General features: G+C 35.7%; 2 protein-coding genes across 4 annotated transcripts; one reads left to right on the top strand and one right to left on the bottom strand.

Annotated features, from left to right (window-relative positions):
- The first annotated feature begins 25,897 nt into the window (after nt 1-25,897).
- On the top strand, nt 25,898-33,206 carry LOC131070825 (oligouridylate-binding protein 1). Of its 2 annotated transcripts, none has more exons than XM_058006487.2 (11): nt 25,898-26,385; nt 28,620-28,681; nt 28,992-29,094; nt 31,001-31,077; nt 31,172-31,233; nt 31,385-31,472; nt 31,567-31,642; nt 31,866-31,896; nt 32,027-32,182; nt 32,270-32,532; nt 32,646-33,206. In XM_058006487.2, the coding sequence occupies exons 1-11, from the start codon at nt 26,212-26,214 to the stop codon at nt 32,994-32,996; spliced, it is 1,443 nt and encodes a 480-aa protein (XP_057862470.1). In that variant the 5' UTR covers nt 25,898-26,211; the 3' UTR covers nt 32,997-33,206. The 2 variants fall into 2 exon arrangements, with proteins under 2 accessions (XP_057862470.1, XP_057862469.1); XM_058006486.2 differs by having other exon boundaries at nt 25,979-26,385; nt 31,172-31,236.
- Nucleotides 33,207-55,831: 22,625 nt separating this feature from the next.
- Nucleotides 55,832-119,597, bottom strand: LOC131070824 (uncharacterized). 2 transcript variants are annotated; one of them, XM_058006484.2, is made up of 31 exons: nt 118,898-119,589; nt 115,507-115,945; nt 113,526-113,780; nt 113,179-113,391; nt 112,916-113,047; nt 112,613-112,742; nt 112,377-112,423; nt 112,170-112,271; nt 111,712-111,831; nt 98,938-99,080; nt 98,753-98,850; nt 98,468-98,549; nt 98,259-98,310; nt 98,018-98,098; nt 96,966-97,061; nt 96,749-96,852; nt 95,709-96,198; nt 60,395-60,433; nt 60,037-60,250; nt 59,800-59,933; nt 59,473-59,659; nt 59,052-59,284; nt 58,807-58,902; nt 58,141-58,233; nt 57,988-58,020; nt 57,413-57,547; nt 57,251-57,311; nt 57,118-57,173; nt 56,947-57,003; nt 56,710-56,830; nt 55,832-56,578 (listed from the first exon to the last, which is right to left on the bottom strand). In XM_058006484.2, the coding sequence occupies exons 1-31, from the start codon at nt 119,221-119,223 to the stop codon at nt 56,406-56,408; spliced, it is 4,542 nt and encodes a 1,513-aa protein (XP_057862467.2). In that variant the 5' UTR covers nt 119,224-119,589; the 3' UTR covers nt 55,832-56,405. The 2 variants fall into 2 exon arrangements, with proteins under 2 accessions (XP_057862467.2, XP_057862468.2); XM_058006485.2 differs by lacking the exons at nt 55,832-56,578; nt 56,710-56,830; nt 56,947-57,003; ... (3 more) ...; nt 57,988-58,020; nt 58,141-58,233 and adding an exon at nt 58,244-58,681 and having other exon boundaries at nt 118,898-119,597.
- Nucleotides 119,598-144,179: the final 24,582 nt, after the last annotated feature.

Here is a 144,179-nt window from a genome sequence, read left to right as displayed (position 1 = left end):
CTTGATTGGGGAATGAAGAACAATTATGCATACATACATATGATATACATGAATTATCATACAGCATACTGACCCCGAGGAAAGCAAAGTCACCTTGTGCTTTGTGTTCTGTGTCTATTATCCTTGGGCTTATCTCACACTTGGGGGCTAAATCCTTGTGATAACGTGCGCCTTTCCCTTTTTCATTTTCTTATATGTATCACTACCTTAAAGAAATCACCCCCGATGAGGCCTGTGCGATCGCTTTAACGTAGGGGGGCATACATCTCGTTCATATCTTTTCAAGATACTTGAAAATTTCTTGACAAATTTAGCTTTGCCTTGAAAATTAATGATATCTTTCTTGCATGACTCATAGTGAGGGAACCTTACTACTGACAGTCATGGTTCTCCCTCGTGATCTTCCCTTTTACTTTGTCAATCGAAGTCGTAAGATCCTTAGTCCACTAGGGGCTTGGTGTATCTTGCCTCCTTGACGTGGTGAAAGTTTTTCAATGTTGTTTCCTTGTACTTTACCGGAAGTATGAGCGTACGCTTATACTCCCGCTAAAGTGGGGGCTAAATTTAGCGTCCTAAAATTGCGACACTTGCAATTTCGACTGCATTTGGGTCTTCACGATGGCAGCGCAATGTTGAACCTGAATGGAGACCCCGAAACCTGTTTACGACACCAAAAACTGCATTTTTCTGCACCCTGGCCTGATCCCTCCTTGCACCCTGCTGTCCCGGGAGGTGGGACCATGGCGCCCAGCGCCCTGGTCCTTCAGGACTAGGGCGCCCAGCGCCCTGGTCCCCCAGGACCATGGCGCCCAGCGCCCTGGTCCCTGGCCCTATTTTGGGCCCGGTCTCTTTTGGGCATCGGGTCTTTAAGTTTGCAAATTGGAAAATATTGTTTCCTGGTCGGCCCAAGGTCAGGAAAATCAGTCTCTCAACCCTAATTGACAAGTATATAAACTACTTTTCCTCTCCTAGAAAGGGAGGAAGGAAATAAGAAAGAGCAAGAGGCGGAAGCGATATTCAAACATTAAAACATTCAAGCATTCAAGCATTCCTTCAAGCAATTGAGTATTCTAAGTCTCCATTCAAGGCTAAGTGTTGCATTCAAGACAAGGATTCAACCATTGAAGAGGAGATCACTTACAACATACAACATACTACATACATTACACCTTCGCATGTAAGAATACAAACATTCTTACAACAAGGTATCAGTACTTGTTTACATTACAAACATTTACATTTACAACATTCTCATTTCTTGGTTAATTCCAAAACCGGGGTTTGACCTAAAGGCAAACCCCTCATCCCTAACCCCCCAATCGTCCTCTCTTTTCTGTGTGTAGGTTGCAGGTACACGGCTGTAATTGAAGATTTGGAATCCTTGTGCAGAGACGAACAGATCCCCCTTCGTTTCGCGGATTTTTCGGAGGACCGTGTGCACGCCGGGCGCCATCGTCCCGTCAACTTTCGCTCAAATTTGCAGAACAGCACCGTCTCGACATTGTACTGCTAATTCCAGGTCCACAGCTTCATCCCATATCCCTATCTCTGTTTACAAGTGAATCTTTCTTACTTCTACATACATTCCTAGTTCAGTCTTTCTATCTACATTTCTTTACAAAAGAGGGTATCCTTGATGTCTTAACCCTTGAAACTCATTTAGAATCCAATCTTGCATTGCGTGGGATTGGATCTTGTGGGTTTCAACCCCTCTTTTGAATGTAAATTCTCTCCTAAGTGAAAACCATCAACCCTAGTGACTCTCTCTTCTCTCTCCTTGGAGTTGGGGAGGGGAGAACAACTAGGGTTCGATTTTTCCGCTTTACACCCAACAACTAGAAGGATTTGGGCTTCTAAAACAAAAAGGTGCTAGTAAGGGCATCCGCTCGTGTGGCCATACATGGGGCACTTTCAGCTCTGTAAATACAGAAGGCTCCCAGCCGGTAGGGGTTACGCCCTACAAATGATCAAATAAATTTGATCAAACGGGTTTATGGGGAGACATAGTGTCGGTATGAACTAATCAGCACACGTTATCCATAGTTTTCACCATGAATACAGTTGTTTATAGTGGTTCGGAAGAGGTGGGTTTTCCTCGCTACCACTTGGGTCATTCTCTTCTCATTAGTAGTCCTAATGACCACATGGGAAGACAGACCCTCTAAAGATTAAACAAAAAGAGCCTATTGCTCAAGACACAAAAGACAATGATTCAATTTTAGTGCACCAATGGAAGTGTTTACTAGTCTATGAAAACAAGGCACACAATAAAAATCCAAAAAACCCTTGCCAAGGACCTGCAACAAAGAGTTGTTAGTAGTTTGGATTGTTTCAAATGATCACCCCTTCCTGCAAGCACATAAGTTAGGTAAATTTTAGATCCAAAAGACTTTGTGAAATAGGGGCCTTAAACAATGCGTTTTGTTGACCAATTCAAAAATCTGATTCATCATAAAAAAAAGACCACTTGTAAAATTTCAAGAGATTTCCAGAAATGTAAGAAAATCCAAAAAATTTGCTAATTTGCTCCAAAAATTAATTTTTTATGAAAAATCATTAAAAATTCATATAAAATGCAAAATCGATCCAAAAAATCTGAAATTTTTTACTGGAGAGTCACGATGGTCTTCCAAACCTGCATAAAAAAATTTCTACAACAAATCCAAGCAGTTTGTGAGATATGAGTAAAATAATGCAAAACCCTAATTTTCAAAGATCTGATTTTTGAGGAATTATTTTGCATCAAGTTTAAAATCACAAAGAACAAATCCTATGTATAATTCTGAGAGATTTCCAAAAATGTAAGAAAATCCAAAAAAATTTGCTAATTTTCTCTCAAAATTAATTTTTTATGAAAATACATAAAAAATTCATATAGAATGCAAAATCGATCCAAAAAATTTGAAATTTTTACTGAATCCTTCTGATACTTTTCCTGACTTGCACAAAAAATTTGATGACAAAATTCAAAGCCGTTTGTGAGATATGATCAAAATAAGGAAAAACCCTAATTTTTAAAGATCTGATTTTTAGGGAAATATTTTGCATCAAAATTAAAATTACAAAGAACAGATCTTGTGTATAATTATGAGAGATTTCCAAAAATGTAAGAAAATCCAAAAAATTCTCTCATTTGCTCTCAAAATTAATTTTTTATGAAAAATCATAAAAAATTCATAGAAAATGAAAATGTGCTTCACAAATTCTGAATTTTGGATTGAGAGCTTCTGATACTTTCTTCAACCTACAAAAAAAATTTGGTGCAAAATTTCCTAGCCGTTTGTGAGATATGATCGAATCTCTCCAAGATCTTGATTTTGTGTCCAAAACCCTAGCTGCACAAGGTTATTCTCCAAATTGTTTTACAAAACAACAATATAGGGTTAGAAAAATCTGCAAAAAACACAGATCTAAGAAAAATCCATGTCCCACGGGGCGTGCCAAAATGTATATGGTGAAAATGGATAACAATAATAACAATATTGAAAGGCTAAATGAATTCAACCACAAAACCTTAGCCTAACAACAACAAAGATCCACCATAACATATGAAGATTACCTAAGACAATGCAAATCAAATGAAATCAAAAAGATTATACCATCACATGTTCAATAGGGTTTGGATCTCCATTCTTCCTATCTCCATTGATCTTGCTTGATATATTTGCTCTCAGATTTTATGTGCACAAGAGCTCAACAAAGAACGAAATGTGGTTGCAAGTAGGATCGTAGTATAGTCAAGTCACTAAGATGATTCATTAGCTAATTAGGATGATTGATTAGGGTTGATAATGAAGGAAGCATCTCCTTATATAGAAGACACTATAAGAAATGGAGGGATAAGATTGAGAGGTGTAAAAAGGAAGTCGGCTATGATTAGAGGGTAGGTAAAAGAAATAATAAAATAATGAAATGGGTAGGTAGTGTATGAATTAAGAGATGAATGACATGTGTCATGGGTAGAAAAGGTTAATGAATTAATTAAATAAATAAAGATTCATTTAATTAATAGAAGAAGTGGGATCAATTAAATAAATAAGATATTTATTTAATTTAGGAAAATGATAATTTAAATAAATAAATGTATTTATTTAAATGAGAAATAAGGCTAGAAGAGGATAAATGAATGAATTAAATAAATAAAGATTTATTTAATTAATAGAAGAATTAAGCTAAAGTAATTAAATAAATAAAATATTTATTTAATTAAACATGACAATTTTAGGTGTCTACAGGTATAGCCAATGGTTTTGGACAATCAACTCCACCTCTTGAGGTTGCCACTTTAGTCACACACACTCCACTCTAGGGCTCCAACCACTCCTGCAATGATCTTAACACACAACCACTTACTATGGGTCCCCAATGCATTTACCACGTGTCTTTGAATTATTTTAAGGCTTTAGGCTCACAAAACCCATCGCTTTATCTTCCTAACCTTTCTAGGTCCCTACCGGGCTCAAAATAGGCCTAATTGCATTAGCCCTCTCTTGGCATTTTTAGGGTCTTAGTTTGTAAAAGTACCAAACAAGGATAGAAATAAATCATGGATTCGAGTACCCTTTTGGAAGTTAGAGACAATATTGGAAAAGTGCATCTGGGTTATCCGCACAAGTGGGGTTTCCAATGATGCACTAGTTTGAAGGGTTTAGGCCTCACCGGGTGACTTGGCAAGATGGGTCTAAAACTCTTCACCAGTCAAATATATTGCTCCAAAAAATGTAGGAATCTTCAAGGGAATTCAGAGGGCTTTCCATTCATGTGACACTTGGTCCTGCACCAATCCCCATGTGCTCATAAATCTCACTTTTCTTGTTGTCCTAACTCACCTACTCCCGGCGGTGAGCCTAGGGATTCATTGTTTCTCCTCCAAAAGGACCTAAAATACCACAAGTCCTATCCTAAAGCTATTTATAGACCCTAACCTAGCATTTTGTAAAATAAACTTAAATTTCAATCTCTAAGCATATTTTATTCAAGATATAAGCAAACATCGAATATGGATATAAAAACACTCATAGATATATCATTATAATGCACATGAATAATACAATATCCAATACTAAGAAGTTCTTATTTCCTACTTAGGCTTCCAAATTGCCTTAAGAATATACAAGAAGATGCATCCGTCGATCTTTAGTCTGAGTCGCTTCCTTCTGTCTTTTGAACGCAGACGAGAACAAGAATCAGGTGCTTTTTCCGCCCAACCTTGAAGGTTATGCTTCCCTGGAATTCTTGGTCAATCAAGAATACCCGACCCTGCATGAATTGGTTTAACCAAAGAATTCGAAAGCAAGAGGGAATCTGGTGCATGCCTAGATAATATATGCATTTTCATTTTTCCTACTTCATTCTAAGAAACAAGCATTCGCTATCATACTAGGATGTGGTAGAGAGCATAAATAAGGAATTTCCATCATTTTCTATGGATAATTCAAACAATAACTCAGCCGAGTATATGCCATGCACAGCAAAATAATAGTTGGAAAAGCAACTATTCTCCCTAAAACATCCACATTCGGCACCCATCCCGAAAGGTAAATTTTCTAACTCAAGCTTAACCCTAGCTTGATTCCCTCAAACACAAATTCCATTGAGAATACAATCTTTCTTTTAAAACAAAAATAGAGGTATCATTTTTCCTTACTAATCATTACTTGTCTAATATATCTATCGAAGACAATCTTTCATATTTTGGAAAACGATAAACTTTTATAAGCAATAATCTTAAAATCAATCTTTCGACTAAATAAGGTACATACAAAAGAAGGTGTTATACATGTATGAAATTAATCTCATATATAACCAAAAGTACGCAAACACATTCTTAAAATAGAATTAGAACTAATTATTTTTGTGCAAAATACAATATTAACAACATCTTTTCTCTAAATTCTTTTCTTCTATTCCACAATGGTTTACAAAGCATTTCAAATAAGATAATAATAATTGCTACCCATTTGGACGTACATACCTATTATCTAAACTTCCATTTCTACACATTTTATACCAAACATAACAAATAAAATAAAACATAAACAAAGGATTCTAACCTCTTGGAAACTTAGAGTGGTTTGTAAGATTTTGACCTTGTCGTTCTTTCGTCAAATGATTCCACGCCTTGATCGCAAGTCTCTCCCTCTCCAACTATCCTTACCTCTATATCCAACTATCTCTCTATCCAACTATTCTTACCTCTATATCCAACTATTCTGACCTCTATATCCAACTATCTCTCTATCCAACTATCTTTATCGCTCAATCTCTACGATATTATCCAAATATCTTCTCCTCTCTCCAACTATTCTAACCTTCCCTTCAAGAAATTATTTCTCTTCTCTCCATGTGAGAAAGAATGAAAAATAATGTGTGCAGTTTATACGTCTATTTATTCTAATCTTGAGCTACGTTTGTTGCTATCCTTTGGGCCTTATTTACTGTTACCATTATTTCTGTTGTCACGTTTATTAGTTGGTTGTAACTGTAATCTCCACGCATGTCTTTAAATTAAATACAACCCTCATTTTGTGGCAAGCTTGAGACTTTTTATTGTTTAAACTTTGCAACGATTTCAGTTGGAGCTTTGATTTCTGCATGAGTCGATGCTTCACATGGATCATGGAGGCATTTACATTAACTGTCGACTTCTCAGCTTATCCACCGAGGATCGGGTTGCATGCCAAGTCACCACCAAGGGTCGTGGGAGTGTTAAGTCCCCCATCGTACTTTGGCCTGCGTTAATGGTTTGACAATGGCTACCGTGGGTGGAGGAAGTCGACTACCAAGCCGACCAAAACGGCTCTAACTTCGACTTCAAACAGTCGACTACCCTATCAACCTGCCACCTTTTTCTATTAGCATATTTAATAAAACAATAATATATAATAATATATTTGTAATATGGTTTTTTTTTTTTAAAGAAAAAGAAAACCTATTTAAAACATTAGGATATATATATATATATATATATATATATATATATATATATATATATATATATATATATATATTAATGTCCGATTTATTTATTTCTATTTGTAAAAATGTTTTAAAAATAAAGATGATATATATATATATATATATATATATATATATATATATATATATATAATCCTTAAATCATAAACAAGAATATTTGAAACATAATATTTCAATTTGAAAATAAAAATTATCTTAATCACTTTTAAAATAAGACAAATTATAAAACAATTATCGAAATTTCATGCATACAAATTCCATATAATTGTAAACACATCAATCATAAATGAAATTATATTTGCATTCTCTTTTTCTAGAACATTAAATCATCTTAATAAAGAACGTTAAGTCGATAAATTTCATAACTCTAAATAGCAACTAATTTTCACTTTTATAGACGAAATCAATGTAACGATTACCAATTACTCACATCATTTTGTTTCTAATACAAAATCATACATTGAAGAAGTCACAATTGCACAAACAAACTTTTCTATTGTGGTGTGTGAGAGATTCCCTTTTCCATCAAAGTCATTTAGTTAAAAGCAATTCTACCTGATTCGTGTTCTCGCCTTCGACCTCCTTCACCTCATCCTGCATTACTTGCACTCAAAAATTTATCAGTATTGACAAACCCAAAAGAATATTAAATGTCGAATTTCATATCAATTGCAGGAGTAAAAAGCATACTATATTTCCTCATACTAGATTATGAATGATCTAATCTATTTTAAATTTCAAAATCACATTACATCTTTAAATTGCACATTATTAAATAAAACGATTCATGACATCCTTCCCCTCTTGGAAGAGACATCGTCTCGATGTCTTGCCACTCATCAATAATCACAAAACCATAATATCTCACAAAATGTCAATCTTACCTCAAATTCAAATAATAATACCAAGAGCACACAGGCTATCCAAGTTTACATCATAAAATAATAATAATTGTTTCAAAATATCCAAAATTAAATAGCAGTTATTTCCTAAGAAAGCAAATGAGGAAAATGACGGTCAATCGTCTCAGCATCCTCCCATGTAGCACTATCCTCAGAATATTGGTCCCACTGAACCTTATACTAAGTGAAATCTCTGCTACGTAGCTTCACACTACGCTGATCTAGGATTCGGATGGGCTCCACTAGCACCACCCCTGGATCCTGAACCTGTAAGGATTGCCAATCAAGAATATGAGATGCATCAACATTGTAAGGTTTCAATAAAGACACATGAAACACATTATGGATTCGAGCTAGAGTAGGGAGTAAAGCTAATCTATAAGCAACTGGATTGATAACCTCCAGTACATCAAAGGGTCCCACATATCTTGGAGCCAATTTTCATGATTTTCCAAACGAGATAGAGCTCTTATGAGGTTTGACTCTCAAAAAGACTTTATCTCCTGCAGCGAATTGTCTAAAAGTTCTATTTCGGTCTGCATAACTCTTCTGTCGGTCAGTTGCTTCCTTCAATCTACTCTTAATCAACACCATCTGCTCATCCATTTCCTTGAGTAAATCTGGACCAATAATGATCCTATCCTCTAGTCTATCCCAGCTGATAGGTGTGCGACATTTTCGCCCATAGAGTGCTTCAAAAGGTGCCATACCTAATGATGCATGAAAGGAGTTGTTATAAGCAAATTCAACTAAGGGCAAGTACTCCTCCCATTTGTACTGTTGATCCATGCAATACATTCTCAAAAGATCCTCCACTACTTGATTAACCCTTTCTGTTTGGCCGTTAGTCTGAGGATGATATGCTGAGCTAAAATTTAGCCTTGTTCCCAATGTTGCATTCAATGTTGTCCAAAATCTGGAAGTCATCTTGGTATCCCTATGAGATATTATAGTTTCTGGAACTCCATGTAACCGAAAAAATTCTTGCACAAATTTCTTGGCAAGAACAAATGATCCATCTTTTAGATTACCAGGTATGAAATGTGAAACTTTAGTCAACTTGTCCACCACTACTAAGATAGTGTCATGCTTTTTCTTACTCATCGGTAATCCTTGGATGAAATCCATATTGATTACCTGCCACTTGTATTCTGGTATAACATGTTGAAATAGAAGTCCTGCTGGATGAACATGTTCAGCTTTTACTCTTTGACATTCTAGACATTGTGCTACATACTCAACCACTTCTTTCCTGAGTTTAGGCTAGAAATACAATGTTTTCAAATCAGCTACCATCTTTGTTATTCCAGGGTGTCCTGAATAAGGTGTATTGTGCATCTCATGTAAGATCAACTTCCTCAACTCTCCCCCTTCTGGTATGTACATCCTTCCTTGGTATCTCAAAATACCCTCTGGTTATATCTCATATCCATCATAGCGATGGTCTAAAGAGTCTCTTTCCAAGGCTCGTTTAACTCTTATATAATGTTCATCTTCGGAAAGATTCTGCAACACTTGTTGCTTCAAATTTGTCCTTGTTGTAACCATTGCAGATAGGTGTCTTCTTCTGCTGAGAGCATCAGCTACTCTATTTTCCTTCCCTTGGATATATTCAATACCAAAGTCATACTCACTTAGAAATTCAAGCCACCTTCTCTGTCTTGCATTTAGGTTAGGTTGTGTAAAAATATACTTCAATCCTAAATGATCCGTTTTAAGCTCAAAAGGCTTCCCTAAAAGGTAATGCCTCCACATTTGTAATGCATGCACAATAGCTAGTAGTTCTAAATCATGCGGAGCATAATTCATCTCATATTGTTTTAGCTTTCGTGATTCATATGCAACCACCTTTCCTTCTTGCATCAATACTGCTCCCACACCTTCACCCGAGGCATCTGTAATTACTACAAAATGTCCGTTGGGATTTGGTATTGTTAGTACTGGTGCTGTTGTCAATTTCTGCTTCGGGAGTTGAAATGATTCCTCACATTTCTCAGTCCATTCAAACCTTTTTTCCTTTTTTTGAAGTGAGGTAATTGGTGCAGCTATCTTGGAAAATCCTTCCACGTATTTTCTATAATATCCAGCAAGTCCCATAAAACTTCGAACTTTTGAAACATTCTGGGGCGTTGGCCAATCTACTATTGCTTCTATCTTTGCAGGATCAACTGAAATTCCTTGGGCGGATATGACATGACCTAAGTATTGCACCTTTTCCTGAAAGAAGGCACACTTAGAGAATTTCCCATAAAGTTTATGATCTCTCAATCGTTGAAAAACTATCCTCATGTGCTTCTTATGTTCTTCTTCATTCTTAGAATAGATCAATATGTCATCAATGAAGATTAAAACAAAGTCATCCAAGTATTCTCTGAAAATACTATTCATGAGGTTCATGAATGTTGTTGGGGCATTAGTTGAACCAAATGGTACAACTGTGAATTCATAGTGCCCATACCTTGTTCGGAATGCAGTTTTAGGAATATCTTCATCCTTAATCCTTAACTGATGATATCTGGATCGAAGATCGATCTTGGAGAATACAGATGCACCTTTCATTTGATCAAATAATTCATCTATCCTTGGTAGAGGATATCTTTTTTTGATGGTTACTTTATTCAGCATCCTATAATCAATGCATAACCTCAAAGTACCATCTTTCTTCTTTACAAAGATCACTAGTGCACCCCACGGGGATATGCTTGGTCTAATAAAACCTTGCCTAAGAAATTCTTGCAATTGAGCCTTAAGCTCATACAGTTCTATCATTGTCATTCTATATGGAGCCTTAGATTGCAGCTCCCTTCTAGGTAAGAGTTCTATAGAAAAATCGAACTCTCTCTTAGGTAGTAACTTGGTAAGATCTTCTGAAAAAATATCTAGAAACTCTGCAAGGACAGGGTAATCTGTAGGACTTTTCTCTACATTAGTCAAATCATTAACCATGACGACAATGATGAACATCCTTTTCTTTGGGCCTTCTTGAGTTGCATTGCCGAAATGTATCTCAATTCAAGAAGGCTTTGAGACTCGAAAATTTCAATGGAATTCCCAAAATCATCCATGCAACTAATGACCTTATCTTCACAGTTCACTATGGCTTTATGTTCAGTCAACCAATTAATACCTAAGATCACATCATATGATCCTAGTGGTGCAACATATAGGTTAACTTGGGTTTGGAAACTAGGAAGTTCTAATTCACTGCAAAATAGACAAGTATCTACCCTCTTTTCTGCTCGATTTCCATACTGAACCATCCATGAATTTGAAATATAACCAGTTTAACAGATATTCTAGAAACTACTTATGGATCAATAAAACATTCAGTAGCTCCCGTATCTATTAAAATAGAAACTGTTTGTCCAAAGAGCTTACCCGTAATTTGGATAGGTGCGGCTTGGAAATCAGCTTGACGATTGTCGACAGCAGCGTGAATCTGATGTTGAGGGGCTCCTTGTTGATATGATCCTCTCTGTGCTGGGGTACATTGTGGATAATTGGAGGCATAATGACTCCCTCCACAATTATAACACCCATCCCTAGGACCAGGATGGCCACCTGACCTTCCTCTGTCCATATTCTGTCGAGCATTGGTGTTGTTGTTTGCTTTCTTATTTCCATCCTGATTTGCTCTTCCTTTTTACTGGGTGTTGGGTCCCCTCTTAAGATTTCTTATCTATCGATTGTTGCTATTGTGATTCCTTTGGAAATTTTTATTCCCAAAATTCGGTCGATTGTTCTCATTCTTTCAGAGGTTCCCCAACTGTTGTAACTTCTGCTCTTGCTTAGTTGCCTTTTCAAATACCTCCACCATAGTTAATGGATTATGGATATCCACCTCCGCTCCTATATGGGTTCTTAAACCCAAAATGAACTTCCAAATGCGGAACCTTTCATCCATCTAGTATTGCGGAACATACTTAAGGAGATTAGTAAATTTCTCCCAGTACTGTGTTACCGACATACTACCTTGAGTAAGGTTTTGAAATTCTGTCATCTTCTTGTCGAAGAATAACCGTGGAAGCCACCTTTTCCTGAAGGATTGTAAAAACAAATCCCAAGTGATCTCTCTTGGTTGTAGTTTCCTTTCTGACTTTTCATTGTCCCACCAAGTAGCAGCTTCACCAGACAACTGATAAGCAAACCCAAACTGTCTTGGTTTCATTTGACATGTTGCGGAGACCAAAATATTTCTCCATTTCAATTACCCATGTCTTTGCACCATCGCCAATTGTTTTTCCATCAAACTTTGGCGGGGCTATCCTTTTCAAATCCTTTGCCAACTCTTCTTCTATTCTGGCTTGGTTGTCGGGTTGCTCCTCAACCCTTGGGGCTTCCTGTCGGACTTCTCTGACCCTTCGAACCTCTTGTTCGAGATCATTCATCCTTGCACTTTGCTGATTGAGCAGATCAAGAATTTGATCTAACCTTTCGTTCCCATTACTTGACCCCGCCCTTGTGGTTCTTGATGCCATTTATATTTATTAATTCTGCAACAGGGAGATATTGATAATTCTTAGCGATAAGAGACATATTTGCAATGTTACATCTTTCTTAACTTTTATAATATTCCCTAACTTATAGCCTTATAAAGCAACTAGAGAGTTTAATACTCCTATTGAATATTTAAGAAAAACAATATAAATTTAAAATATAACAATATCAAATAATTTCATTCTACTTCTTTCCCATTTACTATATAAGTTAGGTTCAAAGTATATATATAGATATCATTAAGGAATACACAATTTTTAACTCAAAATACAATAGAAGACATCTTTATTTGATAATAGAAGAGAATACATCTTTATTTTATAGTGGAAGGGATTACATCCTTATTCGGTAATAGAAGGAAAGACATTTTCATTGAAGTGTTGTAACACGTTACATCACTCATTGGAAGGAGTCAGGGGAGTGGATTCTTCCAACTCATTAGGACTTAATGGGGCATATCCTTCCGATTCAGTCTCACTTAGAGGGGTTTACTCCTCGGATTCTTCAGAACTGATTACTATTGGCCTTATAGGTGAATATTCCAACTCAGGCTCTTTTTCTTTTTCATGGATATTCTTCTCAGAAGGTATTACAACACTTTCTTCTGGGACTTGTTTCACTTCAAAAGGGGCGTCATCCAAAACCGGCTTGACAGGTGATTGAGGATCCTTTTTAACCCTCGGGTAATGGGCATACCCTACTACTGACTTTTGGGTTGTCTGCTTGGTACGAACCAATTCTATAATGTTAAACAAAAAGCTATTAATTGCCAGATTTATTTTAGCGAAGTGACTAATATAGGTCCTAGTGTTATAAACCTAGGCTCTGATACCAAAAATGTAAAGACGTCAGTCTAGGATCTAACCCTAAACTACTCTTTATCCATAAATAAACTTAAATTTCAATCTCTAAGCATATTTTATTCAAGATATAAGCAAACATCGAATATGGATATAAAAACACTCATAGATATATCATTATAATGCACATGAATAATACAATATCCAATACTAAGAAGTTCTTATTTCCTACTTAGGCTTCCAAATTGCCTTAAGAATATACAAGAAGATGCATCCATCGATCTTTAGTCTGAGTCGCTTCCTTCTGTCTTTTGAACGCAGACGAGAACAAGAATCAGGCGCTTTTTCCGCCCAACCTTGAAGCTTACGCTTCCCCAGAATTCTTGGTCAATCAAGAATACCCGACCCTGCACGAATTGGTTTAACCAAAGAATTCGAAAGCAAGAGGGAATCTGGTGCATGCCTAGATAATATATGCATTTTCATTTTTCCTACTTCATTCTAAGAAACAAGCATTCGCTATCATACTAGGATGTGGTAGAGAGCATAAATAAGGAATTTCCATCATTTTCTATGGATAATTCAAACAATAACTCAGCCGAGTATATGCCATGCACAGCAAAATAATAGTTGGAAAAAGCAACTATTCTCCCTAAAACATCCACATTCGGCACCCATCCCGAAAGGTAAATTTTCTAACTCAAGCTTAACCCTAGCTTGATTCCCTCAAACACAAATTCCATTGAGAATACAATCTTTCTTTTAAAACAAAAATAGAGGTATCATTTTTCCTTACTAATCATTAATTGTCTAATATATCTATCGAAGACAATCTTTCATATTTTGGAAAATGATAAACTTTTATAAGCAATAATCTTAAAATCAATCTTTCAACTAAATAAGGTACATACAAAAGAAGGTGTTATACATGTATGAAATTAATCTCATATATAACCAAAAGTACGCAAACACATTCTTAAAATAGAATTAGAACTAATTATTTTTGTGCAAAATACGATATTAACAACATCTTTTCTCTAAATTCTTTTCTTCTATTCCACAATGGTTTACAAAGCATTTCAAATAAGATAATAATAATTGCTACCCATTTGGACGTACATACCTATTATCTAAACTTCCATTTCTACACATTTTATACCAAACATAACAAATAAAATAAAACATAAACAAAGGATTCTAACCTCTTGGAAACTTAGAGTGGTTTGTAAGATTTTGACCTTGTCGTTCTTTCATCAAATGATTCCACACCTTGATCGCAAGTCTCTCCCTCTCCAACTATCCTTACCTCTATATCCATCTATCTCTCTATCTAACTATTCTTATCTCTATATCCAACTACCTCTCTATCCAACTATTCTTACCTCTATATCCAACTATCTCTCTATCCAACTATTCTTACCTCGATATCCAACTATCTCTCTATCCAACTATCTTTATCGCTCAATCTCTACGATATTATCCAAATATCTTCTCCTCTCTCCAACTATTCTAACCTTCCCTTCAAAAAATTATCGCTCTTCTCTCCATGTGAGAAAGAATGAAAAATAATGTGTGTGTTTATACATTTATTTATTCTAATCTTGAGCTACGTTTGCTGCTATCCTTTGGGCCTTATTTACTGTTACCATTATTTTTGTTGTCATGTTTATTAGTTGGTTGTAACTGTAATCTCCACGCATGTCTTTAAATTAAATACAACCCTCGTTTTGTGGCAAGCTTAAGACTTTTTATTGTTTAAACTTTGCAACGGTTTCAGTTGGAGCTTTGATTTCTGCATGAGTCAATGCTTCACATGGATCATGGAGGCGTTTACATTAACTGTTGACTTCTCAGCTTATCCACCGAGGATCGGGTTGCATGCCAAGTCACCCACCAAGGGTCGTGGGAGTGTTAAGTCCCCCATCGTGCTTTGGCCTGCGTTAATGGTTTGACAACGGCTACCATGGGTGGAGGAAGTCGACTACCATGCCGACCAAAACGGCTCTAACTTCGGCTTCAAACAGTCGACTACCCTATCAACCCGCCACCTTTTTCTATTAGCATATTTAATAAAACAATAATATATAATAATATATTTGTAATATGGTTTTAAAAAAAAAAAGAAAAAGAAAACCTATATAAAACATTAGGATATAAATTAATTGTATATATATATATATATATATATATATATATATATTTATATATATATATATATATATTTATATATATATATATATATTTATATATATATGTCTGATTTATTTATTTCTATTTGTAAAAATGTTTTAAAAATAAAGATGATATATATATATATATATATATTTTATTTATTTCTATTTGTAAAAATGTTTTAAAAATAAAGATGATATATATATATATATATATATATATATATATATATATATATATATATATATATATATATATATATATATATAATCCTTAAATCATAAACAAGAATATTTGAAACATAATATTTCAGTTTGAAAATAAAAATTATCTTAATCACTTTTAAAATAAGACAAATTATAAAACAATTATCGAAATTTCATGTATACAAATTCCATATAATTGTAAACACATCAATCATAAATGAAATTATATTTGCATTCTCTTTTTCTAGAACATTAAATCATCTTAATAAAGAACGTTAAGTCAATAAATTTCATAACTCTAAATAGCAACTAATTTTCACTTTTATAGATGAAATCAATGTAATGATTACCAATTACTCACATCATTTTGTTTCTAATACAAAATCATACATTGAAGAAGTCACAATTGCACAAACAAACTTTTCTACTGTGGTGTGTGAGAGATTCCCTTTTCCATCAAAGTCATTTAGTTAAAAGCAATTCTACCTGATTCGTGTTCTCGCCTTCGACCTCCTTCACCTCATCCTGCATTACTTGCACTCAAAAATTTATCAGTATTGACAAACCCAAAAGAATATTAAATGTCGAATTTCATGTCAATTGCAGGATTAAAAAGCATACTATATTTCCTCATACTAGATTATGAATGATCTAATCTATTTTAAATTTCAAAATCACATTACATCTTTAAATTGCACATTATTAAATAAAACGATTCGTGACACATTCTTAGTGATTTCATCAAAGAATTCCTAGGTTAGAGCCATTTTCTTGCTCTTAAACCCTACTTGCAAGGGTTTTGCACCTAGTTGCAAAGAATGGAAGAAATCTCTACAACCTAGGACAATCAAACCTACAAATAAACCTTAATGAAGACAAATACAATGAACACTCAATAATTGCAATGATTTTACACCATCTAGTCCATATTGGACTGTACAAGCAATGAAAACAAGTGAAAAACTGTCAAAAACCAGTGGAAACAAGTTTGCTTCACAATCCAAAAACTTGCTCTTGCATTTCCAATCCTCCAACCCATACATTGAAGTGAATTTTGTCTTTTGTGCTCCTGTTTCAGTCAGTTCAACCAAATTTTAACGCCTATAACCAAAAAAATGCAACTTTTGCAAGAAATTGCAAAATGTTGCTCAACAACTTTTACATCTTTTGGCTCCAAGATGTAATTTTGCATTCTAATGCATTTTAAGACTCCAGAAGGTCATCAAACACCCTAGAAGACCTAAACACAACACAATTGACCCCTAATACATGAATACATTCATCTGGAGTACTTTACCTATGAACTACCTAAGCATCTCACTTCTCAGGCTGTCAGCATCTTGAACACAATTGACTCAAACCAAAACTTGGACACCTCAACCATGGCTCTATTGAGTCCTAACTGGTTGGTCCATTATTACATCACAAAGATAACTCACAAACTTGAAAGAAAACAAAAATTTCATACTTGGAGTGTTAGGTGCCCTGCACCAGTATCCTCTCAGCAACTTATCCAATCGACAACGTATGTTTATCACAAACCTACCGATTCGACCTTGAAGACATACACATGCATTCATGACACAAACACGCTTGCCTACTTCATAGACGTTTCTGTATTTTGCAGACACGCCTGAAACACATAGACGTGCCTCTGTTCTGCACAGATATGCCTGCCCTGCATAAACGCGCCAGCATTTCGCAAATGCGCTCGCATTTGACATAGACGCCTTTGAAACCATAGACGTGTTTTGATTCAACGCAGACATGACTAACCTACCTAGATGCACCTGGAACCAACACAGACGCGCCTTCTTGTCTTTTGACCTGCTTGACTTTTTTTTAAGACCTACCTAATGTGCATTTATTGCCCTACCTAACATGCATTTATGACAACAATTAATGCAACAAGGTACAAGGAGGTTTTGTGGTACCCACTGGCTCTCCTGCATCTGCTGGCCTCTGATATTAGCGATCGCAATCGAATCTATGCACCTATGCCATCACTGCTGACTGTTGACTGCTCTCTTCTCTCTCTGCACTTTGATCTCTTAGGTGTGTGGATGACGATGAGGATGTTTTCCCCTCACAGTTTATCTTATAGACTACCCTAGCCCTAGTCTCCCAAGTCAGTCTTCTTTATCCTGTGACTCTGTCACTCTATCCTATCTCGTTAGTCCTTTCTAGCCTTTCTTTGTTATCGAGAGATTGTCTGCGATCTTTTCAGACATTTTCATCCAATCTCTTGAGGGGGCATATCATTCCCATCATGGGGCGACTTTGTATCAGTTTATCTTATCTTCTTTGAAACAACACGACAAACTACATTGTCTAAAAGAGGGGCAAAATGTAGACACCTAAAATTGTCTTGTCTAATTAAATAAATATTTTTATTTATTTAATTATTTTAGCCTAATTCTTCTATTAATTAAATAAATCTTTATTTATTTAACTAATTCATTAATCTTCTTCTAAGCCTTTCCTCATTTAAATAAATACTTTTATTTATTTAAATTATCCTTTTTCTAAATTAAATAAATACTTTTATTTATTTAATTGATCCCATTTCCTCTATTAATTAAATAAATCTTTATTTATTTAATTATTTCATTAGCCTTTTCTACCCATGGCACATGTCATTCATCTCTTAATTCCTACACTACCTACCCTCTTATTATTTTATTATTTTCTTCTACCTACCCTTTAATTCTAGCCGACCATCTATCTTTTACACATTTATCTTATCCCTCCATTTCTTATAGTGTCTTCTATATACGAGGATGCTTCTTTCATTATCAATCCCCCAAGCATTCTAGCATTCAAACTTTTATATGCGATCAAGCTATCAACCACATTTCCGTTCTTTGTTGAGCTCTTGTGCACACATAAAATCTGAGAGCAAATATCAAGCAAGATCAATGGAGATAGGAATAATGAAGATTCAAACCTTATTGGACATGTGATGGTATAATCTTTGTGATTTTTTCTGGATTTGCATTTGTCTTAGGTAATCTTCATATACTATGGGGGATCTTTGTTGTTGGTAGGCTAGGGTTTTGTGGTTGAATCCATTTAGTCTTTTAATATTGTTGTTTCCATTTTTACCTTAAACACCGGTCAATTTCAAGGATAGCTGCTTCTTCTTTAAAATGTAAAAGAGGTAGATTGAAGGGATCCTCAAAGAAGAGGAGGGTGCAAATGTTGTAGATTGGTGAAGTGTTGAATCACAGGGAGGATGCATGCGTGTTGGTCTCTCCAACTAGTTGGGAAATGCCTTCGGACGATAAAGGCAAGGCCATTGTGGTTTGTTAGTTTAACAACTTTTTGTTTTTTTTGTAAGGAAGTGATATGGTTTAGCCTTTTTTGCTCTTGGACTGAGAGGTGATACAGTACTATATTTTGTAATGGTGTATTAGATGTTTCATCTTCGAGTCTCAATAATACTAAAGACAATGTAATTGAATATTATTATTAATAAAATGACCTACTTACCGATCAAAAAAAATAAAAATTCATTTGATTCCAAAAAATTGTTTAATTTCCAATTTAGAGTGCAACGGTTTTTTATGGCATTTATATTGATTTGAGAATCTCCTTCTATATGAGTTTTCTTTATACCAAGATTTTTGTCTTCTTTTTATGCTATCCATGTTGTTGTGTCTTAGCTTCATTGTTTTTCATATTAACCAACTTTAATTCCCTTTCCAATCCATGGCTACACACCCATCTCTTGAAGATCTTAAATTACCCCTAAAGACTCCATCAAAATTTATCTTCCTAGGTTTAATTTAACTTCACTCCTCTAAATGTTTGATGGATTAACCCACAAAATCCTATCTACATGGGTTAAGGTGTTCATTCCAATTTATTCTATTTTAACTCTAATATATTTTAAGTAGACGTGGTTAAAATATCTATTGTAATTAACTTAGTTTTATTTTATTTTTCTATATGAATATGATTTTAATACGTATTTAAACAATGTTTATTGATTTTTTAACAAAATATATTTTTATAATATTTTTATAAGTAGTCTATATATGACAAAATATTGTAGCCATTATTGCCATGTTACATGAACACAATCATATAATTTAATATACTCTTTATTTAATTATAACTTTGAGGTTTTTAAATTGAGATTTTTTAAACCAAAAAAAACATAATTAAATCAAGTAAGAGGAAAACATTTCAAATGTCATAATTAATCTTATATTTATATATGAAGGTCTTTTCACTTTCGCTCACTTTTTATTTGTGCACAAGGATCATTGATATTTTTTTTCCTATGCATTATAGCTATCCATGCTCCATGCAATGACTCTCTTTGGTGATGGGATGACTCCCTTTTCGGTTGTTGTTCCTGGTGCGAAGTCAAGTATTTTGGCTCATGATTTAGGATCTTTGATTGTGGATGATGCTTGTGTACTAGGTCATAAACATGTTGCAAACCCTAAGAGTTGGCATAGCCCTATTCTAGGTTCCACTGTGAAAACCAAAAGTTATGCCTCTATTGCTCTATCTCAACTTGCTCTCTAGCATGCGGTTCGACCACTTTCTTGTGCCAGTTCCTCACTGGTCATTGTTATTAGGCCATTGATAACTCTATTGGTTTTTTTTTAAAGTCAGTGATTCCACTTCCCACTTGGGTCATTCCACCTTTGCTCGCATTCTTGTTGACATTGACATTTGTACACCTCTTCCTAAGGATGTGGTTTTGATGGTACGTGGCATGCCTTTAACACAACTTCTTGATTATGAGGGTCTCCCCTTCCATTGTTGTCATTGCTTCCCTACTAGCCACTTGGCCTTAGACTGCCTATTGAGATTCCCCTTGCAGTGGATGCTAACTTGGAGACTTCTTCCTCCTCCTCTTCCTCCTCTTCTTCCTCCTCCTCCTCTTCCTCCTCCTCCTCCTCTTCTATTGTGTTGCAGATTCTATTGAAGACAACACTCCATCTTCCATCTCAATTGGTGATATTTTCTTCCTCTTTGTTTTGTTGTCATTTTCTCAATTTGTTTAATGGAATAGTTTAGTTTATTATCCTCGTATCATTCTTGTTTTCACAAATTTTGTCATACTCCCAATTTTTTTATTTTATGCATGTACATGACATTGTTTTTATAGACCAATGTTTTTTATTTTTTTCGATTGAATGAGATGCTAGTGTGTCATGTTATCATCTACATAAAGTACTAGCACATGACATAATGAACAACAACTTTCTAGTGTAGGTTCCTTATTTGAAATATTTTATTATTATTTTGAATTAAATTTATGGTTTTTATTTATTAGTTTTTTGTTCCTTTTCTAAGGTGTTTTACCTTTGTTTATTAAAAAACTTCTATCAACGTATGTTCCTTTTTTAAAGTGTTTTATTATTGTTTGCTAAACAAACTTCTAGTTAGAGTTAAAACATTAAAAGAGTTCATTGACATGATCTCAATAGTAGATTTTTTATTTATTTTTAAACCTAAGCTACCCTAATGTAGAATTGAATTGAATTTCACCACAAACAACAATTGATGTGAGTATCCCTATTTATCGGTGAAATTGGAATTAAGTTTGAAGATGCATCTTCAAATGGAAGTCTAAAGTAATTGTCAAATTTGGCTATAACATGTTTTAATGGATTTGGTGGGGCACTTTCAGGTTTATATATGATATTTTAAATATATCATAGAGATTTATCTAAAATACATACTTCTATCCACGTATTAGAGATTTAAATGACCCTTGCATCCTTAGAACCAATAAATCAACATCCAATCTATCATTTAGATCTCTTGATGGGTCGATACTCCTCTGATTGCAATGTTACATGTTATTGTCTTCTCAATAAATCCAATTTTATTTTATTATGTACATTACAATTTGTTGCAAATAGATCAATATTATTATCAAACTCTTCCCTATCCGTTGGATGTAATGCAACATCAATACTTGCCATCAATAATTTTAAATCATTGATTGTTGGATGTGCAACTCTAATATTTGCGAGTAGTTGGTGAAATCTTTGTTGGTCATCACTTTCACCTTCTTGTCTAAAACCTTATCTGAAGTAGCAACTATTTTAAAGTATTCCTTAGTAATTTTGCATGTATGTTACTATCATATGATGGTTTATCACTAATAGAAGGTAGTTCTCCCGAATCTCCTACCAAAATGATTGATCTTCCTTCACAACTCAAGTTTTTATTTTTAGGTAATGCTTGAAATAATTGTGAATCTATATTTTATAACAAATTTTGTCCAATAAAACTCATCTCATCAATCAATATGCATTTTATATGTGATTTTTTTTTGAAAACAAGTTAGTCTTGTTTCATCCAATTCAACAAAAATTATTTGTGGAATTATTAGTGTTGAATGAATCATAAATGCATCAATATTAAAATATGCAACTCTAATTGTTGTAAGTAATATTATGGGACATCTTGAAGAGCTTGACAGATTGCACAAATTGATATGATTTACCTATTCTCGTCATTCCTTGAAATATCATGAATGATGCCATGACATTTTGATCTTGATAATAATTTGATATAATGATATCAAGTAAAGATATTAGTTTTCTACAATTGATGATTTTACTTGCTACTATTTCTAGATGAGATTGTGTGTGTTTTTTTGTATCAACATTTTGGATCACATTGTGATCCATCATTAGGATGTTAGAGAGATGAAGAAGTTGGTTATGCGTGTCTTAAATTTGGCTCTATATTTCACATAAATGACCCCCTATTCTAGAATAATATATTCTTGTTGTGATTTAGCACATAACATGTTTGAATTCAGTGGTTCATTAGCTACTAAATTAGGATTCAAAGGGATAGATAAATTAGGAGAATGACTAATATGGATAAATGGAGTCTCTAGTGTTGTAGGATTTATAGAGGTAGATGAATGGTTTAATGGATGAGGTAGATGAATGGTTTAATGGATGAGGTAGATGAATGGTTCAATGGATGATAGATGATATGGGTTGATGGATGGGTATATGGACTAGGAATATTATGGATAGATGAATTAGGATTAAGACTAGTGTGGACATAGGTATCAATTTGGATACTAGCTCAAGGTTAATATTGTCAACATTGAAATCATAATTACGAGGGTTATTATGATAATAGATATTATGTGTGAAAGTGTTGTAGTTTTGGCTTGACTTGGACGAGAAATGTGATTGATTACACTTTAGGAAGAGTTATTGATATATTCCCAATTGAGTGTTTGACAAATATATGGTTGCTTTTTTACTTCAATGTATCCTCTGTTGATTAAATCTTGGATCTCTGAGGGCTCGCATATTGGCATTTCGTAATTTCTTGTTTGGGTTGCTCCCTAAGTATATTATCACTCATATGATTTTGCATTACCTAGACATTCTCTACATTTGTGACTATCTTATCAACCATGTTCTTGTTTTTTTTTTTTAAATAGGGTTTGCATTCTAGTGTTTTGATCTTTGGAGAATATTTAACAAGTCCCTTTTTTATCTTGGCTTTTTCAATTTTCACCCTCTTTTCAATTACTTTATCAAATGAGGTGATACAATAAACTTGTAAATGAAAAGCCATTTCAGGATTGAGATTGGTGATGAAAACGTGGACTAGTTGTCTTTGGCATAGGCCATCAAAAACATTGCCTTCACATTTTTAACACTTCAAAAATAATTCAAAGATGTAACTTTTATCTATCTCGTATGATTTAAACACATCTCACCATCCATTTATCTTATTAAACAAGGTTGGAATATATAAAACAAAATATAATTACACTCTCAATTAATTTATTAGGTCATTCCAAGAATTTCTAGATGCTAAAATAACTCTAATCACAAAATGTTATTGAAACTACGACTAATAACTTAAATATATTGATGCTCAACCAAAGACATTCTTGTACTGGTTTGATGAAATTATATAGTAGTTTGCTCCATTGATTAAATCCTTGCATAAAACCATGGAGTTCAAGTATGTTGAGTTTCAATTGAATTATGTTGTTTGTACATGTTTGAGGGTAAAACTAATGTTAATATAATAGATGCTTGAATATATTAATTTGAATTGTATCTTTCTAGTGATGAATTCTTTGATGATGAAAATATCAATATTGCACTTTCTAATTGCCTCTTCACTTGTTATGAAGAAGTGGCAAATCCATACTCCATGGGAGAAATATGAAACACACAAAGAATCCAACTAACATGGGCTAAATTCCTAAAATCCTTCAAGGAAAAATTACAGTTGATTTCTATTATGTTATCCTTGTGAATTGACTTGTGTATAAATATCGAGGTGAATGTATAGCCCATCCATAAATACCATCATATACATGTAAACAAGAAATATGCAAATACTTCTATAGTGACTATGTAATCTAATCAAGTTGTGCCAACTTGTAAGCAAATTGTGTTGTATGATTATACATATTTTGCATTCTCTTGTAGATGGACCTCAAGTGGGAAAATCACGTGCACACATTTTTTTCTATTATTAGATAAAATTATTAAAAAAGCCAACTCACATGTGGATGAAGGCTCAACTAGAAGATACATTTCGACATTTGCTTACTAGACTTAATATAATTGTGATTCTTTCTTTTTAAGGTTGAACAAATGATCCTATTGGATTCTTCATGTACAACTTGAAAGTGATATTACTAAACCCATTCTCATAGATTGCACTAAAGGTGATTCATGTTTTTTGGTTTATGACACACCAAAGAATCTTTAATGGTTTGGTGTATCTTCATAAACAATATTCATCTATCTTAGATGTTGTACACACATTCTTGTGGTGCAATTAGGAAAATAAGATATGATGTCATCCAAGCACACACCAAACCTTAAGTTGTTTTAATAATTAGCTTTGTTAGGGTTCAAAACATTTGCAAAACAACCCTCCAAGGTTCAACCATACCATACAATACTAGCAAGTGGTGACATTGTTGTTGTCAAAAGCTATAGTTCGATGCCATTTATCACAACCAACACAAGGTGAAGATTCACACGTGGAAGAATAACTACATTGACTTTGGTGTATCTTCAATAACATAGATTTCATCTCTCTTAGATGTTGTACACACATTCTAGTGTTGCAATATAATTTAGGAAAATTAGATATGATGTCATATAAGCACACACCAAACCTATGTTGCTTTAACTAGTAGCTTTGTTAATGTTCAAAACATTTACAAAACAAACCTTTAAGACTCAACCACACCATATAATACTAGCAAGTGGCCACATTGTTGTTGTCAAAAGCTATAGTTTGATGCCATTTATCATAACCAACACAAGATGAAGATTCACATGCAGAAGAATAACTTCATTAACTTTCATTACAGTAATTTATCCCTTACAACCTAGTACAATTAAATTTACAAATCTAGAGTGATAGTTATCATAATATCACAACACGAAAAATAAACAACCACCCATCTCTCTTAAGAGTATACAACAAACACAATGCATAGACCAATTTAGTTATAATATAATTCATATGTATTGTTGTTTATATGTTATTTTTAAAACCTTGTTCACTATTTACTTTTGCACATAACACATCATCTTAAAATTTATAGTATCTACCAAATATCTCTTGAGATTTACATCACACATACACACTAAATGGATGTATTATTAATCCAAAAGAAGTCAAAACTAAAAAAATTGAGATTAAAGTGAGTCAAACTCTAATTTAATACACATAAATTACTCAACCTTTTTAATAACCCAAGACCATCTAAAACTTTTAAAAAATCAAACTCTAAGCTTACACATGAACACTATACCAAATTATTGTAGAACCTTGAGACCATTTGATAGCAAACCATTTTAAAATAAGAGAAACACAATACACATTAAATAGACAATTTGTTAAACCCAAAACTATTATAGGGCAAAGGAAGGATAAACTTGTACATCAGAGAATTTGGGTTGTTCTAATGAATGAATGATTTTAATGATGTTTTAAGAGATCGAACAATCTAAGGGGCCAAGAAATAACAATCCTAAATCATTTTCATACTCCTTTCAATGATCTTATTTTTATCAACCTTCAAAATGTTTTCATACTGAATACAGATATCCTCATAAGATACACATTCCAAGATAAAATACCATTCCATCTGCACGCTTATTACAGAATATACAAATTTTCTCTTCCCAAATTTTCTTGAATATCTTCCACCTAAATAGTTAGTATTACAAACCTCTCTTAAAACAAGGACCTATTTTAACACAATTAAACTCTCTCAATAAGGTAGTTCGTGCTAGAAACTGATCTTAAAACGAGGCTTTAATAATAAAAAAACCTTTTGTTTGTTTCCCATATAAACGAAGTCGGTCTGTGGGGTTTCATCCCACTCAGCGGACGCCAGCAACTTATATTTAAAAATTTAACTCTTTCAGGAGTCCACATACAATCAACCAAACATTTTTAAATTCTTTTTTATTCGCAGGAATTATTTGTTCTTTCATTCACCTGATATTTCTTAAAAAAAAGGACAAAATTCGTTCATTCGATCGATCGATAAGCTAGCTCGTTCGCTTTGCATCGCGTAAATTTTTATTTCCGCTGCACTGCACGGCATTGCTTATCATTTTTTCTAGGGTTTTTAGGGTTTCAGTTTTTTTCCTCTAGGTCAAAATGTACGCTGTATCGCAGCCCCAGCTTCAGCAGCAAGGAGTTGCAGGGGGGGCAGTTGGGACGGCAGATCAGCAACTGCAATTGAGATTGAAGCAACAACAGCTCATGCAGCAGGCCATGCTTCAGCAACAGCAGGGGCTTTATCATCCTGGTCTTTTGCAACCCATCTCTCAGGTATTGTTTGGATGCTCTTCTGCTTTTCACTGACACGTAGTTGGTTTTTGTAGATACCCATTTAGTTTTATGGAAACCCTCTTGCGATTCATGGATAGTTGCTTACTTTTTGTTATAGTTTTTCAAGCTTTGGTTAGGGTTTTTGGGCCTTTTTTTTGGTTTAAGTTGCATGGCTTCGGGTTTTAGATGGGTATTGGTGGATACCCATGCTTCTAATTTCCAGAGTTTCGTCAGAAATTTTTTAAGGACCTTTGGCTTGTATCTAGGGAGTATTGGTCTAGTATAGTCTTCGTGGATATCCGTTATTTTGTTGTTTGAAATATACGGCTACTATTTCAGTTCTGAACTTTTTGGCCGAGGTGTTTATAAGGGTTGCTGTTTTTCATTTTAGTATTTCGATTTTTCGTTGTATTAAACATAGCTTCTTTTTCAAGTTTTCAGTAATTTAGTTAGGTTTTAGTTAAATGTCATTTGAAAGGCTGTCAATATTTAATCAGGTGTTCTATGGCTGGGTAGGGTTTTCCACCGTTGTTTTTATCGGTTTGTGTATTTGCTCCGATTATATTTGTATTTGTATTTTTGTTTTGTGGTTTTCTCGAATAGATTCGATTGTGGCTAGTTAAATGTTTCTCTCTTCTTTTGAATTTGTTGATTGGTATTTAAGAACTCGTCACGAGCTCTATCTCAATTGAAAGATAATAAGCCGTTGTGGCATAAATGTATTTGGAGTATTATTTCTTAGAGTCTTACAAGGTTGAAGGTTCTAAGGTCCTAAGTTTAGTGGGAATCATGCAAGGAATAATGATGGTTAACACAACTTCTCAATGATTCATCAGCAATGTGAATGCTTGTGGCCACTTTGGTTGGGATCATCTTTGCTCTTGTTCATTGATATACCTACAATTCTAAATCACAGACTGAAGTTATACCTGGTCTCTATCAAAATTCAATACGGTTCTATTAACCATTTAATATTTATTAAAATTGTACATTTTCAACTACTTGTTGCTTTTTCTGATTCCCTGTATGGGTTATTTGATTGATTGTTATATCCTGATCTTACCACTTTTCTAATGTGCTTATAACAACATATTCGTAAAGGGAGATTTGATTTGGATCTCACTTTGACAAATGTCTCCTATTATCATTAAACTGCAATTTCTTGGATAGGGCACTGGCTAAGATTGGATTTCTATGTTAATACATGTTTGTAGGTGTAAATGACATGCTAACAAGTTGAAGGGCTGCATTTTGCTAAACATATTAGCATTTGAAATTTTTGAAGCTCCTTCATTTAAGCAGTATTTTGTTATCCTAACTATCCTTATTTGTTGTAAGGCTAATGATGTCTGTGTGCTAAAGTTTGTTTTACTTGTGTTGGCATAGGCTGCTTACTTATTGAGTTGTAGGTTTTTTCTAAGATATGATGCCATACTCACAAATGTTCAGTGAAGTATTTTTCGATATTAGATAAAAAGAATATTAGATTGTCAACCAGATTAATTGACTTAATGTATCCTATCCAGGTATAAAAACCATGCAATTCGGTCACCTTGTTTAACTGAGTTATTAGGCAGAAACTGACAAGTCCTAGCAATCTGTGGGGAAACTTTCTTATATCAAGGCATCTTGGTTTCGTCCAGGAGCTCTACAGTGGTCATAAATATCAACTTGAGTTTGGTGGCTATTGGATTGCTAGAATATCATCCATAAGATGAACAAGGTTATAATAGCAACCATGTACTTAATGTACCATATATTACTGTATTTGTTTCATCCTAATCGGATAGAGCTATAGTTGAGCCGTACTACTCTCAGAATGCATGTTGTCTTTCTGAGGACATTTGCCATCAACTGTTTTCATCTACAATGATTAATTAATCTGTGTATATTTCAATATTAGTGCTTATTATTTTAGTTTGGCAATCCATGATGTATCAGTTTACCTTTTTATTCTTGGCATTTGTCTTTTTAAACAATAGTATTTGTAGTTTTTGTTTCTATTCAGATGGATGCTGCTTAGTTGTTGCTAAAGAGCTAGATTTTTTAATAGTTTATTTTGTTTTTTTACAGCAGTTCAACAGTAAGCACTGGAGTCAGTGTTTCCTTGGGCTTTGTTATGGAATATTTTATCTTAGGAGATAAATTATATGTTAGCTTAATTTGCTTAACTTTTTGATAGGTTAGTTTCTTTTTTCCCCTTTTTTGCATTTTTTTACATTTACGTTTTGCAGATTGAGCCAATTCCAAGTGGAAATCTGCCACCCGGGTTTGATTCAAGTTCATGCCGCAGTGTGTGAGTCCACTGTCCGTGGTTTTTTTCTTCATTTACAACTTTTCTTTTTTCGTTCACTTTTATTATTCTACTTATGCTGCTCACATCAGGTATTATGACCACCTTTTTTCTTCTCATGCACAACAAAAATCATTATGATATCAGTGCAGATTGAAATAATTTCTCTTATATCTTCTTTATATTTACTTTTATTTTAATTTTTATACATCGTTTTAAAATTTGAAACTAGAAAACATTATGTAGCACATTTGTTTTTTCTTTCCTCTTTTCTTTGCCCAATAATTTTGCTGAAGCATAGATGTTTTTGCAGTTATGTGGGTAACATACATGTGAATGTCACAGAAAGTCTCCTGGCAGAGGTTTTTGGCAGTATTGGTCCACTTGAAGGATGCAAGCTCATCAGAAAGGATAAGGTAATCTATCCATATTTAGTGTTACATGCATGAATTATTTGTATATTGCAAAATGCTGATCTGACATAATGGATATTTTGCCGATTGGTAATGAGGATTACATCTTCTTTAACCGGATAAGTTGATTTTTTTTATATTATTGAAAACGTATCTACCATTGTAGAGATATGAAAATGAAGCCATGGTGCTGATCCTGTATTATGGGTTGAGGAAAAACAATGTTAAAGCCATGGTACCTATTCTGTGTGATACTCTTCAATCTTTTGAGTTCTCATTGACAATGAGGACTTACCCTCCTGCAAAACCACCACTTGGTTCGGATTTGGATTTTAAGACGAGGAAGGACTTAGGATAATGAAATATAGTGTTTTTGGGGAGTTGGGTATAAGGATATTTCTGTACAGTAATTTATAACAATGGTTTTAATGAATTTTGTTTTTTTTAAATTGTTTACTAAGATTTTTGTTCTCTATTTTCTGATTGCAAAATCTAAAGTACTGTATTTTAAATATTTATTTCATTGTTAAGTTTGGTCTTAAAGGTTCGTCAAAGGTTCTCCAATTTGTCAAAGATGGAACTGTATAAAAAATCAATGATGTAAGGTCATTTTCTGTGAACACTTTTGCCTCAATGCCAGAATACCTTGAAGATGGGAATTTGTTGAAATTTTTGAGTGATCTTTTTTGTTACAAAATTGATTTACTATTTAATTTGGAGAAGTACACAGAATGAAACAGGTAGAGACAGGCTTACTTCTAAGTTTTAATATCATAGGAATTATCTATGTTTATAATGTGTCGTTAGATAGATTAAGGGGTGAGCCATAGTGAATTGTTTCATATTTGTGAAGCTTTTGAATAGTGTAGTAAAATTGAGGACCTTTAGGAACCTTACCTTCCCATAGGAGGAGAAGGGGATGCCAATAATTTAGCAAACCATCAAGAGCCTTTAGGCACTCTTCTGATCTTAGGATGAAATGGGGTGAGCAATAATTGGCAAACAACAAAGAGCCTATAAGGAGAGGGCAAATCTGGTTTCTGTTTTGTTACAAAAATGATTTACTATTTAATTTTGAGAGGTGCTTAGTATGAAACAGGTAGACACGGGGTTACCTCCGATATGTCATTAGATAGATTAAGGGGTAAGTCATAGGGAATTGTTTCATGTTTGTTAAGCTTTAGCATAGTGTAGTAAAATTGAGGATCATTAGGAACTTACCTCACTGTAGGAGGACAAGGTTGACCAATAATTTAGCAAACCATCAAGAGCCTTTAGGTACTCTTCTGATCTCAGGATGAAACGGGGCAAGCAATAATTTGGCAAACAAAGAGACTAAAGGGAGAGGGCGTCTATTTGGTTGTCTTATATTTGTGGGGAAGTGGGCTTATATGCAACCCACTTGAATAATTGAAGATGAGCTAGGGCGAGGGGTGTATCTTAATTTAGTTTAGCAAGCAACTGAATTATTAAACAAATATTACCATTGAATTTCAAGGTATCAAATGTGGCTTTTGCATTATTTAATATGCAATTTTCTGAAATTGTTAACTGAAACATCGCATCCATTGTCTTTATCTAAGAAACACTGGAAATTAGTGTGGAAATGATCTCATTTTAATAGAAGGATCGGGATAATCTGCTGGCTCAACTTTATTACCTTTTTTTTTCATCTTTTTGCCAGCATAGAAAAAACCCAAGTTCTAACAAAATATGTTTTTCTGAATCAAAATTTTTACATAATTTTTAACAGTTGCTATAGGTTTCCAGTTTTCCTGTATTGTTCTTTTTAAGAATAAGAATAATCATTACACTTGAAACAATAGATTTTTTTTTGGTCTATATGCTTTTAAAATTGAAATGTATGATTTATTATATTCTTTAATTACTTTCTTGGCATAATTTGCAGTCATCTTACGGGTTTGTAGACTACTTTGATCATAGATCAGCTGCAAATTCCATTTTAAGCCTTAATGGAAGGCACATGTAAGCTTCATTCTTCAGATTTTTTCTGTAATTTAATATTTTTTGGCTTAGGAGCATCTAAGACTTGTGAATTTTCCTTTGGGGTAATCTACAGATTTGGTCAGCCAATTAAGGTCAACTGGGCCTATGCAAGTGGGCAAAGAGAAGACACGTCAGGTTGTAAGTTTTGTTTACTTTTTTATTTATTTGTTCACTGTTTTTATAATATATAAGATCATGTGAAGAGTCATTATATTGTTGAATTGTGAATGACAATTGTGCTCCGAGCACATTTACCTTACAGTGGCTTAAGTGCATATCTTTTCAGGTCATTACAGCATTTTTGTTGGGGATCTCAGTTCAGAGGTTACAGATGCTACACTTTTTGCTGCCTTCTCTATATACCCAAGTTGTTCGTAAGTTCTTTCTGAGCCATCTTAATAATTATTTAATTTTTTACATCCACGTCTTGGAGGGTAAATTTAGGATGTTTCATGTTTTTTCACACAGAGATGCTAGGGTCATGTGGGATCAAAAGTCTGGAAGATCAAGGGGATTTGGTTTTGTTTCCTTCAGAAATCAGCAGGTGAGGTTATTTATTTTGTAGGTTTTTTGATGTTTCAAAAACATTTATAGTTACGTAGTCATTAACCTAGTCATTTGTGAAAAGCAATTTTCTGCATCTTTTGGGTGCATTTAGTGTGGAAATGAAATGAAATGCATTCCTAACTTAACTGATGTACAATAAAAATAGTATAATCAAGTATTTACTTTAGTTGAAGATCAGCTGATTTTTGCTATTTATGCAGGATGCTGATAATGCAATTAATCAGATGACTGGTAAGTCTGCAGATTTTGTATTTCAATTTGTTTGTGTTCTTTCCTTGCCTTATATTTGCTGTTTGATATTTACTATTAAAGTTTATACTGGGTCCCACTATCATTTGTAAAAGTGTTGTTATCCTTTCAGGAAAATCCCTTGGCAGTCGGCAGATTCGTTGTAATTGGGCCACCAAATCAACCTCTGGAAACCCGGGGGATGACAAACAGAACACTGAAGCACCATTTGCTTCAAATTCTGCAATCACTGTTTCTGCTAATTCTGGTGATGCACAAGCCCCAGCAGGTAAAGTTGAGAAATTTCTCGTCCTCTCAGGGTCTTTATAAGTATTGTGCTTTTTTTCTTTGTGTAATACTGAACAGTTTTCTACAGCTGCTCAGCCAAAAAGTGTCACTCAAGCCTCTGGACCTGAAAACAATCCTCAATTTACCACAGTTTACATTGGCAACCTTTCCAGTGATGTCACCCAATCTGAACTACATAGGCAGTTCCTTGCATTGGGTGTGGGTATTATAGAGGATGTTCGCATTCAAAGAGAAAAAGGTTTTGGATTTGTGCGGTATCGTACTCATGAAGAAGCTGCTTTGGCTATTCAGCTGGGTAATGGAAAAATTATCTGCGGAAAATCAATCAAGGTTAGCTCTTTCTCTGTTCAATTGCTGTATTATGATGTTATGTTGAGGGAGAAAAATGCCTATTCCCAGATGAGCATGTAATATATCTGACATTATTGGCTTTTGGTCTGCAGTGTTCTTGGGGTAGCAAACCCACTCCTCCAGGAGCCACATCCAGTCTTCCTTCTGCATCAATACCTTTTCAAGGTGTGGTTGCTCCAGGGCTCAATCAAACCTATACAGCTGCTGATCTTCTTGCTTACAGGCAATTGAACATGAGTCAGGCAGGAGCAGGGCAGCCTTTATTGCCACTCTCGGCTCAGCAAGGAATGGGACTGGGTCTGGGACATGGGCCTATGGGAATGGTCGGTGCTGCAAGCAATCAAAGCATTTATGATAACTTCCAAGCTGGAGCTGGAGTACCAGCTGCAGCTGCGGCTGCTGCCGCAGCTGCCATGAGGCAACAACTTATGTATTATCAGTAATGTTGTCTAAGTGTGTATTTTTGAAATACCTGCCCCCTCAATAGGTTTTGCAGTCTCTACTAGTTTGATTTCCTAATGATGGTTTTTATAGCGAGAAGTAGCAAACTAGAGTATATGTTTTGTAACTGATGTACACATTTTAATTCTGAATTACTTTTAATATTGTTATTTGAATTTGAAACTCTTTATGCAATTGAAAATTTAGAGGAAGTGTAGTTTGTCAATAGGATTTGACATGCTGTGTGACATCCTTTGGCATTGGTTTTTTTAATTAGCATGTGTTTTATTGGCAGATGAGTGATTTCACTTGTTAAAGACGCCCTTAGTAAGGTATAATCTTAGTATTATTAAATCTTGAGTTAATACTAGCAAGTTTTGCAATATTCCTCATTATTGGAAATATTAATACTAGTCTACTAGAAACTGATGCTGGCTTTGCACCCATTTGATGTGATGTAGAAACATGGTCTATGTTATGCGAAAAGCACTTGTTAAATGTATCTTTTATGTAAATATTAATTGATGTCACACACTTTCATGATATGGAACTAAATAAATGGCATTTTGGGTTGCATAATGAAAATTGTTTAAATCAAAATTAAATTTATTTGACTGAAATGTTCTTCAAGATCATGGATGTTTTGAGCCAGTATGATTTTTAGTTTCTGTAAAGTAAATAACATTGTAAATTAGTGATTATAATTGTGTCAGATGTTATTTAAAACAAGATTTAACATTAGACTAAAACTAAATAGAAGGTGACTTTGAAGATATTAATGTTCCAGATAAACATCAATCTCACAATTTCTAAATGTATCACTCGCCTTTGTGATTTTCTCGCTGGATGTTAAACAATCTACAGGAAAACTCTGAACTTAATAGATTTGGTTTGTTTCATATTATATGATGGGATGTAGCAGCACAACTCTAATTTTTAAGAGGAAAATGATTCTAAGCCTACGGGGTGGTAAAGATTGTTAGTGGCAGAGGATGGCGGCAGCGTCTATGAAGTGATGTAAAATGCACATTCATACAAAGGACAGACTTGGGTTTTATTTTAAACACCTCCTTTATATGCAAAGTGCGGTTTAGCTTCATGGATAGCCGTTTTTGTGGATGGCAGAGGAGAATATACGAATACTGTCCATAGGTAAATTCTCCACTGAATAAATTGTGGAAGTACAGTTTTTGGGGGGAGGTGTCAAGAAGCATTTAAAGAAAAAAGTTAGGCCTAAATACTGGACTTGATTGAAGCACGATAAAGCAGAGGCGGTTGGCAAGATTATTTATAGTGGAAGGCAGTGGAGAACTTGAATAGTGCCCTATAGATAACACCTCTCATGCCTATACATTCAGTAAGGTAGAAAACTTGAACAGTGACTAGAGATAACAACCTCTCATACCTATACATTCAGTAAGGTAGAAAACTTGAATAGTGACTAGAGATAAACACCTCTCATACCTATACATTCAGTAAGGTAGAAAACTTGTAGTGACTAGAGATAAACACCTCTTATACCTACTATCATACATTTGGACATTCGGTAAGGTAGGTGTGGAGGGGCGTCGAAAGAGGTCTCATATGCCGGACACTTGATTCAAGAAAGAGCAAAGAAGGGAAGTCATATCTTTTGTCTCAGATGCCGGACACTTGATTCAAGAAAGAACAAATAAGGGAAGTTATCATTTTTAGGTTGTGATGAGTGTCATCTTTCACAATGCGGAATTTTGCTTAGGAGAAATGTCTGTCATATTAATCTCATTATGTATGTTTGGGACTAAATGAAATGTCCCTGCCAATAAGCCGTGAGACGACTAATGCTTTATGTGTATGATTTGGAGAACAATGTACATGACCAAATATGATCCTTTATTATTCTACAAAAGGCCAGGTTATTAAATTTTATATTATTAAAAATATCATCAAACAATGGTTGTCGCTGATTTCAGTAGGAAATCAGCAAATTTACGCATTCTGATCCTGTATCATCATACGATGCATTGTGTTATCATTTGTATTATTTTAAAAGAGAATAAAAACAATGCATGCTGCTTGTTGTAGTAGCAATAATTGACTCGAGAGTGGAATTCGTCATGATTAGTTGTGTGATCCAATTGTGAACTTATCTTCATCTAGCATTTCAGTAGCAGCCATGATACCACCGTCAATTTGCTATGATTACATCTTAATAATGCGATACGAATACTGCTGTGAGAAGATACATTTTGAATACTTGTTGGTATTGGGTTAATATAAATTAGAATGTCATTTATCTAGGCTTGAGTTGAAAGTCCATCGCGGTAATAATGCGATGCCTTTGCAAACCCCGTGTATATGAATTGTCAGCTTCATAATTGTTGTAGCCTTCTATTATCGCCAAGGCCTCAATTTTCTACACCACCTAATTCCGTGTACATTGATCTATATTATGAACAAATGTTGCAATGTCATTTGATGGAAAGATGAAGGCAACACTGTTAGCTGGTATCAAAACTCTTCGTCTTCCACACTCGTCTAAGTCTGTAGTTTTGGACTTGTCCGTTATAGTTGTCTTATGTTTGATCCAATCATCCAATTGAGTTTTGAAATGAGGGGAGGTTAGGATAGGTTATAGAGGGAGGGAACAAATGGATTAAAGTAAGTTTAATATTTTTTATTTGTGTGAAAGATTTCACAATCAAAATACCAATTGAAACAACAATCAAAATAAATTCAATTACATTCCAGTTCATCAAGTTTTATAGAGTAATACAAATTCACAAGCATCAAGTTTTATAGAGTAATACAAATTCACAAGCATAATGGGTCGATGGCTAAGCAAATTCATTATATGACAAATGTAACATCATGCTCAATGCTCTACTCATGTAACTCTATAAATGAGCAAACATACATACATAGCACAATAATGGAAAAAGTGCTAAAACTTGGTTGTTGGGCATGAGGAACACATCAACTATTTGGTGCCTTGTGGTGTAACAAGATTCATAGACCCTCAAAGATGTCAAAAGTTGAGGAGGAGAAAGAAAATCAACATGGAAATCAATGAAACAATTAAATGTTTCCATGTTGCAAATCAACCCTTCTTTGAAGAAAGAGATCACCTCGAAAGTGGGAAAACATAGGCATAAAAAAGCTATCTACACATACAAAAACCATCTAGATGTCCTTCATAGCAAGCAACAATGTGGACAACTTAAATCAACTTCCTTGCTGTTTAATACATGTACATCTATCATAAATTGAAATCACATTGTCAAGGCCAACCTTCTCAACAATATCACTAAGTAATAAAAATAAAAGTGTATCATTGTAAAGCTCCAAACAATCAATAGGACCTAAGGAAGGTCCTCTATACATGTGACCATAATATTAATGTGGATAGTGTCTAGTGTCCATCCACACATTCACATAATTGCATCCTTTAGAGTCTCACATGACCACCATGTCCTTTGTATGTTTATTTATTTTAGAAGAGTTTTATCTAAGATAATTGTTCTTGATTGTGTTTCCCTTAGTGGTACATATGAACATCTTATTTGTGCAACATGGAATGAATGATGTTAAAAATATTTGCCACTGACATTATTTGCTTCATCTTTCACTCATGGAATGAATAACTCTACGACTAGATCGAAAGTTTGAGTTAGCTTGTTAATAGAATAAATTTATCATTAGGTCAAGAAATTAACCTAAACTTGTGCTCTTATGTATCCCTTTATGTTCTACTAAACTTGTCAAAATAGGAACTTGTAATTGTTAAGTAGCCATATTCTTAGAAAGAGTTGTCAATTCTTGGAAAAGGAAAATAGGATGGAACCACTCTCATTTCTTGTCATTGGAGATTTAAACTAACTTATCTCACTTGTTATTGCCTTGTACATCCATGATGAGATCCTCGTACCTTTTGTTGGTTTCTCTTTCTTTGGGTGGTTTGATTTATCTTTTGAACAATATTACAAAGTTGGCCTTTTGTGGCATGTATTGAATTGCTCTTTGATGTGGGCTTGTGGTTTCCCTACTCTCAAGCTAGGGTTTGGGAATTTAGGTGTTCCTAGTTCATATTCCTTTTTCATAAATGATTGGTAATATCAAGGTTTCAAAAGGTTGTGCCCCTCCTTTGGTGCTTATTGATACATCTACCATTCCCATTGGTGTGGTTATGGCTTTATTTTTTGGTAGGAGGATTGTTGATGTTGCAGGTGTTGAAGGTTTCGCTTGCCCTTTGAGAAGAAAATTTGTCCCATCCTTTGTGCCAAATCTTCCTTCATGGTGATTTGTGACCAAGATGTGAAAAATGAGGACTGTTATTAGCATAAGGATTTGGTGTGTAGATTCTACAATGTTTAGTCTTCTTTTACCAACCTTCACAAATGGGTCTTGGATTCTAGGAGGCTTATTATGAAGGATAAGTTTGAGCTATTCCTTTGTGAAAAGGGCTTATTCATTGCTTCTTTTGCTTCTTCAAAGGTCAAAGATTTAGTGCTTTACAATAAGCTATGGTCTTCAGTAGATCTCTCTCTCTCTCAAATCCCCTTACATAGCCTCTAAATGTGCAATTTGTGTGGGTTAGACTTTCAAATCCCCCTCTCCATTTTTGGGAGGTTTCATGTCACAAGGCCATAGGCAATTCTATTGGTCGCTTCTTGAAGGTTGATGGTTCCACTTCCTACATGGGGCACTCTACTTTTGCTCACATTCTGGTGAGTATTGACATCTCCAAACCTCTGCACGAGGATGTGGTTTTGATGATGGGTGATAAGCCTTGAACTCAATCACTTGACTATGAGGGTCTCCCCTTTAGATACATACAATGCTTTGTCATTAATTTCCTAGATGCAAATTGTCTCCTCTCTTGATGTAAGGGCACATACACTTGGTGGAAGAATGTCAACAAGGATTACTATTCATGCCCTTAATTCCTCAATGAACAGCTCCCCTCAAGATGACTCTTCTCAAGAGAATGACTCTTTAGCTTCTGGTGTAGTTTTGACATGCCCTTCTCCTTCTACTCCTTCATACTTCATTAGAGAACCTCTTTCTCTAAATTCTTAGCCTAATTTATCTTTGGCATTAGATTACTCATGTTGTTCATGGTCACCATGTGTCTTTTTCTTATCATTCTATTGCTCCTTTTCATTTTGATGGGTTCACTGTGGGGGAATCCCCCTCACCTCCCCCTATTCTTGTTAGATTAATTGGGACAATCACTTAATTAATTATCTAATTAGGTCCCTTCTTACTTTATTCACCTAAGTTAAACTTAGGAAACTTAGGAGTTTTTTTTTTCTTTTATTAGATCGAGCATTATTTAGCACATCTCATTTATTATGATGTGGACACTTGTCAAACTCTCTTTTAATCCTCTCCTAGGGTTTTCATCTAGGGTCTCATCTTTTATAATCAATCCGATTCATTTATAAGTTAATCTCAATATCAAAATCCTCTTTGGATCAATTTTCTCTCAAGGTTACATAGCATCAATCATTGTTTTTTCTCTTCAGATGTGATAAGCAATTTGGTTGTAAGTGATTTTTGGGAGTTGTGGGGTTAGTTATTAACTCCTATAATCCTAAGGACTTGAAGTATAATATCTATTGGACTATGTTTCGAAGAAAGAATAAAGGTCTTCCTAAATCTTTATCCCAAACTTACACTAGAGTGAATGGTGAGAGGTCGATTAGAGCAAGGTTTGATATAGTCTAAGTGGGATTTAGGGGGGTCCAAACTTCATCTCTTATTTGTTGTTATTTTTTGTAGATTATTTGTAGGTGTTCCTCACTCCTTTTTGTCTTGTTGAGTGGTTTAGTTTGTCTCATTTTCATGATACATGATTCATTTTTTTTATGATTTTGTTGTTGTACAAAGGTACATAACCTTTCAATTCCACTTCTGAATATAAAAAAACAACTGTAGATAGATCATTATGATATAGTTTCATTTTCTTGACCCTCCATCAAAGTGAGTTGTAAACATATATGCAACTTTGATGCAGGGTGAATGAATAATTGTCATCACCAAAAACATGTTTGTTGTTTTGATTGGATTATGTTGTTTCAATTTGGGTTTTTAGTTTTGATTATGCAAAATGGATCAAAATTATTATCAATTTCAGTGACAAAATGCCTCTGCCTGTTCATGGTCTGGTGACTACTATTAATCCATGTGGTTCCATGTAATGCCAGGTTTATGTAGATACGCCAAGGCTAGTAGATGAAAGATTGTGAAGCTGGGCATGTAATGAGACAAATGATTTTTTTTCAAAAGTAAATTAAAATTGCATAGGCTATGCCAAACATGGGGAAGCGAAAAGGCTATGTTGAAATGAGCGCATAGTCATGAAAATTATCATTAGTCTCTGAAAACAAAAAGTGGAGTTCTGGGAAATATAAGTATAGAGAAATGAAATAGGGGTCTGCGTGAGAATTGGGAGAGAGTTTGGCGCTGTAAGATTTCATTGTTTTAAAGAGAAAACAGATAATATCAATTCGATGTCTTAATTTTTGCAAATGTCTGAGATTTTGGTAGCACAGTTTCTAGCAAACATAATAAATTGGAGTAAGCGTGAATTCAGGCATTTGAATATTTGTCAAAGCCGTATTTTGTTTGGTCTGATAAGACACAAGAAAATTGATCTGCGTCAGAATTTTTTCTCTTTACATTGTTTAATTATTCATTGGGTTTTACATATGGGTTCTATGTAAAACTGATATTATATGTGTTGTGACCGCATTTTATATGTGGTTTTAGGCGGGGTGTACTGTGACTGGAGGTTTTCTTCCCAGGTTCTTTCCTCTCGTATGCTCTTTGAATCCTGTGTAAAAAAAGTAAAATAATAATAAAAAAGTTTAGTGGAATAATCCACTTTTATTGAAAAAAAAAGAAAAAAATTGAACAGAGTAGAATATAGAGAAACACTTCCTACATTAATATTCTAAGAATAATGTTGAGCATATTTATATCTTTTAACAATTACATGAAATAAAAACACATTTGTTTAGAAAGTAAACAATATATATATCATAAAGCATGGGGATATGGAGAAAACCTTTTCAAGAGAAAAATCTCACTCCAAAGCAACTCAATGTATTATTCAGTAAACCATGATTACCATATACTAGCAAGAAAACCTTCGTAGAATTATCACCAAATAGAGATATGGAGGAATTCTAACAAATTTAACAATAGCTACAAAAATTTATATTGAACTTTCATCTCAAGAACCTAATAAATAAGAGACACAAAAATATAAAACCATCAAATGCATGAGCTAAAACCATCCAAAAGTAATAGCCTAAATTATCCTCCAATCAAAGATGCTTTATGATGTATCATAACTCACATTATAAGTTGGTCAACACTTTTAACTCCCTTTTACAACTCTTTACGTGTTAACTAGTTTTTACATGTCCTATATGAACTTAAACTTTTGACCTGGTGGATTGATTGGGTCATTTTATATTTTCCTTGAGAATATCAACAAGCAATTATTATTGTTGCTTAAATCTATGCCCTATAGTCTAGGGATCATCCACCTCTCAACAAGATGCAAAACAAATCATTTCATTATCACCAAATGTTCCTCTTGACCTGCAACCTACGATGATCCCCAAAACTAAGCACTCCAAAACCTATTTTGGCAGTCCTCTCCTCTGAAGATGTGTTCTCTTGTTTTGGTTTTGGCAATCCATTTATAAGCCTCTTGCAAAGCCAATCACAAGCGGAGAAAATACCTCACAACAAAGTATTCGGTAAAAAATGTGCAAGTTCTTCATAGTACATTGTCAAATACAAATTTATTGAATAAAACCCGTAGATTGATTGATCAAACAAAAGAAGATTAATCACCATTTAAAATGCCGCTACAAGAGTAGGAGCCAATAACATTGGTGAGTAGGTCTTCCATTATGCATTGATCATGGACATGCCCCACTACAATACTCCTCAATGCTATGGTTGCAATGATCACTCTCTACTATTGGTATGTGAAGAATAAATAAGCATTACAGTTGCTACAATAAATCCTCATTTGCATACCCATACTGCACTTCTTGATAAATCCCCGTTCACACATCCATACTCTTCTCTGGAAATGGCTATGCAACAAATAAAATAGCTTTGATGTGACCATTTTTCTGTTTTTCAAAAAATAAGTTCAAAAATACAATACATTTGTTATATCATTTTGTGTTTTTGTTTTTTTAAATAAGTTCAAAAACACAAAATTGTTACATCAAGGCCAATCTATCAACTGGATAGCCATTTCTGCTCTTTCCATATTCCAAGTTTTTACCTTCAGTTTCCTTAGAAAGAAACACATATTCCAAAGTAGACAAATCCAAACCTATAAATTGTATCTAATATGTCACTGTGTCTAATCCTTTTGGAATTGTTGAAATCACGTGTTATTGTGCTTCAAACTCCAAAACTCTAATCCATTATTTTTTTTTGCATTCAAGATCCTTGAAATATTTTTCCATACTTTTGATCAATTTTGACTAGTATTAACTCATTTATTTATACACCTATATTAGCCAAGAGGTCCACTAACTGGCTAACTTCTAGTATATGTGCCTTGGGAGAAATATTGTAATATATCTAAAATTAGGGTGGTAGCATCTATTCATTTCATCCACTTTTAATTCAAGGATCTTTTGCTACAAATCACATTGATACATATCATTCAGTCTCTTTATACATTGATCAATCTTATGTTAATTTTTTTCACAAACTTTTAATCTTTTGAAGAATGACTCAAATTTTAGCTCATTATTTGTTTCAAATGGTATTTTCTTCAATAGAGGTCAAATGAAGATTTTTTTCTCATCCTATATAATGTAACTTGCACCTAAGGCTCTAGGATTGCTTCACAAGGCCTCGTCAAAAGTCATTTTCAATATTCAATTTGAAGAGGCCATCCACCTTGCTAGCTTCCTTTTCTCCTTGGATCCCTCTTTGTCATCCATTGCAAAAAATACTAAGGGTAGCTTTAGTAAATTCTAGACCATCAGTATTCTATTATCACATTGCATGAATTACTTATACCTTGGCCTTGAAATTTTTTCCTTTTGTATTTAGAAATTCACAAAATCACAAAAAAAACCCATTTTATTCTATATTTCTTCTACCCTTGATCATTGTAATTGTAATTTGACTAATTCTTGTCTTTCCAAAGTTCGTCATATTACTAAGGATGGGCTTTCTCTCCATAGCTTATCCCACAAAGAATTCTAGTGCAAACATTAGTAACTAATAAAATTATCCCCAATGTCCTCTTGGATTGCACATTTTCAAACTAATTTCTTCATTAGCCAATAACAACATTGCTAGCAAAGGGGCAATGATGTAATAGAGGTTAATTGATTTTTTTTGTTCATGCATAAGTGACATCTTGAGGGGCCTACAATACCTATAGTTCTCACATGTTAATATTATTGCATGTATTAATGTCAAAGCAAAAGTATCATTTCTGAAAGAATAGTGCACCAAAAATAATATTAACATTTAGTACAATAGAGTGGGGGACGTTGGCGACCTGGTTGGTGTTGGTTTGATTGTGCCCTCGATGCTTACTGATTGTTCGGCTCCCCCTGTGTGAACTCGACTACTATGGGGGTCGTGGTTGGTTCGTGCCCTCCCCCACCTATGCACTCCCTTCCGGGGGGTGTTACTGGTGCTGTCTCTCTGGGTAATGCTTCTCAACCAGTTGCTACAAGTACAGTTGTGCTCGTGTTGTCATATATGTTGCCCATCCCTATAAGGGGGTTTGTCCTCTTCCCTATGCCAAATCCTCCCTTGTGGTGGTCTGTGGATAGGATGTGGTGGACAACATTGGGTTCTACCAACGTTGTGCTTTAGTGTGCAGATTCTCTAGGCTCTGGCCTTCACTACTTGATCTCCACTACAAGACGAGTGATTGTTGGAAGCCTTTGGTGGCTCACAATATTGAGCTTTTTCCTTGTGCTAAAGGCTTTTTCATTGCTTCTTTTACATCATTGATTGATCGCGATTTGGTTTTGGGTAAGTTGTAGGCTTGGGGAGTGCATTCCCTTTCTTGCAAGCCTTAGACAACTTCTTTTAACCCTCTCACTGAACCGCTCAATGTGCGTCTAGTTTAGGTTCGCCTCCCTAATCTCCCTCTTCATTTTTGGCAGGATTCTTGCTATGAGACTATCCACAACTCTATTGGTCGTTTCTTAAAGGCTGATGATGCTACGTCTTCAATGGACCACACTACCTTTGTCTACATCTTAGTTGATATTGACATCTCCTTGCCTCTTCTGAGAGATGTGGTTCTCATGGTTGAGGATCATCCTTAGACTTAACTGCTAGATTTTGAGGGCCTCCCCTTTCACTGTCGGAAATGTTTCTCTACAGGTCACCTTGCTTCAGACTACTCCATTTCAAAACACAAAAGTGTTGCTACCTGGTGGAAGGATGCTATTGTTGATGATTTGACCATCCATGTTGTTGATCCCGATTTGGATGACTCCTCTCGAGAGGTTGAGGTGCCTCTTACTACTAGTGATGTTGCAGTTGATTCCACTGTTTTGGCTCCTCCCGCCCCATAGACTCACCTACCATCACCGCTGACTTGCGACTCTTCTCTGCACCTATTGGTTTTGCTCCTGATGTCATTCCTCTGCAATATTTTGTTGTTGTTCCCCTATAGTCCCCTGCTTCTTTGCTGCAATAGGCTGTTGTCCCACAACAACATAATATTGGCTCTACTGACGGCTTCCAAGTGGGATCCTCACTACTTCATCATTCTTTTGATGGTCCCAATGATAGTATTGCCTTCATAATTGTTTGTCGCAAGTGGAAGGGGAATTCCTCCCCGCCCCCCAAACCACTTCTTGTCAACGCTCGAGTGTTCATTCCCCCCCTTGAGTTGGGTCTGGGTTGTTGAAGGTTAGGTAGCTTTCTTCGTTTGTTTGATTGGGGCTTTCTCCCATATGTTGTGTTTTACTACCCACGAGCTTTGTTTTTGATAGTCTATGACTATGTTAAAGGGTCAACGCTATAGTCAATGTTGTTTTTTAATAAAAAAACATTTGATACAATAGTCCATTACTAGACATTAATTAGATGAGAAGAAATTTGGATACTATATCCTAGTTTAATTGAGTAGAGGTCTAATTTTGAACATAACCACGCCAATTTATCTTCTTTTTGTGAAATAAGAGTTTTCCTTTTAAGCTCTACTTCTAGAATTTCCTTAGCTAGAGTTATCAATATAGTATACCATATTTTCGCTCCAAACATCCTCCATTATCTCCTTAGAACCACCCAATCATTGAAATCTTACACAATGCTAATAAATCATTCCATGAAACAAACTAAAAATTATATGTTCTTCCATCATTGATAACTACAATGAAGCATCTGAAATCAAGTTTATACAATAAAATAAATTTTTAGATTTGTGAATAATTTGGAGGATTGAAAATGTGAGAATTTTCTTAGGGTTCTTTAATTATAGGTATTTTTTGCGAGATTTAGGACCAATGTGAAGAGGGATTCTCAAACATCTTTCACACCATTCAATGCTAGTTTGGATACATATGTGAACGCATCCTCCTTGGTGATAAATTCATTTAGTCTGTTGGGCAATGCCATTCCCCTACAAATTATGGTTGGGTTTGGTGTCATTTGTGTCGCTATTCCTTCCACATTTGTGGGTTTTTCTAGACCTACTTTAAGTGCTTCTAGTGTGTAGTCAATGGAACTTCCAGTGATGGAATTTTGATAGTTGGTGACCTCGATGGGGCAAGTCAATTGTGTTCTTATAAACCATAGTTATCTTATGCCCCTCTTTGGTGCTTTCATTATCTACATGGAAATATCCACCCCATTCCATGTTATCAATGTTCCCAAATTATGATTTATGTGACAAGGGTGGTTGAAAATGATTTTTTTTGCACCCACCAAAGTTTGATTTTTATATTTAATGGTTGTGGCCTTGTCTACTAGATTTGCATAAATGGGTTTTGGAGTCATGGAAATTTCTTGCCAAGGACGCTATAGAGATTTTTCCTTATGTCAAGGGTTTCTTTACCATGAGTTTTCCTTCACTAGAGGACAAGGAGGTGGTGCTAAATGGTTATTTGTAGTTTTGGGGTGAGCACTCCCTCTCTCTCAACTCATGCTTTCACTCTATTAACCATGTGATTGAATCTCATAATGTTGTGATAATTTGAGTAAAGTTGCCTTACTTCCCTCTCTAATTTTGGGAAGACACTTCCTTTAAGCATATGGACAACACTATTGGCCATTTTTTGAGGTTGGATTCTACAATTTATAGCATTGGCCACTCCACTTGTGCTCGTATTTTGGTAGATAATCAATATATCCAAGCCTATTTATGGCATGGTGGTCTTGATGGCTAAGGATAGGAAGTCGATTCAAACCCTTTAGTGGATGAGGTTCATATCCTCCCTATTAGTGTATCATGTTTTCACTAAAAATGCTCCTCCTTTGGCAATGGGAAGAAATGACTTTAGCTATTTTGTCAACCCCTAAAAATGACCTCTTCATAATTAATGCAGGCTTCTCCTAAGTTTTTTGGTTTCTTTACCCAGTTAGTGGGCTATGGGGGGACTCTTTTTGTTGAACAATTAGTCGATTCCATCTTACATTTGACTCCTCAAATAGATCTTTTTCCTCTTTGCATGAGGCTCCCCAAGAAATGGCGGTGGTGGAGAATGTGCTCCCCTCTGCATGATCACTTGAGTAAAAAAATATGTATCTTGGATGATTATTTAGAGAAAGAAGAGAGGTCTTCCTAAATATGTTTCAGATTCTCATCCCTAAGTATAGGGTATGAGGATTGGTAGAAAGGTGTTAAGCATTACAAAGGTTTTGGTTGCCTATTGTTGTTGGGAATGTATAATATTGTGTTTGGTTTTTGTCTTGTGGCTTGGGTCAGTTTTTATTTTGTTGACATTTCATTTTTCTTGGGTTTGAGGTTCTATTTTAATGTGTTGGCACAAGTTGTTTGTAGTTTTATTGTTGTCTAGCTTTTGCGCTTGTTAAGTTTGTTATAAACAATTTTGGAGCCCCTTCCAAATCTATTTTATCCTTATAATGAAATAATATTTTTTATAAAAAATAGTTCTACTAGGAGTTAAACCACTTTACTCCATCAAAATTAAATTATGGATAAGTACTTTTATAGTCTATTCAACATTACCATCAAAATAAGTTTGTAAATGGTGTTGCAAAGAGAAATCAGATAAAAATTAATGAAGGACTCACAATCCAATTTTTGGGGAATAAATGCTATGGTGATATTGTTAAGATCTCATAGCACTTTCCTTGCCTTTCTTAAATCTTTGACAACTTACCAAACATCCTTACCAATGAATTTATAACACTTCTAAAAGAAACATATTGGAAAAAATAGTTTAAACATATGGATGCAAGTTGTGTGTATATATAATGTTGGTCATGTTTTAGATTTTATGTATACAATAATGATAATTTATTCACCATACATACTAGATCGATGATTGCTCCTTATAGGAGTTTTCCTTTAATTTTTCTAGTAATGTATAATGGTCCATCAGGTGCATCAATAAACTCACTTGAATCAATAGTGATGTGAGGGTTAGGTTGCTTAATAAGGTTCACAACACGGTTGTTGACTTCAATACACATATTATTAGGAGCTATAATGTTTGAATATTTAGGCTCAATGACATTGGTAGAATGAGAAGGAAAAGAATTGGTAAAGATTTGCATGATTTGATTAGGAGGTGTCACAAGTTTATTTCCTTTATCATTCACAACCTTCACAGTTATAGTGTTAGAAACAATAAGATCTTGAATCACATGATTCAATTTATAGCACTTCTCAGTATCATGGACGACTTGACAACGATATTGAAAAAAGGTTTTAGGATGAAAGGAAGTTGACAAAGGCTTAGAGGGATCTATGAGGTTGACATGAGGAAGCTTCATCACATTAGTATTATCAATTTAAAAATGATAATATGCAATGATTCAAAAAGAGGAGTAAAATTACGTGTAAAGATTGATGATAAAGGGGCCACACCTGGTGTTGCAACTACCACTTGAGAATCAATATGATTGGAGGAGTTATTATTGATTTTGATGAAATTCTTTTTTTTTTTTAAATTTTTGAAATGATTGACGAACTTCTTCATTCTTATGAACCATAGCCATTGATGAATAGTATTCAAATTGACCCACTTGAAGCTGATAGTTACGAATCGATCTACATAAGTGTGTGAAAGAAGCATAATAAAAAAACAAAACCTTATTTCTAGCATCCTTTTGCAAATTATTAAGGAAAATTCTTTGAACATCACCATCAGGACCAAGATAAGCAATTTGTGAATGCAAATGTTTGTATCTACCAACGAAATCAGACACTTTTTTTCTAACTCCTTGCTTACAATGCATCAAATCCGTTAAAGTAATTTGAGGACAAATGCATTAGACAATTTATGAAAATAATCAATTTAACAAGGGGGCAAGGAGCAAAACCATTGCAAAGCTTTATCTCTTAATGTATGGGTGGATAGTTTTTCCATGAGTCTATGGTTGTATGAGAAGTCACTAAACAGTTTGAAATGTTTTCACGTGAGTTTGGGGGTCACCTTTTCCATTGTATGTCTCTGAATGGGGAACATCCATGTATTGTGGGACTAGTAGAAGAAGATGAACCCTCATGACTATCATTTCTCTTCCTTGAAGAATTGCCTCTATTGGATGGCCGAGTGGTTGTGGCTTCAGAGGTTTTCTTCTTAACCCAATCCTTTGTTTTTCTGACAACATAAATTGTTCTTTCATCCATATTTGTCAATTCTTGAAGTGACCAATTAATGGGTGGCAATGGTAGCAACTAGATATTTTTGAAATAAAAGGGGTCAATCAAATCTGATCCATCATCTCCAATGCCGATTACATTCAATTCTAATTTGAAATCAATGATTTGCTTGACAGTAAGTCTCATCTACTCTCTTCTTCGGACTTCAAAATCATCTTCGCAATCCTCCTAGAAATCCTCGATGTTAGGAAAATGAAGAAAACATGGACCAAGATTTGAGTTATCTCTAACATACCCCTTGCTATCAAAGGGGAATCTCATGTTATAGGGAAATAAATTGATTTGACAATTGATCTCTCAATATCTTAAGCATCTAAATTGGATTTTCAACTATAATAACCAATGCCAATCTAAAAAGGAATGCCACTTTTCCATTTAGTTTTGCAAATTTGTTGACTTGGCTAACTTACCTCCATACCTCAATTAGAATTAGTTTATCATCTACAAATCTTGGTAGCATGAAGAGGTACACATCATACCTCCAATTTGAATATAAGTGAACCTCGAGAATTAAATGAAATAGCTTCCAAGAGCCATTGTCTCTGGAGACATTGCGACCCCAATGTTTTCCTTAAGTTCTCTTATTGTTAGCATAGTGAAAGCATCACTTACCCTTTGAAAATGCTTGTAGCTCTGCTCAAATTGCAACTATGGATGGTAGTTATAAATCAGAGTTGTGTCATCACAAATACCCCGAGTATTGAGCCCAGGCCAATTCTTCATTCCTGCGATAGTATAGAAGAGGTGTGATGTCATGTAGAAGTATTGATTTGCTCAAGTCGGGTTAGCTGGTCATGTATATTATTAGTGCTGATAAAAGGAACATCCAACCCTCAAGATTATCAGAATTCTTATTCCCCATTAACCTGTTTAGAAATATGACCATATTGGAAATGTCCTCTACCAACAAAGACCTATGAATTGACTTTGACAATTGTGATTTTCCCCATGTCGGTGTCAACGACCAATTCTTGGCTATGGTATTGAGGCATTGGGTTTTATTGTTCTTCCGCATACGCCTTACTGATATATGTGAGTTGATCTCTAACCAGCAATCTGAATACAATCCCAATACAAACTGGATCGAGCTTTGCCACCACGGTATCATGAACTATCTTCACCTCCCGATTTTCTGGATTGTATGCCCTCGTACATCCAAAAACCAACTTCGGGTATTGAACAGCTGCCGGATAACCTGCAATGTGTGCTAACCCACTATCCAATAGTCTTTGTGTCGTTGGAGTTCTCTTCTCGTCTTCCATTTATTCCCGAAAAATGTGAATGCAAAGATACCCCAATTTAGTGTCAGATATGTCAGGAAGCGTGCACTCGAGAATCGGAGTATAATCAATATCCCTGGTACTTATATTTCATTTTACCCCAAATCTTCACCACCAGCTGCAAATAAAGTATGTTGAACTGAAAAATCACTAAGTACAACCTCTTGCCTGTCACCGCTATGTTCAATCTTTCACTGATTTCTTATGCCTGTGAATGCGATGTATCTTCATGATTGCAGTATGTATGACATTCACACTTGTATGCATATCAAGAAAAACATTTCCAGCTTTAACGTCTGACAGAGATTCCTCTTCATTATACTTTGATGGATGCCTATATCTTGTTTCTAAATCTCTGTTAACAAATTCATTTTCTGCATATCGTGCAACATTCAAACCCATTCCTTGAGATGACATCTCTTTAGCACATTTAGTCAAACAGTTCACCGTCTTTGTGTATGTTTCCACATTTTGCATGCATGTCTATCAGAGTATTTCCAAAACTAAGTGGAATTGGAAATACTCAGTATGTATTCATATACGATTTGCAGGCTCCAAGAGAACCCGTACACATAACCACCACAGGTTTCGTTGGCATCGAGCTCTTTAACAAATCTATTTTATACAATCCTTGCAATCATTGCATTCCAACAAACAGTTCGCAGCCTTGTCTCTGCCATTCTATAAAACATAAACTGTGGCCATTGAAAACCGTGAAAAAACATCTCTTTGGCGCCTTTTGTCAAATAGTTCAAATGCCTTGTCTAGAAAATGCATATGCCTGAAAGTTTCTAACGCCTTGTCAACAGATGGATTTGTGAATACACTACAATCATCTCATTCTGCCTTCACATTTGCATGTGAAGTTATTATATCATTGCATGTTCACCCAAACATTGTTGTTTATGCTATCTGACGAAAACCTTTATACAGTATGCCTCGATGGATGTTTACATGCTTTTTAAAAGCTCTCATTTTGGAATCGGCTTGAAAGAAAATAGGCAAAGACTGTTGTTTTTGCTTTACGCTTGCCAATTGCATTTGTTTGAAAGTTCATTTTTTAAGACTCGTCAACAAATCAATATTGTGCATTTCATGCAATCATTGCATTCCATCAAAAGACATCGGTTTGAGACATTCTGTCAAACAATATACGCGCCTTGTTCGTGATTGCACAATTTCTACGATTCGAGTTAATTTGCCAAAAAATTTAGTTGCTTTGTTTACGCATTCACAGCTCGCAGCTGCCTGAAAGTTATAGAGATTGTATCACCAAATCCATCTCGGCCCAATTGAAATAGGATCTCTATGCTTAAACAATTTGCACATATTTCTATCTAACAGTCGACGCCTTGTCTTTCCTTAATCATTTTACTTGCATATCTAGCTGAGTATCTTCGACTATGATTTTGTGGAATCTAGTTTCATTTTACACATGCGAGAAGCATTTGCTGAAACTTCTAAAGACTGCTCAACAAATACATAATCATGTGTACCCTGCGATCATACATTCCATACGACCACATTTCTTTGAGCATTTTGTCAAACGGTTCAATTGAATTGTTGATGCCTTCAGCCTATACCCTGGGCATCCTTTGAAACAGTTCAAATGCCTTGTCGATGCTTCCTCATCTTGAACGCATGTCTACTAGCATTATAATATCTGACAACAATCTCAAACACTTTTCTGCTTCAATGGATGCTTATTTATTAATGCATGATGTCTTCCTTTCGCACCACATTCGCTTGAAAGTTTCTAAAGCTTTTTTAGCATTCCATTTTCTGCAACCGTGGCTTTTAAAGGAATACAGCTGTGTTGTCTATGGTTCCACCTTTGCATGTATTTTATAACAGTTGCAGTAAAACCCTCTATTACTCTTAGAGGTTAAAAAGCTATGCATTTTGAGTTGAGGAAAAAAAAAAGAAAAGGGTTAAGAGGTTAAGCTTTTTGAGCAAGTGAGCAAAACAAGGTTAAGAGGTTAACTTTTTTGAGAAGTGATAAAAAAATGTCAAATTGTTAACATTTTTGATCAAGTGCATAAAAGGAGGTTATGAGGTTAACCTTTTTGAGCAAGTGAGCACAATGAGCTCAAGAGGTTCACCTTTGTGAGCAAGAGCACCAGGAGGGGAGGAAAAATGGAATTTAAGGAATTTTTAATTTTTTTCTTTGAAATCTTTAAAATAGGAAATAAATAAAATAAATTTTAAAAATATTAAAATTATTTAAAAAAAATAATTAAATATTTCGCATTTAAAATCTAGAAGCCCAATTTAGGAAAATGAACATTTCTCATAAAGTGGTTTCTCTTGATGATTTATGATTTGTTTTAGCGTATTGGTCAATGCAGAAATCAATTCAAAGCACACTCATAAAGCAATTAATGATCTAGCTTCTATGATCGAACTTGGAATTGTGAAATGACCATTTGAACCCAAATTTTCACAATGAATTTGATAGAAGCGAAGATAGGATGCATGTTTATCACCTTATGATAGAACTCAAAAACAAAGGCTTTGGACTATATTCACATAGTTACACATCTAGAAAACTCTCAAAATACACATTAAAAATTTGCTTGACATTAGCTTCAATACAAAGTTTAAAATTCAGATATTGAAAATTAGGGCAACAAGAATTATTTAGCACGGATAATTGCAACATTGTTTGCTATTTCATATGCTCATAATAATGACTTTAGTAGAATGCAACAAGAAAATAATGATTCTCAAAAACTTGCAAATAATAAACAAGCAAGATTGCTTTTACATAGGTAAATGTTCCTCTATCAAATTGTAATGCAAATAAGAGATGCTTGGTGTTAGATTCTCACCACTTATTTGGTCAATCAAATTAGATTTGGAGTTTAGATATGACATGTATAATAATAGAATAAAAGATCTAAGTGTTATTTGTGTGTGAGTTCATTTGAGTGCTTGTTGTTGTAGATTTAGACTTGTTTTTATGACAATTTTGAGGTTGTTCAAACAAGAGCAATCACTAAAATTTTAGTGGTTCGTAGCGTCATTAAACTATATGAGTAAATCACAAATAAATTAAGGTATCAAGATCAAGGAAATAGGCTGTGAAATATGAAAAAGTCCATCCAAATCCAGGAAGACCTTTAATTTCATCACAAAGAGTATGTCATTATTTTGTTTACTATGGAGAAGTGTGTTGTTGGTTTGAAAACAGGGTTGAACAAACCTTGACAGTTTGGCAACTATTTCCTCTTTGAATTTACCCCATACCTATACAAAAGCTTTTGGATTTTAGCAAGAACAAAAGTTTCCAATATGATGTTTTACTTAATCCAATCTATGACCTTTACTGCCAAACAAGATGTTTGCCTTAATTCAACAGTCTTGTAGATGATTAACAAGGCTAAGAATCATATCAATTCTTGTACAATCCTTTAATAAAAGTAATGATGACAATTGATGTCTTCATAAGCACTATTGAAAAAACTATTGCTCAACTTTTGATAAGCAACATCTTAACTTGATAATCTTTATTTCGATGTACCATTTTAGGGGGCTTGCTTATAAATTGACATATTATTATATATTAATCACAAAAGTAATGTCATGTTTACTCAGTAGAAAATGATTATAAGCAGTAAGTTAGGGAAACCAAGAACTATGACAATGCCTTCAAACTCATAACATTACATAGAATATACATCATTACAAGAAGAAAAAGTAATCTATTAAAAAACCAAAGGAACAAAAGTAAATGTACAAATAGACCAAAGAAATAGTGAAACAACCACACTTAATAAAAAAATGTTAAGACAACAAAAATACCAAAAAAAAAAAAGACTAATGAATAATGAATAATATGAGTTTGTTAGCACATGCCACACTTTTATAATTCAATATTCAAAATATATCATAAGGAATGATATCTCCCTTTTATGGGTGTCATTGGGTTGATCCTATCTCTAATTTAAGAGTGGCCACACGATGGGTCCCACCAAATAGTGATTGGGTGAAGGTGAACTAATGGGGCCTCTTGGGGGATCCTGTGAACCTCGAGTGTGGGCTATATTATACAAGATCAAGAAGGGAAAATTTTGGTTGTAAAAGCGAGGAATCTATCAAATGACACTAACAATGAGGCTAGATTTCAAGTAGCCTGGATTGGGCTCCAATTAGGTAAGCAAATGGGTTTCAAGAAGGTGCATTTACAAGGTGATTCATCCATTCATCGCAAAGAAATTTTGAATTGGAAATTGCAAAAATTCAACCCTTGCATATATTGCATTACTTCTCCAAGCTGGAGTATTTTGAAATCTCGCATATGCTATGAGGGCAACCACATTGAAGGCAAATTGGCTAAATCAATTATCAAAATGATGACAAATCACTCTAGAGTCTAGTTGGCAAATTGCTAGGATCTCCTCGACAAGAAAATGACCTTTTAGGGATGGTGAAGGATAACGAGCTACACAAAGTTTTCAATACGGCAAAGCCCAAGGTGTAGAGGTTATTAAGCTCATTTTGTGGAGGTTTTCCTAAATTCAACCCACAAATTCAAGGTTAATAGGGACATTGCCTCCATGATTGTATGAGGTGTTAATCGGGAGGTTTTGACCACAAGCTTTCAATCCATTGGTTGTCAAGTCATTTTATAGCAATATAAATTATTGCATTAATGAAGCAAATGTTCTATATATAGTATAGTACCACAATGAAATATAAAAAGGAATAACCCACAAATTATGTTTCCTCGTATCCATGACATCCTCAAGATCAAACAATCAAAAACTCTAAGAGTTACTTCTTTAACATATTTCCAAATTCTTTTCGATATCAAATCTTCTATAATGAATCTTGACATACAACCATTTTGTGATATATTATATAAAACTCACTCCTACCTAAACTCTTAATTTCATGACATTTTTAGAGAAGATCAAAAGACAACAAGACACATCAAATGAGACAACCTATAAAAAACTTCATACTTAATCACTCGAAATCAGACTTCAACTTGAAACCTAACACTATTCAAAGCTTTTGTATGGGTGCAATCTGCTCAAAGGTGGAAAGATTATGTGTATGCCAACTATGAATTCCAATCATTGGGAAAGAATAAAAAGTCAATTCTCAATAAAGTAAATGGGGAAAAGCTTGCACACATATTCCATGCAATTTGGGATAGTAACATTACTGGAGGATAGTTTTGGTGGCAACATTAGTATTCATATTAAAGGGAAAGGAATATGATATTGTGGATGGGTCACCTCATCCAAATAATAACCATGGAAAATAAAATAAAAAAAGATGTTATTTGTTATTTTAATAAATGAAGAAAAATCCATAACAAATATTGAATTTTAACAAAAAGGGAATTAAATTGATAAAATAATAGATTGAAATTGTATTTAATATCAATATAGTTAATTAAATTGATATAAAAAATCTTCAAAAATAATGAATTGAAATTGTACTTACAACCACAATAGGAAGAATGCACAAAGATAATGCTCTCATCAGCTGGAAACCAATTGATGATTTTGTCCCTAAGAATGTTTGAGGAAAACCTAAAGATACTTATCTTCCTTTGTTTGACACAACCGTGGCTGTTTAGTTTTTGTTGGGATCGACCCTTGTTTTTGATATGATGTTTAAGGACTAGACATTTTTGTTGGACTTGTGAGTGTGCCTTTCTACTACCCTCATTTTTTTGAATGTTGTACTATTTTTTAAAATTAATGCAAAGTTAAATAGGATATATTTATAAAAACAAAAGTACTTATGGCAGGGACTAATAAAAAACCGATCTTAATTTTAATCAAGATAAATAAATAAAAAAAACAAAAAAAACTAACTTTACAAACGAAAGAAGACCAGAACATGAAAGTTCATTTCTAACTCAGGTTATCAACAATAAAGCTTGACTCAGTACAATCATATATGGTATGTGAGTGACATCTCAACATTGATTTCAATATAACACTCAATACCTAGAAGTTGGATCATTTCACATGAAGCAAATGGAAAAGCCAAGTTCAATAAGTCCAAGTTTGTAGATGCAGGTTTACATTTATTAAAAATAAAGGGTATGATAATGCAACCTTTGATAACCTTGTCGAAAAGCCAATCTCAATAAGTCCAACTTTGTAGATTCAGCTTTGCATTTATAAAAAATTAAGGGTAGAGTAAAGCAACCTTTGGTTACCTTGTCTAATATTTAATATCAATATTTTTCGATCACTTGGCAACTCAGGGATTTGCAAAGCTACATTTGCCCAAGATCATAGGCATGAGAAAACATGTACTCAGACACGGTACCTCCTTGTATCTTACATCTTCTAAGGAGCATGGTTAAAATATACATTGCATCTACTGAAGTTGCAGCTAATCTAAATGGTTCCATAACAGCTATGACTTTCATCTTTATCAACTTGCACTGTTGATTAACCATCTCAGACACATGAATTATTGATGGCAGGACTATCCATGCCTGTTAGTCTTATTCACACATTTATATTATTAGCTCAGACATTTTTATCCATCTCTATTAGTTAATACTATAGGTACATTTTCCATGATACATTTAATGGAGCGATGCCATATTGTCAAACCACTTATAATAGTAATCGTATAGAACAGATGGTCATCGATTAGAAAAAGAAAAATGAAAATTTATGTATTGCATATGAAGCCCAGACACTAGGAGTACGGCAAGACTATCTTATGGCTTATTTACCATCTTTTTAAAAGATTAGAATTTAACTTCTCAAGATACTGTTATTTACATTAGATACTCCTAAAACAAAGTAAAATCAACTGGTAAATAAATGGATGGTAAGATGCAGTGCAGGTTTGCCCCAGTTAGTCTATGCCTTCGACACAGTGGTCATCAGAAGATGACTTGATACATATGTAACTAGTTTCTCCACCATATTGGTATGGTTGTGATTTCTCCTCTAAACATTTTCTTCTCTTCTAAACTGTTAAGAAAGTACAAGCCTAGTCTCCCTGCAAAAGAAAGTCTCACTTAGATGGATAACCCCTTGTTGCTCATCAATGGACCTTCCCATGGTAGCACTGTATTTGAATTCTTCCAGACAAGTTTTATAAAATATCAGCACACCAACACAATACAGATACTAGGATCGTCTCCATTCATATGGGGCATTCAACTAAGAACAGACAAGATTGTAGATCTGATTTGCAGTCCCATTCATAATAGAACTCCATGATACCCTGACAAAATAGATGTCAGTAGGCTTGTTATTGCATGCATCATGTCTCTTGGCTTAAAATCATTCATCACTTAACTCTTCCATTTCCTGACTCTGACTGTTTTCTTCATCTCCATCAGTCTCAGCCTGTTCGGGCTGATTATTCAAGGGGTCATCTTCTTCCTCTTCCTCTTCACTTACATGCAACTGAGAGCTGATTTCCCGACCCTGTAAGTCCTTGTGTTTTAGGTTCCCTGCAGACCACAAAAGCATTTATATTCATAAAAGGACAACAGTTGACTGTTTTGCTCATAAAAGTGAAGTTACTTGGTTGTGAAAAATTATTCTTCGTGCTAAGTAAAACATATTTAGAGAAAGGGTATACCCATCCAGAAAGAATCCCCATGTGAGGTGCTGTGGAGAAGCGCTTTAACACAAAATACATAACGTTCCATAGACCGCTTCACCACAGGAACCTTGCTTGTAACTGCTGTCCTTTTAAAACCCTGCACAGAAGGACTAACAACCATCAGATTAACTATTAAAATTTCTGATACCAGGAAAGCAAATCAATTGAGTGAAGGATTGCAAGTTTGAAATGACAGTGCCATTGGTAGATGACCTTGGCCTCAGAGCATAGTGTTTGAATGGTCCTTGTGGCTTTTTGGAGTTCCTTCACCTGAAACCCCATGGAAAGATCAAGGGGAGAAGCAGTTAAAATAGCTACGCCCAGATATATATTTGATACATATGTAATTCTTTAGGCATTCTCTTTCTGGCATTGATAGCTTACCAAGGTAATTATACTGTTCTTATGAGCATCATACTGAGCCTGCAGAAATTCAAAACCTGGACAAATTTTGCAATTGCTTCAGTAAAAGTAAGAAATTGTAGTGTAGATTAGAGACATGCACTGTATCAAGTACCTTTTAAAAAGATGTCTACAAATCTTCCGCCATACTTGACTGCCATAGCATGTATGTGTGCCTATAATATGGATAAAAAAATAAGTCATGTGCATGGTTTGCCATAGGGAATCTCTGAAAATTTTCTAATCTGTGGACCATTCTCAAGCAAATGGTCAATACCTTATCATGAACTTTGGTCAAACTGATGAGAGATACAACTATATTTACACACTGCAGAGCATTGCTTAAAAGCTTTTCCACGTGCTCAGCATCGACAACAGCCTTTGACTTGTGCAATGTAGTGATTTCTTTGATCTGCAAAAGCATTATGTCACTAAAATCAGATTTAGTCAAATGATTTTATTCTTCACAGGGAGCATGCAAATGCAAATGCATGCATCTCTATATAAGTCTGTTATTTTCTTAAGTCAAAGCCAAGCTAGATGACAAATTGGCATAAGAGACCATCATAGTCAAATTCCAAGGAGTTTTTTCTATTTACCTTGTATATTTTACAAATTTGTATGTTCCTCATATTTGTAACCTCTGTCATTATTTTCTTACCGTATATACGAGACACGGTTTGGAAAAAAAAAACCTGAGAGAAAGGACTCTCTTTCTCTCTCTCTAGGGGTTTCGAATTGAAAATAATTTTTCACCTTAATTCTTAAGACATGAAAAAATTGCAATTAGCTTGGACAAGTAGCAAGAGGACGGTTGAAAAAAGATATTAACATAGTAAGTTGTGCTCTTACCACTTTGTTCAAAATGATAAGGATTTCTTCATGCTGCAGAAAAAATTACATCTTTATTAAAACCAAAACTCATTAAACTCAGATCAACTGTGCAAAACATGAAAAGAGACAGTTTGTAGGGATGGATACTTTAAAAAGAACAGAACATCTGACCTGCACACGGTACCATATAGTAAATGTAGCAGATGAAAGAGCAGGAAATCCCAGAACTGAATCCTGTCCACTTCGAGACTTTCCAGCTGGCATCTGAAAGCACAAATGATACTTCTAAACTTCTTGACTCTCAACCTCTATTATGTATCAAATATAGTCACCAAGGTGTGTAGGATAACTCCCTGGGGATGACTATGTTTGTTACATTATAAAGGCATAAAATCTTCCCCTTAAACTTGGAAATTAAATAACACTTAAGCTCAAAAAGGCCAGTGAATTATAGACGAACAAGCAACCCTTTTCATTTTGCAAACTTTCTATTATTTTCCCCGGTACTGGATGTAATGTATATTACAAATCATGCATAAGTTGCATTTATCTAACATAGAAGAGTTTGCAGGGTGCATAAGAGAATCTCTAAGCTTCGGCCATGTCTTTTGAACCCCTATCTGCTGCCCCCATTTCTCTAAGCATTTGCTAGGCCTTTTGAAACCTTACCCTTTATAAAACTCAAGAAAACAAAAGCTACCTGTGGCAAACCCTGCAGGCAATTTTTTCCAGACAATCAACTGGAAACTCACTGTATCCAATATAAATTCTCTAAGCATTTGTTAGACCTTGATAAACACCCACACCTTTTGTAAAACTTGATAAAACATAAGGTACCTGTGGCATAACTCTGCAGGCAAGTTCTTCAAGACAATCAACTGGAGACTCACTATATCCAATATAAATTTGGAGTACCTTCTGTAGTACATCTCCCTGTACACAAGCCATTTTCTTTTATACTTAAAATATAATTATAAAAGCTAGTCAAGAAAATTCCATGTAACTATGATACATGCACAATAAGCAGAAACGCATGAAACATCAACCACTGAAATTAAATGCAGCTTTACAAAGATAATTACTTTGCTTTTCCAAATATTCCCCTGGCTATCACTATCCCAGTTGTGTTCCAATAACTTGTGGGCTGATGCACTGACTTTTTTACACAGTTTTGGAACAAACTTCAAAATCCCACCAATACTTGACCGGCGTCGCTTGCCTTCTGCATAGTTTTCGGCACAGGCTTGGGCACAGTTTACCAATGCTTTTAGTGCCATTATAAGCTCTGAAGCCAGCATAAATGAAGTTGAGCTAGCTGTGTCATGTAAAAATGTCAAACATGGAAATAAGGCACTCCGCTCTTAAGAAAATTAAAGTTTAAGTTTGCATTACAGGTAACATAATGCATCTATTTCTTTTCATGCATCTTCAATGCTTGTAGAAATAAAAATTATGATTGATGATAGACAGTTTTAAATACCATAGACCAAGTTGACTAATTACCACAATTGAAAAGACCATCAAGAAATTCATAAGCACTATAGAAGCAGAAATCCAAACTGCCAACAGGGGGGCATGCGTGCAAATCAGAAGAGATATCACTCATTGCAGCAGATGATTGAAATGCCTGAAGTAACTCTCTCAGAATTGGTACATTACATGGAAGAGACAAGTCTTCAAAACCTAAAATCTGCAAGTGTTCAACATTGTACCATGTGAAAATCAAGTTCAGATGGAAAGAGAAGCAATAAAGCTATTGCCACTTAGATAAGATCAGGTATATTCAAGTAAAGTTATCATAAATTTATAGGAGATCTAAGCAGCACTCACCTTATGCACAACACAAAGGATCTCCTTGAAAACTAACTCTGAAGATAGAGATCTTGAAGCAATGATACTTTCAATTTGTGGGTTCCCAGATGAAACAGATTCATTTATCCAATGCGTTTGGCAAGTTTGACAATCTGTACAGTAAAAGTTTTGCAGTGGTTTTTTTATGACCATACATGCAAAGATATTGTCATCAATAAGTATGCCTAAGTTTACCAACTCATGGCAAGAGCTTACCTTCATTGAGCAAACTTACTGCAGAGTCAAGATGCTTTCTGAGGCTTGGAAACAGGACCTGCACCTTCTTTAGAAAATCAATAACTGATATGTTTGCAAGGCCAGAAGGAGCCTTGCAAACAGTGGATGCCAGTGGGGGAAATAGCTTTCGTGGACAATCAAAGCTGTCCAGTTTATGGCGAAAATCGCGAAGTAGGTACAAGTACAGTGGCAGCTGAGACAGAAAATACAATAGCTTGTTAACAGTATCAACTTTCAGGCAAAGAATGTACAGAATTCGAATGACATTCATTACCAAAAATCAAATGTTTTCATATCAGTTCTCCGTAAAGAAACAAAAATGAAACCGCACTGATACCTCAGCTGCAGGATCAGCACAACAGGACACCTTCAAATTCTGCAATTCAAAAGAAACATTTCTTTCAGATGGAAATTCTATAACAAGTTACAACATAGCATTCAACCAGAAGTTAATAGGCAAGAACAACAAGATAAACAAACACAATCAATCATTCAGCATAAACTCATTGCAGTTAACTGTCCTAGGTCATCCCCTTTAAGAAAGGTAGCTGTATGAGTTCCCTAGATTGCTTGGTGGTGAGAAGCACAAATAGAGCTCAGTGTAGTTATTTTAACTAGTATCTGTGTGTTCCACTGAAGAATATGGAAAGCAACTGAAAAAACCTTGTCCGACTTGACAATAACCCCACTTCTAAGGAGTCCTGTTTTGAAAAACTTAATTAAGCCTCCAGAAAGAATTCTGAGAAAGCCAGAAATGGCCCCCTTTGCAGTGAGAAACAGAATTCAAATCTTTAGAATAGGAAAGAAGCAGCAAGCTCACTAAATACCTAAATCTGGCAATAATAGTACAGCAGGCATCTCGCTAGTCTGCATTTAGTTCAAAGACTGATATGGATACAGAGCATATATGGATTTATTTTATTTCCTACATTTATATCTTCAAAAATATTTTCCTAAGCCCAAGCTAGGAGAAAAACTGCCAACTGGACTTGTTTTGACTAGCTTAAATTTTCTATTTTGGTCTGCATACTTTACCAAAAGGTGGAGCAAGGTTGATTGTAATGCCAAAGCAAAAATAATTAAGTGTTTGCCTTCAAATGTCAAGGGATGCCCCACACCATTCTCAATGATCATGATCCTGCTTTCATCAGCAAAACGATATTTAAAATTCACTATTTTGGTCTGCATACTGTACCAAAAGGTTGATCAAGGTTGAATGTAATACCAAAGCAACAATAATTAAGTGTTCGCTTCAAACATCAAGGGATGGCCCACTTCATTCTCAATGATTGTGATCCTGCTTAAATCCATAAAAATATCAATCCAAGCCTTATCAAGAATCAGAAATGGTTGCAAAATTCCTCGGGCCTTTGATGGCTTCCTCTTTATTTTTCTAATACACATCACATTCTACTACAGATGCTTTGACATCGTGCTTAAGGTCATCCCTAAAAAATCCCATTTGACTATTTCATAGGTCTTAAAAAATCCTAAGTGACTTGCAGTGGAGGAGAAATGAAATTACATGAGTAAGGCCTGAGTTAAAAGTTAGGAGTTAAAGAAATCTTGCCTTTCTATGTGAAGATGTGACTAGCCCATTGAAACCTAAAAGGAGTTGAGGATCCTATTCCAACTAATGAATCATGTATTGAATTCCAATATTAGCATCTCATCCTCACTAAATCACATCCATCCAAGTGGATACTAAGATTGAAAGATAAAACAATGTATTATTCTTTTGAAATGAACATGAGAGTGTGTCTATGACAACATTTTCCTTGCCCTTATTATAGACAATCTCTTAGTCACAATCCTACACTTTTGTTGTTTGGGGGAGGACACCCTTGCCTGCAAGATACTTCAAGCTACAACGATCTATCTTGATCTAGAACTTTTAGCCCAATATGTAAGGATGCCATCGTTGAACAACATGGAGGATAATCTCTTAGTTGCAATCCTACACTTTTGTTGTTTGGGGGAGGACACCCTTGCCTGCAAGATACTTCAAGCTACAACGATCTATCTTGATCTAGAACTTTTAGCCCAATATGTAAGGATGCCATTGTTGAACAACATGGAGGATAACCAACATTCTTTTACATAGGTAGATTTAGCTAGATCGCTCTATAGGTTGCTTTCTTGTGAAGGCAAGAGGCCTACCTTCTTGCATTAACATCGCACCCATCCCAATGTTGAGAGCATCACATTCAAGAATGAAGGGTTTGTGAAAAATTTGGCATGGCCCAAATTAGTGTAACACATGGCAGTCTTGAGAGCAAGAAATGCCAAATCAACTTCTATCCAAATGAAGGAATTCTTTTTTAGCAAGGTGGTCAAGAGGCCAATAATTTTACCATAGTTACAAAGAAACATTCATTAAGCATTTGATGGGCTCAGTTTTTAGTCACTCCCACATTGCTGCAATCTTCTTGGAGTCAACTTGTACTCCTTGTGAAGCAATGTGGCCTAGATACTCCACTTGATGGATGCCATAGGCACACCTAGAGTGGTTAGCAAAAACGGAATGCTCCTTTAAAAGCCTAAGGACTATCTTCACTGGTGTAGATGATCCACCCAAATGCAGCTATAGATAAGAATGATGTCAGAGACACATTTTGGGTAAACCAAAAGACACTAACAAGAATTCATAATGACCTTCATGAGTTTGAAATGTCATTTTGGAAATATTCTCTTCTTTTACACAAATTTGGTGATAGCCAAGTGAAGATGCAGTTCTGTTAAAAAATTGGCCCATGAAAGCTCATCCAACAAATCATTAATAACTAGTATAGGGAACTAATCCTTGATGGTTAATTTAGTAATTTATTGAGTTTGTAGAAATCAAGGCACATCCTCCAACCACCATCTTTATTGGAAACAACAAAAGAGGAATAAAGACTGGTTAAAGAGATATTTAGAAGGCCAAATATAAGGACGAAGGTTGCCAAGAATAGTGGAAATGGCTTTGGTCATGGGACACTGTTAGAAAAAATGTTGTCTCAATCTTGCAATTATAATAGGTTAATATGTCGCAGCACCCCTGAAAGCCAGATTTGATATGTATATTTGCATTGTAAATCTAGACTGTGCATCATTAAGTCACAATGTAGAGATTATGTTGGCTTGACTTGCCCTAGAAGGCAACCCTATTTTATGACGGTATTGTATTGCGGCTAGATATTGTGATGTATTTTGAGAGTTTGATGGCTGTTGAGTTGCCTCTGAACCTATGGTTGGTGACACTATTATCAAAAGCTTGCTCTGCAAGTATATTGTAATCTTATTCATTTTTGCATAATATATAGTGAAGCTTTTGGAGTGGGGTTTTTCTCCCACAAGGATTTTCTCCACGTAAATCAAATGTGTTGTGGTATGTATGATATTTACATTTATTTTTGTTTAAATTTTGTAACTATTGCAATGATCTAAAAAACTTTTTTCAATATCCCTCCTCTCAAGATTATTGTAGGAAGTTGTTCCACTACCTTAGTTTCCTTATACTATGGAGAGACAACCCTTTAGGCCCTCAAATACTTGGTGATATTGATCTAAGAGGCCTTGCAAACCTAGCGGAGAAAGAACAGAAGGAGGTTTGAGCTTGCATGGAATGGAATTAGGCAAGAATACTAGAATGCACTTCTTTAACAAATTTTCCACACAATGAAAATTGTCCATTTGAACACCACCCACTTTGAGACTCATAAGGTACACCCTCTTCCCTCTTGGTTGAATTTGATCCACAACTAGGAGTATTCAAAAGTGAGAGGTGCTGATGTTTGTAGCCATTTGACACCCAAAACCACATCAACATCTCCAAAGGAAAGAGCAAACATATAACTATTTTGTCAATAGTCTCCCAAAGTAAGTTTTACATTACAACACTTGCCCCCACATGACATAGTATTACCATTGGCCATCACAATCCTAGAGTTGTTGTAGGCACGAACATGTTGATGTGTTTTTTAGCACAATTGAACACAAAATAATATACCAAATGTATTCTATCCTCTCTTGATGAAAGCTTCTCAAATGCTATGCTTTGCGATCAAATGAGACAACTCCAAGGTTTCTACAGTCAAGTCTTGACTTGTGGATAAGCTCAATTGGTTGATGTGATTATTGGTAATCCAAGGAGACTTATGTTGAATACTTGATGCTTGAATGTTTGGATGTTGTTGGAACTTAGCTTCTAACTAATTGCTTAGAAAATAGAATGGCAAAAGACATGGGGTTCGAGGAGTCTATTCTAATCCTAAGAATATTGGAACGATGGACAATCTTTGGCGAAAATCAACTAAGCCTTGCTTTGACATGCAAAGCAACAACTCCACAAAGCTTAGTGCGATCTTCTAAGGAAGGCAAAATTGATGTTCAAATCACTATCAACAACAAGAATACCATCAAGGTGATGCATATCAAAGTGTGAATACAATCAACAAATTGTTAGTGGTATGGATATATGACTTTCACGATTGATCAAGCACAAAGTTCTTCCATTCATCTAAACAACATGAAAATGAATTGAGAAATAGAGACCATGCAACTTGTTGAAATAACACATCAAATTCACCATAGCTCCAATGAAACCATATGCTCTTTACAACAAAGTCTTGGCAACAATCTTTGCCTTCTCCTATTCTGACTTCTATTCTATTCTTCTTACTCTTGAAATATTAACCTTTACAAATGGGAAAATTGAGCCTTATATAGAGAGCTCATTACAATTCAAAAACTCAAATCGATTTGAAATCAATGGCCGAGATTTTACAATAAAACCCTAATTAGGGTTTGTATCAACAAACTTCCTTCTGGCCGATAAGATCATTGCAATGAATTGGACACATGCCCATCTTGGTTTCTAACAAGTGAGAGAAAAGGTAAGGTACATAAAATAGTATTTGATAAGACGCCATGTGTCACTTGCTCCACCATGAGATGAATCAAGTTCATCGAACTGAACTTGGACTTGCTGATGTGGAAGTAACTTGATTGTCTTGAATACAAATAGGATGCCACATCAAACTCTTATGAAACTATCTTCATTCCTTGCTCACGTTCACTCTTCTTTACTCTAACATGGAAATTTTCCTCCTTGTGATGCATTGACAATCTCCACCTTTGAATCATGAAGTATTTTCTTCCTTAAAGTTGTTTGTTCTTGAAATTCCTTGCCTTGGACTTGGAACATGTTGTTGTCTTGAAAAGTAGACTTTGATCCTTTGGAATCCATGTGACGTATATCTTTCTTCATGCATCTTTGAGGTATCTTCTATCATGTTGATGGCTTTGATTTTGAAATTTGAAGCATGTCCTTCCCTTGGAACGTTGAGCTGGACCTCAATGTGTGGATCTCCTTGTTGACTTGGCTCAAATGTGTTAATGTTGTGATACTCTCTATCTCTACACTTTCAAGCTTTCAGCCTTCCTCTATGATGCCAATTTGCCTTCTCCAAGTTGCCTTGATTCGTAGTGGTATCTTCCCCTAAAAAGAAATTGTACAAAGCTAGAAGTTAGAACATTTGAAGGACGATTTAAACTTCATTTCAAAAATATTCCTAAATTCTGATTTCTTCTTGTGAATACCAATGCTTTCAGATCTACAAAATCAAAACTTAGAAACATCTATGTTAAATTCTAGAAAATAGCATGATAGTTCATTCAATTTGCATTACAAAACCTGATTTTTGTGACCCTAGAGGTCTGATTATCACTCAGAAAATCAGAGATATATATTTCTTTCTTAACTTTTGGAACAATTGATTAAGCTCTACGATTCAATCTCTTAGATGGATGTATCTTTAATCAGCATTAAGAATGTGAGACGATTTAGGCTTTGGCCTTTGACCAGCCTTTTGATTCTTCTTTCCCACGAGTTGATGTTCAAAAAATCCTCTTTCCAACTGTACCTTCTCAAGGCAGATTCATGGCACTTAACTTTCTGATTTTTCAATTTCTTAGATGAGTTTGTGATGCTGATTCAAGGCGAGTTTGTTTACCCAAAGCCAGCGAACCTCCTTCGTCATGCAATGTCATCAACTTGGGACAAATTTCCTTATTTTGCTTGCTGTGCGAATTTGTTGCTGGGTGAATTTACAATGGCAGAGGTTATTCCAATTGCATATGTATCATCTAAGATGTCTTTCTCCCTTTACTTATATGACTAGGAGTTAGAAGTCGCACCTCCTCACCTTCATATGCTAGCCGACTTGCAACTTAAAACGTTTTTTGTTTTATTTAATTTTAATTCCCATAAGGAACTGCACCTCTTCACATTCAGCCAACTTGATATAGATGAAATGCCACCTTACTTTGGAGCTCTCATCAACCTCTACCATTCGAACTTCCACCTTCCAGCGATCTGCCTTGTAGCAATTTCTTGTGTTGGTTTAAATTCACACTTTCCTTAACTTGATAATTCCACCAGCTTACATCTTTAGAGGTTCGAATTTTAAATTTGATACTTAATGATTCTCTATCCTCATCTTTGCAAATTAAAGGTTTCATCCTTCATCTTCCTAAAGGACCAATTTACTTTTGCCTCCTGAAATTCGCTATTGTTTAAGTTAGATACAAATCAACTTCCTCTCTTCCAACGTCTAGTTCTCGTCCTTTTGAAACATGGTCGGATCTTACCCTTGATGATTGGAAGTTACATTCTATTTCCCTTTACTTACCCTTCTCATGAATCTAGGTTGATTTGCACTTTTTCAACTTCTTAGAAAAATCGTCTTCCTTCCAACTTAGGTTGACGTGCACCTCTTTCTTATCATCGAGGGTTGAACTTAGTTAATCAAACTTTATTTCCTACCAACCTAAGTTGGTGCACAGGTGACTTTGTAATACTTGCTTACTTCCCTTCAAATTAAGTTGGTGTGCAGGAGGTTCACTATTAGTCCAAGTTGAAGTGTTCTTCATTAATACTTCTTGCCAACCTAGGTTGATTTGCAGCCCTTTTCCTATCATTAAAGGTTGATACTTTAGTTTAAGCAATTTCACTTTCCCATCAACCTAAGTTGATCCATAGGCACACTTAGAACTTCCTACCAACCTAAGTTGATCTGCAGGCTACTGCTTGATGTTGGAGGTTGATTGTCCAAGTCCATTGCCTTAGAACTTTTTCTCTCTCCTAAAGATGAAAATTGAAATGCACAAGAGAGGGACTTCATTATACAAGGAAGATTTTATTTCCTTCAAATCATTATTTTCCCAAAATCAAAGCCTGGAAGGGAATTTCCTAGTTTGTTCACCTTGACTCCTTCCTAACAACGTTGGCAATTCTTGCAACTTATTGACATTATTGACAACTTACAACCTCAAGCAATTTTGCAACATGACCTCAACTTGACATCTCTTACTCATTAGCAAAGGTTAACGACTAAAGAAACTAAGAAAACTAAGACATCTAATCTAAGCAAAAAGTGGGGGTCCCCATTTGCAATGGGGCAATGTGTGAAAACATCACAACAAGAAATAGCAACAAATTTAATCAACACATTATCAGCTATTGAAGATGTTTGTTGTCACCTGTCAATTAGGACCGCTAGCTTTTGGCATTTGATGTGGCCACCAATATTAAATGTTTTTGGGGAAGAGAAGTCAGCCAAAGCATGAAAATAAATATAAGCATCAAGAGAGATTCGTGTAGCAATGAAACCAACTTTACTTTCTCAGCTAAAGGTTCCTCTAAATCACTCAACGCCTTGACAAATCAGCAAGATATAATCATTGTTCCAAACATTTGTGCCCTTTTTCCAACTGTTTATCACAATTGAAACATATGTTGCTGGCCTTCTTCTAAACCAATTCTCTTTAGATAACCTATGAATAATGAAGTAGTATGAAAAGGGAAGAAAGAAATAAGATGAGAGGTTCAATATAGAATTGGAAACTTATCTCTTTTCTTAACCATAACGATAAATATTTAAGGAGAGAGAATGCGAATACCCAAAGCTCTTCCAAAACTGAAAACTCCGAATCTCTGACAAAGGCTTCTTAAAATGTGTTTTGATTGTTTGTTTTTCTGATTTTTGGGTGTTTTGCAATATATGTGTATTGTCTATTTGTGTATTTTTGAAACAATATTACCATGCATCTAAGATACTGTAGGAAATACTTAGCTACAGGAAAAACAAATTACTGCATGCAAACAAATATCCTCTACTCAATTCATTCAACAATTTTTACAACCAAATGCATTCCCAATAGAGGAGGAAGTTTATTGTATCAAGAACCTGATTGCTGGCAGCCACTGCTGGGTCTGATTAAGAGTTCGACCTGCTGTATATATTGTCTTCTCCACCTTCAAATAAATTCGCATTACCTCTAGGAGAATAGGTTCCCTGAATGGAGGTAATTCAGGCACTTAAATCCAATCACCCAGGCTGGAAAATGACACGCCTTAGCTGGAAATGGTACGGCTAGGAATTAGAAGGCTGTACGGCCTGCAATCTATGTGCCCAGCAATAAATGACACTGTCCTAAGATTAATCTGCTCGACTCCAAAATAAATCTACTTGAAACCCTCGATTAATCCTCCTCCAATTTGCACAAACTTGACTCCTGAATGAAGCCAACAGTAGAGCAACTTTAGATGATAGTTCCACACCTCAGATTGCTGTTCCAGAGAAGAAGCTACGCTCTCCAATGCCAAAAAGCTCTGGACATTGCAGAAACCCTTATCTCTGTTCTCCAATGCTCAAAGAAGTCTTGAAAATAAAGTTGATTAAATGCCAATCGAATGCTCAATTTTCATTTCTCCAAGCAATTTATATAACTCTCATAAAGGAGGTCGATTTCCCTCTAAAAAAACACATTTTAATTCATGTTGAAATGCTATAATATTTGCACTTAGGAACCATTTAATATTTCCTTGAAGTTGGCACCCATAATTAATTAAATACATGGCCCCCTTTTAATGATAAATTGAACCCTCAACTTAAAGTGCAAATATAACATTATTTTATAACATAAAGTATTAATTATTATTAAAGTCCTCTTTAATAATAAGTAAATGTCATAACTTATGCAATGCTCCATATTTCACCAAGCCAACTGAACATTGGGATCAAGACTGCCAATCATAATACATTCATGTGCCCTGCTATAAATAGTAACTCTGGACTCTCATGACCCGTAGACTTACTATAAATAGTAAGTGTGTGAAACTGAACCCTGCACCACCAACGAAGGCCAAAACTAAATCCACTGAACCCTGGAGAAGAAATAAACCATTCAATGACTAGGTCTATGCTGCAAGGGACCCTCTATCCAATCCCATTAGCCTACGAGGGTCAACTGATACGCTAATCCTACTAACAACTAAAGTCTAGCTAGAAGGGGACATTACAGAGAATAAGACATTCGATCAATCAGAATAAGAGATAGATATCTGAGTATAAGCAACAGATCAGACTACTATAAGGCAAACAACAAACTTATATACTAATATAATGCACAATGGAATATTGTTAGGAATAATAGGCCAATACATGGCATATACCAACAAGCTATTCCAATTATTCTTACAGATCTATATCCTTATACATAGACTGAGATAATATCAATAGGATTATATGGAGCATATATTCTGATTATTCTAGTATCGATCATTGGAACATTAATTGGAGCGCAGTCTAGTATGTTGTATGTCTTTCTCATGTCTGTTAAATAAATACATTTACAGAATAAAATTATATATATGTATATGAAAGACATTATTCCTTTAAAGAATCTAATTATAAGGCGTGTATTGGTCTATAGATATAACATCATATGCATTCATAATATATATATATCAAGGGCCTGATCCTGGATTCTTCTATTAATACCTAGGTAAGGATTGGAATGATTGTGTAGGGAAATGCGGTCTAAATCCTCAAAAGTTGGGCAATCCCGAGATGGGGTAAGGACAAGTATACCGAAAACCTTGAGGGAGTAGTCCCAAGGTGGGGTAAGGGCCTGCATCTGAAAACCTTGAGGGAGCCTGCTTGTTGATTGTCCTCTAAGCACCCTAGCACAATAATTTTCGCTCCTTAGTTTGGGTTAGAGAAGTAGAAGGGATAAGACCTTGATATATAGGGTTTTGGAATCGTATTATTAAGTATGGTGCAGGAGCACCCACAAGCCTATCATGCCTTTAGGAGTCAAAGTTTAATTTTTTGTCTTGTTCAATGTTGTTTCATGTTAATAAGGTCATTTTAAACCATTAATGATCATTTGGAGTCATTTTGGAAAGTTTATATTATTTTTATGTCGCAAAGTTGTCACCTAGGAAAAAGTTCGAACTTTGCCTAGGGAGTTTGGGAAAGTTAACGCCATGTCTAGTGGAGGCTATGACATGAAATGAAATTGAATTTCAATTGATTTGGGCGCCATTTGTTAATTCCTTAAATTATCTAATGTAGATAAATTATATTCAAATATCAAATTGGCCTATTGGCCTTTGACATTTGAATATTATTAATACTTATTTTATTTGTTTATCTAATTCTACTTTAGATTTGTCAGTAATTAGATTTGTCAGTAATTAATATATATATATATATATATATATATATATATATATATATATATATATATATTCGTTACTTCTAATTACTAATTTCGAACTAAATTGAAAACTATCTATCTCTTATATTAATCGCAGGTTGCCTTAATCAAACGAATCATATCAATGACTATCGGGCCTAAGTCGGTTATAATTAACCAATTGTTTTTTTGTTATATCGATTCCTTAAATGAATCAGTGCTTCCTTCCTATGTAGACATGAAAACTTCGTGCTGACAAGTCACGACTTTTGGAGACTCCAAGATGGCGTATTTATAATACACTTGCCAAACAGATAATGGTGATTTTGATCATGATATAGAAACAGAAATAATAAAGTCAGAAAGGTTAAGTTCAAAGAGATTTAAATTATCTGCAGTTCAATTAAGGGATATATGAAGAGAAATACACATTGAAAGGAATATACCCACCGTAAACCATCTTCAGTAGTTTGTGTAAATCATCTACAGCGGTTCATATATAGAAGTTAGTTATGTAATACAAACAGATAGATACAAAAATCTGAAAATATATTATATCAATCTGAAATATATATAGATACATTATAAGCTCTGAGATATATGACATGTTCTGAAGAATATTTCAGATTATTACAATAATTTGTAAATATATATATGTTTGATTCTGAAAGTAATTGTGATCTATACTCAGTTTTTTAAAAACACTTATAAATTTGATATAAAATTTAACTATCTAAAATCTGATTAAAACTTTACATGGTATCAGAGCTGGCCTAAATTAAAGATCCTAAAATCAGATTTTAAATCAGTAAATTATCAGATTTAAAACATCAATATGGTGATCGGATTGAACGTAGAGGACAGGCTTGATGGAGCATCAAATTTTACCTCATGGAAATTTAGAGTATTGCTTGCATTAGAAGAAAATGAATTAGCAGACTTCATGAAGAATGATCCACCTGAAACCGATGATGCTGATATTTTATCTCAATGGAAGAAAGACAGCATTAAAGCAAAGAAACTCTTAGTAGATTCAGTAAAAGATCACATTGTTCCCATTATTTCCAGATTATCAACAGCAAAAGAAATGTACAAAACATTGGAGCAAATGTATGAAATCAATAATACCAACCGGGCACTAGCCTTGAAACAAAAACTTCATCACATCAAGATGACAAAGGAAGAATCCATTACATCATACTTCTTAAAGATCACTGAATTAAGAGATCAACTGTCAACTATTGGATATGTCATTGATGGTAAGGAATTAACTATGTTAGCCCTAAATGGACTTCCGTCCTCATGGGAATCATTTATTCAAGGAGTCAGTGCAAGATCCAAACTACCAAAATTTGATAGATTAAGAACAGATTGCTTACAAGAAGAATCTAGATTAACTGCTAGAGGAATTGAACCAAACTCTTACAATGAGGAAAATCAAGTACTAGCTTCCAAAACCTCAAGAAGAAAGGGAAGATTTGGTAGAAGAAGAAATTTCAAAAGAAAGAGAGACCAAAGGACAAACTCAAATTCTAGATCTTATGAGAAGACAGATCTATCTAAAATCAAATGTTTTAGATGTGCAAAACTAGGACATTATGCCAGGGACTGCAGATCCAAATTCAAGCAACAAGCTTCTACCGCTGATGTTCATGATGAAACACCTGAAGATAAAGAGTTTCTATTTATTTCTGCATACCTTGAACAACAACAACACCTCGTTAATTGATAGTGGAGCCTCTAGACATATCACAAGATTTAGAAGCAATCTCTCCAACTTGATTGAAAGACCAACCAATCTTGAAGTAACTATTGGAGATGATGCCAGTTATCCAATAAAAGGTTCAAGCATTGTCCACTTGCAATTAGAATCAGGCATGTCACTTCAATTGAGTGATGTATTATATGTACCTGGGATTAAAAGGAATCTTGTATCAGTTTTAGCATTAGAAGACAAAGGCTATGAAGTTGCATTTTCCAAAGGAAAAGTACTTGCTTGGCCCAAGAATTCTTATATCAAGAAGGAACGTGAAATCGGACATAAATATGAAAGTTTGTACAAACTTTCCACCATTATCACTCAAACTTTGATGATGGAATCTCCAAATCCAAATGAACTATGGCACAAAAGATTTGCCCATTTGCACTATAAGGCACTACCCTACATGGAAAAGATGGTCAAAGGAATTCCTCATCTCAACAATGAAAAAGAAGGTACTTGCAAAGGTTGTGCTTTAGGGAAGAATATCAAATGTTTTTTCCCTAGTAGTGAAAATAGATCTAAAGAAATTTTAAATATTGTACATTCTGATTTATGTGGACCTATGTCTATGCCATCCCTAAGTGGATTTTTGTACTATGTAACCTTTATTGATGATTACTCTGGGAAGACTTGGATCTACTTCCTAAAGTCTAAAGAGTCGGAAGAAGTCCTAAACAGGTTTAAAGAATTTAAATCCTTAGTAGAAAATATTACTAGAAAAAGAATTAAGATACTAAGATCTGACAATGGGGGAGAATATACCTCTAAGAACTTTCACAATTTTTGTATGGAAGAAGGAATCAAAAGGGAATTTAGTGTCCCTTACAACCCTCAACAAAACGAGGTGGCAAAAAGGAAAAATAGAACCATTGTAGAAGCAGCAAAAGCTATGTTACATGATCAAAACCTTCAAATCTCCTTATAGGGTAGAAGCCTCCAAAACTGTTGTTTATGTTCAAGATAGAAGCCCGCATCATATCCTACAAAACATGACTCCCGAAGAAGCCTTCACGAGCATAAAACCTGAAGTAAGTCACCTTAGGATATTTGGATGCCCTGTCTACATCAATATACCCAAAGAGAAAAAAAAAACTTGAACCCTGTTGACGTGTATTTTGTACACCATCATACACAGAATAAAATACCTGAAGGCATCTTATCCTCTCTTGAGAAAAAGCCTCTAACTGCTGAAGATTCGCATAAAGGATCAGTTAGGAAGACTCCAAGGTTCTGTTTAGTAGGGTCTCTACGTGTGGATAAGCTCTTCGTGGTGTGATGTGATTTGCTGGAATCACAAGGGGACTTACATCTGATGATTGAACTTCCGATCTACTTTGCTCGAACACAAGCTCTTACTGGCTTAGATTTGAAAAAAATGGAAAAAGGATGAGGGCGAAGAGAAGATCTAATCCTAATACTAAGAATGTAGGAGCAATGATTTGATTTTTGATGAAACTCTAACTAGGTCTTGTTTTGACATCAATGGACCATCTCCACAAGGCTAGTGCGATCTTCTAAGGGAAGCTTTATGATGTTCAAATCATCACCGCAGGCATAGACACCATCAAGTTGATGCATATCAATGAAGAAGCGACAAATTGAAATTGAGCTTTAGCTGAATGATTCCAGTTGACTACACAAGGCAAGTCTGCAATCAACAAACTGCTAGTAGTATGGATATACGAATTCCACCATTAATCAATCGCATTTCCTCCATTCATCTAATCATCTACCATCTAGGATTGAAGACTCAACAAGAAACCATGCAAATTGCAAGAAACGACACACTTCACCATTACTTCAATGAAAATGGAGTTTGTTTACAATCATTGGCAACAATTTCTTGCCTTGTCCTCCTATTCTATTGCTATTCTATTCTCTAACTATCCTAACTGCTTTCCACTATTTCTATCCTATCTCTCTAATTCCTTTACAAAATGAAATGTCAGGGCTTATATAGTGCCCACAATACAATTTGATGGCTTAGATCAATTCAAGATCAATGGCCAAGATTCAACAATGAAAACCCTAATTAGGGTTTGTTACAACCATTACATAACATTTAATGCTTGACCAATGATAAAATTGTATTGCTTGGACACATGTCCCTTCTAGAAAAATCGACCAATGGATAGCCAGGGTAGGTACATCGGAGTTTGTGCCACCTTCCATGAGTTAGGTACATTGAATCTGGACATGCTGAGGTGGACCACACTGACTGGAGGAGTGATGACTGGGATGCCACCTCATCTGACACTTGTAGCTTGCTAGATATTCAATTTGATGTTGTTGAGAGGCTATCTTTAATTAACTCTTGTTCTAACTCCTTTTGTCCTTGATTTGCAAGATGATGATATACCTCGCCTTGGAACGCTGGATTGAAAGAGGTTGCCCTTGTCCTGGCTTGATCATCCCGGCGAAGACCGTCCTTGATCCGGCTTGATTTTCCTTGATGAGATCTCCATTTGATGCCTACACAACATTTCAAAATTAGTAACATGATTTTGCAATACATAACATAAATTACAGAGCAAATTTTAGGAAACTTAATGATAAGTCCTTTATTAATCATTTCCTAAAAAAGATTGAGCTACTGGAATTCAAAATTTCAAAAATTCAAAATTTAAGGCTATGACGATCAACGTTTGAAATCAAAACAATAAATCCATATCGCCATACCTCTCTTGAGAGCTAACACTAGAATGCAAAATGAAGGAATTCGCCTAAGCAAAAATCAAAATTTGATGGCTTCAACATGATCTCTCTCCAAATAAACAATCCTCTTTAGCAATTCGCCATCTTGGAGGAGGGGTCTTTGACGTGATGATAGCAAGTTCGCCCTAACTCTAACTTCAAGCTCGCACTTCCTTTGATGATGTTTGCGCCTTCCTTGGATAGAAACTCGCACCTCTTTTGCCTTCTCCAAATCACATGAAAAGATGATAAACGATGATGTGAAAATGACATGAACTACTCCTCCTTTATAGGCGCTTAACCCCTTATTCACCTTTAGGCCGACTTTGCCAAAATGAGGCAATTAAAATGATTTTTAAATAAATAACAAGGGCCGACCTTCATAAAATAAACTCAAGCGCTCAACTTATTTTTATAATTAATTAACTTTATGCCTTTAAAAGGCAAAATTAATTAATAAATGTTATGCGTTATTTTTAAATGCCACTTAATTAAATTTTCAAGACCTATCGGATTTAGCATTTAAAATAAATTCAAAAACTTGTTTGAACGCCAAAATTGGAGAATTGGGAAGAGTACAAACCTCATCGCCCTGTTCCCTGACTGAGGGACAGGAGCGATCCATCAACTTAGTCTTGATCCTTGCGTTTTTGACGTTCAAAGTTTTCATCCTTACGTTGGTATTGCCATTTTCGCTAGGTCCTTCAAGCTTGATTGACTTGTTCTTGCAAATGAATGTCCTTTAGATATGATATCGCCCTGGTCCTTTGGGGAGGGACAGGAGCGATCTAGATCTTTTCACTTGAAATTCTCCGTTCTTGATATCAACTCCTCTTTTATTACCTTTCAAACAACACTTCAATCCCTTTGCAACTTTGTTTTAACGTGATCTTTAAAGGATAACAATTGTTTTGGCAAATATCGCCCTGGTCCCTTGGAAAGGGACAGGAGCGATCCATGTGTTTTCTCCTTCGCCTTTGTAACTTCGAACTTCAATCTTCATTGTGAAGGATAAACAATGCTATTCTTTCATTCCACTTTCGTTTCGCTTGAATTCCACAAGATACCTTGATGTTTAGAAGATCATCGCCCTAGTCCCTTAGAGAGGGACAGGAGCGATCCTTGTGTCCTGGTCTAAATTCGCCATCTTTCCATCTTTGTTCTTCGTTCATTGCCTTTTAAAAGACGTCCTTGATCTTATGTAAACTTGCCTTGACATGCATTTGAAGGAAAATGAAGGATCCTATGTAAATCGCCCTGGTCCCTTGGAGAGGGACAGGAGCGATATAGCCTCTTTGTTCGATTTGATGATTGTTTAACGTTTGAAACCTTTGTAAATCATCTTCAAATGACACCTTAGACCTTTTACGACCTTGCAAAACCTTGACTTAACGTGATTTTTGAGAGATTTAGCCAATATAATCAATATCGCTCTGGTCCCTTCCTGAGGGACAGGGGCGAACTTCAAGGTTTTGAGTTTGTCCTTGTCTTCTTCAACTTGTAGTTGCTTTCAACGCGTAAAATGAAGTCCCCTTGATCCCCTTGGTCGCTTGACACTTGACAAATTTTCGAAATCTAAGCCATTATAAGAATTTCGCTCTGGTCCCTTCCTGAGGGACAGGAGCGAACTAGGGGTCTTGGTGTAATTCCTTCAACATAGGCGACCTTTGTAACTTTGTGCTTGATTAAGACGCCTTAAAATGTCTTCACCACCATGTATCCGAACTTGGAATGTCCTGAACTTGAAGAAAAGGCAACATAATCATCATATCGCCCTGGTCCCTTGGAGAGGGACAGGAGCGATCCTGGTCCTGTAGGCTTCATCTTTCCTTTTCACCTTCAAAAATTATCTTCAACGGATTCATAATGTACCTTTTCATTCATCCATGCCTTGGAAATTATTTAAATTTGGCAAGAAAATCATCTAAGACAAAAATCGCTCTGGTCCTTGCCTGAGGGACAGGAGCAAACTTGGGCATTTGGGTCCCTTGTTGACATTTGGTAATCTTCAATTTGCTTTCAACAGTTTCAACTCACCTCCTTTCTTGCCTTCAAACCTAAAACTTGCTCGATCTTCGTCCAGAACATGCCCTATGAAGGATTTCGCTCTGGTCCCTGGGAGAGGGACGAGAGCTACAAAGAACTTCGCCCTGGTCCCTGACTGAGGGACAGGAGCGATTTTTGCATTTTGGTTCATTTTTCTTCACGACGGCACTTCAAGTTATATTCATTTGGTAAAATGCATCTCCTTGGACCCCTTCAAATCGTCAAGTCGTTAAAATCCTGCGAGGACAAAGCAATGTCAGACTTTAAGCTCCGGTCCTTCACTGAGGGATAGGAGCGAAATTTGCTTTCTAGGCCAAATCGTTATAATTTTCATCAAAAAAAGTCTTGGCTAAGGAAGATATCATCTTACTTAATGCTATGAATAAAAGTTAATGTCCAAACAAAGTCTAAAAATGTGCATATGAATAAAATCGCTCTGGTCCTTCAATGAGGGACAGGAGCGAATTTGACCTTCTAGGCAAAAACTTCATCATTTCATTGTTTTTGATCAAGTCTGGATGCTCTATCATGCTCATTTCGTCCTTCACCATGCCTTTGATGTCTCAATTCGTCCAAACACGGTCAGGAATGGCTCAAATAAGTATTATCGCTCTGGACCCTTGGTGAGGGACAGGAGCGCTTCGCCTTGGTCCTCCTGAGAGGGACAGGAGCGAAATTCGCTCTGGATCCTCAGTGAAGGACAGGAGCGAAATTTGACTTTTCGAACTCTCTATCAGGATAACATAGAAGGAAATGTCACTTATACTTTAAGTTATATTCCATATATACTTTCAGGATGTTTGAGAGTGGTTTCAGACCTCCAGGAGTTATATTGCAAAATCTAGTTTTTTGAGGTTTTTCAGTTTCCAGACTTAGTCAAATTTCAGGATCAGGACATTCAAGACTTAGCCAAATTTCAGGATCAGGACATTCCAGACTTAGCCAAATTTCAGGATCAGGACCTCACTCAAGCCGGACTTGCTACCCTATTGATCTCCCCGACAGCACTCAAAAATGCAAAGGCTAACTAACAAAACCCTAAAAAAACCAAGAAAACAAACCCTAAAAAGCAAAAAACATGGGTCCCCATTTGCAATGGGGCGATGTGTGAAAACGTCACAACAAACCCTCAGGCAAAAAAGGATTTTTTGTAGGTTATAGTGAATCATCCAAAGCCTATAGAATCTACATCCCCGGACAAAAGCAAATTGAGGTTAGTAGAGACATAATCTTTGAAGAGGATATTGCCTTCAAAAGATCAAAAGGATATCATATGGAAGTTGAAGATGAAGAATCAGAACCTCCTCAAGACATAGAAGTTGATCTCTCCCCTGGGTCACAGAGGGAGATTACTGAGATACAAGAAGACAATGAACCAACTGAATCATTGGACCCCACTGATGGTCCTAGAGATATTATAGTGAACCGAAAGAGACCACTATGGGCCAAAAAAACAATGCAAGAAGCAAAAAATTTTGCTGCTCCCAAAGGTACCTTTAGAGAAAGCAAAAGACCACACAAATTCTCTAATTACGTGGCATTAATGAGCAACATTATTGATTCAAAACCTACTTCAGTTGAAGAAGCAAAAAAACCTCATTCCACGGGGACGCGTCCCCCCCCTTTTTGGGCGCATCCCCCCATCAGAAACGTCTCAGGGACGGGGGGACGGGGACGCGACATCCCCCGCTGTCCCGCCACCGCCACCCAAGCGCCACCGAGACGCGGAGACGTCCCCGCATCCCCACGTCTCCCAGGGAGACGGGGAGACGTGGAGACGTGGAGATGTCTCCTTGGGAGACATCTAGGCGTCTCCCAAAGAGACATGGAGACGCCTCCACGTCTCCTTGGGAGACGTTTGGGCGTCTCCCCATCCTTCGAGAGACGTGCAGACGTCTCTCCAAGGACGGGGAGACGCCCAAACGTCTCCTATCGCCCCCACGTATATGCAATATTTAATATTAAAATTTTTTTAAAAAGTGACTTTTTAAGTTTTTTGAGGGTTAAGGGGTAACTCTAATTGGACGTGGGCCAAAAGAAAAATAACACCCGACGCCTTTAGAAAATAATAAAAGTATTTTTGGGGCGATGCCCCTTGACCCCAACTTGGGGGCACTGCCCCCAAACCCCCGTTGAAAAATATAGGGGGAAACCGTGCCGATAGAAGTAGGGAAAATCTAACCTCCGAGTCTAATTAGGCTCCATATAACAACACAACTTAGAAATCTTGGTATTTAGATTTAGTATTTCAAATTTCCTATAGTCTCATTTGAAATATAATTCTTACACTGTAATACTGTCATACATCTTTTCAAAACTAGTTTTTCAAGTACTATATGTATATGTATAACTATATCAGCACCACCACCCCGCCGCTGTCCCCCCGCCGTCCCCAAACTTAGGCCCTTGGTCCCCCCATCCCGTCCCTGCGTCCCCCCGTTCCCCTGTCCCCAACGCCCGTGGAACACTACAAAAAAACAACAAGTGTGGAAAGATGCAATGATTGAAGAATATCAATCCACCATGAAAAATGGCGTTTGGGACATTGTACCAAGACCCAAAGAGAAATCAATTGTCTCTTCAGAATGGTTATTCAAAATCAAACATGCAGCAAATGGCAGCATTAAAAAATATAAAGCCAGATTTGTAGCCAAAGGATTCTCACAAAAGGAAGGCATTGATTATGAGGAAACATTTGCACCTGTAGCCCATTATACATCTATTAGAACCATTATTGCAATTGTTGCAACTAAGAAATGGAAGTTACATCAAATGGATGTGAAACTACATTCTTAAATGGAATGATTGAAAAAGAAGTTTATATCGAACAATCTGAAGGTTTTATAGTTCATGAAAAGAATACTCATGTATGCAGGTTAAAGAAAGCTCTCTATGGCCTTAAACAAGCTCCTCGAGTCTGGTATGAAAGAATTGATCATTATCTATTAAGCTTAGGATTTAGTAAAAGTGATGTTGATTCAAATCTATATCTTAAAATAGTTAATGGTGAAGCTCTGATTCTAGTTCTCTACGTGGATGATTTATTCCTTACCGGTGAAGAGCATATTATCATCAAATGCAAGAAAGAATTAGCATCAAAATTTGAAATGAGGATCTAGGTGCCATGCATTACTTTCTAGGATTGGAGATATGGCAAAAGTCTAATGAAATCCTTCTCAGTCGAGGAAAATACACCATTGACATCTTGAAAAGATTCGGCATGCTAGATTGCAAATCTATGTCAACTCCCATGGAGACTAATCTAAGGAAGTTAAGAGAACCAGCAGTTAATTCAGATCTTGTAGACCCTACTTTGTACAGGCAATTAATTGGATCCCTGATGTATCTTGTAAACACAAGGCTTGACATTTGTTATGCTGTAAGTGCATTCAATCAATTCATGAATGAACCAAGACATATACACCTAGTTGCAGCCAAGCACATCTTAAGATATCTACGAGGTACAATTGGTTATGGATTGAAGTATTCATGCAATGTGGATCTAAATCTACAAGGTTTCTCTGACTTAGATTGGGCTTCAATTTAGGATCTGTTGTTGTCTCCTGGTGTAGTAGGAAACAACCCTCCGTAGCACTTAGTACAGCAGAAGCAAAATATATTGCAGCATGTATGGCAGCTCGAGAAACGGTATGGCTAAGAAAGCTACTAGCTGGATTATTTGTTGAACCTGTACTTCGACAATTATTCACTGTGACAATCAAAGTTGTGTAAAGCTCTCTATAAATCCTGTGTTTCATGATAGGACAAAACGTGTTGAAATCCAGTATCACTACATAAGAGACATGGTTCAAAGGAATGCTATTCAACTCAAGTACGTTAGAACTAATGAGCAAACAGCCGACATCCTCACCAAGCCTCTTGCCAGAACAAAATTTGTCTACTTTTGAGACAAGCTTGGAATTGTGGAGAATGGAACCCTTGTTGAGAGGGAGTTCTCACATCAATAAGTCCTTGAGGTATGAACATGTTGCTACTGTTATCTTTGTCATTGAGAGAGTCCATGACAAACCTAGTCGTGAAAGTCATGTTGAGAGAGTCCATGACTTGTCATAGTTAAGGTCATGTTGAGAGAGTCCATGACAAGCCATGTTGGGAGATTCCTTGGCTAACTCATTGCGTTGAGAGATTCCGCAATTGAGCACTTGTGCTTAATTAACATCATGTTGAGTGAGTCCATGATGAATCCGTGTCTAACTTTAATTTTACCATGTTGAGTGATTCCATGGTAAACCATGAACAGTTGCTATACATTGATCTACATAGATAAAGAGGGAGTGTTAATTCCTTAAATTATCTAATGTAGATAAATTATTCAAATATCAAATTGGCCTATTGGCCTTTGACATTTGAATATTATTAATACTTATTTTATTTGTTTATCTAATTCTACTTTAGGTCTGTCAGTAATTAATAAATTATTATTTATGTTATATATATATATTTGTTACTTCTAATTACTAATTTCGAACTAAATTGAAAATTGTCCATCTCTTATATTAATCGCAGGTTGCTTTAGTCAAACGAATCATATTAATGACTATCGGGTGTAAGTCGGTTGTAATTAACCGATTGTTTTTTTGTTATATCTATTCATTAAATGAATCGGTGCTTCCTTCCTACGTAGACGTGAAAACTTCGGGCTAACAAGTCACGACTTTTGGATACTCCAAGATGGTGTATTTATAATACACTTGCCAAACAGATAATGATGATTTTTATCATGATATAGAAACAAAAATAATAAGTCAGAAAGGTTTAGTTCGAAGAGATTTATATCTTTGCAGTTCAATTAAGGGATATATGAAGAGCAATACACATTGAAAGGAATATACCCACCGTAAACCATCTTCAGTAGTTTGTGTAAATCATCTACAACGGTTCATATAGAGAAGTTAGTTTTTTAATACAAACAGATAGATACAACAATCTGAAAATATATTATATCAATCTGAAATATATATAGATACATTATAAGCTCTGAGATATATGACATGTTCTGAAAAAAATATTTCAGATTATTACAATAATTTGTAAATATATATATATTTGATTCTGCAAGTAATTGTGATCTATACTCAGTTTTTTAAAAACACTTATAAATTTAATATAAAATTTTACTGTCTAAAATTTGATTAAAACTTTACACCATTTGCATTTGAATTTCACGGAGAAAAATCTATAAATACAAGTGCTTGGCCTCTCATGGATCATCTTGAAGAAAACATATTGTTATGCTGCCGGAATGGTGAGCGAACTTGAAGCTTCGGAGTGTGGCTCCCTGGTTTAGCCAGTTTCGTACTTGAGACATAGTACCTAGCTGAGTGGTGGATTGTTGGTGAGGTTTTCAGTGTGCTTTTCAATTCTCAGTGTGGTGTGGCTGAAGCGAAGTTTTGATCGTATCTCCCTGCCTGTGCGGTCCATCATTCTGGGTATCAGCTCTTTGGAAGCGTATTGGGAAGACAATCCTTCTTCTATCTTGGCGTGGCTTTTGGTGGTCATTCTGTTTTTTGGTTGCAAATCGAATTCTACAGCTGTAGCGCCATTTTCAGAATTACCTTGGGATGCGTGCATCACATTTGAGGCTTCCAATTTGCAGATTTGAGGTATTGGATTGATCGCCTATGTTATATTAGTCTTTTGCATTTGATTTGGTGTGATTCCAATTAGTTTTCAGAAAGTTATGAGTGTTTTGGTGTTTCCGATAATCACTGGACGGTGTGTTTCTAGCTTGCAGAATTAGAACAGCAGTAGTGTTTTTATGTTGTGTGATTTTGGAAGTATTTTGCTTGGGATCAGCATTAAACACCTTCTCTAATTCTTTATCTCTATTTTGTAAGATTGTTTCAATAGTAATAATCAATCATTCTTGTTGCAACTTATCTGTATTTCCCACTGCATAAATGGAAGAGGCTGGCCATGCCGCCTATCTTTGTTTGTAATAATGTCCTCCTGCTGAATAAGCGGTGGAGTTGATAGAAATCTTCATTTTAGTCCTCTCGCTGCATAAGTGGTAGAGTGATTGTTCATTTCAGTTGTTTGTATTGTCCTTGGCTGGTTTACCACCAGGTGATTTTAGGATTTTCCATTACACGTTATATAAGCGGAAGGGGCTGGCTTGCCGCTCAGTATTGTATTCAGCATCTCAAATTTGCATCTAACGATCCCCTGTCACTATATGCTCTCACCCTCCCAGTTTGGGCTCTCGGTGATCAAAAAGTGGAAGGACATTTGGTTTTCATTTTCTAACCTTAACGGGTTACTGTGTTTGCTTTGTAAATCTTATTGCAAAATCAAAAAAACATCGTTGGGGATATTACATTGGAGGTCGATCGAAGGGGCAAACTTGATTGTAAAAGCATAAATATGCCTTGTACACACGACCCCAGGGGTTGTTGAATGTTGGAGAACAATTGGAATGAAAAATTGCATCTTTGAGCAATAAGATTTGGTGTTTTTCTCACATTTTTTACTGTTCTTTTGATTTTGTATAGTCTGTATGGCATTTGTACGAATTGCACATGATTGGATCTTGTAGAGGAATGAATCACCTTTCATTTGCAATTGGTTTGGTGATTTTTATTGAGTTTGAAGAAAGTTATGGCCATTTTACCATAGGCAGCCCTATAAGACTGTTTTTTCTGGAAGTTGCAGGCTGTTGCAGCAAATGGTACAGACTGTACAGTCCATATTATGATCTGAAACCAATTGCGATTGGTTGGCATGTGAGTCTACTTTCATTTTCTTCTGGTCTCATCAATTTTCATTCAATATTTTAAAAGTTATTGCATTTTTAGTGAAGATGGGTCAAAACCCTACCTAGGGTAACCAGCAAGTAAAATAAATGTATATCTTCACTCTCCATCGTTGAAAAATCCTCAAAATGGGTGGAGAGGTCTGTAATTATGTATTCTATCATGCTCCAAGTTTGCAGGTTCCCATGATGATGATTGCACATGCTTCCAATTGACAGAAAGTCTGATTTTCATGGCATATCAAACTGTCAAGACAAGAAAGTGAGCATTTTGAAGTTACCAGTCATTGAATGGATGTTGTTTGATATAAGTTGATGAATTTAGAGGTGTGGAGAGGTCTTGCGAACCTAAATCAATGTGTCACAATTCCCCATGTGATGCTTGGGACAAATTGCCCAATAACAGACCTAAAGGGCAGTATATGACTGGTTAAGGACAGCGAATAGGAGGTTGAACAAACTTTGTTCAAAATTGGGTGGAATACTCATGGTATATGTCGGAAAGAGCCTTAGAATGGTTTTAGACTTTTTTCAAGTGTCAATGAACCCAACTTGCTTTGTATTTCTCAAGATTCCTCAATAGTGCACTCCCATTGTACTTGCAATGAGTAGAGGGTTGCTTTCATATGTCAAGTTGTATTTGGAAATGTAAGTGGGTTGGTCTTAGGAGTCAAGAAGGCCATGGAATGTCATCAAATATATTGAAAGTGTCCTTAAATAGTGTGTCCCCAAGGTGTTTAAGAGGTCCGATGATGGAAGGTAAAAAAAAACAGTGTTGTCCTAGTTTCACTTTGTGAATGAATGGTGATAGGAAGAATCTAAATCTGACTTTTGTTGTCTCAATCCTTCCTCAAAGCCTAAAAGGTCTAGGAAAGTAAGTTTCAGAGCCCAGAAGATCTGGATGGTAGGAAGAAATAAGTAAATGCTACAAAAGGCTATAATTATTTTGTTGTATTAATCAACTTGCAAGGTGTACATTGTGTGGCAAGTTGTGTGGGTGGTTTGGGCAAGAGAAGCCTAGATAGGCTTGAAGGAAGGAGAAGAGCACAAGGAACGTTCAAAAGAGAAGTTGCCAATAGACTCAAGTGAGGTGGAAAAATGGAACAAGGAAAATTGCTTATAGTGATGAAGCTTATGGAAGAGGTAAGGAAAAGGAACTGGCCCAAGCCACAACAAGATGTTGAAGCAAGGATAAAGGAGACGAGAGAAAGTTTGAACAAGTTGGACATCATACTGGAGCCATTGCAAGGAATAAGATCACATGGATTCTTTATAGAGGTTAAAGAAAAGGTGAAGTGGCCTCATAAGAAAATGATGGCAAAGAGAAGGAAGCAGCAAGAAGCTAACAGATTGCGGAGGTGACAGAAAGTACTTGACAAGCCATCCAAGGAAAGAGATGTGGAGGCCAATAAGTCTCATTGTTTTGAGATTAATGAAAGCTTTGAGTGTGCAAATGCAGACATAACAGTAAATGAAGAAGAAATCATAAGTGAAGAAGATGGAATACTGTGTCATCTTGAAGAAGGTGAGGTACTTGGTGAATGCATATTGAATTCTGTTTTTGATAGTGAAAAGTTAATGAATAAAGAATATGTTTTGTGTTCTCCTAAAGAAAGACCAGTGTTGGATGAAATGCATGATGAATTGGATGCTTTATTATCGAATGAAATGGATATGAATGATAAGTCGATTGTAGCAGTAGGATAAACTGAAAAGTTCAATGATGAATGCAGCCCTGAAGTGTAGCGGTGATGTAGAGAAAAACAATAATCAAGTTTTATCACAATGGATCCATACATTCAAGCCTAGTTCATCATTCTAGGCACATTACTCCTTGAGCCTAATAGGTGCACATTCATTCATCTTGATCAATATTATGCAAATGATGTCTTGCCAAGCCCTTTACCAAGTCATTTGAAGTTCCACAAGCCATTACTCCTATTGAACAATTCCAAACAATGCATTATTTCATTAAACCCTCAATCACCTAGGTTCTTTCATACTCTTTCCACAACATGAAACAAACAATCTTGCATAACTTACACATATGATCAAATTTTGCATTTCCTTTGATGGGAACCTGGACAGCAATGCAAAGAAGGTTTTCACCAAGTTATATCAATTTTTAAGGGTTCAATCAAAAGATATGAATTTTTGTTTATTGCTGGAAACCCTAGGCAGGGTTTGGGACTGTTTTCACCAAAAATGCTCTAACTTTTGCAAAACTCAATGAAATGACTCCAAACAAAAACCAAAAGTTCTGTATTTCATAGATGCATCATCCCCATGCCTACACTTAATCATATCAGGTCGTACAAAACCATACCAAGCAAGTTTCTTTCTGTAAAACAGTAAAAATCTGGAAATGGCAATCGCTAATTTGATCATAACTTTCACAAAACATAATGAAAATCAATCAAACAAAAATAACTTAAAAGATAACAACATTTTCCCACTTTTCCAATTGGTTTCAGGCCAATATCAATCTGTACAAGTCCGTACAACGCAAATTACAGTCAGATTTCACAAAAATTACAAGGAAAAAGTAGTGAAAAATGATGTATCTCTTTCATTCAAACTTCTCCAACTTTGGAATTCAAGTTGGGATTACATATTTATACATTTGCAACCATTTTCAACTTCCCAACCGACCATTAACTACCCATAACCAAAAATGCAACTTTTACAAGTTTTTGCCATGACAACAAGGACAACTTTTGACAATTTTTGACAATTGTTACAATTTTTTACAACTTGACATGTAATCATTCCAAAATGGACCAAAATGATCCCAAATGGTCTTAGATGACCTTATTTGACCCAAACACAACCAAAACAACCTGAAAACCAACAATGACAAAAATGCATTTTATGATGCTCTTGATGCCCCTACTTCAAGCAAGAAGTAATATGTCCATATATAGAGATTGATCAAATCTTTTGGAAGGAGATGGCAGATTTGGAAAAAGAGGAACACTAATTTGTGTATGAAATTCAAGAGCAATTAACAACTAAGATGGAAGTGTTAGAAGATGTTATTTATCAAAGAAGATCTTTAGAGGACAACTTCAGTCCTATGGAGACCATGTCTCAATATTTTATTTCTAATCTTTCATTGGACTATGTATGTGCAGGTTTGTTAGACAAGGAGATAAAAATCATTGAGAAGCAAGCTCTTGAAAGAGATTAGGTTAAGAGGAGGATGCCAAAAGAGGAATACCTTACAAGGAAGAAAGAAGAGAAGGAGCTGAGAAGACAACCTCAAGCAAACAAGTTGAAGACATCAAGAAACAACCACGAAGACATCAAGGCAATAGTGCAGAAGAATTGGAAGGCCAAGAAGAAAAAGAAGACCTGAACTCAAGTGGAACTTGAGTTTTCTTTCCCTTGGGAGTATGGTGCAGCAACACCCACAAGCCTATCATGCCTCCAGGAGTCAAAGTTTGAGTTTTTGTCCTGTTTATGTTGTTTCATGTTAATAAGGTCATTTTATGTTGATGCATAGTAGCTTTGGTCAGATATAAGGATGATCGTTTATATTGATTATATAAAATGAAAATGCTCTCTCTCCCTTTGATCGGCAATCTCAGACTTAAAGAAAAGAAGTACATCAGCGTCTCGTCAATACATTATCATTATTAACAATCATATTTGTTAAGGATTAAATTCTGAATACATACCCTGAAATCAAAAGAAGAAATCAGTACATTATAATCTGAATATTGTAAGAATTGCATCAGTCTGAAATAAATTTAATTTACTTTAACATGGTAACAGAGCTTTGGTAAAGAAGATCCAAATTAAATTTGAGATATCAGACTATCATCTATTGATATTGCTGTCACATTTCATTCTTCACAATGTCAAATATGATTAGATTTGAAGATAGACTCGAAGGAGCAAACAACTTTACATCTTGGAAGCTCAGATTCATGATGCTACTAAACGAGAATAAATTAGACTCCTTTGTAAAAGAAAATAAAGCTGAACCTATAGATGATCCTGAGAAAACTCAATGGATCGAGAGCAATGAGAGAGCCATGAAACTCATAGTGGATGCAGTCAGGGATCACATTGTACCTATATTGGCAAAACATGTAACTGCATACCTTATGTTCAAATCTCTAGAGAGTGCATTTGAAGTAAATAATACAGGCAGAACCCTTGCTCTAAAGAGACAAATGAATAATATAAGTATGAACAAGGGAGAATCTATCAATGCATACTTCATGAGAATTATTGAACTAAGGGATCAACTATCAATAGTTGGATATGAAATTGATAGCAAGGAATTGACACTAATAACCTTAGGCGGTCTACCAAATTCATGGGAGTCATTTGTTCAAGGGATAAGCGCAAGATCCAAGCTTCCTAAATTTGATCGATTAAGATCTGACTGTCTACAAGAAGAGTCAAGGCAAATAACAAAAGGAAAGCATAAACCTATAGATGAGGATATTCATGTTCTTAACACAAATTCTCATAAGAAAGGTAAGAAGAAGAATTTCAAAAGGAAGAGAAATTCTCATGGAAAAGGTTCATCCAAGCAGAGAAAAGACCTGTCTCAAATTCAATGTTTTAGGTGTGATCAATATGAACACTATGTAGTCAAGTGCCTAGACAGAACAAAATAACAAGCCTCATTTGCTAAAGTTGGAAAGGCAGATATAGAAAATGATTCTAAGAAATTTGCTTCTTACTCAGCATTGTCCAGTCAAGTTTCAAACAAACTCAACGCATGGGTAATTGAAAGTGGATCATCAAGGCACATTACAAGATATCGAGATCACTTAGAAATTATGGTAGAAGAATCTGATGAAGAGGTTACAATTGGGGATGATTCTACACATCCGGTAAAAGGAGTTGGAACCTGCACCCTCAAGTTGAAATCCAGGATCTCTATTCAACTCACTGGAGTACTATATGTGCCAGGTATTAAGAGAAATTTAATATCTATATCAGCTCTTGAAGATAACGGATACAGGGTTACATTTATGGAGGGTAAAGTCCTAGCATGGCCGAAGAACTCAACCATAAAGAAGGCCCAAACTATAGGCATAAGACAAGGACACCTATACAAACTTTGCACTGAGTCGAATCAAGCCCTTATTCATGAGACTTCTGACTCAAATGAGATCTGGCATCGAAGATTAGGCCATTATCACTTTCGTGCCCTAACTTGTATGGATAAATTTGTAACTGGACTACCTAAACTAAATCAAACTCATAATGGGTCATGTAAAGGGTGTGCCTTGGGGAAAAATACTAAGGGTACTTTTCCTAATAGTTTGAGTAGAACTAAAGTTGTATTAGAATTAGTCCACTCTGATTTATGTGGACCCATGTATGTTCCCTCCATAGGAGGACTTTTGTATTATGTATTTTTTGTTGATGACTTCTCCAGGAAGACCTGGATATACTTCCTCAAGTGCAAGGAATTGGAAGAGATCCTTCAAAGGTTTAAGGAATTCAAAGCTCTTACAGAAAACTCTTTCGGGAAGAAAATTAAAATACTTAGAACAGACAATGGGAAAGAGTATACTTCTGAAATCTTTAAAGAATTTTGTGTAAACGCAGGGATTAAGAGGGAGTTCACTGTACCCTATAATCCCCAACAAAATGGAGTTGTTGAGAGGAAAAGCAGAACTACTGTAGAAGCAGCTAGGGCAATGCTTTATGATCAAAACTTAGAAACCTCATTTTGTGCTGAAGCATCTAATACAACTGTATACATTCAAAATAGATGTTCTCGCTCACACTTGGATAACAAAACTCCTGAAGAAGCCTTTACTGGTGTAAAACCTAATATCAGTCACTTAAGGATATTTGGTTGCCCAGTTTACATCCATGTGCCTAAAGAGAAGAGGTTGAAACTAGAACCTTTTGGAAGAAAAGGAATCTTTGTAGGCTATAGTGAAACTTCAAAAGCTTACAAAATATACATACCTGGACAGAGATAAATTGAACTAAGTAAAGATGTCATTTTTGAGGAAGACATTGCCTTTAAGAAGGCTAAGAGATCAAATGAGATTGAAATACCAGATTCACATAAAGGTTTGGAAGAGGATCCTACTCCTGAGTTTCAAAAGGAGTATCCAGATGAAACCACAAATGAAAGTTAGATTCCTCTAGAGATTCAAGAAGAGGAACTGGACAATAATCACAAGAGACCACTTTGTGCTAGAAAGATGATACAAGAAGCAGAAATGCATGCAGCACCTAAAAGGACATTCAGAGAAAGAAAAAGACCTCGCAAGTTAACAAATGATGCATTAATGAGTGAAATCATTAATTCTGAACCTACTGGTGTTACAGAAGATCTCAAGCATCAAGTTTGGAAGGATGCTATGACAGAAGAGTATCAATCCATTCTCAAAAATGATGTTTGGGACATAGTTCCTAGACCAAAAGAGAAATCTATTGTCTCGTCCAAGTGACTCTTCAAAATTAAACATGCTACAGATGGCAGTATAGAGAAACATAAAGCACGTTTTGTTGCCAGAGGATTTTCACAAAAGGAAGGTATTGATTATGAAGAGACATTTGCACCTATTGCCCGGTATACCTCCATTAGAGCAGTCATAACTATTGCAGCAGCTAAAGGTTGGAAGATCCATTAGATGGATGTGAAAATTGCATTCTTGAATGGGACTATTGAAGAAGAAGTCTATCTAGAACAACCTGAAGGTTTTGTGATTCATGATGCAGCTTCACATATGTGCAAACTGGAAAAAGCCTTATATGGACTTAAACAGGCTCCCCGAGTTTGGTATGAGAGGATCGATAGCTATCTATTGGGTCTAAGATTCTCCATGAATGATGCAGATCCAAATCTTTACTTTAAAGTAATTAATGGTGATATGTTGATACTAATCCTATATGTTGATGATCTCCTAATTATAGGAGAAGATCACCTTATTGTTCAATGTAAGAAGGACCTGGCATCAGAATTTGATATGAAAGACTTGGGCAGTTTACATTACTTCCTTAGATTGGAAGTCTGGCAGAAATCAGATAGTATTTTTCTAAATCAAGGGAAATACACGATTGATATTCTAAAGAGATTTGGGATGTGGAACTGCAGACCAATGTCGACACCCATGGAAACCAACTTACATAAACTAAAAGAAGCAATAGTAGAATCCAAACTTGCAGATCCTACTCTTTGCAAATCTACATGGATACTCTGATTCTAATTGGGTTGGAAGTGTGACTGATCGGAAAAGCACATTAGGGTGTTGCTTCAATTTGGGATCAGCTATGATTTCTTGGATATGCAAAAAACAGTCTTCAGTAGCTCAAAGCTCAACAACTGAATATATTGCAGCATCTTTGGGAGCAAGAGAAGCAGTGTGGCTCCGAAAACTGCTTGTGGGATTATTTGGTGAGCCTCTGAAACCTACTATCATCCACTGTGACAATCAAAACTGCATCAAACTGTCTGTAAATCTAGTATTCCATGATAGATTGAAACATATAGAGATTCCTTACCACTATGTGAGAGACATGGTAGAAAGGAATGTGATCCAGTTGGAGTATATTAATACAAGCGATCAAACAACAGACATTCTCACCAAGCCTCTCCCCAGAGTGAAAGTTGAACACTTCAGGAAGAAACTTGGTATGGTTGAAATGTAAGTTATTGAGATTGAATCTCAAAATTGTTTATTTGTATTAATATAAATAAAGATGTTTAATGTGTAAACTCTTGTCATATGTGTGACTCTATGACTTGTGGGCCGACCCTGTGTACATTATTGAAAGGTGACGATCTTTCAAATAATGAACACTTGTATCTAACATTTAAGGTGACGACTTTACAATGATTAATTCACCATCATGATGAATATCATGTGACTTGATATTTATGGACATGCCATGATAGTTAGTATCTCTAGGACTTATTGATAGATATCATGAGACTTGATATCAGTTGAATATCATTATGCTCCTTATGAGATAATCATGGTAGATATTATGCGACGTAATATCCATGGAAATGTCATGACTTGTTATGGTAGACATCATGAGGCATGATTTCAGTGCACATACCATAACTTGGATGTATATGTGAAGAATGTCATGTGACTTGATGTTCTTGAAACATCCTCTGATATCACGAGTTAGGTGATATCTCCATTGATATATACTTTGTTATCTTCCCTAGCTAAGAGGAAGTGTTGATGCATAGTAGCTTCGGTCAGCTATAAGGATGATCGTTTATATTGATTATATAAAATAAAAATGCTCTCTCTCTCCCTTTGATTGGCAATCTCAGACTTGAAGAAAAGAAGTACATCAACGTCTCATCAATACATTATCATTATTAACATTCATATTTGTTAAGGATTAAATTCTGAATACATACCCTGAAATCAAAAGAAGAAATCAGTACATTATAATCTGCATATTGTAAGAATTGCATCAGTCTGAAATAAATTTAATTTACTTTAACATTTTAGACCATTAATGATCATTTTGAGTCATTTTGGAAAGTTATGGGTCATTTGGTCCAAAGTTGTAATAGTTGCTCAAAAATCGTCAATGTTGCTCAAATAGTTGTCCAGCAACTTTTGTAAAAGTTGTCAAATTGATGTACTTATTAGGCATAATGATTGGTGGGTTGGTTGAGGTGGTTGATCTAAATGAAAATTTATTTAAATGCCACCCAAACTCAAATTTGGGGGTTGGAGAGGAAATAAAGAAGAATAAATCCTTGTTTTGTACATTATTTTTGAATTTTTCTCATGTTGCAGACTGTTCTTTTGGTTTGTTATTGTACTTCACATTTAATGATCTGAAAATGGTTGGATAAGTTAGTGCTGTGAATCTATCATTTGCAATTGGTCTCATAAAATTTCATGGTGTTTTGTAAAAGTTATTGCATTTTTAGTATAGATAGGTCAAAATATAATTATATTTTCTGTGTTAACAGTCTACAAAACCCTTTGGTACAGCCTTTTACGGTACAGTACGGAACTAAAACCAATGGGAAAAGATGAATACATGAGTCTAGTTTAATATGTTTTTTATTTGGTTCAATTTCATTAAGATTTGAATAAGTTATGGCCATTTTGGTGACTGCAGTCCGGAGTTTGAGAAAAAAATTATTTTCTTCAAATTGGCACAGTGGGAAATCATGAAATTTTGTGGAGAAGTCTGTCTTGACTTATTCTAACATACCTCAAAGTTTCACACCGTTTCATGAAGTTTTGATTGAGTTTTAAATGATTGTCCTAAGAGGACAGAGTATGACAATGTTAGAAGACGTCAAAATGCATTTGAAGGTGTCAAAGTGTATTTGGGGTTGAGAAATGATGGGATTCACTCAAGGAGTATGTGAGAAGCCTTCCAAGTCAAAGGTTGGGCAATTGAAACAAATTGTAACTAAAAGATCTTAAATCATTGAAAGTGTTGTCTTCCCTAGTTAGAAAAGAGTAAGAAATTCAATGACAGTATATTGCTGCACCATTGTAAGTCACCATAAGGAGTCTTTATGATCTTTTATGCCTTATAATAGGCCTGTACATGTCACCTAAAGTGACCAATACAGATGTGTTCAAAGGTTCCAAAGTAAGCCCAAAGGTAGTGTTCTAGGAAGAATACATACGTTGCACCTATGTTGGAATTGTTGAAACCCTTGATCAAGTTTGTGTTTAAACCAATGTGAAAGTCCTAATATTTGCATCAAAGTAAATGCCTACTAATCTAAACATTTAAATTAAGATGTTAGAATATTTAATGATGCATTTAATAATATTGATTAATTGTTGATAAACAGCCTGCCTCCAAGTAGGGGACTTCATTAAAAATTCAATCCATGTGAAAATTGGTTGAGCTCTATCCAATCGTTGAAACCATTGGATAGCATCATTTTCCAAGGGAAAAGAAGCTATAGAGACCTTTTGATCAATTGAAATTTGATGACTACAAAATATTGATCTGCTCTATATAACCAATTGGTAGAATCAATACCATCAAATGTGGGAAAGTTGAGTTTAGGGGGCGTTAAGCCCTACTCTAATTCAAGTGAACCCCTCTACAATATTCGATGATTGACCTTTATCACCCTCAAAATGATTAACCACATCAAATTTGTTGAATTAAGTACACATGGCTTGCAAGTCTCCCAATTGTTCTACTATCTAGTCGAGGAGGCAACCTCCCAGTAGAGTACTTTATAGAATGCTTTATATTATCTTCACAAGGCCACTTCGAGGAGGCAACCTCCTAGTAGAGCTTACACTCAAAATAGCATCCATACATCTACATCTTTATTCACACTTGAGAAGTTATTATGATATAAAGAGTCTAACTAAAGATAACAACTATTATCCATACATGTGGGATAAATACTTTATTCTCACTAACCAGTGAGATGACTCATAAAGCATATGCACACATCAAATTTACTATTAGCTATGGGTAACTTACAAAGCATGTGACTAAACTAATATTAGCTAATATCAATTACTTATAGCAGAATGGGGTTCATAACATATCTTTACTCTTGTAGTAGAGGTAATTTCATGGCAGAGGAAGTTATAGCATACAATTGCATTATCTTCCAATGAATTCAAATAGAAGCCCTCTTCTAATTAGAGTGTGTCAAAAGTGATGTGGTTTTACAAGATCTTGATCAATTTTGGTACCACAACATCTACACACTTTGGTGATAATAATGGAATCCTCGAGATGATGAAGATTCTTGACTATCATGCCTACACAATGTACAAAGGCCCATAACCATTACATCCACAAGTTGTTCGATAACAAAGATGTATGTTTTTAGTATTATCCTACAAGGGAGTAGATTAGAAACACGATGATTAAAGTGCTTAGTGGAAATTAATTTGTTTAAATTTAGAGAGAAGCATGGCATCATATTAGGCTTACTCAATAAGGGAAGGTATTAGATATATTATGGAGTTAGCAGTTTCAACTAGCACTCAAATTGGAAGGTTGTTAAGATTTCATTTTTGTTTGATAATGTGGGTTGTTGCACAAATAGCCAACTTGGCTTCCCACTATAAGTTTATTTAATAGGCACAACTATAATGCAGTCATACTACTTGTTGCGTGGCTTTGTTTCTGCTGACACAAGTAATTTTACACCATCCTTGCTTTAGTCAAAACATACTGCCATCATACCATGCATAATTCAACCCAGCTGACCCATTCAAATCATACACAACTTAATAATTCTAACACTGATGAGAATATTTCATAATAGTTGTCATTCTATCTACTTAACCTTAATCTACCAGTATAATACTTTATCCAAATCTTAGATCTTAATCTGTCTTAGAGATTCATATCTGAAATCAATTTTACAATTGTCAAAAGGACAAAACCCAATGCTGTCAGATTAGATTCTACAAGAAAGAGTGATCAAGAAGTGTGTATCTACAATTAATGATTTGAGATTTCTAAAGGTTAACATTTTGAGACAAGTATCTGGATACAACTGTGTTAAAAATAATTCTTCCAATGTTTCAAGTCTACATTCTAGATTTCTCTTCAAGGCAGGCTTAAAACGTTGGAAGAGAAAGTTCTAACGCAGTTGTATGCAGGTAGATGTTTTTAAGTGTGTATGTATGGCTTGCAGCAGTAATGCATTATCGGTCATTTTCTGGATGTACTGCTTCTTGTATATCACTGTCAGTATTGTCAGTATTAGTTGGATTGTCCTTGATGTCATTATTCATTGTACTTTCAAAAAGTATCTACCAGACAAGAAAATAGTGTGGATATTAGTTTTTCGTATATTGATTTTTATTTTTATCAAGGACAATCATGCTCTGAATTTCTCAATATTTTGTGTCAATTAGTTTTAAATGGGGGACCAACCTGTGAACGAGAGAGGAGCAATAAGCTGGATAGTGTTAATGGTCTGAGCTTGTATCTCTGCATCTCTAACACTTCAGGAAGAGAAGAAATTTCTTTCATGTCATGTTCGTCGTTATTCCTAGCTTCTGTCTCACCACTCAAGGCTTCTCTTTGTTTCTCTGAACTGGCAGGAAAACCTGGACACTTCTGAGAAGATTGCTGGCTCAGCCCTCCTACTTTTTTGAATGCATCTGAAATTGTTGATTGTTTTAAACTTGTACTAGAATGCACATCTTGAGAAGATTTGGAACTTGTACTTTGGCTTTTAGTTACATCTAATGCACCATCTAAGCCTTCTGTCTTTGATTTTCTTCCTTTCTTTCTCATTGATGTGTTCTTTTGGTGAGACTCGCTGTTATCCACAGACCCATTGCTACTGGTAAGAGAATGCAGCTGTGGCAATGATAAAGGAGTTAATTTGAGACAAGTATTCAGCAAGCATTCCAGGAACCTGCATATTACCAAAAGATTTCAATATTTTTGTTGTTCTTTAAGCATTCATGGCAATAGAATATAAAATTAGCTTTAAAAACAAACTCCAATACAAAATGTTTCATATCGTGTGCTTGTATGACTGTTGTACTTGAATAGTTGATTCAACACAGAAAGGGTTTCATTCCATTGAGGTCTACAAAGAGCCAAGATAATAAAAAAATTCTCAAAATCCCAGCCATGAAGTAAAGGATGTGGGTAGTAGGAAAATTCCTCCTACTCGAAATAATATATATGATATTCAAAATTATCAATATTTTAAGATTTGCTGATGCCCCAATCTTAAACCACATTTAACTTAGTCTCGTGGAATTTTTGTTGAAGCAAATCTTTTACCCAGCTTGAGATTAATTTACAAGTGATTCACAATTACAAACCAAACAAGTCACGTGACTATAAAGCAGATTGAAGTGATTATAAGGAAAACTACTTTGGAATAGATATCAATGAAACAACGTTAACAATAATCTAAGTTTCAATTATGGAACTAATAGATCCGATGAACTCACAATAAGTTTCTAATGCGCTTAAGTAATTTTGAGGCTGTTTCTTCCCGTGTAACTTGAGTTACATTCTCCACTTGGTCAACAATTTGTGTGGAGAAAGCATTAACCTATAGACAGGTGGATCAATTAAATGAAAGATATACAGCAGTATTAAAAGACACAATCAATTCCAAATAATTACTATATTAGCTCACAAATGCATTCATAACAAAGACCTTACCAGCTCCCTTATCCAACATATTCCATAGTAAAGTGAAAGGCATGCTACTTGCTTTTGCCTTTTAGCCAAGGACTTCCATGCATCTCCGAATAAAATCTGAAAGAAAGAATCCATTGAAAGCCACTAAATTGCATGAATATAATTTCAAACAAAACCTACAAGTTTAAAAAAAAAACGTTGCAATAGCTAACATTCTATATATGTGAAGAACCAGAAGTATCGACACAAGGATCTGGTTTGAAAACCATGATATGATGAGAAATGTGAGTGAACAAATTCTTTTGTGTCTCAAAAAAATACATAGAAGATTATACAGATGTACTTGTAGGTTTCTCATGGTTGGTGCAGCAAAACGAAAAATAAAAAATATGTGGAAGCATGCTGATGTATAGTTTTTTATTCCATAAACAAACTAAAACTGAAATAAACTGATCTTCAAAATTGATACTTCACTACTAAAAAAAATTAAAAGCACCCTTAATCACTTCAAAATACTAAATTAACACAAATCCATCTTAAAATGAATCAGATATGCATAGAGAGATGTCAAAAGATACGAGAGGCTAAACCAACACAGCCTAACTGCAAGAACATGAGAATTGACACAATGAGTATTTTACATGCATCTTGGTGCATATAAGCTCCATTTTAAGATAGATTTGTGCTAGTTAGGTAGCAAAATTAGAAATCAAACAATTCATAAACTTTCTATGTTCAGCATTTTTGGAAAAGTTTGATTTATAAGGTCAGTTGCTTCCTCAAGTTTTTCATTTTTTATTGTTATTTAGAGTTGCTTAACCATAAAACTAATGTTCATCAATATTCCCCATGACTCTACCCCCCACCCCCCCCCAACCTACACCAAAAATTTAGTTGATATAGGGTGTCGAATGAATCTTTAAGTGCAAACAGTAACACTTGACACAAAATTAGATGGTACCTTTCAAGGTGATATGGCATTACCTGCATATAGCCTTGGAAGAAACAAAGGGAAACAGAGAAATTATGTTCAGAATAAACAACAATTAAAAGAACATGAATGATTCCCCGACCTGATGCTTTGGAAGATATAAGGGGCAGCCAAGCAGTGCATCAATGCTTTCAAGAGAGCCCTGATTTGTTAGCCGTTCTATCTGGTTTAACAAACCACTATAACATGAATATTTCATAAATAAAATTGAAAAACAATCTAGTTAATGAGATATTGGGAAATGGTATGGTTTCAAAACAAAAAATTTAACAAGCAATTAGGCACAAAATATTCAAGAAACAAAATGGATTAGGCATACTCACTGCTGCTAATAGAAAAAAGTTAGCAGGCAGGAACTCCAACTTCTGTGAGGACCTACAGTCCATATTTGAAAGAAGACTCGGCCATAGTTAATCATGGTGGTCCAGCAATTATTAAAATTAGCTTCAACAATATATGTATTGAGTATAATACAAGCCCAAATTCAATCATAGATGAATATCTCTGACAACATATGCTGTTTTGTATTCACCTTTCTTGATACGATGTCAACAGAGGTAAGACATTCAGACAAATTGGTGAAACTTCACCATCCAAATTCATCCATAATTCCCCTGTACATAGGTAGTCATTTATCAAGTGCCAATCAATAAGTGACTAAACGCAGATTATAACATGAAAGCAAAGTGTTTTGAACATGGGCAACTGACCAAAGCAATTAACTCAGCAGAATGTGATCTCCTTCTGTTCCAGTACCATTAATAAAATGTATGATTTCTGCAAACTATGAAGTAACATGTCAAGGTGTGCAACATACCTTGTAGACCACCACAATCACCAGGCTCTACCTGAAGTTTTCCAGACTCAAGATCTAAGAGAAAAAGCATCTCAAACTCACCCGTGTGTTTTGACACCCTGCCAGAAAAGGGGATAAGTTTCAAGGCATATTCAAATAGAGACCAGCACAAACATCAAAGCAAATCTGAATAAAACATAACTTACCATTCTACAACAAAAGGGTGTAATTCTGTATCATCTACCAGTCCTGTTAATTCATCATAGAAAAACCCACGAGCCATTGGCAGTGACTTACATGTTTCCAGAACCATTTCTAGCAGTGATAAGGCCTCATCAGTGCTTGTTTTCTGAAAGTCAAAATCCAATTATAGATTAATAAAACATTCATCAAAACTATGCAACACCTGGCCTTTAGTATCTCTCAAAATGAGCCATATTTAACACAGGAAACAAGGATACACGAAAAGCAAAGCAGAAAGGGTAAATTGGCAGTGAAAAGGCAAGGACAAAAAATGAGCAACAATTATTAATCTATAGATCGGAGAAAATCTTTAAGCAAAGTTTAAGGGTGCACGGGAGATACATGTAATAAAGGATTAGAACCCAAAAGCACATGTTAAAAAATCACATTATAAAGAAATTGTCCATTAAAAACACAAGCATCAAAATGCAATGCAAAACATTGAAAATATCATACTGAGAGAAGAAATGCGGAATCCCTTAAAGGGAGATACAACTGTCTATAACAAACACTCTTTGCTTAAGCATTGTAACCAGTTTGTTAACAACATGGATGCTCATATAAGAGCAAACATATTGTAACAACCCTTTTTGCAAATGTGCTAGTTTTTGCGCTAAAATCACAATTCCAATTAAGTTTCCTACTAGGGTTAGAAACATAAACTTAATCATAAGATATCTCTAATTTATTGGGGAAATTCAACCATAGGGAAGCTAAGATAAGTTGACTCGATAAGGTGCCTTAGAGATTCTTCCAAATATTAATGCTTGGTAATCATTGTCCTCGTCTTCAAAAGATACCTTGCATGGAAATGTAAAGGTGTATCAAACAAGTGGCAATTGGAAGACCCTAGTAAAGCAAACACCAAGCAATTTGAGCAATTTTGTGCTCCATAATAGATTTCTAGATTGTCTGAAACCTTTTGACCCAAATAAAGCTTGGGAATTGTAAGAACCATATGTTAGATAACTTTTGAACCATAGACAAGTGAGGAGAAAATAATCTATATATTTTCTTCAAAGTATAATTAAGGAATGGTGTATTAATATACCACTTTTAATCCTTCCAACAAGGAATTAAAGATTGCACACATTTATTGTGCAAATATTGAGAAAGCACAATCTCAATTATATTGTACTGGGTCTATTGATCAGCTTAATTTAATTTATATTTGGTCTTGGGTTAAGACCATGAAAGCATTTAATATTTGTTATAGATTAGAGAGCTCAAAGATGTCGGATTCTCATTTTGAAGAACTCTAGGGAATGAATCCAACGAGTACTCACTAGAGGCCTGTCTTCAAAATGTGTGGTAGGATATCACAATACAAAGTGTTGGTTATGGATAGGTTTTGTAGAACCCATCTTTATTCAAGAACAACCATGACTTAATATAATCATACACTTTCCAAATACTTTTGGTAACAAAGGGACAATTGATTTATATGGGTATCAAAGAAATATTAAAAGAATCTAATGAAAGGCCATTATAGGTTACATGCCCATGTGGAAAACCAAAGGCAATGTGGTTTCTCAATGGAATTTTGTAGGCTTCATGGCGATCACACACCATGACAACACATTTAGCACAAATAATAATACCTTATTCATTGGTATCAATAAGACCTATGCCACCCAAGTCTCTTAGTATGTAACAAATATACTAGGCCACATAACGAAATCCCTTAATATGGTTTAAATTAGCCCAAATGAAATTACAAATAGGAGCTTAATCAACGTGCATTATAAAGCTTTAAAGGGAAACTAGAAAGAGAAATAACAAACACATGTCATGGTTAAGAACCTTAGAACTTACCAACTAGCAAAAGTTGCTAATCTAGTGGGTGAGTGACTAACTCCATCTAATTGTAGCAGATTGATGCAAAAACTCAATGTATATGGCTCAGTGGATCAACGGATCCCTTGTCAAGTAACCTACTAACTAAAATGGGCTCATATAATTATCAATCTGGGAAGCTTATCTTCTTGGATGATGTCGATACTGTATGTACACTAGAAAAGACTTATGGGCTATTCTATCGGTTGTGCATAGGAAAACAACTGAAATCACCAAATTAAATTGAAAAGATAACAATGCTGAAAGTAGATCTAACTACACAACAATGGTTGTGGATGACTAATCAATGACACAATAGTTGTTGTGGTTTGCTAAAACTACTGAAACTAACTATATTGCAACATAACTTATTCCGAACAACTTGTTGTGACCTAATCACATATCACCCCATCCCAGATAGGGGCCCCCTAGCTTTTAGCCCCTTTTGGTCGTTTGGTCTTGTTTTTTTTGTGTTTTGGTGGCAATCTCTTCAATCTCTCCGCTTTGCAGATGTTCGGGGGTCAGTTAGAGTTGATCTGCTTCTCTGTTGATTGAATTCTCAGTCTAGGGCCTGTTTTGTCCCTTTTTAGGGTTTCTACCTTTTGTCCTAGATTTTAGGGGTTCTTGTTAGGGTTTTGAGGAAACTGAACATACGACTGGAATCAGGACCCTTCAAGGAACCTCCCAGTAAAATTTGAGCCCAAACGGAGCAACTTTCTATTTTTAGAAAGTCTCTATTTTTTAGGGATTTTTCCGAGTCCCGGAATGTCATCATTTTGCCAAAAATCAAACTTTTTTAGTAGTTTCTATTTTTAGTAAGTTTCTATTTATAGTAAGTCATTCCTGCACCCTGTCTAGGGGTCTAACGCTGACCCCTGGAAGGTTTCTATTTTTGGAAAGTCAGTACTGGCAAGGTCAATCAGACAAGGCGACAAGGATCAGACGTTCGCAGACATTTCTAATTCCAGAAAGTCAAATAGCAAACAAAGAAAGCCAAAAATGGGTCAAGTGCTGGAAATCCATGCCTAAAATGGAAAGCTTGGGAAAACACTTCAAAATCACAGGAGGTCAAAATATTCTAAGTCTGGGAGATTAAATGAAAGAAAAATTCCATGAATCCTTGGCCAGAGCAAAATTGTGCCCAAGCATGCAGTCAAGCGCCAAAATGGAGAAGACAAGGACAGATGGAAAAATCCATGAATCCTTGGCATTAGCAAAATTCTGCCCAAATATGCAATCAGGTGCCAAAATGGAGAAGCCAAGGACAGATGGAAAAATCCATGAATCCTTGGCATTAGCAAAATTCCGCCCAAATACGCAGTCAGGCGCCAAAATGGAGAAGCCAAGGACAAATGGAAAAATCCATGAATCCTTGGCATTAGCAAAATTCCGCCCAACTATGCAGTCAGGCGCCAAACTAGAGAAGGCAAGGACAGATGGAAAATTCCATGAATCCTTGACATAGTGAAAATTCTGCCCAAGCTAAAAGTTGAAATTTTGCCTAAGGCATGGAATCCAAGGAGTCGAGGAGGAATAAAAAGCAAATTTCCCTCTGGAAAATTTTTGAATTTGCTATTTTTAGAAACCAAATCTCAACGGAGTATGGAAAATTTTATAGATTCGGAATCAGGATGAAATTCTCCATCCAATGAACCTGACTCCTAAATTTTAGGAGGATCCCTAGAAAATAGGGATGTTGAAAAAGGACATGGAAATTCCTTCAAAAGCAGGAGACAACTAGATTAAAGTGGAATCAAGCAAACCCCAAGAGAATCCTTCAAATTCCCTCCAAAATTAGAAAGAGTGAAATCAATGAGTTGGCGGAAGGAATCTTCCAAGTATGACGCATGACTTGGAGCATTTAAGGAAAGTTCTAAATTTGAACTCATTCGCATGGGAAGTTGCCTTTGTCTGGCGTAGTGATTGGGGAAAGTATGACGCGTCATAAATGCAATTACTAATTAAATGCCTCCTAACTTAGCAAGACATTTCGAAGAATTCTATATAAGTTTGGAAAGGCATTTCATTTCTCACGTGCAAGATTCGGGAAAGAAGAAGTGGAGAAGTGAAGAATGTTCATACTTAGTCTCTGTTTTCATCATTTCCAAGGTGCTTCCAGGATGGCGGAATCAAACAAGGCAGCGACTATCTCCAGGCAAGCATTGATCAAGGCTGAAATGAAAAGTTTTCTTCCTCATTCTCGGTTGAACTCAAGATGGGATGAAATCAGCAATACCAACCTAGGCACATTCAACTTGGCTGCATTCAAGATCCAAATGTTCGGAACAGCAGGGCACAATCCATCCCCGACAGCTATCAGAATTGTGAGTGGAATAGTTGCAGCAGCTGGTCTTCCTCCCGCTATTCAATGCCCAGACCTGGTCTTGGAATGTGCAACAGATTATAATCTGGAGCAAAAAACAATCTCAACGCTAGATGGCAAGTTACTGGCAACATTGACTCCGAAGTCAATTGGTGAAGCTTTCGGAATCCCTTCACATTATTCCATGACGTACAGGACCAGCAACGGAGCTCAGGCAGTATATGAAGCAAGCCTTGCCAGGTGTGCTGATTTGATCAATAAGCAGTGGTTGTTGAAGCCTAGAGTGCACGCTTCCAAGATGCCCAAAACTCTCACAATCTTCGAGTTCAAGCAGGAGTATGTAGACTTGATAAAAATGCTAAGCAAAGTAATGGGATGCCCACATTCGGTGAACTTTGAGGCTTGGATGTTCTTCTACATAGGCGAGATCATGAATTCAAATACGTTGATTGACTGGGCTAGATTGATCAGTCACTACCTGCATGAACAATTAAAGAACCTAAAAGAGAAAAGGTCCCAGTCCTTTTTTATGAGCTCCTACCTGTTCTATATATGCTTGCACGGAGGGGAGGATTCGATGGGCTGCCAGCAAGAGGAATCATGGGCTGCAGACCAGCTCAGTTGAAAGTACATGAGTGTTATCCCCAGCTGCATCTCCACAATATGAATTCTTACAGGTTGGCGAACGACACTTTCACCATGTACTTGACACGGCTTATGCAGAATAAGTTGCATGTGAGGTTGTCGCCACAAGCAAGTGCCTTGGTCCAGAAGTATGGAGCTGCGCTCTTGCAATTTCCTAAATTCACATACATCAGGACGCAAGGATTCTCCTTCCAGTCATACAAATTGCCCAGATATCCGTCAGATGAGCTTGTATTGCTTGAGTTCATGAGGCAGTTAACTGCCTATGATCAGCTGTAGAAGAAGAAGAAGAAGAAGAAGCAATCAATTGAATTTCCAGTGGTCTTGGGTGACTTCATGGAAATATGCCCAGGTTTGGAAGCCGCTAAAAGTGCAGCAGGGGAATTGGTGTTCTATCACCTGCCATTTTATACAAGCCTTGCCAGGTGCGCTGATTTGATCAATAAGCAGTGGTTGCTGAAGCCTAGAGTGCATGCTTCCAAGATGCCCAAAACTCTCACAATCTTCGAGTTCAAGCAGGAGTATGTAGACTTGATAAAAAGGCTCAGCAGAGTAATGGGATGCCCACATTCGGTGAACTTTGAGGCCTGGATGTTCTTCTACATAGGCGAGATCATGAATTCAAATACGCTGATCGACTGGGCTAGATTGATCAGTCACTACCTACATGAACAATTGAAGAACCTAAAAGAGAAAAGGTCCCAGTCCTTTTTTATGAGCTCCGACCTGTTCTATATGCTTGCACAGAGGGGAGGATTCGATGGGCTGCCAGCAAGAGGAATCATGGACTGCAGACCAGCTCAGTTGAAAGTACATGAGTGTTATCCCCAACTGCATCTCCACAATATGAATTCTTACAGGTTGGCGAACGACACTTCCACCATGTACAGAATAAGTTGCATGTGAGGTTGTCACCACAAGCAAGTGCCTTGGTCCAGAAGTATGGAGCTATGTTCTTGCAATTTCCTAAATTCACATACATCAGGACGCAAGGATTCTCCTTCCAGTCATACAAATTGCCCAGATATCCATCAGAGGAGTTTGTATTGCTTGAATTCATGAGGCAATTAACTGCCTATGATCAGTTGCAGAAGAAGAAGAAGCAATCAATTGAATTTCCAGTGGTCTTGGGTGACTTCATGGAAATATGCTCAGGTTTGGAAGCCGCAGAAAGTGCAGCAAGGGAATTGGCGTTCTATCACCTGCCATTTTATACATCCAGGACCCAATATGATCCTTACAGCCAAATTAGGAAGGTTGTCGGCGTCAAATGCATTCCAGATTGCCCCTCGACACCATCAGAATAAGTGAAATTTATCAAGTGCCAAATCAAGTGAAGGAAGATGCAAATTTGACACAACCTGAATTCAAGAAAGTAAAGGATCAACCTATTCAATTGCCAGATTGGTCAGAGCCCGAGATGGAGGATTTGAATATCTTAGCTAGACCAGTGCTAAAATTCACTAAGCACTGGATTGACAGACAGATAAGAAAGTTGGTGGAAGAAATTGTTCATCTAACATACCAGCTAATGGGAAATCTGGATTCCCACAGTGAGGCAACTAAAAGCTCTTCAAAGGTTCAGGCAGGAAGGGAAGCCTGGATGGACAAAGGAAAAAATGCCCCAAAGAGGCCAAGGACAACAAAGAAGAAAGATATCCAGCAGGAAATCCCATATGAGGTTCAACAGGAAGCCCAACAAGAAGAACCTCCACAAAAGAGAGCAAAGACAGAAAGGGAGCATTCACCAGTTAGTTCCTCGAGCGTGCGGGAAGTAGAGATGTTTCCACATTCCACAGGTCCACTTCCAGGGAACGTTCCAACACCCGATATACTTAGCATCAATGTTTCACAAGGCCACCATCGACCGAGAAGTCAGAGGCAAGAAAGTCCCCCGCACCAAGAAGAAGCTTGCCAGGATTGCTTTGTGGAGACTATCATTGGTGAAATGGAGGAAGAATCTCAGGAACAGGAGCATGTAGAAGATCATAGCCATTCCATCCCCGCTCCAGACTGGTTGATAGGCAGGCTGGAGAATGAAGCAGAAGGAGGAACCAATCCTGCTTAGGAAGTTAGAAGAATTATTGAAGAGGATGGATCAGCCAACGGAAAGAAAGGCTCCCTGAAAGTTTTCCAAGGTGGTCAGGGAAAAATCTGGATCCCGGACCTTGCACATTGCTGAACCTGCAGTGGATAAAGATAGGAGTGAGATTAGGCAGGAGGATTAAGTCATCAAACAAGTTGATCTTGGCCATGCTTCCACAGGTCAAGTAGTGGAAGACTTTGAAGAATCTTCCTTAGCCATAAAGGAGAAGTTGCTGAAATCAAAGGCAAAATGTAAGCGGCTGAAGGAAGAAAATAGAGTCCTATGCGAATACGTCAAGAGTTTCAAAAGACCCCTCAGGGAGGCAGGACCTTCATTCACCCCTCCTCCCTCCCTTCCCAAGGAAGTGGTTGATGATGCGGAGCTTATTAGAGCAATGGCGCAAAATTCCCGAGAATGGATAGAAGACGTTTATGCTGAGGCAGAAAAATTCATTGAGGATCTAACTCAGCTTCATTCGAAGTTCGTGGCCCTCCTGAACAGATTGGAGACAGCAGAAGGATTATGGGAGGATGTAGACATTTACCAAGACTTAACCATTCTGCGACTCAGGGCTCTGACAAGGACTCCAAGGCAAACTCTGGTGGACAGGAAAGTGATCCAAGAGAATGAAGCTTATGACTTTCCCCAATGGTTCTACACCATCTGCTCAGGAAAGAACACCTTTGACAAATTCAGCATTGACTCTGTCACCTTGAAAGAGTCTATCAAAGGGGTACAGGAGGACATCCTTAGTGCAATAGAAGCATTGTTTGCAAGGAAACTCAATGATGAAGGAATAACGGTGAACTCCCTGAAATCTCAGTTGCACGATTTCTTCTTCGTAGGTTCATTTCCTAAGGAACATTTTGCAAATGTTTCTTCATTCTCCAGTATAATGAAGAAGGCGCAGGAAGTCATGGCAAAGTGGGAAAGCTTATTTTCCAAGAGCGAGGAAGAAATTGCCTTGATGGAGTTTAACATTGAAAATGTGCCAAGTGTCTCCATCGGAGAACTAGAAGTTGTCGTCGGCAGATTCATTGCATACACCATAAATGAACGAGATAATGGTCATCCATTTTTGGATGAAAGTCTTTTGGCTGAATAGTAGTGGCGTACTTATTGTTGAAGGAATGTTGACTAGGCGTGGGTCCAGTCAATGCATGTGACCATCAGATAAGGAATCTTTTTTTTTTTTGCATGTCGCCTTCTCATTATGGTTTTATGACAAATTCTCCGTGCATGTCGCCGTCACTTGGAGAATGATGGGCATTTATGATGGTGTCGGTTATATTCTGAGCATAATCAACATCATGGGGCACATTTAATGTGCTAATGGGCGCTATTTTAGGCTCTTTAAATTAATTGTAAATGGGCATAATAGATTATTAATTGCCGATTCCCACCTTGTTGCACCTTGAGTGGGGAATCTTTAGGGCAAACCCTAATTAGAGTTTTGCATGTGATCATGGCTTGAGGCCTATATAAGGGGATGACCCCCTCATTTGTAAAGGGGGAGAGACTATCGTCAGAGATTGTTGCTAAGAGTTTTTCGAAGCAAACACTTAATACATTGTTCCATTGTTGGTGTGTTCTTGTGTTGTTTTGGAGCTTGCATGGTCTCATTCTCTTCATAGATTAGGTTTGCTTTCATGTTGTTAGACGAACTGGATCTGATAGGATCGCTTGTTGCAAAATTCGTGCTCATACTTTTGGTGTGCAGTTGGTTGTTGCATACTGTGCAAAGTTAGCTTGAGCCTCCATTATATGTGTATGTTTAACTTCAATTATCAGAAGAGATTGTTCGATTTGATGGTTTCTCTTGATGATTTGAAAATCTTTAACACACCCTCTGAAGATTGCATCGCCTTCGTGTAGTTGTGCATTGCTGGCAAAGCGAAGCGTGGTTGGATTTTGCGCAAGTTATCCCGTCTCCTTGTTCATAGGATTAGATTACTTTTAGTCTAGTTTTTCTCTACCCTACTCTTATTTACTTTCCGCATAATTCAAAATCCAAAAGATCCAAAACTAGAGCTTTCATTGCAAATCATCCGTACAAAAATCCTTGAGCTTGCATAAGTTTTCTTCAACACACGTAAGGCCCCCTTGGGTTATTAACAAGCCCATCAAACAACTGAGTCACATCCATGCACTGAAGGAACCTTGGAAATTAGCCGTTTGAACTTTAAGTAATCCTAGCATACGAACTAATCTTGATCAAGAGAGGATAAGGTGACCGTTGGTGACTTTATTCTGTGTTAGGCGCGGCCATAAAAACCACGTCAACACAACTCATTACTGAAATTTAAGCATCTTAAATGATAATCTGAACTACTAAAGAGTCATAATACCTCAAGTGACCCTTGCTTTAGTGGCTATAATCTCAGTTATTAGTATTCAATCTTCAATCTCCAAGCTTCATTGTTGAATTCATCTTCTTAGTGCAATTCAAACAGATTACATGGATTGATATCAAACTTGTTGATTGAACGAAGACACTACTAACAAATTCTAGTAACTAATTGATTACTCTCCCCTCTTTTCAACTTTGATAGGATCCAATATTTGTACATAAAATCTTGGAGTTGGATTAACTACAAACTCTAAAAAAAATTGTACCAAATATCAGTTCTCCCTAATAGCAAGGAGTTGACTTATTCTTTCCATTATTGGTAATAAAGACTTAACTAGAATAGGAGTTGATGGTGTCACAGTCTCAATCAAACTCAAATTACATCAAGGGCAGTTGTGGCTGAAAAGTGTAGAAACATGTCATAATAATTTACAAGTCGTGATCTATAATTCCACAAGTTTCCCCTTACTCATATGATTGCATTTACTCCTAGACCATGACATCTATAAGAGGTGGAAGATTAACCACATTCCTTAACTGCTCCCTCCAATTTTGCCACTTTTTACTCAATCAAATTTTGTTACGAACAACTCCATCGTTATGGCAAATTTCTTCAAATGATTTCTGGGTTTTGCTCTCCTCCAGGTAGATTATGTTAAAATCTAAATTTTATTAAGAAACAAGGGAGATGTCCCCATTTTATTGAAACTGCTTTTTCACTTTTTCTTTGCACTTCCAACAACAGCTACATGCTGACACACATCAACTTCTTTTTTCTTCTTTTCACCTGCATGAACAAATTTATACTTCCACAAACATCGTTAATCCTTCCAAGATGTGTGAAATTTAATTACCACCATTCATCATAATAATTAACATAGTTTAGCATAAACTAGCTAAACATACAGATGTTTATCAATCATCATTTAGCATAGTTAATGCTTCATGGAATAAGGTAAAGCTGAGAAATGTATTTCAAATGACATTATAAACATGGGGTGTGTCATGAATCATAATATGAAAAAGAAAATTAATAGGCTCTTCTGTAAGTTTTTTTACAATTATATAAATAACATATTGACATATCTTAAACAAACACTTGCTTGAAAGGAAAAGAAACTTACAAAAATTTACAAAGTTCTCAGTGATTTCAATCCAAAGGTATGGATCCAAGAAAGTGGTTGGAAAAAGGATTGCCCGTAATATTGTGTCTTGTTAGATTGGATACTAAATCTTGAAGCTAGCAAAAAAGTGTCCAGATAAATCAAGACTTGGTAATTATTGTCTTCATCTTCAAAAATGACCCAAATAAAGGTCATCCTCGAAACTTGTCCCCGTGTCCCCTACCATCCCCATCCCAGAAACTTGGAGTAACATAGCTATTTATGTTGATGTGTAGCTAGGTCGGATCCCTTCTAGGGCTGACCGAGGACACCTAAATGCTAATTGGCCTGTCAGCCCTAGCATTTTGGCAGCTTACTTTGTATGTTAACTCAAATTGGGGCAGGCCCTATTTGGGTGATTGATTTAACTTGTAACTTGTAAGACTCATTGATATGTATCTTGTAGATGGGTCCTGACCCATATGTAGCTTGTGAATTCAAATTATATCTTCGCACCAAAATATGCAAGGTCAACCAAGGGATAATGATGAGCATCATATCATATATAAGCAATGTAACCAAGGATCACAAGACACAAAAACAAGCAAATTATCTATCCTCTCATATGCAAACTATCTCTGATTAATAGCAGCAGCATCAAGCGAAGTATATCTGCATTGGCAAATCTGTCTAAGGCAGCGAATTGGAGTTCTCAAGCTGGGAGATCATCCTCAAGGTTGAGCGAACTTGCATACCAAGCTGGGCGAACATTACCTAAAGCTGAGCAAATACCATCCTGGGCTGCCGAATTTGTTCAAGGGCTTGTGAAGTATGTCAAGACTGCCGAATTCTGTCTCAGATTGACAGTGACCTGCATATACACTCTGTCTTCCAGATTCAGATAAATTTTGCTATAGTTGATGTGTGCCCTAAGATGGGTGAAGTTGTAATCTGCCACTGTGTTATTGTTCAATCTGATCTGAGACATTTCTTGCTGGTTTTTTCACCTCCAAGAGGGAGGTTTTCCCAGGGTATCACTGTGTTATGTGTGCATTTCATGTTTTCTGTTTCTTACTGTCAATCAGATTGCTATAAGTAACAATTTATAGGGCCTAGAGAAGTTCATTTTAACAACAACAAAAAAAGTAAATAAGCTAGGCACTTGTATTTTTGCACTTCTCCAATCTTATAAGGGAACCATAATTTTCCTTCACTACAAGGAAGTGTCAAATGTCTTTCTGCAGCCCATCACAATCCTTATGTCTTTCTGCAGCCCATCACAATCCTTTGGTAAAACAAATTCCTAGTGGTCATCTAAAGCAACAACTGCAACAATAAAAGATATCCTTTGTAATTTAGGGAATTCTTCAAAGTGTAGGGTAAATACTATATTCTCCTCCATTTTTGTTTCTAATTTGTTAGACTTGCTCAGCGACAAGGATTTATTTGGTTAGAGCTCTAGCTATTTTCCAAATTGAGGATTTGCTTCTGAGGGAAACAAAGACCTTCAATGGATAAACTCTTTAAGTGGCATTTTGCGCCTATGCAGTTCTTCAACAAAATGGAGGCGTATTTTCAAATGTTGTTGGGAGAGGTGGAATGGATTCCATGTAACTTGACCCAAGGCATTGAAGATTATGCTGTAGCTGTAATTTGGAGAATCTCTAGACCTCTTTTCGTTTATCTACATTTCCTTTGTAGAAAACCTACCTGGAGTGTGCTCACAAAACCATCGAAAGTGTTGGTGAGAAATGCTAGGGTGCTCCCTGCAAAAGGTGGCACTAGCAGCAGAGGACATGGTGGAACTGGACTGATAGCTTTAGTGGTTATAGGCTAGTCTTTCAGATTTTGTCTGTTTTGAAGTTCTGTTATAATAAAATGTTTCTATCAGTTAGACAGGTGTCTATGGTTTCATCTTAAGGTTTCTAAAGGCCTTTGCTGAAAATAGCAGCTCATTTTTGTAATATTTTAAACTTTCATCGAAAAGTGAGAGCCCAATTCCTTAATTTACATATCAAACAAAAAAATAGATAGTACGTTTAATCAAAAAAAATTAGAACTATAACACTTATGCCAGCAATATATTGCATGTGCAGATATCTAGACAATTTAGGTATGCTAGATATTTTGATATGGCTCTACATTTCTCAATTTGGCAGCAAACAGAATAATGTGAAACATATCAGACTAAAGTGTTGCATTTGTATTATATGATGAATGAATATTGAAAACTGACGACTCTAATTAATATTTTCAAAGAAGCAGGCGAAATAGATTCTCTAAAGAAGATTGTTGGCTTTCATATTCTAATTTAATACAAGGTATTCCTAAATGAAAATCATAAATGCGCAACCCCTCAACAAGAAGCACAGTACTCTGCATTTTAAAACATACCTGACAACTTCCACCAGATAATTGCAAATTAGAGGTAATCTTTTTTCCTCCCAATGATGCAACCAATTTTACAACTCCAATGATACCCATTCGCTTGTACCTTAGATCTGGATTTGCAATCTGTTTTGCATAAAAAACACATCTATGAATTTGAAACGGAGTTAAAACAAGGTATGACCAAAATTCCAGCATCTAACTTCAACTTTTCCAATTTTGTAACTCGTGTGATAGCATTAATACAATAGAAGATAATTAAGATGCAAATAAGACCACTAGTGATTTGATTCAAAAAAATGTTTTGAACTCCGATCCATGTGGATGAATATAGACGCTACATAATTAAGAAATTCATTGACCATTCTACCGCAGCAAACCGACAAAGTTCAAAGAGAGGTCCACATTATTTCGTACAATGGAATTATCACCAATGCAAATGTACAATAAGATAAAAGATTTACCTGCTTACGGACAATCATCAGTAATTCATTTGCAATGGAAGAGCCACAGGAATTAGTTCCAGACCAAGACTCCAATGCAAGTCGGCTGAAAACAATATAAACCTGCAGCAAACATCAAAAGTTTGAACTGACCTCATTTCATCTTGTATGGTTTCCATAACAAAAAGCATCAAAACATATGCATCAGAATAAAAGGCCTTTGTAAACCTTCTCTAAGTGGTCATCTTGAAATCCTTCTAGATAATCCAAAATGCCTGCAGGTGGTCCACATGAAATACACTAGCTATTACAAACTGAAAATGCAACCAAAGTCAAACAAAATAAAAGCTTTTGTTTCAAATCGTCAACTTGTTAAAACAAAGCTTTATGCTTCTACCGGAGCTCAACAGAATTCATATTTTTCAATTCTTCAGAAGCAAATTACTAGGCTTAAGATAGGAAACCATTGATATAAGAAGAAACAGGAAGTAGCTCTTGAGAATGTTTTGTTGCCAGTAAAACCAGAGTATCTAGAGCTGAGTTCACTTCATAAGCAACTCCAGAACCAGTATGCGTAACCAGTGAACCTAGAACCTGAATGAATGAAATAAAAAGATTGTGACATACAGTAGAGTAAAATAAATCTTATTTTCAGAATTAGTATATATAACATAGATGACAATTGTGAAAGTTCTAAGAAGAGTGTATAATAGACCAAAAAACACACAGTAATTTATGTAAACATTAAAACATTGTAGTAAGCTTACTTCTTGTCGATGATAAGTGCCAACAAACTCCTCAAAGAGAAGCGAATAAGCATGCACACCAAACTTTCGGATGGGTAGTTCCTTACAAGTTAGAAGTGATTCGCTGATTGAAAGTAGATCTTGGAAATAAACCTATTGAAGAAAGTAAGCAAATATGGAAGGTTAAGAAATGTCCAAGCATCCTGAGGTATAAAAAAATGTATCTAAAAGTAGCAACAATTATTTTGATCCATGTGAAATTACTGTATTACTCATTAACAAACCTGCAATGACTCTCCTCTGCCCCCAATGCAATGGTGAAGCAAAGTTTCATTTAAGTAACCAGCAAGGGCTTTCTTTTGCATTATTTTTTCTGCACTTTTCCGCAGTGGACCACCATTGGCATAGATGATCAACAGCAACCATATATCAATTACTCTGTGATCACATTCTCTTTCAAGACCTTTTATTTCTTTCAAAATTGTTTCACAAAGAATCTGCATGGCATGGCAAGATATGGATCCATGTGCCAAATTATAAAAGCAAACCAGAAATACAGGTGCAGTCTACTTTCAAGAACCAGCTTGCATTAACTTATGTGCAAAATTATTTTGCAAGATTTACAACTTACAGATTTAAAACGAAGGGCAAATCTAATAGTATCCAGAATGAGAGCCTCCGCACTGCTAGAACCCAATTTACCTTTCAGCTTCTTGTTTCTGGTTGCTTGAGTATCAGAAATTGCAATAAAATTCAAGTTCTCACGAATTTGCTCAACTATCCTCTTTGAATTCGCTGTTGTTGCTGATTGTAATAAAAATCTCAAAACAAGGGGCAAATATTCTGCATCTACAGTCCTGAGGCTTGACAGGGCTATTGTGACCACCTTTAGAAATGATAATTGCAGTGAGAAAAATAACATTGCAAAATAGGATTTACATTACTTAAACCAGAGAAAAGAATTTCATATAGTTTTCTTATGTTGAGAAAGCCCAAAAATTCTGTCCTTTTTTTGATATTTTGAATCACAACGATAAGACATTTGATCCTTCTAAAAGGAACAAATTTTTGCTGAAGCAGAAATCAATCTCCTAAATCAACATGTCACAAACAGAGTTCTGAAAATGCTTCTAATAAATGACTACTTATTTAAAACTTGATCAAAGATAACTACTGTGAGCAAAAAACTTACCGTTCAAAATAAAGAAGAATGATCATAGTAGCTAATATCATGATAAATTGTTATTTATCAGGAATCAAACCAGAAAATGGGTTTTTTGATTTTTTAACTAAGCCTAACCTGATTTTTCATTTTTCCCAATTAACTCATGATATTTTGAAAACATCTTTATCTTTCAATTACCAATTTATACCCAAGAATAATTTTTGCTAACATCAGTAGATCTACTGAATTAGCAAATGCTCTGATTAAAATAATCTAAATAGCTAAAATTTGAAACAGAACGGACTGTTTCATTTCAATACTAATTTCAGTCCTTTGACATACTACTGTATGGGTAGCTTGTTTTGGTAGTCTTTTAAATAAATATTTTTGCCATGTACACTTTACTGAAAGCAAGATCCTCTCCTCTTTTTTCATTGCTAATCATTTATAAATATTCTACTTGTACAAGCTCTTCTGAGCACAACCATGAGACTAATATGAGCTCCTTTTGAGCAACCACAATAAAAACCACCTATGGAAGACTAAGAGTCACAACCTAAAATTCCATATTAGATGTCCCTTTAGGATTTGAAATTGGTCTCCACAATGAGAACTCAATGCCTTAACCAATTAAGCTCAACCCCTTGGACAGATCCTCTACTTTTCTAAAAGTATGTGCCCAATTTACTGAAAGAATCAGTCCCTGTAAGTTTGACAAGACATAAAATGCTCTTGTAGATGAGAATTGAGAAATGAAATTTTATTTATATATTATTGCTTAAATTTAATGTACAACAACCTTAATTTCTCAAAGTGGAAAGAATAGAAACTGTTTGTAGGAATAGCTCTTGTAAAAGAAGTACAACTACAAACTACCACATTACCAGTCCCATGCACGAAGATAGAATACAAGTGCCAAATATACAAAATGATTTCACTTACACTGCACAAACAGGAAACTTAAGTTTGAATCTATTTTCATTTAATGCTTTATAGCATAACCATACACCTCCACAAATCTAACTTGTCCTTTAGCAATATAAACAGTCGGCAAGCCAGTGGCTTATGAGTTTTAAGTCCAGAAAACAAAATGCCAAGAGTAAACTTATGCTATTTGTGGCAATATAATATATTTAAATATTGAAAATAATTATATTATCAATCCTGACAAGACAAGAAGAAGAATATGAAATAATTAATATGAAGAAAAAAGATTTTTATTGATTAATTCCTAGAAATTTGAATATTATGACAATTAGTGGGCCCTATTGTCTAGTGACTCAGGACATCTCTCTTTCAAGGAGGCAACAGGGATTCAATTTACCCTAGGGATGCTATGCTAGAAAAATAATTATAATACCTGATTCCAACTCCTTATTGATAAAAACAACCAATTGAAAGAAAAAAAGATTTTTCACGGAGCCTTTACTGAAAAATATGACAGTACCTGTTCAAACAATTCATCCTCCAAGTTGATATTAGAAAAGGCATCGAGGATTGGAACAATAAGATCCATATCCTCTTGCAACATTTGTTCAAGAGAAGAGACAACCATGCCATTACTTTGATCGCCAATTATATCTGGAAGAAAGCTGATAATTTCCTTCTTGAGTGGTAATGGGCAAATAGACAATACATCCAACAGCTTTCTTGTTGATGATTCAGCATCAACTAGAAAGTCAAGCCATCGGAATTGATTTAATATTAACCTTGGTATATCCTGTTTCAGAGAGCTTGAATCTTCATTGAAGTGTTCGGGCAATTTCTCCAAGAGAATGTCATAGAACTGACTTTGAAGTGGTGCTACCAAGAGTAATACCCGTGCAATACTGTCAGAATATGACAAGGCATCTGACATTCCAGTGTCTGATGTGCATTCAAGAATCCTGTAAAACACAAATAGGAAAATTAAGAGCATGAAAAACAAACTTAGTGCAAAATCTACCTAAATAAAGGAGGAATAGCTGGCTTCATTAAACAATAAATGACCAGTATGACCTTGGATAAATCATTTGGCTTATTGTTAATGGGACCTAGAGAATGCTGAGTGGGCTCGATATTATTGCTTGTCCTTTAATATCAACTGATTCTTGTTAATCAGACTTCAAATTTCTTGTTATCAGACTTCAAATTTTCTAACAAGAAATTTATGACTACAGTACAATTCATACAGTATTTTTTAATTAATTGAGTTAGTTGTTACTCAATTGTGTTGTCTGTTTCCAAAGCTTGCCAAACAAAAAGTTACAACTAGAAGTATAAATCTGCAGCAGGCCAATTGTACATTAAAGTAAAACAAATAGGTATGGATGAAAGGAAGGTGTGAGAATTTGCCAAGATCTAAAGGCAATGGAAAGCACAAATAAGAGAGAACAAAATGTGACAAGAATAAACTGTATTTCTACCAATGATGCAAAATGTGATCAACTGGATCATCAAGATTATTGTTACATACAATGTAGATGAATCTGCTTATAAAGGCAAGGTTAAGAGACAAGAGAGCACACAATGATGACATGTGGTTAATGAGATGCAAGGGTAGGTAGGAGAAATAGTAAAATATTCCACATGAGGTGGATCACCCACCGAAAGTGGAATTATCACTCCACAATAAGTGAATATGATAAGTAATAACAAGATCACACCATAAAAGGTGGAAATTCTCCTACATACACACTCCCAATGTAGCACATCTCCTTAAGTGTCTCATATGCAAACTACAATGTTGTGCATGTACCTAAGTAAACTTAAGTAAAGTGTAATTATATCCAACATGAATAGATAATTACACCAACACCCCCCCTTAAGTGCAACTTAGGGAAATGCACTTAAGTCTACAATGCAACTAAGCAATGCAAGATGGGTCTCAGCTACATGGCCATGCTAGGTACCCATGTACAAATGCAAATGCATGCAAACCAATGAAATCTCTTACAAACGGAGAAAAAAAGAAAAACCACATGGAAAAAACTCCCCCCCAAAAGAGAGATGATGAAAGCACACAATGCTCTCAATGATGTATGAGAAGAACAAAATTTGTCCCCCCCATAAAAGAGAAGAGGAGACCATGGAGCCCCCCCTCAATGTAGAATCTCCTGCAAAGATGGTCCAATGTTGTTGACCAAAATACCTCCCCATTAGGAAGAAAGAGAGCCAATGCTGCACCAATAATGTCAAAGTGTGACAAAACCAAGTACCAATGTCGATGACGATGAATCACTCGCTGCAACAAAATGAAGATCAAGCATGAAGACAACCTGCTTTGAGCATCAACTAGATACTCATAAATGGCAGAAATATTGGTACAATCAAAGTCTCACAGGAGCCATGCACAAATATGTACAATCTAAGTCTCAACTGGAGCCATGCACCAAGTTTCACAAGATATTTCTAATCTACGTGTACAAGAAGATTACATCAAATATGTCATCAAAGACAAGATACAAAGAGGTGTGGCACTTTATGATAGTGCGAGTACAACATTGCTCATGCAAGAGCATACAATATGATCAAATATGTGCAAAGCTGAAAACATGAAAATGATGCCACCAAAAAGATGCCTTGTTGAAAACTGCAGATGAAGATGCCTCCGATTGGGATGTCATCAAGAAAAAAATAAGAGCAATAGGCCCCCCTTGGGTGCCAGTTGGAAGCACTGCAAGACAGGTATAAATTGAACAAGAAAAATTTGTTCCCAATTTGACTTATTAAAAAAAAAAATTTTTTAAAGATTTTTAAAAAATCCCATTAAAAACAATTATTAAAAACCATGCAAAAAAAACTTTATTAAAAACCAATTAAAAAAAAAACATGATTTTCTTTTAATTTTTGAACTTTTAAAAAAAACTTTATTTTTTATTTATTAAAAAACATTTTGTAAAAAAACAAATTAAAATTTTTCGCAAACCGCAGATACATTGTGGTGTACCCGCAGTACCTGTGGGCCTAGAAAAGTATAGCAGAACAGAACTACTCAAATTTTGTCCAAAATAACTCAACAGAACCTTTGAAAGTATAGCAGATGAAGAGACTTCTAGCATTATCTATCCTTAGCCTCATAGACGTTAAAAGTATCTTCTTCTAGATTCTAAATTAAGCTGCCCCGGTGAAATGGCCATTTAAAAAAGGTGATAAGGTTCCTTAGCCTATAGTGATCTTGCTAAATAGATCTGGAAGAAGACCTGTATGGATGGAACGTGAACCTGTTTCAAAAGACAGGTTATATTCTCCTTAGTAATGATACGGCTACCTGAATATTTGATTTCATATTAAACACTGGAACCAGAAGAATCAAAATAATTGGAAGCTTTGAATTTGACATTTTTAAGGTTCACGATTATGGGCTTGCCTCTTGTTAATTTTTTCACTAAGAACTACAGAAACATTCCTATAACTCTATTCAAGATGTTTCCTATTTGCGGAGCAGCGGATCAGCATGAGATAATTTATACAAACTTTTTTGAGAGATATTGCTTCTTCTATCTAAAAATAAGGTGAACATTTTCACATTTCTAGTTGGCTACCATTTATGGAATTTACATGGAAGCATATGGTCTCGCGTTAGCATCAATTTCCTGCAATCCTATTTAACCTTAATAAAGCCACCAATTGACCAAATCAAAGCTTTCTAGCTATGATTGATAGGGTACATAGAGTGGTCAATTGACACAAGTTTAAAGCTATTATTGCTGGCACACTTAAATCCATCAATTCGTCAATGATTCTGTGTGTTATAGCCGGCTAAAATGCACATACCTAGAGCCCGTAATTATATCTATTACTATCCAATGTAATATAGTATCTCCAAAACAATTCCAAACAGAAAACAAAAGAACCACCTTCTGAAATTGTTGGAATCTTCGATGAAGGAGCTCAAACCGGCTAGAAATTTGTCAATTAAGGTCGGTTCAGAGCTAAAACGGAGATCCAAACGGCGTTGAAGATTCTGCGTCTCTGCTGGTGCAAGAGTGGGGGCCTTTTCGCCACAAAGGAGAGTGCATCCCGCTTCTGCTAACACTGCCAGCATGACGTCCACGTCCGTTTGCTCCACGTGGCGAGGAGTTTTCTTCAGTGGAGACTGAGGAGCACCGGCTGAAGAGGATGGAATCCCTGCGCTGCCATTGTTAGGGCGCTTCTTTGTAGGGTTTCGCTGGAGATTAACCATTGCTGCCGTGACTACAGGAAGCGGAGAATATACAGTGACAAATTCAGAGCCTCAGTGAATGCATATAGTCTTTAATGAGGGTGAATTTTTAATTGAAATTGGCGGGAATAATAAGACCCTAAAATCTAAATATAAAGAGGCGGGGTTTTGTATTTTTTTTAATTAGCTTTTAGTCGGAGGTGTCTGAAGCTGTTAAACCGTTAGCCAAGAAACCAATATCAGTCATTTTCGGGAGCGGCTCCACATCAAATCTTACAGATACAAAAAATTGTATCGAATTTGTAGCTGTAAAAAATAATATCAAATCTGCTTGCGTGCATTGTGATGGATGAATTTTTGTTGTGGATGGTGTGTATTCATGTATTTCTAGGGGAGAGGTGTCAATACTATGCAGGTTCAGAAAGTGATAAAGAAAGTGATATAGAACATGCGTAGTGTGGGTTCCATACATGACTATTCACATTAAACATAACATCTTTTGGGTCATACATGTATCCATTACCAAAAAAGTATAAAACATTGTATAACATTTGTAAATATTAAAACATGCATTTACGAAATAAACACATGTCAATGTGGGCGCTTTCACGTGCAACCATGCCAAAGAGTGGGCCTCTCTAACAAAAATAAAATGTCATTGTAAAATTTTTAAACATGACCAAGTTTATGTAATGCAACCTCAGCGGCCAATAAAACAAGGATAACATAAACATTAATATTGCCAACACGGCACGCGTGGACCCCATCGCAACCCTTCACACAGCACATTTTGGCTGGTTTGGGTCCACATTGGTACCATGACACCTCCTTCCCCTGGCATAGTACCCAACACTTTGTCGCCTGTGTACAGCCCGTCCTATCTCCTTACGTCTTTTCACGCCAACTCCCACCTGCAACAACGGCAAAAACCGTGTAAGGCCACCAAATTCCAGCCAAAAACAATCAAATCAGGCTTAAATGAATTACTTCTGCAGATTCAATGGACAAACAATGCAAATTCAAATTTCAAATTCGAAACAACACATTAAAAAGGGGGAAACCACGAAATCCATGTATAAAATAGTGCAAGAGAAAAACAAAAAGCAAAAACACAGAGTGGCAAACATGCACATCAGTCGACCAGATTCAACAAAAGCACACAAGTATTGTTCTTGTTACCATACATATTTGTAGCTAAAAATATTGTAAAACATCAAATACATCATAGGCTATGCAACCACAAACATAACCTAGTATATGATAATTATAGCAAAACATTCAAAAGAAGAAGGAAATAAAAACACTATTATACTATGCAAACCATATTTGAGCTCATTCCTTGACCTCCATTGTTTCTCTTTCTCCTCCAAATTATTGTGGATCTCACCTCCAAAATGCAAGTGTATGCAAGCAAGATTATAATTCGAAAATGATAGCGTAAGGATACTAGAGACGTGGTCCTTAAATGATTGAAAGAGGCCTCCGATTTATAGAATTTGGAGAGAGATGAAACAAGAATTCGACGGATGAGATCGATTCAATCTGACGGTCGACATCGCATGCAAAGGGGAGTCTCTTGGGAAATTGTCATTTTGATGGCAAGTGGAAGATGAGTTAGAAGGACAATTCCATTTTTGACACTTGGTCGAAAATGGAAACTTTGCCTTTGAGAGAGGAGACAAGTGATTCACTTTTTAGAAAGTGAATCACTTAAGTGAAGACATTTGAGTGAGGTGGAAATTAATAATTATTAATTTCACTCATAAAATCAAATGAGCCAATTAATATTAAAAAATATATATATTAATTGTGACATGGACAAAAATATGGTGAATAAATAAATATATATTTATTTATTCAAAAAGGGACATGTTAGTAAGAAAGGGGATTAATTAATTAATTAATTAACCTAGGGGAAATGATTTGAATAAATTTAGATACCAAACCTAATGATGAATTAAGTCCCAATAGTGATGATTGATTGGCTAATAATTGATGAAAATTAATGACAATTGACTGAATTTGACAACAAAATAGGACAAAGGATCGAAAAAAACCAAAAATTGATAATGATTTTGATAAGAGACTGATAAGATTGATTGATAATGACTTGATAATATTAATTGATATTGAGGTTGATAATTAATGACTGATTAATTGTCGACAAAGAGGGAATTAAGTCTAATTGTCAAGATGATACCAATTCGAATGATTTAAAAATGTTTTTAAAAAATGCCAATTATAATGATTTAGGACCAAATGTGATTGAACGAGATTGATGAGGGTTGGATTTGAAATGAATTGAAACCAGAGGAATGACACAATGCCAACATATGACGAAAATCAAATGTGACATAGAAGACATGCTAAGAATTAGGTTAGCAATGTAAGAGTGATGACCAATTTTGAGTGACTACATTTTGCCCCTCTTTGAGACAATGTGATTGTGAGCATTGTTTCAAAGAATAATTAAGAAGATCATGCCCCAGTAGATCGAGGGACGGAGGTGGGTGCCCCCTCGAGAGATTTTTTATGTATGAAAGGAATGAATGATCTCTCGAAAAGAAGAGAAGAAATGTTAGAAGGTGAAAATATGATGAAAAAGAAGAATACTTAATTGATTAGAGATAAAGAGTTGAATGAATGATGTTGATACTAAACCAAGATGACTACAAGGACTGACAGAAGAAATGTCGATAAGAGGAAACTAGATGGAGAAGTGTTAATGATGAAGAAAAATCTTGCTTTCACAAATGCACAAAGAGTAGGTGAGAACCTTTATTTGATATGGCAAAATAGATGCAGCGCGCCATGGCAAATGAAGGGCAAGGACGATAATGCATTCCCTTTGCATAAGATAGACATGTCACAGAAAAGGAATGTTCCAAACATCCTAAGACATAATTGCCCCAGAATTTGATGAAACGCCCTGCAGACAGAAATCAAAACAATGATGATCATGAGCCATCCTGGCCACTCTAAATCACTTGGTGACATCATCAAGCAACATAGGATCATGATCAAAGATAAATCAATAAATGATAAGACTCGCTAATTCCAACAAGTCAAACAAACATCTTGATCTTCATTGTCAAAAGTTGAAAGTGTTGATAGGACGATCATGTTGTCTGGTTTCAGGACATGCGGTACCCCGTCTAAGACAAGACACAATTTGGTTTCGAGTATACCACACCTTGTATAAGACCCATGATAATGTGACAAGGACATATGATATTGATGTTGATTGATTGACATGACAATTTTGATCAGTTTGAATGCCTAGTTTGATTGAAAAGTTCATCTATTAATGCGTGATTTCATTAAAACACAATGTGTGATTGAGTGTTGTTGGATGTATGCTCAGCGATCTGTCTATGCACAAAGGGATCATTTTATTGACAAAATGCAAAATGCCAAAGAAATTGTTTTGGGAATTTGATGTTTTCACTTTGTAGGAATTTCGAGTTTTTTACAAATTTTTTGTTCGTTTTTCAGGACTTTATTTGACTTTTTAGGGATTTTTTCAGGACATTATTTGATTTTTAGGGATTTTTTCAGGACATTATTTGATTTTTATGGATTTTTTTCAGGACATTTTATGATTTTATTTTTATTTTTTTAATTTTGCCCCAGTGTCTAGCAAGGCAAGGAATATGACAGGTGAATAAATAGGCTTGCTGAAATGATGGTGGATAGAGGGAAGACAAAGGCCTTTTATCATGGAGACAATACGAATGCAATTTTCAAGGGCTATTACGTGATGGGACAAGAGACTGGATATGACAATGTAAAGCAGTGACATGGCATGAGGGACATGTCAAGAGGTTTTTGAAACTATGTTTAAATTTTGCGTCCTTATGTCAGATCAAGATCAAGAAATGAAAAAGAGTGTATGGATAGTATAAGCAAGACCAAGAATGGATAAGGGACATGGACTGAAGGTCGGGATTGGCTAAGGGATAGTGGCAGAAAGTTGCAGGGAATATGGATGAAAGGTTGTAATAAGCAAATGGATAAAGACCAAAAGCTATGATAGACTAAAAGCTGCAAACAAGATGCATGATGCTCATGACGATCCTCAGCCTTGTCAAGATCAAAGGTGGAAAGGGAAACTGGACATGAGGGACAATAGAATATGAAGGGTAATGACAGGGGTTCGATAGGATAATGGAATAATGAGGGACAAAAGGATATGATAGGATAAAACCTGTCCCCAAGTACGGTATGCAAGAAGTTCATAGATTACGCATGATGCCTGTTTGCCAAGTTTTCATCACGGTACTTGCCCAAGGTGCCTGTTTGCCAGGTTTTCACCAGTGGACGAATTTTATTTTATTTTTTTGACTTTTTTTACTTTTTCAAGAGAAGATGGACACTCGATAGGGGATGGAAGAAGGACTCAAGCGTCTCTTCTTTTTTTTTGGATAGTAGCCTTGAAAAAAAAAATGGACCATGACCTTTAAAAGTATGCTCAAAGACGTTGGTAGGATAAGGACATGGAAAATAAGATGAAACTAAGGCGAGGATTTATGCAAAGGATTGGATCAAAGGGATCGAAGGATGAAAAATATGCATTGGATAATGGATAGGGTATTGGAAGAATTGGGCTTCAATGGATGGAATTGAAGGCAAGATCAACATTGGAACACACCTTGACGGGTGGTGGATTGATGGAGGAAAAATGGATTTTGGATATTGAGATTTTGAGGAAAGAAAGGCTATGGATTTTGGGACATAAGGGCCCAAAATGGATGAAGAAGGTGATGGAGGAACAAATTTGAGAGGGTTGGAGGGAGGAATAGCAACTTTGGATGCCAAGTTGGATGTTTCTTTAGGCTTTTGTGCTTTAAGGAGCCGCTTAGGAATCCACATGGTTTTTGATTTTTCATGCTTTTGTGGTTCCTTGGAGTGCATTGCTTGCATAAGGGATTTAGGAACCCATATAGTTTTTGAATTTTGTTTTTGAGCAATGGGCCTTTGTGGCCTTTTTAATATTTCTTTTTCTTTATAGATCATATTGTTCTTTGTTTTGACATGTCGATTATATTGGACATGTTGATCCTTGAATACATGTGGATTTTTAGACTCATGACGTTTATGCTTGGCATCCAAATTGCTTGGAGGGGGAAAGGAATGCATGGATGGATATGAATGAAATGGAGGTCTTTTGGATTGATGAAATTTACTCAAGGATGTGTGCCTTGTCTAACCTTGCATAGAGGACGAAGGGATATAAGGACCTAAGCTGGATGGAAAGTATGATGGGGAAGGTGTATGTTTGGATTTTGAAGGGATGTTGGATTTAGTAGAGGTACCCACGTCTTGAGGAATTTCGCTGAGGTAGTGACCCTTAATATTTTCTTTAACATGAAGGGATGCTTGCTTATGGAGATCTACTCCTTTGCCTTTGTGAATATCTTGACTTGTAGGATACTCTTTTCTTTGGGATATGATATGAGAGAAATAATGAGATCTTGAAGTGGATCGGATTGCACCAAAGTGGAAGAACCCATTATGCATGTCAAGGGTTCATGAACATCTTGCACTGACACATTAGAATCATGAGGGGGGTTAGGATCATGAGGGGGACTAGGATTGTGTAGTGGACATGGTTCAATGACAGGCTCTTCAAGAGATGGAATGGGAGAAATAATGGGATCACCAAAATAAATGTGATCTTGGAGTGTATATGGAGCATTAAGACAAGGAGATGGAGGAACAAAAGGATTTTGTGGAGGATTTAAAGGAATAATTTGATCTTGACAAGGAGGAAGATCATTGGAATCCTCTTTAAAGGTGCTTTGCTCTTGACTTTTAATGGGATCATCGGAAAGGATGGAAGGGATATCTTGATCTTTCTTAGGAAGTGGAATGTCAATGGGATTTGAAAGGACATTGTGTTCTTGGATAGAATGGATAGGAATAATGGAATCATTGCGAGTGTCTGGGGAAATGGGATCTTGGTCAACAATTGGATGGGATGATAAGGTTTCAGGATCTTGATCTTGATCTGTTTTAAGACACATTTCTTCATGCTCTAAGTTATCCTCTTGACATGAGATTGGACTTTGGATATGCATGGGGGATTTTGGCAAGGGATTAATGCTTTGGCATGAAGGAAATGCACTTTGAACATTTGTGATGGATTCTGGCAAGGAATCAATGCTTGAACATGAGGAAGAGGGACTTTGAATGGGGTCCTCTAAAATAGGTAATGGCAATAAAGTGCATGGTTGCATTGGGTCTTGTATTTCTGAAACATGACAAGGATGTGCATCATGAATTGGATTATCTTGGCAATCAATTATGGATAGCCCTTGGATAATTTCATCCTTGGGTGTATTGTTTGATGAGGACAATATGGAAGGTTCTTGTGAAACTTCTAAAGGTGTAGGGATAGATGCCACTGGAGAGTCAATTTGTTTGTGGGGGGATGAGGCATTGCTAGACATAAGTGTATTATCTTGATCTTCTTCAAAGAACTCACTTGGTAGGTTCCTTAAGAGCCTTGCAATAAAGCCACCTTTCTTTCGAGGTTTTGACATGGTTGTATCTGGAATTTGAACTTGTTTGGCAAGAATTTGGTCTTGGTTTGATGTCATGTTTTGATTTTGAACTAAATGTTGCTCAAATTGGTTTGACATGTTCAAAATTTGGCTTGGTGCATGTTGCAAGTTTTGTTTGTGAATCTGTGATTGTAGTTGTTGACATTGATAAGTTGATTGAACTTGTTGATATTCCACCATTGGTTGAACTATTTGTGGACATTGTATAGTTGGTTGGACATATTGTTGAAATTGGACCATTGGTTGTATATGATGGACCATTGGTTGTGTCTGTTGGAAATGTTGAACAATTGGTTGTGATGGTTGAAAATCTGATTGATAGTAAACACCTTCTTGTTCTTGTTGTGGAGGCACATAATGTTGTTGTCTCTTTTCTTGAAATTGTTTCATCATCTCTATTTGTGAGAGGAGAGCTGGTATGTCTGATCATTCAATAAGAGATCTTACAACAATTGGCTCAATCTTTGGATTTCGACCTGGAAATTTTTTAAACATTTTGGACATTTGTGATCTAGTCTTCTCAATGTTTTTCACTCTTTGTTCCAATATCTCCTTTTCTTGAGCTAGTTTCTCCTCTAGTTTTTGTATTTGGAGACTTATTTCATCATAAAAAGTTTGATCCAAGTTCTGAGACATGTAGAGATTTGATTGACATGATTGATTTCTCAATTGTGATGACATGGCTTTGTAAGAAGGTTGAGACCTCATTTCAACAAACATGTCACTATGCAATGCAACTAATGGGATTGACAAATGCAACCTAAAAGGATGACAATGCAACTTAATGTTTTTGGACTTTTCAAGATTTTGACAAACTCATGAATGCAATTCTAAAAATGAGACCCTTAGGAAATTGAAATGATGTCTAGACCTCAAAGGACAAAAGGACCAAGTGACAATAGGACAAATTGACAATGTCTCACCTATATGCTTGGATACTAAGCTAGGTTTGACCAAATGACATTGATGACAAAAAGACAAAAGTTTGATAAGGTCAAGATTTCCTAACAATAATTTAGGGTTTATCAAAGATTTGCATTACTCAAGTATGACAAAACCTAGTTTTGACACTATATGCAAAGGGACAATTACTATGCAAATGACCCTAATATGATATGATAATGACCTAAGCTTGATGAAGAGACCTAGGGTATGCAAATGTGACCTGATGTTACGAGGACAAGGATGCAAATGCAAATGTATGACAATGTCAACCTAAGACAAAACCTAAGGTTGAATTGTGAAATGGTATTACTCTAATGCAAGAAGACACATGCAAATGGATGACCCTTATTGATATGCATAGGGGTATGACCTAGGTGAAACCTAACCTTGGTAGCTGACAATGAATTTGCAAAATGCAAACCTAGGATGAACCTAAATCTAAGTGACATGAATGTTGAGACAAGATTTTGAAAAATGTTTGACAACCATGTTTGAAGGTGTTTTGAACTTTGTTGAATGAAATACTCTTGTGTTTAACCTTGTTTTGAATCAATTTGTCTTGTTTTTGAAATGAGACACAACTCAACTTTTGACAAGCAAAGAAGACAAGATATTTTAACTTAGACTCAAGAAAATCATGCTCATTCACACATTTCTTATGGTAGGTAAAGACAGTAGGTACTTGAGAGGTAGACTCATTATGAGATTCGAGGAGAATACATAGATGCTTGACCCCACGAGCTCCCCTCCACGACACTCACTTCTCACGTCGGGTTCACCATTTAATGTAGCTAAAAATATTGTAAAACATCAAATACATCATAAGCTATGCAACCACAAACATAACCTAGTATATGATAATTCTAGCAAAACATTCAAAAGAAGAAGGAAATAAAAACACTATTATACTGTGCAAACCATATATTTGAGTTGATTCCTTGACCTCCATTGTTTCTCTTTCTCCTCCAAATGATTGTGGATCTAACCTCCAAAATGCAAGTGTATGCAAGCAAGATTATGATTTGAAAATGATAGCGTAAGGATACTAGAGACGTGGTCCTTAAATGATTGAAAGAGGCCTCCAATTTATAGAATTTGGAGAGAGATGAGACAAGAATTTGACGGATGAGATCAATTCAATCTAACGGTCAACATCGCGTGCAAAGGGCAGTCTCTTGGGAAATTGCCATTTTGATGGCAAGTGGAAGATGAGTTAGAAGGACAATTCCATTTTCGACACTTGGTCGAAAATGGAAACTTTGCCTTTGAGAGAGGAGACAAGTGATTCACTTTTTAGAAAGTGAATCACTTAAGTGAAGACATTTGAGTGAGGTGGAAATTAATAATTATTAATTTCACTCATAAAATCAAATTAGCCAATTAATATTAAAAAAAAATAAAATTAATTGTGACATGGACAAAAATATGGTGAATAAATAAATATATATTTATTTATTCAAAAAGGGACATGTTAGTAAGAAAGGGGATTAATTAATTATTTAATTAATTAACCTAGGGGAAATGATTTGAATAAATTAAGATACCAACCCTAATGATGAATTAAGTCCCAATAGTGATGATCGATTGGCTAATAATTGATGAAAATTAACGACAATTGACTGAATTTGACAACAAAATAGGACAAAGGATCGAAAAAGACCCAAAATTGATAATGATTTTGATAAGAGACTGATAAGATTGATTGATAATGACTTGATAATATTAATTGATATTGAGGTTGATAATTAATGACTGATTAATTATCAACAAAGAGGGAATTAAGTCTAATTGTCAAGATGATACCAATTCAAATGATTTAAAAATGTTTTTAAAAAATGCCAATTATAATGATTTAGGACCAAATGTGATTGAACGAGATTGATGAGGTGTTGGATTTGAAATGAATTGAAACCAGAGGAATGACACAATGCCAACATATGATGAAAATCAAATGTGACATAGAAGTCATGCTAAGAATTAGGTTAGCAATGTAAGAGTGATGACCAATTTTGAGTGACTACAATATTTTTCTACATCACACTGTTATTTCACATTTTCTCCTTTACGAATTGTATAAACTCTAACGCTTAGTCTGAAACATTTTGAAGCATTCCCAGAAACCAATCCCAAGCATTCCCAGAAACCATTCCCAGCAACCATTCTCGAGCATTAATAGGCATTCCCAACAACCATTCCCACTAAAATTTACGTATTTTGTTACTTTTAAATTAAAAACAATGAGAAATATAATGCTTACCAAAAATGTGTTACACATACACACATATTCATTCAGTCCCACATTTGCTTCTTTTGCTTGGGTGAGGGGACGTAGTCTTTGTCATCATTAGACTCCAGAGGAACCTTTGGTACTTCATACCAATAACCAGTGTCATTTGCAACTCTCGCATTACCTGCACCTCCCGACGTTCCTCTCCTACCACCTCACCTGCACCTCCCGATGTTCCCTCACCTCCCGCCTCACTTGCACCTCCCAACATTCCCTCACATCCTGCCTCACCTGCACCACCTGACATTCCTTCATCTACCTTCTTCCTCTCCATGAGCCACATCCCCAGCATCATCCATCCGAGTGTGGTTTCGAAAAACCTTGCCTTGTGGTCCACCCTCACTTCCCATCGAATGAAGGGGAAAATTGTAAGAACCCCATGACTCGGTTCTCGATTAGGCACTTCAAACCCTAGCCCTGGAATAGTTGTTAAGACAAGTTCATCGAGATTGAACAACCAATCATCGACCACAATTTCTTTCAACAACCATTTAACTTTCTCTGAACTTTTCCCAATCTGCCAAGCCCAAGCTACCACCATGGCCATGATGTCTACATTTGTCTGGTATCGGTGATCTGTGCTCATGAAACAGTCACCCAGAAACAATTTCAAGTACCAAAGAAATTTGTCATCACCAAACTTGAATACGACCTTCAACCTTTTATCGGTGATCTTGCCCCTAAAGGCCAGTTGTTGTCTCGTCGTGTAAAGGGTGAAGATGGCTTCCATATCTTCTACAAACACTACATGCGTATACAAACCTTCTGGATTTATGCAGGGAATGTTTTTTTAACTAATTGAAACTATATCCCACCAACACATTAAATAGCAACTTCACAGCTTTTTCAATAATTGCCTCCAAATTTATTCTCTCATGTTGTCTTGTTTCATTTATTGACCAATTAATAAGTGTGTCCCTTTGCAATTGTCATGCGTATACAATTAATGCATGCACAATTGTATAGGCAATGGTTGCCACCTTTCACACTTTCCCAATTGCCATGCGTATACAATTAATACATGCACAATTTTTTAAGAGGTGGCTACCAGCTTTCTATAATGCCTACCAAAATACCCTAGAGAAATACACCTAGACTAACTACAATTAGAGATAAAAATAAATTAAAAAAATCTCATCTACTAAACAACACATACATCTGTAACATCTATCTAATGCATATCATATACATCATCTACTAAATGCATCATTACAAAATGCAACTTATTCTTAATTACCACATTACATAACACAATTTACGCAAGCGAAATAACATATCATATCATCTTTCCCCTAGGGTATCTCAACGTCACTACTTAAGAGTAACATCCTATAGTCTAGGTTCATTTTAAGCACCAATACCAAATGTTCCTAAATATGTATAATGCATTCATTCCATCATCATAAAGCTAACTCATATCCTTCCTAACATCATGTTACTAATTCCATAAACAATCATCACTTCCATTAAGACTACCTTAGATCTAGGAATCTTATGCATAACATTAAGATTATTTTCTTATACATTTACATTAACATACATCCATGATATCTAATAAAAGTACATATTCCATCTAAGAATCATACATCAACTTATTTAAACATACAATAGGACAACTCGTGTCACATCCAAGAGTATCATATTTATTACATACAATTTCTAGTCTTACAATGTCACATTACATAGATTCACTGTTATGAGGTACATGATCCTTACTTGATACAATGCCATCATGAATACATGAGTGATACAATACATAGAATCAGTTGCAAATCTTCTCACATAATGAAGAGAAATAGAATCCACATCCATGCACGCAACTCCAATGAAGAATATCTCAATGGGAGAAGCATCAAACCACCCGACCATGTGGAACCAAATAGGAACCACCCGCTGTGCTAAGAGATGACACGGGGTTCCAACACTCACTCGTGACCTAGGATGACACCTAACAACCATGGGACTCAACATAGCACATAATGAACTCAACATAACAATAATCACATAACTTCACAAGGCTGAAATCAACAATAGACTCTTCCAGAGGCGTACAATAAAATCATGGCATATGGACATGGTCACATGTAGGAATTAAGTGTCATCACATGTTGTCCTCGTATAGAAGGGAATATGGCCATCCTTACTAGTCATGCTCCTATGTGCTAGCCTCACAAAGAAGGTAATTATGCACCCATAGTAGACATGTATGCTATCCTCACAAAGAAGAGCAATCCATACTCCTAACAGTCATACAAGCCACCCTCATAAAAGAAGGGTAAAACAATCCCTTAACAAACATGTGGAGCCATCTCAATCTATGTGAGTACGAGGGAGATTATATTTACATCTCATATGGCCCAACAAAATAGAGTTATCTTATTAGGTGAAACCCAAACCCAATCAATTATTACATGTTATCACTGAATTACAAAAAGGAAAAAAACTCCCATTGTGCCCTAGCGGTCTAGGTGCCAAGCAACCTAACTCACGTGACCCCAGTCATCACAAGAAGCCCACTCCCCCTAATCATATGTCAATGCATAGGGTAACATGCAAAATGACATCACAACACATGAAATAATACTCACAAAGAGGTCTTCAAGAACATATAACATCACTGAGCACAAACTGCACATAAGCATACATATGAACCATTACAAGCATAAGGCCTTCACAAATACCTCATAGGCATAGTACTAAATCAAGAACATGAAACATAAGCACATCATAAACTACTGCAAATCCTCAACAACAAGGTACAAAACATCCCACTGGAGTCATAGAAACAATCCTCAAACAACAAGGCAAGAACCTCTTGTTGGAGCAAACTTTTGCACAAGGAAACTCTTCAATGATAGGGAACGATCCCACATACCGGAGCACAAAATACATCATGAAACATCATATAACATCATGAACCAATTAAAATTACTCAACACAGACTTCACATGCCTTTGGAAACATCACACAATCCAAACTAGGGCTTTACAACACCAAAATTGACCTTTCTAGGTATTCCGGACTAGTTTAGCTCTCTTGGCATGCACAGTGCCATTCCTGGTTTATAGGGTAGCACTTATGGTACCTAGCATAGTGTTTTTGGTTCATTGCATAGCGTTTACGGTCCATTGGTCAGTGCTCTGGGTCCATAGGTCAGCTTTATCATTTTATGGGTTAGCTCTCCTGGTTAGTTTGTCAACTCTTTGGGTTTGAACAATGGCATTTCTATTATGCATAGCAACATTCATGGTAGATAGGGTGGCATTCCTAGTTATTTTGGTGGCATTTCTGGTTGGTTTGGTGGCATTTCTGGTTAAGTATGCAATAACTCAAGTTTGAAGGATCTTTAAGGTAAAGTAGCTGCCCAGATTGACTCGGGAGACAAAATTGACCTCATGGGCATGACCAGGAGGTTGGATAAGCATCAAAATAAGTGTACACATGATTTATGCATCAAATTCAACTCACGGGAATGAGTTTACAACTCATTGGTTAAGCATTTTGGCTAAAACTGCATTTTAGATTCAAAGAGCAAAGGAGAGCACCTAATCTTTGCATAGGCCAAAAGAACTAAACCAAAACATTTCCAAACCATCCAATACTCCAACAAAAAGATAAAAAATGCATGAACATGACATGGACACTCTTTGTGAGCTTCAGGAGCTCTTACAATGCAACTGACACATTCAAATCAAAGAAAACAACTCCTATCTCAACTAGGACTTCACAAGAGAACAATACACAACAGATATCCAAAACACTCTTAGAACATACTGGAAACATCAACATTCATATGCACGGGATCCATTTTCTTTTTAACAACATTTCAGAGATGTAACATTCCCGAAAAACACACTCAAGAGAATTTCATAGAGAAGACACAATAACAATTCACAAAAGAGAATCAATCTTCCCCTACAAAGCTAACCATTCCCTTATCAAACCAAAATAAACTAATCCCAAAACAATCTTTGAGTTGCAGACACGACAAACATATTTTCTCATGAAGGAAGCATTCTTTGAAAACATACATGTAATTTAAATAAAAAAATCCACTGACTTTCAAATCGCAATCCAAAAGAGTTGAAGAAGAAGAAGAAGAAGAAGAAGAAGAAGAAGTGTTGAACCCAAAACCACTCCAAAATCTTCAATCCAAATAAAAACATGAATCCAAAATCCAAAATAGTTCTCGTTGGTAACTCCCAAATAGCTACGGGAAGCCAAATAAAAAAATCTCCTGCAAAAACTCTCGACCAATCAAATAAATCCATACAAATAATATTTCTTGCCTACCGTGTATAGTTCCAAGGTAAGAATATTTTATTATATTTTCTACCAACAAATTTAAATTTTCCCAATCAATTATGAGGGTAGGTAGAATTAACTTTATTTATTTTTACACCTCCCATGCATGGTAAAAATAATATCTTAATATTATTACTTTTTAGAGGTGTAGGAATAGAAAAAGGTTTTATACTTATATAATTATTATTTAATCAAAATCAACTTTATAACTATTTCTAAAATAAATTAAGATTAATCAATCAGCAATAAATCAAAAGGATAAAAATAATTAAATAAAACAATAGCCAATAAATCAATGAAATGTCTTCGGACATGTCTTGTCGTGGTTAAAACACTTTGTTGGTGAAGCGGCCACCAAAGTTCAAACCCCTGTTGGGCCATTGTGCTCGCAGACCTTGTGTCTTCACTGGGCCGTTGTGCTCATGGGTTTGAACAAGTGAAGTGTGGGGATGAGGTCCCCCAGTTGTGGCCTCACCAGTTCATAGCTCCAGGTCAAAATCGTTTCACGTGGAGTCGGAGGGCGTGTCATGCGAGCGTGTCATGCGACCAGGTGGAGTCGATATCTAGTACCTACAATCTTGCATCCACCGATAAACACAACAAAGCATATATATACAACATCATAGTAGCAGGCAAGTAAAAGAGAATCACAACACCTTATCATGCTCACAATGAGTGATAAGGCATCGTCCCTTTCATGAAGATAGTCACCCAATACAAACATGTCTCATAAAATCATCATCGTGAAGTAGGGTTAGTATCATCATCATATATCATGAAGTCACATGAATCACATAAGAATCTCTAATATGCATCTATCTATCAAGAAATACCATCTATCGAGTAATCATAACATGTCACCCATCACATAGATCATCAAAAGTCATCAATATATCATATGTCCATATAACATCATAAATGTCTACTGCATAGGAATAAATCCATAACCATCATCAAAATGTCATCATAAGTCTAGATAAGTCTATTGAATCATGAATCAAAATGTAAATCTAGGAGGGACACTACAATTTCACCATTAATAATTGTCATGCGTATACAATTAATACATGCACAATTGTATACGACGTGGCTGCCAACTTTCACCCTTCTCCATGTATATAGCTGAGTTGGCTCCCTCCTATCAATGGATGGGGTCCACATGTATATGGGTTGTATATGTATGAATACCTTTCTATGGGATCCACATATCTCATGGGCTCCAATTATGTATTAATACCTTTATGAACACACACACACACACACATTTATATATATACACACACACAAACACATAGACACACACTCACACACACATGTACATATATATTTATATATACACAAATGTGTGTGTGTGTGAGAGAGATTATATATAAAGTCAAATACATATTTGTGTGTGTGTGTGTGTGTGTGTGTGTGTGTGTGTGTGTGTGTGTGTGTGTGTGTGTGTGTGTGTGTGTGTGTGCATCACTATTCATACATATATATGTTTGTCAATCCGTATAATGGCATATGACTTACTGTGCAATTGCAGACCAATTCAATATTTGCATTCACAAACATGTACAAGTGTTTAGCAATTCTATACCAATCTAATCTTTGAATTCAAAGAACATGTAGAAATTCATGCCAATTACTCTACATGTATGTATATTAATATTATAATGTGCATGTGTGTATATACTGATTAAAGTAATGTTTTGAGGTCACATGCAAAGTTTGTAATATATAGCATGATGCAGATTGACAATGATACATTCCAGACAACGCACGTGGATACAACAGAGCGTGGAAATGTCAAACACATATCAATGCTATCAGATTGTAAAAAATTATCGATATGAGAGGCAAAACTATCTCAAGGTCCACGAGATTCTAACAAGTGAAGGTCTTGTCAAAACCCCATTTCCAAACGATGTTGATTATGAAATATTGAACTATCTCCGTGAAACTTTCCCCACCTCACACTCCATTATTCCACCCACAAACTATCTTGTTAACATACCATATCCCCAAATACGAGCACAACAAGAGTGGTTAGCTAGGAATGGTCACCATGTTGACCAATTCTTTCTCTTTCCATACCCCTGTGATGATCTTGTCTTCCCCACAAGATCTTGTTTCTTTTCAAAATTATTAAAAATTAGCCTCCAATCATGGCAAACCAACTATATCAATAGATTTTGCTTAGAAAACTATGGTCCTTAGGTCCAAGAATGATCTCAAAACCTGTCCTGGCAACACCTGCTACGTACAGTAGTGGATGAACAAATCCCATCATGGATTTTTACCAAAATATACGTCCAACCTAATTGTAAGCCAAGAACCCCTTCACGTCTATACAATCAAGTAATTATTTGGAAAGAACATAGTCTAGCTACACCTTGTTGCGCCACATTTGAAATACTCAAAATTTGAACTTCAAATTGGTCTCGATGTTGAATGAAGGCCCAAATATGTATCTCTGTGAAATGGGTGAGCATGTAATCTAGGGTTGTCGTTCTTAACCTACATTGTTGTCAATCATAAATATGTCAGTTAAAATGTGAAAATAGATGAATTTTGAAAATTACAAAGAATTGAAGAAAATTGCTTTGTGAATGTGTCCTAAGATTTGTTTTGTGTCATATGACCATTTTTTGCCTGAACCCAGTTCACAGTTTGTCATTATTTAAATTTTCAAATTTTGATGTTCCTCACTCTAAAACAATTAAAATCCATCACCCTAGTATCATCATGAGGAATAAATGATGGTATATGCTCATTCTTCTACCTTGAAGGCTTGTTTCGAATTTCAGAGCCCAACTCCTTACCAATTGAAAGTTGTGGTGATATTTCCTAAATCAAGGCATTGAAGTCTAATGGGAAATATTTGAATTATTCTTTTAAAAATAATTCAAACATTTTAAATTGTTTTCAATATATTTTCCATTTTGCCCTTTTTAAAGAGGAAGAGAAATCAAAAGTCTTTATGTAGGTTCTGATGAAATAGTTGCAAGTGATCCTTTGCTTAATGCCCTTTGTTGCTCAAAAATTTCATATTCCTAACCTTAAAAGGTTAAAAATGCTCAAAAAGTGAGCAATCTTAACTTGTTGCTTTGAAAAGTTAAAATCCTAACCTTGGGAGATTAGAAATGCTAAAAAATTGAGCAATCCTAACCTAATATGCTCAGTTTCTCAAAACCCCTAACTTTCTAACCTCTATTCGAGCATTTGAAAGAAAGTTATATGTTATGTTCATCCATTGAGAAGAAATAATACAGGGTTTTATTGGATGGGTTGTTGTTGTGCTGGTAAACAAGCTTGTAAAATGGAGAATCAAACACAAAATTTATAGTAAGGAATGCTCTGGTACACTTGCATGCAAACTGTGTGAAGTGCCTTAAGGATTATTTGTTTCAAGAAATGGAAAGCAATGACTGTTGCACATAAGATTAGTTGACAGACCGTTATAAATTTTAAAGCGAATGCAAGTGTCATGGTCATTGATATGTTACTTGTAAGCAAAGGAAATGCACACATATTGTTTAAAATTGTCACCCTAAAGGGATGTGGTCACATCAGTTCTAATGATTGAAAAGATTGTAGAAAATGAATTTGGAAAATAGGTTTTAGAAATCTTCGAGCAAATGCACTTGTTGGTGTAAAGCCCAATTCCACTTTTCCTTGCATGGCTTGTGAAAGAGAAGTGACTGCATGTTAACTATTTGATAGAATGCATCAAGGATCATGTGATAGCATAGACAATGCGCACTAACTGTTTGACACAATGCTCACATAGAATGTGGGAGCATAGATAATGGGCGTTAGCCGTTTGACAAAATGCTTCAGATTGAGATGTTATCTCATGGAATGCAAAGACTGTGCAAGTCGTGTCAAATGGAGTTGTTGAAAAGGCTTTAGAAATTTTAAAGTAAATGCCACTGATAGACGTAAAGCCAAAATCCGCTACATTTTTCAAGTAATGTGAACACTAAAACAACATTTGGGCATCTATCATTATAAATTTTGTTATACATGGAATTGTTTAGGCAGAATACATGCGAGTTTTGGAAATCATAGGTAGATGAGTCAAGCAGTTCAACATATTTTTATCTCATAAAATGTTGTGACTTATGTTCTCATAAAGCGTCAAAATAGAAGTGTACAAGCCATTAATACGATAGATCGAGACATAAGATAATGTAATGTGGTCACAATAAAGATGTACCAAAGATGGGCTCACATATGAAACCCGTTGGAGCAAAATACATTTTGAAAATCCATGCACTGAAGAAGATTGCAATGAGTTTACTCTATATGGATTATGTCATGACGTGAACTTTAATGAAATGGCATTTCAAGCTTTCAGCTTACGATACTTTCAAAGTAAGAAAAGGAGGACTAAAGGTTGTTGATGTATTGGTAATGTTAGCCTAGATGTCTAAAGATGTGAAGACAATGCCTAATGGAGAGAAAGGTTGATTTTTAATGTGGTTAGAATATAGTTCATTCAAGACCGAGTGCTTCGTGATTGTGAGAAGACACATTACCACTTTGATAAAGTCAATATGTTGTTTCCTTTTTGATAATTACACGTTTCAAATGATCTTTTTGTGAAAGTGATTTAAGTCACTTGTAATTAAAGTTAGAATTTGGGCTTTATTTTTGCAAAGGTTAGGTAAATCCTAACTTACTTCAAAAAGGTAGTTATTCCAAGCGGGAACCTAAGTTGCTTTTTAATTTGGATATTTTCAAAATAATGATGAAGAATACATTGAGTTCATATGTCTTGAATGTATTTGTGAGTTATTGGTACTAATTTATCATATGTTGAATTAGTAATCCATTTATGCATTGGTGTAATACATTGGTTTTTAGTTCCATGATCTATGTAACTGATTTGATGAAACACATCATTTCCTGGTATCTTGACTTGCATGTGACAGTACAACTCGTCACTTTGTATGTTAAGGTTTATTGTACTTCTTTCATCATCATTACATGTTTCAACCTATTTGGTAATAAACCCCTTTTGTTTTCATTATTAGTTATTGAATCTCAAATGGCTTTCATATGTCTACTGTTGGGGTTTTTATGAGTCATCTTTCCTTAGTTTTATGTTTTCTCTTTTATGTACTTTCAAGTTAAAAGTTCACAAAAATCTCAAATACCCCCATCATACGAGGGAGTTGCCCCTCTCAAACGCAAAGGAAGATTGTGGTTTTACTACAATCTCTCCAACTGTTGGAACGTTTGTCACTGCTCTTCGAGCAAATAGGGTCAGTTTCAGATAAACAACCACAGTGATAAATCTGTTTACCAACAAATTTTTGGTGACTCGGCTAGGGAGAAAAATACCAGTGTGTTTTGTTCCTTAGAAATTTTTAGGTACCTTTTTTCAGAATGAAGGTTGGCGACTCTGTTTGAAAGGTCAAATTTAGAAGAATGGTTTGGTAAAAAGGAAAGTTGGAAAGTGACAGTGAAAGTGATGATGAAGATTATATATATCAAAAGAAGTTGTTCCTGATGAGCCCATACAAGTTGAATTATTGAAGAGCTTTCACGGTGGCATGTAGTTTACTCCTGATAAGATTCACCCCTCCTTATGTCAAGTGTTGCAAGATATTGAAGAAAATCATGGAAAAGAGATTGGTTTTGTTGCTTATGATCATTTACCCAAATCAACAACAATCAAGGAAGATGAAGATAAAAGTGATCTTTCTCCTGTACTAGTTGCTTGACGAAATGATATTTTCAATAATTCACAGATTCAGTTTTTGAAAAGTTTCCATGGTAATAGGCAACTTGGTCCTAGCAAAGTGAATCCTTTGTTGCTTGAAAAGTTACAAAGGATTGAAGAAAATGAGAGGAGTCGAAATTATTTTCTCACTGACAAAATATCTTGCAATCAAAGGGTTGAAAGAAGCTCACTTGAATATACATGTCAAGAGGATTACCAAGAACAAGTGGTAGGGATAGAAATAGGAGATTCCATTTCTTCATTCAATAATAAAGATGATTGTACAAAATATGGTGAGGAATCATTGAAAGTTCTCTCAACTTGCATGCAACCCCAAATCAGAAATGATGATGAAGACAGAGCATCCCATAAAGAATCTCATGTAGTCTTTATTCCTGATTGGTGTCTTGTAGCTTCTAATGACGACTTTCTATGTGGAGAAGATATTCTCATTCATTCACCACTAACAGTTGAAGATGAAAACTTTTCTAAGGAAATCAAAGGTATGATACCTAGTGGACAGCCTTGTATGGATATGACCAATGGAGAAGCAACCATAAGTAAAATTTTGTAGACATATTCTTTATCTTAAAAAATGGAGACCTTTACTGAAATTCTAGATAAGCCCCGAGTGAAAGAAGATGAACCATCAAGCATCCACTCTTTATCATACATGCCACCTGAGTATGAAGTTTTTTAATTTCATGAAGAGTGTGATGAAGAGGAATCATTGGGACAAGAGAACACAAAAAGTAATGCAGATGTCTATGAGCAAGTTGAAAATGAAATCTATGTAGGTATATCAACAAATTTCCCTATCTTGATGGAATTACAATCTATGTCTTATGAAGTATTCAAGGTTAAAAACAATCCTCTTTTTTAATCTTTAGATCAAGAAGACACCCCTATACAAGAGGATAGTTTTGAGAACTGTACCAAAAATACAAAGATAATTGAGGTAATGGATGATCTGATGAAGGAATTCAATGGAGTAAAGCCTTATGATATCCATAGCATAGGTTTGTGCTTAAAAGCTTTGGATGGTGATTTTCTCTATCATGAAGATGTCTACCATAATCCTCTATTTTCAGGTGAATGTGTTTCTACAAGTGATTTTGAAACCCCTTCTTCATTTTATTGTCATATGGAGAAAGATTTTTGCAAGAGGAGGATACAAAATTACATAGCTAAATGCGAACCTGGTGCTTGCATAGCAGCGCAACAACATACGTGGATGACCAAGGAACTATTCATGAGTTGGTTGCACCACTTCAAGCACTTAGTCCTTGGGGGTGTATCACCAACGAATAGGTGCTTGTTGATATTCGACAACCACGACAACCATGTTGCATTGCCAACAATCTAAGAGGCAAGGATGTTGGGCGTGGACTTGCTGACATTGCCAGCTCACACATCTCCCAAATTGTAGCCACTCAATGTGAATGTATTCTCCCCATTCAAAACATACTTCAAATCAGAAAGAGTTGCATGGATAGCAAGGTTCTCTAATTTAGAAATCATGAGAGTTAAACTGGCATAATTGAGTAGCAAGTCTCTGTCTAAGGCATTGATTGTTTCAAACATTGTTGTAGGATTCGAAAGGATGGGGACATGGCCCCTCAATCTCGATGCCCTCACCCAAGACATGCAGTCCAGCGCCACATTCCACATTGATGATTGGGAAGATGCATCTGCAATGCAAAACATGCTTAGCTTTTCTGGAGTCCATGTCTCCCCAGAAGTGGTTGCGGAAAACAGTGCAGCCAACCATCAAACGGATTCAACTGCACAAGTGCACATGGAACAGGCAACCACCAACATTGATGAATTTGTAATTGACACTTTGGAAAAGAGTCTTGAACTTCCATCCAAGCAAATTGCACCCTCCTGGGTGGTGGAAGGGGTAGTGAATCTCGGTGTTGAGTTAGAAGGTGAAGACAAACAAGGGACATGTAGCTTGCCTTCACCACCAGAAGGTGTCATTCTGAAAATGGTGCATTACTATGTAGATTATGGTGACTTTGACAATGAAAACGATGTAGGTTGGACCAAGAAGAAACACAATATTTTAATGTGGAAGAGGAGAGCCTAATGTCACAAGTAAGTGAGATGCCTCAATCACAACAACAGAATACACTTTCGTGATTCTTAAAGTTGTCTGTTCACATTGTGAACCAGAAAAGTGGCAGGGGGGCTTCAACTGGCATTCGTTTGGTCCGGGAAGGGCGGTTGATAACTTCTGATGAGTTTGTGGAGGGTGTTGAGTTTGCAGAGACAAGGAGTAGAGAAATAGAGGAGGGGAAACAAAGAAAGAGAGAAAAGATAAAATTAAACAAGGCAACAAATTTTGTTGGCCAACGATACTAATGCATTGTTGAGAAAGGAGAAGGCGATCTTGTGACAAGAAAAGGAAAGACTGAAGGAATTAGAGAAGAAGGAAAAGGTTAAAAAACAATAGCGAGATATTGCAGGGAAGGAACATAAGGCTGAGGAAAGGGCAATCTCAGAGCAAGTCCAAGAGTTGGCAAGAAATAAGTTGTTGAATAGTAAGTCCAGTCCGTCCATGCCTTTTCCCGACCAACACATTGTTATGCGGGATCTAATTAACACAATGTTGCCCAACTTTCCAACAGGCATGAATTATTCACCTACTTCCCCATCACCTAGTTTTCCTGGTACTTAAAAATATATTGTTGGGGTGCCACCATATGGTGCCAGCCTCAGATATAGCAGCCCAATGGCACTTGAATTGAGTACCAGTGAGTCAATTGATGTTGACAAGAACATGGAACCCATTGCAGCACCGCGACCATCAGGCTCAGGGGAAAGAATTTTTTTGCCTCATTTTTTCAATTGAAGTTTAAGAAGACATTTTGGACAATAGTTCTTGTTTAATTTTGATTGATACTTACACACAATGTGTGGAAATTGATGTATTGGATACATTGCTAGACATATGGATTGGTGACATACACGTAATAAGATGATCGATTGTTTCTGCCAATTTAAATACTTTGTTATGTGTTAATAGTTTCAGTTGTTCGAGGGTTACAGGGTTTCAATGGTTTCAATGTTTGAATGACTCAAATGCTTTCAATGGTTACATGTACAATCAATGCATAATTAGTTTGTGAAGATGGTGAAAAGAAGTAAGGTGAATTCAGATGGTTAGTATACAAACAAAATACTAAAACATATTAAAACATGAAGCATGAATCAAATCACATAAAAACATGAAGACAATGCTTATACCTTGCAAACCTTTACCTTCTCCCTCAGATGGAGCTTGGATGAAGTCGAAGTGCGCCCAAATACCTCCAACGTGATGTTGATTTACTCCTAGATTGCTTGATGTGGTTGGCTCTCCAACATTATGCACAAATGGATGTGATGGATTTAAAGGATGAGATGGATAATATGGCTAAGTATGGATGAGAAGTAGATTTGGCATGATAAGGGTGCAAAGATGGTTTCCTAGGCACAAACTAGCATCATGAACTTTCTAAAATTGGAGATGAAATATGAGGGGATGGAGTCCTCAATTTATAGGGAGAGAGGAGGAGAAGTGAAGGGCTATGATTGAACCTAGATGGAGGGTCAGGATTCCTTGTCAGCCCACACAAGGCCCAAGAGGAGGTGTGGAGACCAAGAGATATGCCTTAAAGGCATTTCTTGTCTCCACACTCCTCAAGGTTCATTGGGAAGACTTATCAATGTGCCTTGAGAAGAGAAAGAGATGGGATTTTTCTTGAGGGATGGAAAGGAAGAATTAAAAAATTCTTCAAAAGGGATGCTCATGGGGATTGGAGGAACAAGGAGGAATTAAAAATTCCTTGGAAGATGAGATGCCTAAAGGAATGTGAGATTTTGAAAATCTCGCATTCACTTAGGAAAAGAGCATTTAAGGAGAGTGGTTGGATGGAAGGGACAAGGAGTTGACTTTGTGGCTAATCATGATGATTAGCCACTAGCAACCCATTAGGAGAGGGATTAGAGGAAATATTAGGTGGGATTAGGGTAGATAAGATTTGTAGGAGGATTTGACTAGGAATTAAAAATTAGAAGAATAATGCTCAGTGAGCTTAGGGAGTTTCTAGAAGAATTTATTAGGTTAATGATGGATTAGGAAAAAGGTGATTTGTAAAAATCACTTAGATTAACTAATTAATTGAAATTAATTTGTTAAGAGGAGGAATTTGAGGAGATTTAATATTGAGAATTTTTAGAAGAATAAAAGGGGATTGATTTATTAAATCAATCAACAGGCTATAGTGACAATATTAAATTATAATTAATTAATATTGAGGAGAATTAAAAATTGGCATAATTAATAAATTAATTATGCCAGGACCTTTAAAATAATTAAGATAATTATTTTTAAGTGTCTACAGTTTGCATACTTCAAGCGCTCCAATATTTGAATGTCTCAAATGGTACAATATGTTACGTTTATATTCAATGCTTGAATGGTTTGCAAAGTCTAATGGTTTCAGGTTGGAAAGGGAAGTTTGATATGTTGGTACAATTCACATGTAATGGGATGATTGAGCAAAGGTGTGAACAACTACATGCTATGTTTATGGCAATATTTTTCATGTATCAATTTAGCACAATTGAGTCGAGTGCCCAACTCGAAACCTTGCCAATTGAACACCTCAAAAACCTTGCCATTGGTGTAAGGTGTTAAAATTGTGCCATTTTGTACCATCGAACGAGGTGTCTGCGTGGCATTTTTCTACACAACCACCCAATCCACCAAGCTCTCCCTTCATACTTCCTCCGACCACTTTGAAAATTTCCTTGCAGTGCCATTAACTACGTCTCACCTCACCTTCCATGAATTCAGGAACTCCAACGAGGACACACAACTGTTTGAAAATCTTAATACTTTTGATTTGTGATGCACCCAATCCACCAAGCTCTCCCTCCATACTTCCTCCGACTAGTTTGATAATTGAAGAGCATGAAGGTTTTCAAACAATGGCATGTCCTCATTGTTTGGGAGTAAGATAAGGGCAAAACAAGATAAATGTGTTTTTTGTGAATGCATCAGATAGACGATCAAAGTTGTTTGAACTTAATTGTTCAATCCACCTAAGAACTATTTCAAATTGAGTAAGGTCCGTAGCTTGTTGTACAATTTGTGCAAGGTTGG

This window comes from Cryptomeria japonica, chromosome 11 (assembly GCF_030272615.1).
Source record: "Cryptomeria japonica chromosome 11, Sugi_1.0, whole genome shotgun sequence".
NCBI lineage: Eukaryota > Viridiplantae > Streptophyta > Pinopsida > Cupressales > Cupressaceae > Cryptomeria > Cryptomeria japonica.
The sequence above is the reverse complement of the archived record's forward strand: the minus strand, read 5'-3'. Positions and strand labels throughout refer to the sequence as shown.

Coding starts and splice junctions, on each gene's coding strand:
- LOC131070825 (XM_058006486.2), top strand. CDS start 26,212: ATGTACGCTGTATCGCAGCCCCAGCTTCAGCAGCAAGGAGTTGCAGGG. Junction 31,897..32,026: donor TGCAATTAATCAGATGACTG/GTAAGTCTGCAG, acceptor TTATCCTTTCAG/GAAAATCCCTTGGCAGTCGG. Junction 32,183..32,269: donor TGATGCACAAGCCCCAGCAG/GTAAAGTTGAGA, acceptor AGTTTTCTACAG/CTGCTCAGCCAAAAAGTGTC.
- LOC131070824 (XM_058006484.2), bottom strand. CDS start 119,223: ATGGTTAATCTCCAGCGAAACCCTACAAAGAAGCGCCCTAACAATGGC. Junction 112,743..112,915: donor GCACTTATCATCGACAAGAA/GTAAGCTTACTA, acceptor TCATTCATTCAG/GTTCTAGGTTCACTGGTTAC. Junction 98,851..98,937: donor CACCCTTTTGTTGTAGAATG/GTAAGTTATGTT, acceptor CTTTTCTGGCAG/GGTGTCAAAACACACGGGTG.